Below are 144179 nucleotides of genomic sequence, written 5' to 3' on the forward strand. Positions count from 1 at the left end.
ATAGACAAAAAGCTGTGACTTTCTCCCTCTAAGACTCAGCTGCACTTCTCCAGCCCCACAAACACGGGGAGGTTTTACACACACACCCGCGGCTGCAGCTGGAGCCGTGTTTACAGAGGCGAAAGCAGTAATATCTCCGGCTGCTTATTTTCAACTGCTGTGTTTGTGAGACACGGGAAGAGCAGGAGCTTTGATGTCAAACACTGATGGTTTATCTGGAGCTTCGGCCGGAGAATTCACATCACAAGTCCAAGAGCCAGAGGTTCTGACTTCACGGTAGAGTTGCCACGTCAATTCTGAAGAACTCTATCCGGCCCAGACCCATGTATTTATCTAGTTCAGAGAGAATCATCAACATGCTGCATAACAAGTGTGCTGCCCCTTTAAGAGGGCCTGCAAAGGGTTTTGGGTTTTGCACTGTGTGTCCATAAATGCTTGCCGTAGTTTCCTGTTTCTGGCTGTCTATGGAGCACATGGGTTGTTTCCTGTCAACTAAATCCTTGCTCAAAGACAAAGACAAAGACACCCATGCCTGTAGGATTTGCCACAGAAGATGGGATACCAGTAGAAACAACCACATTCTTCTGTCATCAAAGCTACAGTCTACATGATGGCAGACAACAAGGATGAGTGGAAAACACGATCACAATGCTCCAACACCTCACGTTCCAGCCGCATGTCCTCAGTCAACACCATGGCAGCTAGAGCTCGTGCAAAAGCAGAGGCTGCATGTGTCCAGGCCTCTTTTGCACAAAGAGAAGCTGACATGATTAAATCACAGGCATCTATTGATGCTGAAGCTACAAGAAAGAAAGCGGAGCTTAAAGCTAGTCTCAACACATTGCGGCTAGAAAGTGCTGCTGCAGTTGCCATCGCTGAAGCTGAAGTTCTCGAAGCAGCTGCTGAGGATGCATATGGAGATCCAGATCGTGCAAGCCTAAAGAGTGCGTACACTGAGTGGTACAAGGGGAATCCAGCACCTGACTCTCACCAAGACTCAAAGCCACTACAACCCATACCCACACCGGGGCGCCAGCACGCAATGGACGACGGTGAGCAAGCTAAAGGCTACATGGGAAGAGGTGCTGTACAGCCACGTGGGGTCATTGAAGGTGGATTTCCTAAACTACCTGCTCAACATGCACACAATCAGGAGCGAGATGCCAGCCAGATATATAGCCCTGCTGAAGGTCCATCCAGAAACATCTACAGTCACCATGAGCAGTCACACGCAGCAAGACCATCCAGTCATGTTCAGCAACCTGCTCAGCCACATGCAGATGTTTCACCCAGAGCCAATGAGTCTCATTCATCAGCTACAGCAGATTTGGCCAAGTATTTAATACGTCGTGAAATGGTTATCTCCGGGCTATTGCAGTTTGATGACCAGCCGGAAAACTATTGGGCCTGGAAAGCATCATTCCTCAGTTCCACAGAGGGCTTGAACCTGTCATCAAGAGAAGAGCCCGACCTCCTGTGTAAATGGCTTGGACCGAAATCCTCTGAACATGCAAAGAGAATCAGATCGGTTCACATCCATAATGCGGCAGCAGGTGTCAATATGCTATGGCAAAGGTTGGAAGATTGTTATGGGTCACCTGAAGCAATAGAAAATGCACTCCTCAAAAAAGTCGATGATTTCCCAAAAATCAACAACAGAGAAAATCAAAAGTTGAGGGAGCTGGGAGACATTCTTCTGGAGCTTGAAGCCGCCACGACAGATGGATTTCTATCTGGTCTGAGCTACCTAGACACATCCCGTGGCATCACTCCCATCGTCCAAAAGCTGCCATATTCCCTGCATGACAAGTGGGTCTCTCTAGCATCACGTTACAAATAAATTGTATCCACCATTCTTCATCTTTGCAAAGTATGTTTGTGACCAAGCCAAGATACTCAATGATCCAAGCTTTGCCCAGCTCACAGATGGTCAGAATATATAAGCAAGACTGAGAAGCCTTTCAAACCCAACATGAGAACGCCAGTCTCTGTAAGGAGGACAGGTCTCAGCAGACTTTGATAACAGCTATGAAAGCACAGCAGAAAAAAGAGCAGTCGACCCAGATAAGCAATGTCCACTCCACCACAAACCACACCCTCTCAGGAAATGCCGTGGTTTCAGGTACAAATCTCTGGATGAGAGAAAAGCATATCTTAAGGATTCAAACATTTGCTTTAGGTATTGTGCATCAACCAGCCACCAAGCCAAAGACTGTGACAAAAAGGTTCAGTGCAGAGAGTGCAAAAGTGACCGCCACCCTACTGCACTACATCCAGGACCGGCTCCATGGACAACAGGGGCCGCCGTAACCTCAAGATATCAAAGCGGGGAGCAAAACGAATCTCCTCCTGTCACGTCAAAATGCACTGACATCTGTGGGACTGAAGTAAAGCCAAGATCATGCACCAAGATTTGTCTAGTCAGTGTGTATCCGGCAGGCCAGAGAGAGAGAGCTGTCAAAATGTATGTTGTCCTAGATGAGCAGAGCAATAAGTCCTTGGCAAAAACAGACTTTTTTGAACTCTTCAATGTTAATGATGGCACAGCATCCTACACCCTGAAGACATGTTCAGGAGTCTTTGAAACCTCAGGGCGGCGAGCAAACGACTACATCGTGGAGTCATTGGACGGCAAAACGTTTATCACTTCCCACTCTAATCGAATGTGATATGCTCCCAGATGACAAGTCTGAAATTCCCACGCCTGAGATCGCAAAACACTACACACATCTCAACCGGGTTGAGGACAAGATCCCTGCACTAGATTCTACTGCAGACATTCTCATCCTGCTTGGCCGAGATATACCACAGGCACATAAAGTTCTGGAGCTGTGAAATGGACCCCACAACGCCCCGTATGCTCAACGCCTCGACCTAGGTTGGGTGATCATAGGAGAAGTATGTCTTAGAAAAGCCCACAAACTAGACTGCATCAATGTCTACAGGACCAACGTGCTGATAAATGGACGTACGTCTCTTTTTGACCCTTGCAATAACACTCTGCACATCAAAGAGAGAGTGGATACTCCAACTCTTCACCACCATTTTCCAAGAGCTAAAGAGATGAACAATCTGTTCGATAAAACGGACAACCTTGGAAAAGGAGTTTTCCAGCGGACACCACATGATGACAAGGTTGCCATGTCTGTAGAATACATAATCTTCCTGGAAATAATGGACAGAGAAGTCTTCATGGATGACTCAAATAGTTGGGTAGCACCTTTACCTTTCAGAGAACAAAGACGTAAACTCCCCAACAACAGAGCACAAGCTGTCCAGCGTCTCCTGACGCTACGACACATGCTTCAAAAAAAGCCAGACATGAAGGAACATTTTATCACTTTCATGAGGAAGATCTTTGAGTCTGGTCATGCTGAACCTGCGCTCCCTCTCAGTGAAGAGCAAGAGTGTTGGTATCTACCAATCTTTGGAGTCTATCATCCACGCAAGCCAGGTCAGATTCGAGCGGTGTTCGACTCCAGTGCCAAGCAAGACGGCATCTCACTTAATGACGTTCTGTTGACTGGTCCAGATCTCAACAATACACTCTTGGGTGTCCTCACTCACTCAGGAACCTGTTGCTGTTGCTGTAGACATAGAGCAAATGTTCTACTGCTTCAAAGTTTGTGAGGAGCACCGCAACTTCTTACGTTTCCTATGGTTTGAGGACAATGACCCTGCCAAAAGAGTCAAAGAGTATCGCATGACAGTCCACGTGTTTGGCAATAGCCCCTCTCCAGCGGTTGCTATATACGGCTTAAGAAGAGCTGCCTGTCAAGACCAGGAGGAACAGGGAGAGGAGGCAAAGCGGTTCATCATGAGGAATTTTTATGTTGACGATGGACTCTCCTCTTTCCCTACTGACGACGAGGCCATTCATGTGCTGAAAAAAATCAAGAGAAATATTAGCTGATTCAAACAGACTACACAAGGTAGCTTCAAACCACAGGAAAGTGATGGAAGCCTTTCCCCCTGAGCAACGTGCTAAAGATCTGAAGGACCTTGAACTAGGAATAGATCCTCTCCCCCTGCAGATGAGTTTAGGCCTCAGCTGGAACCTTGAAACTGATACATTCACCTTCCTTGTGTCCAGGGAAGAGAAGCCTTTTACTCGTCGTGGAGTGCTCTCAACAGTCAACAGCCTGTTTGATCCCTTGGGCTTTGTGGCTCCAATAACAGTGCAAGGCAAGGCTCTACTCAGAGAATTCTGTACGGAAAACTGTGAGTGGGATGAACCATTACCTGCCGAAAAAGAGACACAGTGGAAGTCTTGGAAAGACTCACTTATGGCACTTGAGCTACTTCAGATTCCCAGGACTTACTTACCTGTTTCTTTACTATCCACACAGTTCAAATAACTTTGTGTGTTTGCGGATGCATCCACTACAGCCATCTCTGCAGTGGTCTACCTCAGAGCAATCGATAGTAAGGGACATGTTCACGTTGGATTCTGCATGGGAAAATCTAAACTAGCACCACGTCACACTCATACTGTGCCTCGTCTGGAACTTTGTGCAGCTGTGCTGGCAGTCGAACTATCTGAGCTGTTGGTAGAAGAGCTGGATATCAAAATTGACACACTGAAGTTCTACACAGACAGTAAAGTTGTGTTGGGCTACATTCACAACAGCAACCGGAGGTTCTATGTGTACGTCGCCAACAGAGTTACACGCATACGAAAGTCAACCAGTCCTGAACAGTGGCACTTCATCAGCACAGAGCACAATCCTGCAGATCATGGTACACGGTATGTACCATCTATGTTCTTAGGAGGTACAAACTGGTTTTCAGGTCCTTCCTTTCTGAAAAAAGATGAAGGAGCACCTCGTCAGGAATAGATCTTTGGGCTTGTCGAACCGGACTTGGATACAGATGTGCGCCCGGTAATTACGACTTTTGCTACAACAACCTCTGAAACGCAGATAGGTTCACACAGATTTGAACGCTTTTCCAGCTGGGAGCTACTCACCCAAGCAGTGGCCAAGCTTATCTGGAGAGTCAGATCTTGTTCCAGAGGTAAAAAGGGGGATAAGTCAAAAGCAGATGAGCTTATGCAGGCAAAAATAATAATCATCCGCTGCATTCAGCAAGAAGCCTTCAAAGGAGAAATACAGGCTCTGGTTAAAGGAGAGATGGTTTCAAACAGCCCCCTCAGAAAGCTTGATCCCATCTTGGATATAGATGATGTGGTGAGGATTGGTGGTCGTTTGTCAGCTGCTGCAATCTCTTGGGAAGAGAAAGACCCAATTATCATCCCAAAAAATCATCACATCACTACATTACTGGTGAGATATTACCACGAAAGACAAGCACACCAGGGAAGACATATCACTGAAGGGGCTGTCAGGTCAGCCGGTCTGTGGGTCCTTGGAGGAAAGAAGCTGGTATCAAGCATCATATACAAGTGTGTCACCTGTCAAAGGTTAAGAGGAAGTGTGGAAAATCAAAAAATGTCCAATTTACCTGCTGATCGTTTTACCCAAGCTCCTCCATTCACCCATGTTGGACTAGACGTATTTGGACCATGGAACGTCTGCGCTCGTCGTACCAGAGGAGGTCTCTCAGAAAACAAGCGCTGGGCCGTCATGTTTACTTGTCTAGTCACAAGGGCAGTACACATTGAGGTAGTTGAGTCTCTATCCACCTCAAGCTTCATCAATGCGCTAAGAAGATTCACTGCAATCAGGGGCCCAGTAAAGCTTTTTCGTTCGGACCGTGGGACGAACTTCGTTGGTGCTTGCAAAGAACTTGGAATAACACAAGGAAACGCTGAGCTCCAGTCCTACCTCAAAAAGCAGAGTTGTATCCATTTTGGATGCTATGTTGCTCAAGGTGCACTCTCCCAACCTTTCGCATGAAGTCCTCATCACATTGATGGCAGAAGTCACTGCTATAATGAATGCAAGACCAATAGTTCCAGTGTCATCAGATCCAGACATGCCCACTGTACTCACTCCTGCCATGTTTTTGACACAAAAAATAGACTCACTTTCAGCTCCTTCTGGAGACCTTGACCTTAAAGATCTTTACCGGAGTCAATGGAAGCAAGTCCAAAGTCTAGCTGATTCATTCTGGAAACATTGGCGACAAGAATACCTTGCAACACTACAACCAAGAAGAAAATGGCAAGCAGATAAGCCTAACTTGCAAATCGGAGACGTTGTGCTTCTGAAGGACGGACAGGTTAAAAGGAACGAATGGCCTACTGAACTTATAGTAAATACCTTACCTGGTCAAGACAACAGGGTCCGTAAAGTGGAAGTACGGGTGATTAAAGAAGGTTCTCCCAGGGTGTATTCAAGACCAGTCTCTGAAGTTGTTCTCCTTCTCAAAGGGACTTAGTGGTACATTATACCAAGCGGGGAGTGTGCTGCCCCTTTAAGAGGGCCTGCAAAGGGTTTTGGGTTTTGCACTGTGTGTCCATAAATGCTTGCCGTAGTTTCCTGTTTCTGGCTGTCTGCACATGGGTTGTTTCCTGTCAACTAAATCCTTGCTCAAATCCTAGGGTCTTTATGTCTGTAAGTAGTGATGGCAAAATGAAGCTTTGAATGAAGCGTCGAACCACTTGGACAATTGTGTCGGAAATAGGTTCATTTCTCGAAGCTTCAGTTACAGCGACCTCTCCTGGCGAATTGCAAGGCTGCAGTGGGTGTAACGGATCTTTGCCGTGAAAAATATTCGATGCACACACACACTAAGACTGAATATCATGTTCTATTTGCAATTAAAGATTGATAATTGTGTGTATTGGGTTATTGAGAAGAGACTAGAGAGTGCTGGAAATTTTTTTGGGAGGAGAGGGCCTTTTATCAGTTATTAAAGTTGAAAAGCAATGATTAAAAGTACATCCATTCCGGGCTTTGAACCAGGTGCGCGGAGGACATCACCGCATTCGGGCTGCCGGCTCTACCCACTGGGCTATCTATTCCTTAAACTATTGAACTGTTTTTATATAACTCATTATCTTTTTGTTCACAACTTCTCCACATTTCGAAGTGTTTCCCGAGCCAGAACGACCTATCTTTCTTCCTGGCTTGCTCTATAATGATATCAAATGCAATAACAACAACAACTCAACAGCAACAACGCAAACTACGACAACAACCCACACATTGCGCATTGTTTAGAGCGGTCATAAAGTGTTGAAGCGCTCAAATTCGAAGCAGTTTCAACCTGTCACCTGTCAGAATCGAGACGAGGCAGTGCATTGAATCGCGTGAATGGACCGCGAACCAGTCAAGTGATTCATTCAGGAAATGAAGCAGTTGCTGCTTCGGACGTCACATGTCACGTGATTTGAAGCAAGCTTCGAAGCACTGCTTCTATGGAATAGGAAGTCCAGGGTTGAAGCTCCGTTCGAAGCTTCAGTGTCAAACTGCCATCACTATTTGTAAGTACCATTCCATATATTGTCCGTGTATACTTAGTTGCACATTTGAATTGATTATATGCAAACATGAAGAACAATGAATGATGCTAAACTTGTTAGCCTGTGAACAGCAGTGGAAATGTTTGTAGCATTTATGCTAACAGGTACTCTGTTGTTTGGAATGTTTGTTTCAGTCTTGTTTCTTTGTTTATTTAGTGTGTAATGTGACAACGTCTTATGACTTTGGGTTTTGTTTGTATTTCAGTTTTACAAAATGGAAATGAAAATGAAAATGGAAAGGAAAATGGAACTTAATCAGTAAACATCCAAAACTGAGCTGCTGTCTCCTGGGTGTTTATTTCCGTGTTAAGCTATCTGCCAAGCCTGCAATCCGAAAAGTATTCTTGCGAGGGCTGAATAACAAGATATAATCATAACACCTCTATCAGCTGACGCCAACAGGCAGGAACAGGGAGACAGAACACAGAGCACAGCAGCCAAGGTTACAGGTGCGTGTGCTCAGTCAGGACAGTTTGAACTGATAAACTGGGTCAAAGTTATGGGCCTTGGAAAATATTTCCCCAACAGAAACGACTATTTATAAATACTTATGGCTATTTTACTAATATATATGTAGACTGTAAGTGTAAATATGCACAATAGGTGCTTTCACACCGGAGTACTTTTCCCACTTTAGTTCCGATATAGTTCCGAAATGTTGCGTTCACACCAAACAAATCCGGAACTAGACATTAGTTCATGAGAACCTTTTCACCCCCTTTTCCGTCCCTGCTAGAGAGCAGGTACTTTCGTGGGAGAAAAAGGTTCCTATGTCTGATTGGCTGGGCGGATTGCAAACCACGCCCCGTAAAACTCCCAAAAAAGTTTTGTGAAGCCGCCATTTTATTATCCTCGCATTAGCATTATTAGCATTAGCATTAGCCCAGCGCACAAACGGAGAGAGACTAACTTATGGCAACACAAAATAAAACATGGGAGCGGTGGAGATGAGCAGGTGTCGGCGTTCTGGCGATTTACTCGGAAGGCCTAACTCCGGGGACTTCCGTCCGGGGACTCCGGGTGGCAGTATACGCCGTGAAGTGGTTTGCGGCCTGCCAGTAAACCCAAAGCAGAAGAAGAAGAAGTGACGTCAGCGGCTTCATTTGCCTAATCCTCCCCCAGGGACTTATTCCGGTGTGAACGCGAACTGTACTTAAGTTCTGATGAACTAAGTTCTGATGAACAAAGTACGGCAAAGTACTTGGTGTGACAGCGCCTATTGACATTAAATTTGATCTCGTTGCACTGTCATCGCTACTATGTCTGCTTTTACTACTCTTATTTATTTATTGTGTCTATTTTCTACTGCAGTGAGAGTTGCCAAATAAATGTCGTTGTACTTTGTATGATGACAATAAAGATATATTATATTCTATTCTAATATATAATAGTATTACGGTTAAAGGAGCCCTATTCTGGAACTCCCTCTGTAGGGAACACAGGGATTTTAGCCTTTGCAGACCATTTACATGCACTAAAACCTGTATAACACACAGCAGGAAAGGGAAACCCCCAAAAGCACAATAGGGCCTCTTTAAATACTTTAAGTACTTTATCCTGGTTATCCTTACATCTATTTTTAATTTTGGGAACTTTTGCTGTGACAGTGTTTGTCTGTGTATAGTTTTATATGTTCAGTGTCCAGTGTCCAGTATCCTTCCTCCATTTAAAAGAAAAATGTAGCCATATTCACTAAACGTTCATGTGCATATTTATTGTGATTAAATCTGAGCCGACATTATCCCCTGGATGTGGTGCCGATAAATCTGAAATGGACAAAGGGAAAAGAAAAGAGAGAAAGAACAGAAGAGAGGAGGAGAGAGTTTGACACAGAGAATATGGAGGGTGAGAGGATTGAGGGGGGGTGCGTTTGTTTCGCGTACCAGTCGGAGCAGTGTGTGAAATGTGAACTGTGTGTGTGTGTGTGTGTGTGTGTGTGTGTGTGTGTGTGTGTGTGTGTGTGTGTGTGTGTGTGTGTGAGTGTGTGTGTGTGTTTGAGTAGGGGAGGATCCTCTTGCTCTTAAAGCCGGGTCAGAAACAGAGAGATCTGCAGAGCTGAGAGTGAGAGGCACTGACAAGGGAACACACACTTTTACTGACTCTTGAACACACACAAACACACACACACACTCACAGAAACAAAAACAATTGGCCTATTGTACACACACACACACACACACACACACACACACACACACATACATACACACACACACAGACAAACACAGTTGTCACACACATACACATTTTGCTGGACCCTGGACTGACCTCTTAAGGATACGTCCCTCAGGATACTGTTTCCCATCATGCACCAGGGGGTCCCCACCCAGCAGGGGGTCTCTACCCGAAGGACTACTCAGGACGAAGGCTCATGGAGCTCCAGGTCGAGGAGGGGGTCTTCGTGCCGGAGCCTTTGCCCGCCGAGCGGAGCTCCTCTCTGGGCCTGGCTCCTGCTCGGGGCCCTGCTGGTTCCTGGAGCCTGGAGCTTTCTGAACGAGGAGCAGGAGGAGCTGCTGGTGGAGCTCCACAACCATTACAGAGGACAGGTGTCCCCCAGCGCCTCCGCCATGATGCCTCTGGTAAGACACAGTATAAATCTGTTTATATCCTTATACTGTCTATAGCATACTATCATTATACTGTCAATACCGTTCATACTTCATCTGTTTATAGCCTATTTATAATTATTCATTCATATCATGTAGACACTTGCACTGTTATTTTGCACTTCTGGTCAGATGCCAAACTCCATTTCGTTACTAGTGCCTGTACTATGCATGACCCCAAAAATGTACATCAATCAATAGAGAGGAGTTAAAAAGATGAGTGAAATAATGAGCACTTTTCTTCGATTAAGTACCAGATAAAATACCTCTATGTACGTTTTCGTCCATTTGCTGCAAAGATCATCTGTAAAGGCATTTGGTTTTTAGCATTGTCTTGCATGACCCCAAATTAGATCAGAATCAGAAACATGTTTATCACCAGGTAGGTTTACACGTAAGAGGAATTTGACTTGATGTCGTGGTGCATACATAAAAGTAAAACAAGAATTAAAAACACAGGCAGAGAACTAGAAAAATATTACAAACAATTAAAAAAATCAAGACAGGAGTTAAAAAGACGAGTGAAATAATGAGCACTTTTAGCACAGTATGAAGTACCAGATAAAATACCTCTGATAAGTTTCCTCCATTTGCTGCCAAGATAATCTGTAAAGGCATTTGGTTTTTATGTTGAGTCAGAATTCATTCTTTTTGTGGGTAAATAATTCCCCGTAAAAAGGGACATTAATGCTTTCTTAAGTTTCTCTTTGTGCAGCTACTTGATATGAAAAGGACAGTCAGTTTGAGTCTTACGAAAGATTTAATTCGATTTTTTTAAAAGTTGTGCAGTACTGCATATCATATTCACTAACATATTATATACAGAAAATGACAGGAGAAACCTTGCAAGCAACACAAATAATGAGAATAGACACACCTACCATAAGATAAGCAGGGCTTTATAAAGCGAAGATGATCAATTAGGGCGGTCAATCAAATAGATAAGACACTTTTTTTTAAGGTGAAACAATAAATGAATGGAGTCCAAAGAACCCCCTAACATCAAAAGAGCCAGAGGAAACAGTTTAAAGTCTCTGCAGTCATGATTTAAATTCCAAGAAAAGACCACATTCTGCAGCTTTTAATTTAATAGTAGATGGTTTCAGTCAAAAGAAGAAGTTTTAAATGAAACTGTTGACAGTGAAAGTCACTCTGAGTAATCCACAGAGGTCAGAAACAGATGCTGCTTTTGAGTTATACTAATCTAATATGTCAGGGTTTGGAGCACCATGAATCCTTGAGTCATTGAGCCTAATTACGTGGTGATGGTCTGATATAACCTCAGCGAGTCACACTGCAGGTCTTTGTGTGTCACGGTGCAATACATATCTGGACTTTTGTGATAACATATATCCTGAATATTGTGTTTTATTGTTACGTTATGGGGTTTTCCCTTTCCTGTAGTGTGTTACAGGTTTGTGTGCATGTAAATGGTCTGCAGAGGATAAAATCCCTGTGTTCTGTGCCTCCATTGGACTCCTTTGGGACATCAATTTATAACATTTGCGCTAAGGCTAAGGGGCGGGACGTCGCTATACAGTTGACCGATCGCAAAAGAACCGGCCAGCTAACCAATCGGAGCAGACTGGGCTCTGGTTTCAATTTAACTGTTTTATTATCTGTCTTCATTCAGGCATCATATCTACATTACTGATGGTCATTTATCAAAATATCTCATTGTGTACTGTAATTGTTTAATGAAAGCATCAATAGTCAACCACACAATATCTATACTGAGGTATTTGCTCAGAGAAAGCGTGATATTTGATTTCATTCATATTGCCCAGTCCTATGATTGGGTGACCAGCCCCTTGGAAATAGGTAATTGTACTCATCAAACTAGCCAACTAAGGACGGAGGGATACATCCGCTTTCCAATCGCTGTAAGTCTCCAAATATCGAACGCTTTTGGTACCAAATCACAGCATGACTTTGTTATATGTTCCTCAAGATGTTAAAGGTCTTAATATGGCGTTTTCAAGCTCATTTTGACCAATTCTACAGTGATCAAAATGTTAGAATTTAGCAGCAAATCTTTGTAAGAACAAAGTGGTAATGATGCAACAACTCATGAGATATATTGAAGCACGAGGATATACCTGTATCATTAAGCTCTAAGGACTTATAAACATCTAGATTTGCATGGTTTTGGCGCCTAATCAAACCATAACGTTTATCACAGATTAATAACTTGAGAACATTGACACTCAGTACTGAGCTGTCCCTCAATTCATCTGTAGATCCAAGCTTTCATATGATGTTCACCACTTAAATGAGAAATGTGTTTTTCACCTGCATTATCCTCCTAAATATATAAAAAAGACAACATTTGGTCTATGTACTGTAGGTCTCTAAGGGATACCATAATAATGCAACAAATGAATATGCAATAAAGTATCACTATAATTAAACTGCGAAGAACACAACTGCCAATTCTGAATGTACAACTCAACTAAAAGAAGTCAACATGTTTCCACAAAGATGAAATCATTTAGTTTTTTTAATGTTCTTGGAGATGTCTCTCCAAATTGTTTTCTAATTGCCTCCAGCTGGTTTGTTTCTGTGGTACATTGTGTTGTTTTGAGAACAGTGTCTAAACATTGTGGGGGACTAGAGGAAGGAGGAGGTAGACACAAAGGAAAGGAGACAAGGGAACAGGAAGTAAAGTAGTTCTCAGTTTTCCAAACAGAATCTCTGGAGCTGTTTGTCTGAAACTTGCTCTGTCTTGTTTTAATTATCTTTGTTTTAATCTGTTTTCACGTCCCTTAACAACATCTTGTTTTTCCGTTTCTCTTCACTAGTCAGCTCTCTTTCTTGGACAGGACTTTCACTTGTACTGAGGATGTTGTTAGTTTTAATACTTTTACTGAAGTTCAAGATCTGAGTATTTAGTCAAAGTATTAACCCTAAATGTAGTTTATTAATAAGTCTATTATGGCTCCAACATACTAATAAATACATGTACTATTACTTTTGGACCAACACTAAAGGCACTTAACTCTTTGTCCTAAAGGGATTTTCAAGACGTTTTCCATTTGTCACAACATTGCTCCTGACTTGTCTTCAGTTTGTGACTCTGGGATGGATTTCAGGTGAACTGACGGTCAGATGAAATCTCTGAGTGGGAGCTCGGGCAGGTTGGAGCCGGCGGGATGCTTTGGTTTAGTCGGTGGACCAGAGAGAAGCTGCTTTTACTCCTTATGGAGATGTGAGGATGTGCTTTTATGGCTGTGGATGTCAGAAAATACTTTTACATTAGTGTACGAGTGTGGTCGCTTGGATCGAATTACAACCTCTTCCAAAACCTGTTTTTCAAAACTTGTGTAACTTTGGAGTGACATTACATTTACACTATAGTTGCGTCCTCTTGCTGTCAATATACAAGTACACATATATTGTCTGTAAAGATCTGAGACCCTGATTGAACTAGCAGGTGAAACATTTCCAACAAGGTGTTTTTCCCACTGTGGAGATAAGTGGGCTAGGAGAGGATGATGATTCCTCTTCATCTGAACCTTCATTTTATTACAGAGATAAGTATCACATCATCTAAAAAGAACGTCAAAACCTATTCGGGTCGGACTCAGCTTAGAATAAACTTGATTTGTTTTAAAGTTTAAAAGAATATATACCCATCAATGTGTGCACTGATTCTCCAAAGAGCCTTCCTGTTAGCAAGCTTGTGCAAACACTCAGAAAACCTGCGTCTGCCAGATGGAAATATATGCGCAAACAAAACCACAACAAAAATGTAAAGCTAATCTCTTAAAGGTGTAGCTACCTGGAGAGTTGCCTTGTTTCCCTTGGTGCAAACATGACATTTTAAAGATATTTACGTCCCAGCCCGATTACATTCAGCGCAGATCTGCCCCATTGTGGATCTTCTTTTTAATTCTTGAGATTCATACAGCATGCACACAACTATGTTAACAATTTAGCTCATGTTAAAGCTATTTGTCGTTGAACACACATAATTAAAATCCAAGTGTCAGTGCTGTACAGAGGGTTCTTACACCTTTTCCAAAGTCAAATTCAAGCACTTTTCAAGCATTTTCAAGGTGCATTTTCCAGCTTTTCAAGCATCTCACAGCTGTTGTAAATTACATATTTATATACACATACTCAAATGATTATTTCCCTACCTCACATTAAATCAGATGTTCTTTATGCTATAAACAACCAAATGTGTGTTTCGTGATAGCATTAGAAACAAGGATGAAAAATTAAAGAAAAGAAAACTAAGTTTAATATTTCAAAAGGAGTGACCTGTACGTAGACTGGGCCTCCCATATAACCTGTCTGAGCCAATATAAAACAATCAGCCAAATAACTTTTCAATACATTATTGATTACTATTTTTGAGGTACTTTTATGTTGGAAGTGAACATAAGTCAGAGGTAAAAAGGTGCATTCACACCGCATTACTTTTCCCACAAAGGTTCATGAGAACTTAGTTCATGAGAACTCTTTAGTTCTCATGAACTAAGTACAGATCGCATTCACACCGGAATAAGTCCCTGGGGGAGGATTAGGCAAATGAAGCCGCTGACGTCACTTCTTCTTCTTCTGCTTTGGGTTTACTGGCAGGCCGCAAACCACTTCACGGCGTATACTGCCGCCCAAAGTCCCCGGCCGGAAGTCCCCGGAGTTGGGGACTGGCTTCAGTAGAAGCTGCTGGGACTCCCAGCTGCTTCTACTGAAGCCTTCCGAGTAAATCGCCAGAACGCCGACACCTCCTCATCTCCACCGCTCCCATGTTTTATTTTGTGTTGCCATAAGTTAGTCTCTCTGCGTTTCTGCGCTGGGCTAATGCTAATAATGCTAATGCGAGGATAATAAAATGGCGGCTTCACAAAACTTTTTGGTAGTTTTACGGGGCGTGGTTTGCAATCCGCCCAGCCAATCAGAAATATAGCTCTTTTCTCACAAAAGAGCCGCACGAAAGTCCCTGCTCTCTAGCAGGGACTTTCGTGGGGGTAAAAAGGTTCTCATGAACTAATTTTAGTACCGGCTCTTTTTGGTGTGAACGCGACAAAAGAGTTCTCATGAACTAAGTTCTCATGAACCTTTGTGGGAAAAGTACTGCGGTGTGAATGCGCCTAATGGTGTACTTTTCCTCCACTACATGTATTTAATACCTTTAGTTACTTCACAGATGTGGATGAATGATGTGAAATATAATCAAGTGTTAAATCAGACTTTAGTTCCACCTGGAGTAAATTCACAAGGTAATTTTGACTACTCAAGACACCTGACTTATACATCTTCAGAGGAAGACTGTGTTCGTTCTACAATTACATGGGATTAAAGCTAAATGTAGTTTTACTTGTATAATACTTCAATTTTATATAAAAGACAGTTTGTTTTCATCTGTTTTCAAATAAACAAAGTATTGGCTTTCAGAATATTAAACTTGTTTCGGCAAATTCAGATGATAAATACAACTTTGAAGCTTCGGCATAATTACAAGCAGAGAACGGAGTAATGTAACATCACAGCAAGCATAACAACAGCCGGTGTTTCTTATGAGTGTTTCCCCGGTACACAAACGCAAAAATACACACACACACACACACACACACACTCGCGAGTTTCCCCCAGACCAGTAATACAAACGAAAATGTGTCTTCGGGTCAATGTGACTGATTTCGATAGAGCAAGTTACATTTGGTTTAGGTACGAAACATACTACCAGTAGAAATACATTGCTTTCAAAATCGCTCTGTGTTGAATCAATAGATTATATTTCGTGACTATAACACAAAATGCCGTGAGTGCTTCATCCTCTGAACACTAGTGATGGGAATTCCGGCTCTTCTTGGTGAGCCGGATCATTTGGCTCGGCTCACCAAGAAGAGCCGGCTCTTTCGGCTCCCAAACGGCTCTTCAGTTTACCACATATTATACCTTTTAATTAAATCAAATGTAGCCCTGTTTTGACTAATGATTTATATGTGTACACATATATCACTTAAATTATTCAATACATCCTTTGTACTGAAGTATTCAAAAGTAAAAATTACATGTTTCATATAAATGATTTGCTGTGGCCAATTGTTTTCATTGCATTTACAGACACGTGCAACTCTCTGATACCACCCAATGAATGCATTGACTTGCTTGTAGAACCACGCTACACAAAACAAATAGCAACACCTATAACAACTATTTAAAAGAAAAGGGGCTACTGTATCGACCTATATAAAGTATATAAATATAGTTTTTTTATATAAAAAAATATAGAAGACTATATAGACCAAAAAGATCCTGCATTTTAGCCATGCCTCATTTCGCTCTATTTGATCTTTCCAGCGCTGTTTTGGCAGGGGGCTGATTCTGTGAGCTGCAGCTGACCACGCCCCCCTGCAGGAGAGGGGAGCGTGCTTTGAGATCAGCTGCTGGGCTGTCAGAAGAGGGGGAGCAAAAGAGATCTTCGTCCTCCGTGTTTTATTCTTATAGAAGTAAGAAGAGAAGTAACGGGGCAGAAACCCTCCTTTTTACGCAGCGGTCCAGACATAGACATCAAACGGCGACACATATTCAGTTGCCAGTTACTTTGGCATTAGGGCAGGGATATCTAGATACTTTCCAAGGTTTGACATAATGAATTGTGCTACTTTTAAAGCAAGCAACGATGTTTTCAAATCTGTAATCAAAAAGCTCCTCAAAAACACTATCGAAGCAGTTCCTGCCGTTGCTACGTTAGTTCACTTCAAACAGTAACAACGGACTACTTTTCTTAGCGGATGCATGTCAATTTAAATCAATACATTGTAGTGCCGAGAGATAGGGAGTCGGAGGCGGTGCAATGGAGGTACAAAGCTTGCTTCAATGAGCAGCAGAAATGTAGATGTTAGGGATGTGCATCTCCATCACTGAGGCCGATGCGATGCGCATCTCGATACGTTGCCACGATACGATACATTAACGATACATTTGAAAGACCAGGCGATGCGATACGATACGATTCACCCCTGTTGCGATACAGTTCGATACGATTTGATTCAACATTGTGCGATTCGGTGCGATACGATACGATTCAACACGATACAAAAATAATGATACTTCAATATGGTACGACAGAGGATTTTTGTTTTATTCCTTATATACAGTAGTGCTGTAGCGACGCGTCGACAACGTCGACTTCAAAATATCGTCGACGACATATTTCCGCGTCGACGCGTCGCTACACACACGTGGGTCACCCAAAGCAACAAGCAGTTCGCAATCGCACTTCAAACACAATGGAGACTGAAACGGCTACCACCTCCTCCTCACAGGATTGCGCACGAAGCCCCCAAACGAAAACATCTCGCCCTAGGTCTTCAAAAGCATGGGAATATTTTAAAGTTAGTCCAAAACGCAAAGATATTTATATATGTATATCTCACTGAGACTGCTGCATAGCCTAGCAGAAGCAGCAGCTAGCTGTGGTGGCTACCATTAGCAGCTAGCATTTGCTCTCCGATTTTTTACATAAAATGGAATTATGGATTATAAATTCAATCATTTTTGTATACATAGACGTTAAGAACCTATGGATTAACCGATTCAGCCGCGTTTTTTCTCATTTTAATGCCATTGAACACGTCTTTTGATCAGATTGACAGCTACGGTGAGACGATCTCCCTAGAAGCTCTGTGAAGGTACGTGTTGTGATGACTGTATTTGCTTCCCCTGTCGCGAGTCCAGATCACTCAGTGATGATACTATGTACCTACATAATCTGTGGAGTCTCAGCTTTAATCGGATATCTTGTATGTGCAGCTACGATAAGTAATAAGGGTACTTTTATCTTGAGTTCTGTGCCAATGTCCGTTAGCATTTTTCGCTCAGGGGTCATTTAGATGCTTCTTATGAGACTTGTGTTTTGTTTTGGTAAACATGGTTTGTATCGTCAGTTAGCTGAGATTATTTCCGTTAATCTGGTATAACACATTAATAGGTTCTTAAATATTAAGATCCCCTGAGACACAGTATCGTGAAAAAACATTTTTTTTACATTACGTTTTTTTTACATTACGTTTTTTATGAATTGAACAACAGAAAAATAATCGTTAGATTAGTCGACTAATCGATCAAATAATCGCCCGATTAATCGGTTTTAAAAATAATCGTTTCCCCCCAGCACTAATATACAGCAAATCATACATTAACAAAAAAGTGATTTACATATTTGGTACTGCACATCCCATCATGCCGTTTATTTTTTTACCTTTAAAAGCTCTCCAGAGTAGGCTACAGTACAATTGTATAACACCTCACAGTTAAACAATGTAAGGAGGCATTGCTCATGATTAACAATGTGCAAATAACAGCTACCATTGTGCAATGCCCATACAGCTGCCAGCCTGATGTGCTTAACACTCATCCATAGGCTAACTCATCAGTGAGCAGAAAGCATTGGGTTCTATATGAACAATAAATAATACAAATAACCTTTCACAAACAGGTATTTCATAACTGCTTACAGTAAGGAAGACATTTAAACTATTATTGGCAGTCACAGGCTGCTGTAAACTAAACACCACTCTCTCTGACAGAACACCTCACTGAGTGATTTAACTCATATGTCTAACTTTCAGGTTTCTCTTTTCAGCCGCAGACCCCATGTCGCCTCTTTATGTGCGTCGCTAAGTTCCTCGTACTACTTGTGTACTTTAAAGCGGCTCGGCATCGTTAACAATTTGCGAGCGATTTTTCAAGTTGACCGTCTGTAGTATATAGTGCCGCACACATAATACCATCAGGACGTTACTGATGGGGTGCGGCTGCAGAGTGATACTGTGTGTATGCAAGCCCGCATCTAGGACGGATCTATGTATCATGGCTGTAGACCTGTTAAGTAATAAAGATACCTCATACAAAGGTCTACGGATACCTTATTACTCTCCATGACCTGCGATCAACTATATAGCATAAAGGACTATTACACCGTCTTTCTTGAACAATCCGAAGTGTTGCCAAACGTTTGATTTGTAGGTATTTTTCGGTGCGCTGTGTTTCTCTTTCTCCTCAACTTCCGTGTGTGTTGATAACTGAGACTCTCGGCCTCCGTAGTGGCGAAGCAAATATCAAAGATAGTCTCTGTTTAGCGTTGACAAGATGAGGGGATTTTATATGAATGAATCGGTTTTTTACCGATGCAAAGACGCTACGCAATCGATGCATCGCGAGTTCAACCCGGTTCAACCCAAACTGTAGCCGATGTGCACTCTTTCAACCGGTGCACTCGCATCTTGAACGTTTATGCCGGTGCACCGATGCGAATCGGTGAATCTTAACATCTCTAGTAGATGTTGTTGGGTCGCAGCCCGGGACGACAAGAGAAAGAGCCAGGAGGGCACACAACATATATAGATAACAACACATATATGTCCGTGTGGAAACAATAGCCCCAACTGTAGTTCCATGTATGAATTATGTCCCAGTGTATTAATAGGTGGTCACCACACAAGCCCCCCCAGAATTCAAACATGGCAAAAAAAATCCTCGCGTCCGTGGAGGAAGCACCACAGGGGCCGAGGAGGGTGGGGCCGCAGGTGAGGACCGGGCCATGGAACGGGCCACGAAAGGGGGCCGCAGGAGAGGGCAGGGGCCCTAACGAGGGCGAGGGCACCCACACCGGGGGCGGGCCGTCGTAAGGGGGCCGCAGTAGGTGTCGCGGAGAACCCAGCAGGAAAGAGCGCAACCCGGCCGCAGGCAGACGCACAACGGCGGCGGGCAAGAAGTCCTCGGCAGGCGTCGAGGTATCCCCGGAAGAGAGGAGCAGTCCCCCCGGGAGGAAGGAGCGCAACCCGGCCGCAGGCAGACGTGCAACGGCGGCGGGCACGAAGTCCTCGGCAGGTGTCGAGGTATCCCCGGGAAGCAGGAGAGCAACCCGGCCGCAGGCAGACGTGCCGCGGCGGCGGGCATGAAGTCCTCAGCAGGCGCTGAGGCATCCCCGGGAAGCAGGAGAGGCCAGACAGGGTCCCGGAGCGCGCCACCCATGGGCCGATGGAGCATGGACGACGTCCGGAACTGTCGAGGCGAGAGGGGGTCCAGGAGTGCGCCACCCAGGCGCCGATGAACGTGAGTGGCGTCTGGATATCCCCGGAAGGCAGGAGAGGCCAGACAGGCTCCGGAGCGCGCCACCCACGGGCCGATGGCAGCATGGGCGACGTCCAAAACCGTCGAGGCGAGACGGGGTCCAGGAGTGCACCACCCAGGCGTCGATGAAAACGTGAGTGGCGTCTGGAACCGCCGTGGAGGTGGTGAAAAATGTGAGAGTGTCCACATGAGGTCAACCGGCTGGTCGAACCTCCTCTCCGGCACCAGAAAAAAAAAAAAAAACTCAAAAGGGTAGATAGCCGTTAGCTGTTGCCGTTAGCTGGCAGCCATCGGTAGCTGCTAGCCGTAGTTAGCCAACGTGGTTAGCTGCTAGTTGTCGTTAGCTAGCGCAGCTGGGACGTGCAGCCGCACGCCCCGAAGAAACCCCACGAGGCAGCAATCGGGTTCATCCCTACCCAGCAGGTCGTGCATCGTCCCCTCTGTAGTCGGAAGGCAGATGCGGGAATGACGAGCAACATCCCCAGCCATTCGGCGAGGCGCGCACCGAGCCTCAGTCCGCGTGCCTGTAGCAGCTACGGTCGACTCCAAAAAATCCCCGGCATTTCGAGAAAGAAACCTGGGTTTCCTTTGCCGTGTTCGGGTCCGTCTCGGAAACTTCCCAAGACGCTGTCGGGGTCACCAATGTAGTGCCGAGAGATAGGGAGTCGGAGGCGGTGCAATGGAGGTACAAAGCTTGCTTTAATGAGCAGCAGAAATGTAGATGTTGTTGGGTCGCAGCCCGGGACGACAAGAGAAAGAGCCAGGAGGGCACACAACATATATAGATAACAACACATATATGTCCGTGTGGAAACAATAGCCCCAACTGTAGTTCCATGTATGAATTATGTCCCAGTGTATTAATAGGTGGTCACCACAACATAAAACTATTTTTTAAATCAATAAAATCATTTTCTAAATCCATAAAAGCATTTCAATTAATATTGGGAGTCATGTCGTTACTTTGTTGAGAATGTGGCCATGTAATAAGCGGGATAATGTGCACATTGCATAATGTGCCTTCAAGCCGATCTAGATCCCTCAAACAAAAAACCGGCTCGTTTATCCCCTGCAATTATTATTATCCCTCAATCGAGTTCGCTATTCAGCTAGCAAACGTTAGCTTAAACAAACGTAACATGCAACGTTAGTCTAATCTAAAATGCTCTACTACGGCGTACCTTTCATGTGGCTCGTCAGCGCAGACTCTCGCATCGTTATGTTTGCAAACTTTGCAGGAGGCTACTCGTGGGCTTGACCCTTGTCTTAGCCGTGGCTTGTATTTGTCTTCTGCTAGCCAACGCTCGTTTGAAACGGCAACCTCCTGGCACACAGTCATCTATCACTCATCAGAATGCCCAGGTCACACGTAACACAAACACTTGCAGGTCGCGCGCATAGCGCGGGAAGGTGCAGCGGAGCTGTTTTATGTAGAAGCGAAGCAATTCTTTTCTTTTAATCTAAAAAGCGAACTATTCAGTCAGACAGCAATTTATTGTAAAGTAAAGCATTTACATTTTCAAGCACTTGATCTCAATTTCAAGCACCATTCCCAAAATTCAAGCACTTTCCCAACCTTGAAAACACCACGTCAAATTTCAAGCATTTTCAAGGATTTCAAGCACCCGTATGAACCCTGTGTACAGAGGGCAAGATTAGCACCAAATGTTGTGCAGGTGATGCCAAGACAACGTATCCTGACAATCTCTTTCAGTTTCATGAATATGCATCTTCCCCTCGGGACGAATTTTAATTTAATCTAGCGCCATGATCAGGTCAACATCTTAATGCAAATAAGGGGTTCCTACAAAATCCTCTTCAATAATCACACACATTTAGACAGCACCTCAGACACAGCGAGATGTTGCCTTTGCATTAAACCCATCCTGGTATTAGGAGCAGTTATTATACGCCGACACCTCCTCATCTCCACCGCTCCCATGTTTTGTGTTGCCATAAATTAGTCTCTCTGCGTTTCTGCGCTGGACTAATGCTAATGCTAATAATGCTAATGCGAGGATAATAAAATGGCGGCTTCACAAAACTTTTTGGGAGTTTTACGCGGCGTGGTTTGCATTCCGACCAGCCAATCAGGAATAGGAACCTTTTTCTCCCATGAAAGTACCTGCTGTCTATACCTCATTCACACCAACGTTGTTTCAGAGCCGGTTCAGAGCTGGAGCTTGAAAAGCACCGGGTTTTCCTGTTCACACCGCAGCGGAGCAGCCTCTTAGCTCCGGAATCTGGTTCATTTCGAAAATTGTCCGGCCAGAGCAAAAGCACCACATACGTCACGCTTACGTCGAGGCGGGGGCAGGGGCGGGATCAACTCCTGAACAACAACAAAAAGCCGGCTTATCCAGCTTATACACAATGATGGAGAAACTTAACAAGCAGCAGTGGTCCACTGAAGAGACCAGCTACCTACTGGGAATCTGGTCTTCCGAAGAGGTACAGAGGAAGCTGGAGCACAATCGGCCATTGTTGTTGTTGTCGGTGTCAGCTGTGAGGGGTTTCCGTGCGGTTTGGCTTTATGAAGCAGGCACGCAAACGATGACGCAATGACGCAGCACAAGTCGGACTCTGGGCAGTGTGAAAAGAGCCGGAGCTAAACCGAAGAACCGGTTCTGAACCTGAAAAGCTCTAGCTCTCAGCTTGAACCGGATTTGCGTTGGTGTGAATGAGGTCGGAAAAGGGGGTAAAAAAGGTTCTCATGAACTAATTTAGTTCAGGGGGCTTTTTGGTGTGAACGCAAATATATCTGAGTTCTGATTAACTATTGTGGGAAAAGTACTCCGGTGTGAACGCGCCATATGTGTCCAATAATGTGGATTATGACCAAATACCGGAAGAACTAATTACATTCCCATAAACCTCAGCTGATAAAACGTAATAAGCCAAAAATAAAACTTCCTCTGGCACACAAGTAGATACAACCCTTGCAGTTTGAGTGCCTCGGATCAGAATCTTTAGCAATTCCCTCTGAGCAGAACTAGTTTCCTAATAAAACACGTTTTGTTCAGGTGAGCAGATCAGGGTCATCGCTTTCTAAATGGTATATAAAGTGATTTAAAAAGGCCTCAGAAATGCTGAGTAAATGTCAGCCTGAGTTCCAGGAACAGACGGGTGTTTCCCTCTGAAGACTCCCTCCAGATTATAACGTAAGTGTCAGAGGAGGAACGCAGTGGGGAAATCATCCTGGACGACAGACAGGGTTGAGCAACAAGAGGAGGAGGAGGAGTGTTGGGCAAGACGAGGAGCACAATGTTTGGATAGAGAGAAATTAAAATTAGGTAGTGAATGAATGAGCACCCAGAGGAATGTGCGTGTTTGTGTTCATACTAGTGTGTGTGTGTGTGTGTGTGTGTGTGTGTGTGTGTGTGTGTGTGTGTGTGTGTGTGTGTGTGTGTGTGTGTGTGTGTGTTTGTGGTAATCAGGAGAGGTCTCAGCCTGACTCTGCCGGAATGGAAGCCCCACTGGGACATTTCCATATTTATGTTTTTCTTACGGCTTTCCTTTTCAGCTGGGTCAGATTTAAAGATGGATGCAACGAGAGAAAAGTGGAAAGAAGGAGTTTAGGAAATATAAAGAGGGAGAGAAGGATGAAAGGAGACAAGGTAACACAGAGGAATAGGTGAGGATGAAGAGAAAATAAATACTTAAGAATAGGGAGTAAGGAGAGATGGGCAGAGCTGGGCAGAGCTGGGAGAGAAAGGAGGTCAGAGTGTCGACCTGTGAGGAAATTACAGAGGACAGATTTCTGTTTTTGTTGGCAGAATACAAATGTCTGTAGAATGTAACCACAACCTGCACAGACTAATAGAAACCAGTGTGACGCTCAGACACAACTGCTATGAAACAGAAGGTTGGTATCAAGTAAAAGTACAAGACTGAAGAAAACTGTTCTCACATAACTAAAAGAAAGTGAGAAACCAGCCGGACAGAAATGATATTAAACAGATGATTTTCAGATTGCATTTCCACCGATGCCTAATGTGCTCTTCACCAATCATTCAATCAATACTTTATTAATCTGAGAGAGATATTAGGGTTCTTGACAGTTGCACCTTATTAAAATAACATTAACAAATAAGTTAAAAGCAATAAAAGTCCTTGTAGCCACTGGGATTCAACTGATTCCATTAAACAGGATTGCTCAAGTTGTGGCACATGACACACTGAGTTTTTTAGGCAGAGATCCAGCCATGCTTTGCTATATTTGCTCAGAACTGTAACATTGACACATTCACCAAGGCCTTTTAGGAAACGTCTTTCTCTCAGTCAGCTCAGCACAATTATCAAACACAATATGCAACAAAGAGAAGGGTCTTGTTACATAACCTGGAAACAAATTGCATTTCAGTCAGACAACTCACGTGTTTCTTCAACATGTTTATTAGAAGCAGCATATAGTTGAGTTTGGCGACTAGGCTCGGGCCTCATCACTCCATAGATATACATAGCACGATGAGTGATGATTAAATAACTAACCCCCGAGCCTACAGGTGGAAGATGGGGTGGAAGCTGGGGTGGTGGTGGGGCAGCGAGCAGCAGCGACGTAGAAGTAGCTGCGGCAATAGCAGCAGCAAGCAATGCATGGAGAGAGATCTGGCAGGTTCAATAGAGCGGCATATTAAGGAGACTCTGTTTGGTTGGTTGTAGAGTGGCAAGGGGGCGTTATGTATGAATGCAGCATAAGTGCTCGAGTTGACTGCCTGAACTAGCTCGCACGCTTCACCCCATTTGTTTTTGTATATGGTTTTAGTGTGCAAATGTGTGTTTTACTGTGTGTTTGTGGATCCAAGGAAGAACAGCCAATGGGGATCCAAATGAAGACATGCTACCAAAGATGCTCTATGAGTAAAGATGCATTACAAGCTGCACCAATGTTATGAAATACTTTACACTTCCTGTCTGCTAAGAGTCGGTAATCATATCTCATTTCTATATGGCGTTCAGTATGATATTATGACACTGATAAGAAGGGATTTATCATCTCAGGAGTTGAAATTATCTAGCTAACCTTAATTCCTGCTTTGTGTTAAAGGCTCTGTCTCAATGTTTTCATCACTGCTGGTCCGACTTGAGTCTGATAAATATAAGAATCTAAGTTTAGACAGGGTCCAACAAAAAGAGAGCCAACAACAATAATTTACCTTGACACTTTTCTCAAAATAAGAGTTTTGGGTCCTTTTAAAACTCCTTAAATTAGATGTTTCATTATTATTTATATAATATTCAGAAGCTTTACCTTGACCCTTGATTTTTGTGTTCAGGCACCTAGCATTTATTTATAATTTATTTATAGAATTAGAATCAGATTTACACATACAATGAATTTGCTTTGGTGTATATTATGCATCAACACAGTAAGAGCTATTTATTGTACAAATGGAAACAATTCAACACTTTTTTAACAGCTATTTTAAAAATAATTATAAAAGAACAGATATACATTTACTACAAAGTACAGTACAGTAAGAAAATGAAACTTTACTCGAAGTATGCAAAATGTGCAGTATATCAGAATTTAAAGAGTCAGAGCTGTGCAGTTTTAAAAGAGAGAAGTATTGAACAGAAATGTGCAAAATACATTACACATACAGTACATGTGACTTCTGCAGTCATTTGTCTGGGGAATGAAAGCAGATTGTAACGTCTTTGACAAAAGACAAAAGCCAGATGTTAGTGGGTGTTAGTGGATCTAAGGTCCAGCCAGAAAAGTGGCCTTAATAGAAAACAGCAGAGAAACAAATCGGACCCGTCCGGATCAAACTGGTCTGGCATTTTGTTGCATTATAAATAAGGGTTTGGTTAAATTACAATTTTGAGGAACTTGTACTTGTATTTTCATTTCATTCTACTTTTTATTTCAATTCAGAGATAAATATTAACACTCAAAGCTACTTACTGTATACAAACACATGCTATGCTGATATGATATAATGCAGTACTGTACTACATATCTACACAGTATTTCAAGTATCTACATTAGGTCCACATTGTCCAACTACAATACTAAAATGTTCTTACATGAACTGGATCATTTAATAACCATCATAATAAAATAAAATCAAACATACTTGAAGTACATTTGATAATACTTATGTCCTTTATATAATTCTGAAATGGGCCACTGTGCACAATGAGTACTTTTACTTTCTACTTGAAGTATATTTTGATGCTAATATATTTGTATTTTTACTTAACATGTTGAAATCGGGACTTTTACTCGTAGTGGAGTATTTGAAGACTGTAGTATTTGTACTTTCACTTAATTAAAGGATTTAAGTACACTTCCAATAGTTTTTCCACCCCTGGAGGATTGTAAGCAGGTCAAGCCTTCCTGCTGCGGTCCGGATTAAAACTAACAGAACACAAACGGCCTGAAACAAAGCGGTAAATAAGAAAGCCTGCAGCAGAGGAGGAATGTAAATCTGCTCAGCAGGAGAAACTGTAATACTCTCTTCTGATATTTCATCATCTGTACTGTACCCTGCTGATTACTGCAGCTTAGAAACCAATAACACAAACTCAGGGGGAACGCTTTCCTCCGCAGCTGGAGAGAAACTTACAGTTATATCACGACTCTGTTTCCATCACAGAGCAACTGGAGGGAAGCCTGACGTCAGGAACCAATCCTGAACTGAGACTGCCAGGAGAGACATGTGTGGCTTCAACGACTGAAACCAATATCCACTCTTAAACACATTCAAGTGAATACATTTCTATTGATTAGATGATATTGTATTGAAGTAAACACCTGGCAGGATCAGTTTGGAACAAAAGCTTCCTTTGTTTTAAAGGATAAACACTAATCAGATTAGCATCAGGACTAATCGCAGGGAGTTTATAGCTTATGGTGAAATAATGACTTTAAGAACCTGTTTTGAACAAATAAAGATTATTTGTTCAATAAATACATTTGTTTTCATTTACACTTGAAAGGTTGAAGGCACTTGCACCGGTAACGACGCTTTGGTTTGTTTTTTTGCCTCTTAACGCATTTTTAATTTTTATAAAATTAACTTTGACAACAAGGGAGATCTTGTTGGATAATAATAAGAACATCTGAAAATAAATCAGGTTTCTTATTATTTAGTCAAAGCTGACTAAGAGGATACCGTAAATTAGACTGTTATAATAATCTTCATTATAACGACTCTTGGTCTGCAGGCTGGACTCAAGATAAAGTCTGTCCTCTCAACAACTAATTTCAAACTCAATTTAAAGAGTCCTCTCCTGCTGATGTTCAGGTGTATATCAGTATGTAGTGTCTCTACTTTAAAGAGTCCTCTCCTGCTGATGTTCAGGTGTATATCAATATGTAGTGTCTCTACTTTAAAGAGTCCTCTCCTGCTGATGTTCAGGTGTATATCAGTATGTAGTGTCTCTACTTTAAAGAGTCCTCTCCTGCTGATGTTCAGGTGTATATCAGTATGTAGTGTCTCTACTTTAAAGAGTCCTCTCCTGCTGATGTTCAGGCGTATATCAGTATGTAGTTTCTCTACTTTAAAGAGTCCTCTCCTGCTGATGTTCAGGTGTATATCAGTATGTAGTGTCTCTACTTTAAAGAGTCCTCTCCTGCTGATTGTTCAGGTGTATATCAGTATGTAGTGTCTCTACTTTAAAGAGTCCTCTCCTGCTGATGTTCAGGTGTATATCAGTATGTAGTGTCTCTACTTTAAAGAGTCCTCTCCTGCTGATGTTCAGGTGTATATCAGTATGTAGGGTCTCTACTTTAAAGAGTCCTCTCCTGCTGATGTTCAGGTGTATATCAGTATGTAGTGTCTCTACTTTAAAGAGTCCTCTCCTGCTGATGTTCAGGTGTATATCAGTATGTAGTGTCTCTACTTTAAAGAGTCCTCTCCTGCTGATGTTCTGGTGTATATCAGTATGTGTCTCTACTTTAAAGAGTCCTCTCCTGCTGATGTTCAGGTGTATATCAGTATGTAGTAGGGGTGTAACGGTACACGTACCCATACCGAAATTATTCGGTACGGGTACGTGTACCGAAGTGTACGGGCCCTTCGGTTCGGTACACTTCGGTACACGTGTGTACCGAAATGGCGAACGCAGGAAAAGTTGAGCTCGAAAATCCTCCACCATCATTGAAGTCTCCGGTTTGGGAACATTATGGTTTCGCAGTTACATACAACGATGACGGACAAAGACAGGTGGACCGAACTAAAGCTGTTTGTCGGCATTGTTCGACACACATTGGTTACGCGGCCGGCAATACAACAAACATGCACACGCATCTGAAAAGGCATCACACGAACGTAAATATTACCGGTACCAAACGAAAAATTACTGAAGTGCAAACCCAACTCTCATTATCATTTAAGCCTCCACCACTCGTAAAAAGTTCCGACCGAGCCACAGCTATCACAAACGCCATAGGTGTTTTCATAGCAGCGGACATGCGACCATATTCCGTTGTGGAGAATATAGGGTTCAAACACATGTTGAGAGTGGTCGAGCCTCGTTACCAGGTTCCCTCTCGTCCGCACTTCAGCCAGGAAGTGATACCAGCACTTTACAATAAAGTAAAAACGAGAGTTGTACACAACCTATCCAAGGCATCTTCTATTGCTCTAACGACCGATGGGTGGACATCTAGGGCCACCGAGAGTTATTTAACTGTAACGGCGCACTACATTACACCCGACTGCAACTGGAACATGCAAAGCCACGTCCTGCAAACTCGCCCCCTTTACGAACAGCACACAAGCACACATCTGGCAGAGGTACTGAAGGAGGTAGTGTCAGAATGGAAGTTGGAGAGGCCAGGTAACACAATTCCAGTCACAACAGATAACGCTAGAAACATTGTCAATGCAATCAGTGAAGCTGGACTGGGCCCCCAAATTGGATGCTTTGCTCACACAATTAATTTAGCAGCACAAAAAGCAACAGGAATCAACCAGGTGTCCAGGCTGCTAAGCAGAATCAGGAGTGTTGTGTCTTTCTTCCACCGTAGCACAACAGCTGCACATATATTGCAGTGCAAACAGGAGATGCTCAATGTGCCAAAACACAAACTCATCCATGATGTCCCCACTCGCTGGAACTCCAGTTATGACATGGTGGAGCGGTATCTTGAGCAGCAAGCTGCTGTTTACTCAGCATTGACAGAAAAGGCACTCAAGAAAAAGAAAAACATTAATACATTGAGTGACCAGGATGTGAGAATGCCAGAGGAGGTAATTGAGGTCCTTAAACCCCTAAAAACGATTACAAAACTGATGTGCACTGAAACAACTCCATCAGTTTCAATGATCCTGCCTCTCAAAACAATGCTGATTAAATCCATGGGACCAAATGAGAAGGACTGTCCAACTGTGAAGGAAGTCAAAGCTGCCGTCAGAGGGAGCCTAAAGGACAGATACACTGACCCTGCTCTTCAGGACTTTCTTCATAAATGCACAGCTGTAGATCCAAGGTTCAAGGCCCTTTCTCATATGGATAATGCCTGCTGTGAACACATCTACAACAGTCTCACTAGAGATTGTGGCCATTGAAGAACAGGTATACAATTAATTAATTTCCTTATGCATAAATTCAATGTTTGCTTAATTTGAAACATTTTATAGCTGTTACAATGTGAATAGTACTCTCATGTAAAATATAACATTATTTCTGTCATTTAATTCTGCAGAGGGAGGCCACAGAGACAGCAGGAGCCATGTCATCCGCAGGGAGAGCAGACCCAGAGGAATCTGGAGAATCTTCCTCCTCCTCCCATCAGGAAGTCAGCCATGGCAGAACTGTTTGGTGAGCTCTTCAACACTGAGGAGAGAAACAAGCCCACTTTGCAGCTGGTGAAGGGAGAGGTTACCTCATACATGGCAGCGGACAGCACTTCACTGGACTCCGACTAGGGGTGGGTGATATGACGATATATATCGTCGTGACGATATTAGGTCTCCACGATATGCTTTTTCAGAGATATCGTATCTATCGTGATAAAAAAATATATATTAAAAAAACCAGGGCCCCCACAAAAAGAAAGCTAAGAAAACACTGGCCAGCTTTTTGAAGACCTCTGCTGTAACTGCAGCTGGCACATCTGCTTCTCCATCCCTAAAAGAAGCAATAGAGGCAGAATTGAAGTCCTACCTGTCCGTACCAAATGCAGACAGTGAAATGGATCCTCTGGAATGGTGGCAAAACCATGATGGAAACTTTCCAAGGGTTAGCCAATTAGCTAGAAAGTATCTCTGTATTCCGGCAACTAGTGCTCCCTCAGAGAGAGTGTTCAGCACTGGTGGCAATATTGTCACATGCCAAAGGGCAACTCTCAAGCCAGAGAAAGTTGACAAACTGATTTTCCTGGCAAAAAATCTGTGATTGTGTCATACAACAAGAAAAGTAAAACAAGTTTTAAAAAAAGAAAACTATACAATGTGAAGACATGCTCTAAAGCTGTCTAGTCAGGATTCAGACAGTATTGCACTTTATTTATTGTCTTGTTTGATTCTGTTGGCTTATATTTTATTTTATCAATAAGGTATTTATATAGTTTTTCCCTTCAGTTATGCTAAAGTATTTTATTGTACTTCAAGTCTAAAGTTTACATTTTAATTGTTTGGCACTGACTTTTCCTCATTGATGTTTTATGTTTTACTTAGTTATGTTTTACCCTCCTTTTCATGTTTATTGATGTTCACTGCTAGTGCTACCTCAGAAAGTTCATTTTTATACTGAGAAACTGTGCCTTGAAGCCATATCAAAATGTTGAATTGTTCATTCAGGGATTCATTTCAGAAATAAAACCAGCTTGAAATGCTATTTTGGTCTGTTACTCCTTTTTGTTTTAGTTTCTGTTACCTTGTAGGTGGTTGTACTATTAAGTAACTTGAAAAATAACCATAATAACCGACATGAAAAAATATCGTGATATATATCGTCTATCGTGATACTGCTTGAAAAATATCGTGATAATATATTTTTCAATATCGCCCACCCCTAACTTGCATGGTGGAAGAACAATGAGGCCAAATATCCTCATGTTGCCATGTTAGCAAAGCGCTACCTGGCTGTATCTGCTACCTCTGTCCCGAGCGAGAGGGTGTTCTCCACAGCAGGAGACATTGTTAGTGCCAGCAGATCTGCCCTTTTGCCAAGCAATGTGGACAAGTTCATCTTTCTTTAAAAAAAAAACTGAAAATACAATGAGAAGCAATCTGCCGGCTAATGTCAATCTGCCGGCTGCTTAGGTCTGAGTACTAGTACATTACGAACAGTTACAGTACAGTACAGTACAATCACAGATTTCAGTTCATCGAAATGCTGCACCTTAATGTTTATTTCATTATATTTTGTATTTATTTGAGTTCACAGTTTAATAATAATAAAAAATATATATATATATTTCATGTTTTGTGAGAATTTTTTCTGCTGTACCGAAAACGTACCGAACCGTGACCTAAAAACCGAGGTACGTACCGAACCGAAATGTTTGTGAACCGTTACACCCCTAGTATGTAGTGTCTCTACTTTAAAGAGTCCTCTCCTGCTGATGTTCAGGTGTATATCAGTATGTAGTGTCTCTACTTTAAAGAGTCCTCTCCTGCTGATGTTCAGGTGTATATCAGTATGTAGTGTCTCTACTTTAAAGAGTCCTCTCCTGCTGATGTCCAGGTGTATATCAGTATGTAGTGTCTCTACTTTAAAGAGTCCTCTCCTGCTGATGTTCAGGTGTATATCAGTATGTAGTGTCTCTACTTTAAAGAGTCCTCTCCTGCTGATGTTCAGGTGTATATCAGTTTATAGTGTCTCTACTGGGACATGTCTCCATGCTTTAATGTTCAAAAAGCTCTTTCTCATACTGCCTGTGCTGCAGCACCTCTTTTCACCCTCTGTCTGAAACCAGAGCCCAGTCTGCTCTGATTGGTTAGCAGGCCGGCTCTGTTGTGATTGGTCAACTGCTTAGAGATGTCCCGCCCCTTAGCCTATCAGGTACAATGTGTTGGAGTGCTAGCCAGAGTATTACATAGTGGTTGTAAAGGCTCATATAGAAAAAACTAATCTGTAAGTAAATGACTGTCAATGACTTATGTTTAGACAAAGAGAAACAAAAATCACCTGTTCGAAGACCGGGTGACCCCCAGTAGGGACAAAAGAGCTGACAGAGTGTGTGTGTGTGTGTGTGTGGTCTAGCATTACTATACTTGTGGGGACCTAAATCTGTTTACATAGTCACGTGTGGGGACTCGCTTCCCTTATGGGGACAAATTGGAGGTCCCCATGAGGGGAATCATTAATTTTAGGGTGAAGACTTGGTTAGGTTTAGGGTTAGGGTAAGGTTAAGGGTAAGGGTTAGGGTTAGGCATGTGTTGGTTATGGTTAAGGTTAGGATAAGTCTTCAGGAAATGCATGTAAGTCAATGTAATGTCCCCTGAAGTGATGTATACATTGTGTGTGTGTGTGTGTGTGTGTTACACGACCACATGCATGACCCATAAGTCATAACACAGACCAGATGTTGAGAGCCTGGAGAGAGACAGGAATGTGAAGGAGACCCCTGACTATTGTTTGTGTTGTGTGTCATATCTGAACAAATAAACACACACACACACAATCCCATTGTTCATTCGTTTTGTATCTTAGCAACTGACTCAAACCACGAGATGGAAATAACTGGAGTTAAAGACGTCAATCTGTTCTCCCTCATCAGAACACACATTGATTTCTACTGAACATGTCAACCTTTAAAAACACAAATATATATTAAAGATTCACTAGATGTCTACAGAACCTCTCTGAAGAACCAGCACCTTACCGTGGTAGAGAGGTTTGTGTGCCCTGATGAACCTGGGGGCTGTGTTGTCTGGAACCTTGTGTTCCTGGTAGGGTTTCCCATGGCAAATTGGTCTCAGGCAAGGGGCCAGACTAAGATTGGTTCAAAAGACCTCATGAAAGACGATACAAGAAGTGAGGATACCCGGCCCGGAGGAAGCCCGGGGTCCCCTTCTGGAGCCAGGCCCAGAAGGAGGACTCGTCGGCGAGCGTCTGGTGGCCGGGCTTGCCACGGAGCCCGGCCGGGCCCAGCCCGAAAAAGGCAACGTGGGCAACACCTCCGCTTCTCCGTCCCGCGGGCCCACCACCTACGGGAAACATCAATGGGGTCGGGTGCGCTGCCAGAAGGGTGGCAGTGAAAGCGGAGGGTCTCGACGGACCAGACCCGGGCGACAGAAGCTGGCTTTGGGGACGTGGAACGTCACCTCTCTGGGGGGGAAGGAGCCGGAGCTTGTGCGGGAGGTGGAGCGTTACCAGTTGGATCTGGTTGGGCTCACCTCTACGCACAGCGTCGGCTCTGGAACCTTACTTCTGGATAGGGGTTGGACTCTATTCTTCTCCGGAGTTGCTCAAGGTGTGAGGCGCCGGGCGGGTGTGGGGATACTCACAAGTCCCCGGTTAGGTGCTTCTTTGTTGGAGTTTACCCCAGTGGACGAGAGGGTCGCCTCCCTACGCCTGCGGGTTATGGGGGGGAAAACTCTGACTGTTGTGTGTGCTTATGCACCCAACAGCAGTTCAGAGTATACGGCCTTCTTGGAGACCCTGGAAAGAGTCCTGTATGGGGCTCCTGAAGGGGACTCTTTAATCTTGCTGGGAGACTTCAACGCACATGTGGGCAATGATGGAGACACTTGGAGGGGCGTGATTGGGAGGAACGGCCCCCCTGATCTGAACCGGAGTGGTGGTTTGTTACTGGACTTCTGTGCTAGTCATGGATTGGCCATAACAAACACCATGTTCGAACATAAGGATGCTCATAAGTGTACGTGGTACCAGAGCACCCTAGGCAGAAGGTCCATGATCGATTTCGTTATCGTATCATCGGACCTGAGGCCGTATGTTTTGGACACTCGGGTAAAGAGAGGGGCGGAGTTGTCAACTGATCACCATCTGGTGGTGAGTTGGGTCGAGTGGCGGGGGAAGCATCTGGATAGACCTGGTAAGCCCAAACGTGTAGTTCGGGTGAACTGGGAACGTCTGGAGGAGGCCCAAGTTCAGGAGGCCTTCAACTCACACCTCCGGCGGAGCTTTTCGGGCATTCCTGTGGAGGTTGGGGACATTGAACCAGAGTGGTCGGTGTTTAAAGCCTCTATTGCCGAAGCCGCGGCAGGGAGCTGTGGTCTCAAGGTCCTAGGTGCCTCAAGGGGCGGTAACCCTCGAACCTCCTGGTGGACACCGGTGGTCAGGGAAGCCGTCCGACTGAAGAAGGAGGCCTTCAGGGATTTGTTATCCCGGGGGACTCCCGAGGCAGTTGCAAGGTACCGACAGGCCCGAAGGGCAGCAGCCTCATCCGTGGCCGAGGCAAAGCAGCGGGTGTGGGAGAAGTTCGGAGAAGACATGGAGAAGGACTTTCGGGCGGCACCAAAGTTGTTCTGGAAAACTGTCCGACACCTCAGGAGGGGGAAGCAGGGAACCATCCAAGCTGTGTACAGTAAGGATGGGACGTTGTTGACCTCAACTGATGGAGTGTTAGGGCGTTGGAAGGAACACTTTGAGGAACTCCTGAACCCGACAACTCCGCCCTCTATGTTAGAGGCAGAGCTGGAGTATGACGGGGGATCAACACCAATCTCCCGGGGGGAGGTCACTGAGGTCGTCAAACAACTCCACAGTGGCAAAGCCCCGGGGGTGGATAAGATCCGCCCGGAAATGCTGAAGGCTCTGGGTGTTGAGGGACTGTCATGGTTGACACGTCTCATCAACGTTGCGTGGAAGTCGGAAACAGTACCGAAGGAGTGGCAGACCGGGGTGGTGGTTCCCCTATTTAAAAAGGGGGATCAGAGGGTGTGTGCCAATTACAGAGGCATCACACTACTCAGCCTCCCCGGGAAAGTTTACTCTAAGGTACTCGAAAGGAGGGTCAGGCCGATTGTCGAACCTCAGATTGAGGAGGAACAATGCGGATTCCGTCCTGGTCGTGGAACGACGGATCAGCTTTTTACTCTCGCAAGGATCCTGGAGGGGGCCTGGGAGTACGCTTATCCGGTCTACATGTGTTTTGTAGACTTGGAGAAGGCGTATGACCGAGTTCCCAGGGAGTTACTGTGGGAGGTGCTGCGGGAGTATGGGGTGAGGGGGGTCTCTACTCAGGGCCATCCAATCTCTGTACTCCCAAAGCGAGAGCTGTGTCCGGGTCCTCGGCAGTAAGTCGGACCCATTTCCGGTGAGGGTTGGCCTCCGCCAGGGCTGCGCTTTGTCACCAATCCTGTTTGTAATATACATGGATCGGATTTCGAGGCGTAGTCATGGGGGAGGGGGTCTGCAGTTCGGTGGACTAAGGATTGCACCACTGCTTTTTGCAGATGATGTGGTTCTAATGGCTTCATCGGTCTGCGACCTTCAGCACTCACTGGATCGGTTCGCAACCGAGTGTGAAGCGGCTGGGATGAGGATCAGCACCTCCAAATCTGAGGCCATGGTTTCTCAGCAGGAAACCGATGGACTGTCCACTCCAGGTAGGGAATGAGTCCTTACCCCAAGTGAAGGAGTTCAAGTATCTCGGGGTCTTGTTCTCGAGTGAGGGAACAATGGAGCGTGAGATGGGCCGGAGAATCGGAGCAGCGGGAGCGGTTCTGCAGTCGCTTTACCGCACCGTTGTGACGAAAAGGGAGCTGAGCCAGAAGGCAAAGCTCTCGGTCTTCCGGGCCATTTTCGTTCCTACCCTCACCTATGGTCATGAAGGATGGGTCATGACCGAAAGAACGAGATCGCGGATACAAGCGGCCGAGATGGGTTTTCTCCGCAGGGTGGCTGGTGTCTCCCTTAGGGATAAGGTGAGAAGTTCGGTCATCAGGGAGGGACTCGGAGTTGAGCCGCTCCTCCTTCGCGTCGAAAGGAGCCAGTTGAGGTGGTTCGGGCACCTAGTTAGGATGCCACCTGGGCGCCTCCCTAGGGAGGTGTTCCAGGCACGTCCAGCTGGGAAGAGACCAAGGGGTAGACCTAGGACCAGGTGGAGGGATTATATCTCTTCGCTGGCCTGGGAGCGCCTTGGGATCCCCCAGTCAGAGCTGGTTGATGTCGCCAGGGAAAAGAAAGTTTGGGGCTCTCTGCTGGAACTGCTACCCCCGCGACCCGACCACGGATAAGCGGGAGAAGATGGATGGATGGATGGATAGATGTCTACAGCTGGTCACTGTAGTCATATTTCAACAAACGGAAAGGAAATCATTTGTTGGGGACTGTTTTCTGAGGCGATGTAATCTTCTTTTGGTGATTTAATGAGTGTCGAAATAATGTGCATGGTAACGAAGGGACATGTCAGCAGGTGCTTTTATAGTTTTTGGACGATTATGGAGATCTATGGCAGAGAAGAAGAAGATATATGAGGCTCTGACACACACACACACACACACACACACACACACACACACACACACACACACACACACACACACACACACACACACACACACACACACACACACACACACACACACACACACACATTTCCTGGAGACTTATCCTAACCTTAACCATAACCAACACATGCCTAACCCTAACCAAGTCTTCACCCTAAAATGAATGATTCCCCCCATGGGGACCTCCATTTTGTCCCCATAAGGGAGGCGAGTCCCCACGTGACTGTGTAAACAGATTTATGTCCCCACAAGTATAGTAATGCTAGGCCACACACACACACACACACACACACACACACACACACACACACACACACACACACACACACACACACACACACACACACACACACACACACACACACACACACACACACACACACACACACACACACACACACCACACTGCATTTAGCTGACGCTTTTATCCAAAGCGACTTACAATAAGTGCGTTCGTCCAACAAAATACAACTTGAAGAAAACAGAATCATAAAAGTACATCAGGTTTCATAGAGTAAAAACATTTCAAGTGCTACTCAACTGGCTTTAGAAAAGCCAGTCCTTTATTAGTATAAAAGTGCTTCGTTAATAAATCTATCGCTCGAAGTGGAGTCGAAAGAGATGAGTTTTCAGTTTGCGCCGGAAGGTGTGTAAGCTATCTGCCGTCCTGATGTCAATGGGGAGCTCATTCCACCATCTTGGAGCCAGGACAGCAAACCCACGTGTTTTCGCCGTTGGGAACTTGGGTCCCCCTCGCAGTGCGGGCGCAGCGAGTCGTTTGGCTGATGCAGAGCGTAGTGCACGCGCTGGGGTGTACGGTTTAACCATGTCCTGGATGTACGAAGGGCCAGATCCATTCGCAGCATGGTAAGCAAGTACCAGTGTCTTGAAGTGGATTCTAGCAGTTACCGGAAGCCAGTGAAGCGAGCGTAGGAGCGGAGTAGTGTGGGACAATTTAGGAAGGTTGAAGACCAGACGAGCCGCTGCATTCTGGATGAGCTGCAGAGGTCGGATGGCACATACAGGTAGACCAGCCAGGAGGGAGTTGCAGTAGTCTAGGCGTGAGATGACGAAGAGCCTGGACCAGAACCTGAGTCGCTTTCTGAGTCAGCTGGGGACGTATCTTCCTGATGTTGTAAAGCGTGTATCTGCAGCAACGGGTTGTAGCAGCGATGTTTGCAGTGAAGGACAGGTTGTTATCTAGGGTCACACCCAGATTCCTTGCAGTCTGAGACGGGGAAACAACTGAGTGGCCGATGTTGATTGTTAGGTCAAGAGTGGGACAATCTTTTCCCGGAAGGAAGAGCAGCTCAGTCTTGTCAAGGTTGAGTTTGAGGTGATGAGCAGACTCCACTGAGAGATGTCAGCTAGACAAGCAGAGATGCGTGCGACGACCTGGGTCTCTGAGCGGGGAAAGGACAGAATTAATTGGGTGTCATCAGCGTAGCAGTGGTAAGAAAAACCATGCGGGCTAATGACAGATCCGAGCGAGTTTGTGTACAAGGAGAAGAGGAGGGGACCAAGAACAGAGCCCTGAGGGACCCCCTGTAGTTAATTGACAAGGGTCGGACTCAGACCCTCTCCAAGTCACCCTGTAGGTACGGTCTTTCAGATATGAGGTGAGGAGGGAAAGTGCAGAGCCTGAAACTCCAAGTTTTTGAAGAGTGCGACACACACACACACACACACACACACACACACACACACACACACACACACACACACACACACACACCACACACACACACACACACACACACACACACACACACACACACACACACACACACACACACACACACACACACACACACACACACACACACACACACACACACACACACACACTGCTGGTTTGCTGAGAACTATATAGCAAATAAATACAATAATTAATAAATCCCTCTAACAGTCGGCGGCTTTGTGTTTTTGGCTATTATCTTCATATCTTTACTTTCACCATACGTTCATCCTGTACTTAATGACTTTTTCTTTATACAAAATGGTATTGAAATGTGATTTGATATCAAAAATGTTGTATTGAATCCTCATGTTTCTGCCGTTAACTGTAGCAGCCTAACTCTTAAAAAAAGAGGTCGTAAATCAAAATCTATTTCCAAGAATGAATCATTCATTTTTTGTTTGTTTTCCAACATAGTGCTGTTGTAAAATGTACAAAGTGATAGACGTGTAAACGATATGCATGTTTATGTATTTTAAATAAGGCCGTAGTGGGTTTCCACCTCACCTGTACACATGTACACTACAACAACTTGAAATCTTACCAAGTATCTTTGTCTAATATCTTGTCAGAATATGTCTCTCCACCGGATATAAGACACAATAACTTCAGAAGTAACACTGCAGTGAGATATTGGGTCTTGTTTTTAGACAATGCATTATCTTGTTAATACAATCATTGTTGATGATTTTTACAGTCTGGTACCTGAAAAAGGTTAAATGGCACTGATGGAACCAAATGTACCCAAATGTGCCCAAAGCTTAGTCTGCTTGGACTTTTTTTTGCTAAATCTCTCTATAAAGGTCAATTCTCACTTGTTTTGCCTCAATCTTGATACAGGGTACTTATTATATGTTATACTTTGGATTCCTAAAGCTTTTAGGCTACTAACCCATCATTCAAGGGTGGTTTTCACTATAAGTAATTTTTACACTTTTTGACTATGTTCCATCTGGATTTACTCTGACACTGAAACATCTTTATTGATTCTGACACTTACATCCAACTCACAGATGTGACCTTGCTTTGATAAAAGAAATTATTCATATAACCCTTTTAGAAGTTAAGTTATAGTCCTTTGTTTTGGGCATGTCATTTTCGAGCCTGAAACCTGAAAAACAGGCTTGGGGCTTAAGAGGTTAAGTCAAACAAATCTTATTTTGAGTTGTATCTCAGATGAAACACATATTTCTTTACATATTTATTAGAACATCACCAACTAACATCAGAAAACAGAAAACGTTTGAGCATTTGCGGCTTATATGGAACACAACATTTCCTGATTCAAATATAGTTCAAAATTAGTTCTCCCAGCTGATTACAAGATCTGATTTATCTAAATATCACTTATTTCAAGAAATCTTACCAAGCAAATTGTCACTTGTTCTATTGGCAGATTTGTGTACTTATTTCAAGGGAAAACTGCTTGTTTTCATTATTATTTAACTTGTTTTTGGAGCAGCATTTGTTCCAGTGTATGTTATCTTCTGCTTATTCTATTTATTTCTCTATCAGAGTTTTTTCCTAAATGTGCAAAAAACATAAAACCCTGGTGATGCATTATTAAACGATTTGACTCACTTCTTCCGGCAATATTGATGCGTGGATATTTTCTGCAGCAGGCATTAAGTCCGTGTTTGAGCAGTTTGTTGCAGCCTGTCAGACAGAAATAAACATCGTTAAACAGGATCAGTCCAAGAAAAACAGTTTAAAACAACATTATAATCCACAGCACAACATTCACGTTCAACCAGACTCTCTCCAGCCTGGAGGAGCTGAATCAAAACAAATCGACAGTGTGCTATTTCTCACTTTGTTTATAGTTGTTGCTTTTCTCTTGGAATTTGATCGTGCCAAGTTCAACTCCAATTAAATCCTTTGAAAATAATAGTTTGGACTTGAAATGGCAGCAAAATCACAGCTGAAACCAATTTTCTAAACGAAAGCTTGTTAACAAACAGATAATTAGAAGTTATAAGTTACACCTGTGCCTCTCCTGCGCTGAAATGTCAGAAAGAGCCTGTGAAGAGGGTCTAATTTGTCCTATTTTTACATTATAGCCAAGTCTAATATAATGCACTAAACTCCCTTTTTTCACAGTCTTTCATTTAAAGAGCTTACGAAATGCTATCCATACGTGTTAGTGGGCGTGGTGTGAGATAGAGGTTGCATTTTTATTGTGAAATGTGCCATATATATTTTGTATTATTGATGTATTTTGAATAAATCACGATTATAACAGCATACAAAAGTTGTCTGTTAGTAACAATCGTTCATCGGGCCCGGAAACATCAACTTCATGTGTCTGCCTTCATTTCGTAAGCTCTTTAAGTTATTTACTTTATTCTGTAAATACTGTACGTGCCAAACAGGGTTTATTGTGCGAGTGTTTCTACGAAGCTGAAACACAACACTTTGTTTGGTTAGGTATCTTTCACCATGGAAATTACACCATCCTGCAGGACGGGAAGTAAATACGTCAGGATGGAGACGAGTCAGGGTCAGAGGTGAAGTCATGGAGCATGCTTTGTCATAGTATCACCTCCTAGTTTTATCTGTGAAGGAAACAGACTGAAGAATAACGTTTTTTTATGAAGCGTGTTTTGTTAAATGAAGCTATGACAGTGAAGATTTCCCGTGTGATACTCGAGTCAGGGTCAAACACAATGTTTTGTTGATGAATCTAAATGTTTCTTCACTTTCCTTCTTCCTGCATCTCTCTTGCATATTTCCTTGATATGATATTACATTTCAACAATGTTTTTCTAACTAGACTAAATTAATGCCTCTTAAGCCAAACATCCATCTAAAAGAAGATATATTCTGCTCATCTTCAGGTTCATAGCAGTATTTAGTGTCTCTACTGTGACATGACTCCATGCTGGCCATGTCTCCATGCCCAGTCTGCTCTGATTGGTTAGCTGACCAGCTCTTTTGTGATTGATCAACGGCCAAAACCTACTTAAGACACTACGGGAAAAGGAAAACCCAAAAAGCATAATAGGGTCTCTTTAATGTCTCTTAAAACATCCATAAATAATGTGTTTACTAAATCGTCTGAAGTCAGCGCTGAAGATCTCTGGTTGATTTTTATAATATAGAGACATAAAACCTACAATATAATAATAAAGCTTAAAGGTAGGGTAGGTAAGAATGGAGAAACAAGCTCGAGTGCGCTAGAATTTGAAAGTACACAAGCGGAAAAAATCTGCCCCTTCCTTCAGACTTCCTTACAGAGCCCCTCCTCCAACACACATGAACGCGCACATGACCAATGAGGGCACGAGATAAGTTTGTGCAGTTATTTTAGCCGGGCGGCTCAGATGATTGGTCATGCTTTTTACAGCGCCACGGCTTCCACAGATGAAATGTTTTAATGTATTTATTGTCAAAGCATTTAATGTATTCATTGCTATCGGGATGTTAAGAGCATTCCATGGAATATAACAACAAGTGTTTCTGAAGTGAATTACCTACCCCACCTTTAACTTTGTGTGTAGCTTGTTCCCCGAGATGCCTAAAACATGATGAATAAAAAACAGCTTTACAATAAAATCATCACACTATTCAGAATCATGCTTTAGACGAAAAATACAGCTGGGATATAAACTACAATAAAAAATCATGAAAAATAATTCCCTGAGTTAACATGAACATACCTGAAGCTTTATTAGATTTCACGTAAAGAGTGCTGGAACATCTTAACTGTTAAGCCCCAAGGTCCCCGCTGGCGGGTACCCTTTTCGGTTTTTTTCACGACACAGTGTCTCAGGGGATCTTAATATTTAAGAACCTATTAATGTGTTACCAGATTAATGGAAATAATCTCAGCTAACTGACGATACAAACCATTTTTACCAAAACAAAACACAAGTCTCATAAGAAGCATCTAAATGACCCCTGAGCGAAAAATGCTAACCTATTACTGCACCGATAATCACTCCTAGCTTCCTTATTACTTATCCTAGGTGCACATCCAAGACATCGTATATGATCGCAAGGAGACACAGAATCTAACGGTGCCCACTTCAACACTGAAAGATACAAACTCGCGACGTTATCAACAAAAACGTACATCAAAACAAGTGGCGCTAGGTAGCCCACAACGCTAACATGGCTTACCTCCGTCTTTGCCTGGTCTAAACTGGTCTTCAATGGCATTAAAACGATAACAACGATGATGTAGTTAATCCATAGGTTAATATCCAATGTGGCTGTGTCCCTTTTAAAATATTCTGATAATCTATAAGCAATAAAACTGCAATTCCGTTTTAAAATAGTAGAGCAGGTTCTGTAGCTTAATTGAATGCGGGAAGACGTCACCTTTTTTTTTAACATGAGTGTGTGCGGGACGATTTCCCTTCGATTCTATTGGCTCTAACGATCAGGAAGAGATGTCACATGTCAAAATCGAAGAAGGGGGGCCAGAGATATGGAAAATCCACCCAAATGGCCCCAGAAGAGGGTTTTTTTTGCTAAATCTCTCTAAAAATGTCAAATTTAACTTGTTTTGCATCAATCTTGATACAGGGTACTTATTATATGTTGTAGTTTGGATTTCTAAAGCTTTTAGTCGGACGGACACAATAATTAAATTTTTTTTTACTGTGTTCAATCTGAATTTACTTTAAAATAAAAACATCTATTGATTCTGACACTTCTACATCCAACTCACAGGTGTAACCTTGCTTTGAGAAAAAAGATTATTAATTTAACCCTTTTAGAAGGGAAGATATGGTCATTTGTTCTAGGAATGTCATTTTCGAGCCTGAGACCTGAAAAACAGGCTCAGGGCTTAACAAGTTTGTACATGAAAGCATCTGCTCTCTCAGCATCTTTGTGTGTCTTGTTTTCATAAAATGATTCAGTAAACTTTGTGAAAAAACTTTCTTTGAGGCTGTTCAACATTTACGATCTTTAGGATCCACAGGGTTCTTCACGTCTGGTAATGCTGCATTCAATTATAAGTTGGACCTTGGGATTTTATACTGCCGAATTGGGGGGGGGGGACAATTTGAGAGGACTTTTCTGTCAGATGGTGATGCACATTTTACATTTCTGCTCTTCATTCACAAATGAGCTGCGTCAGAGGTCTGCAATACAATCGACATTTTTAGAGAAACATTTCCAGATTTTTGTAGCAAATGTTGTTCTCTTTAAAGTTCACCTATTATGCAAAATCCACTTGTTCATGTCTCTTCTACATCAACATGTGTCCCCTCTTCTTCATGTCTCTTCTACATCAACATGTGTCCCTCTTCTTCATGTCTCTTCTACATCAACATGTGTCCCCTCTTCTTCATGTCTCTTCTACATCAACATGTGTCCCCTCTTCTTCATGTCTCTTCTCATCAACATGTGTCCTCTTCTTCATGTCTCTTCTACATCAACATGTGTCCCCTCTTCTTCATGTCTCTTCTACATCAACATGTGTCCCCTCTTCTTCATGTCTCTTCTACATCAACATGTGTCCCCTCTTCTTCATGTCTCTTCTACATCAACATGTGTCCCCTCTTCTTCATGTCTCTTCGACATCAACATGTGTCCCCTCTTCTTCATGTCTCTTCTACATCAACATGTGTCCCCTCTTCTCCATGTCTCTTCTACATCAACATGTGTCCCCTCTTCTTCATGTCTCTTCTACATCAACATGTGTCCCCTCTGTGGAAAGAGACTCTGAAAGTTTCAGGAAAAAAGATTCTCTCTCTTTTTGTCCTGATCCATTTATATAAAAACCTGTCTGAAAATGAGCTGATCAGATTTTGGCCACTTTGTGATGTCATAACGATGTTTTTGGCCCAATCACCAACCAAGGTAACCCCCCCCCCCCTTATCACCTGAATCTCCTCCTAGAGCACCATTGTGTTCTTTTTAACCAAATCTCTCTCAGAGGGGCGTGGGGAGGGGCTCCTTATTTTCATCTAAAGTAACAGACAGAGAATCAGCACTTTGGAAACAGGGCTGAAACAGAGGGGATTATGGGTAATGCTGCAATGATCTGTTTGGTGTTGGAGCCAAACACTTCAGAGACATGTTCTGTATATATCTGAGACCTATAATATATTGATGAAAAACAGTATAATAGGGGACCTTTACCTTCTTTTGGTTGTGTGCAGAAATGGGACGCGAACCTGAAGGTGATCGCTGAGGGTTACGCTGCTAAATGCATCTGGAACCACAACCCAGATCTGATGGAAACCGGAGAAAATCTGTTCGCCGGCACCGGACCGCTGGACATCCGAGAGGCTCTGGAGAAATGGTTTCTGGGTAAGTGCAGTCGACCAAACTCCATCTTGGAAAGGCCACATTTTGAATAATTTCCTTCAGTATCCAAACTTCTCCATCAACAAATATCAGAGAGACACAGTCGGCTATTAATGATAAAGAGAGAGGAACATTTAGTGGCTGAAGATAAACAGATATTTCTTCTGAGGAGTCGGTGGAGACCAAAATCAGAGCAAAAAGAAGAGTGCATTTTGGACTTACAGGCGGACTCAAACAAAACAACAGGAACAAAACACTGAATTTCATGATGGATAAAGTTTATTTAGCTGATATTGCACTTCAAACAGAGCCTTTGTTAAATACTGCTTAAAGTATAGGTTAGTTGATGCATCAGTAAAAATGCTGATATAATATATGTACAAATATGTGAATATTTTATAATAACTATTCTGTTATGGGACCTTTCTGCATCAGAAGTACTTCTAATTTAAATACTTTAATTACGTAAGGTTACTTCAGTTATGAATGCAGAGGGGATTTGTAACGTATACTTAAATAAATGTTGTATTCATATTTATTATTTATAATGTATTGAAATGTAATTGATTCCCGTAGAACATCTGGACCATGACTTCCAAAACAACAGCTGTACTGAAGACAAGCTGTGTGGACACTATACACAGGTCATATATAAATACACACATTTATACACTCGCTTGTATCTCTACACTTGGCCTGAACTTGGTGTGTGTGTGTGTGTGTGTGTGTGTGTGTGTGTGTGTGTGTGTGTGTTACAGATGGTGTGGGCAGACACACACAGGGTCGGCTGTGCTTTCCATTTCTGTAACAACATGGAGGGTCTGGACTGGGAGAGAGTCTCATACCTCGTCTGCAACTACTACCCACCGTCAGTACTACTACTTCTACTACTCATACTACAACTACCTACTACTACTACTACTCATACTAAAACAACAACTACTACTACTACTACTACTACTACTACTCATACTACAACAACTACCTACTACTCAGGGGCGGATCTAGAAAAATATTCATGGGGTGGCAAGAGGGTGGCAGGAGATTTTGAGGGGTGGCATCCCCTGGCAGAAGAATATGCTGATTTAATCGCAGTCATATCAATCAATGTTAACTTGGAAAGCCACAATTTTGATATTTTAACTCAATAACATTAGGTGACATTATTGTGGCACAACAGTAAATCCTTAAATAAAAATATATAAGGTGGCAGACATAATTTAATGAATTTTAAATGAACAATAACTGAATGAGTTTGTTTCACTCTTAGACCAGGGGTACCAAGTATATGCAGACTGCAGCAACAAGTACATTAACTAGCTGTCTCATCGATGTTTGTCTGAATTAATATGATAATATTAACAATCATATTATTCCTATCAGCTGTCAATCACTTTTATGAATCACATATTCAGTGTTATTATTAAATAAACTATATTTTTTGGAGGAGTTAATGATGAATGTTCCTCAAGATGCTTGCTCACCCTCCTTCAAATTTGAAAGACAAGTAATCACGATCATATATCAAAATTCAAAAGAATCAAAAGAACAGTTCAGCGCCCCACGACTTTACTGCAAACAGTTAAAACCTTGACTTTACATCAGAAAGTGACTAACTGCATCAGTTAGGGTTAAAAAACGTGTATTCAGCTAAAACATACATCGCTGCAGTTATTATCCAGTGGAATGTCCTTACCTACTAGCCTAGTTAAATCAAATTGAAAGCGGCTAAGGTCATCATCTTAACTGTTTTTTATGCTCATCCGTGAGCAGAGCATCAAGTTGGCATATCTATTACAGCTGAATGCGGCGATTACCATGTTGTTCAGCAAAACGCCTCACAAAATGAGTAAGATCCAAAGCTTTACTGCGTTTTGATTCAATGCTGATTACAGCCAAAGTTGACAGTCTCTTCTCTGTCATTGTAGACCGCAAATACCTCATTCCTTCCGTCTACTTGGGTCCGAATGCTTCTCGTTTTGCGCCGTCCCGTTCAAATGAAATCGCCGCCAATCATATTTCCGCGCTCGCGCCAGGGCCCGGGGGAGGGGTTACAAGACTCGCGTCTTGTGCTGCATTCACTTGCACTCGGACATTAGAGACTTTTTCTCATAAATGTCCGATGAGCCACAACTTTTCTTTCAAAACAAAGCTGCCAACTCCATGCCACCCAGGTAGATCCGCCCCTGCTACTACTACTACTACTACTACTACCACTACTACTACTACTACTACTACTACTACTTCTACTACTACTACTACTACTACTACTACTACCACTACCACTACCACTACCATTACTACTACTACTACTACTACTACTACTACTACTACTACTACTACTACTACTACTACTACTACTACTACTACTACTACTACTACTACTACTACTACTTCTACTACTACTACTACTACTACTACTACTACTACTACTACCACTACCACTACCACTACCACTACCACTACTACTACTATTACTATTACTACTACTACTACTACTACTACTACTACTACTACTACTACTACTACTACTATTACTACTACTACTACTACTACTACTACTACTACTACTACCACTACTACTACCACTACTCATACTAAAACAACTACTTATAATACTGCAACAACAACTACTACCCGCCGTCAGTACTACTTATTCTACAACTACCTACTACCACTAATACTACCACCACTACTACTACTACTACTAATATTACATACAACAACAACAACAACAACAACAACAACAACAACTATAACTAACTAACTATAACTTAACTATACTACTACTACTCATATTACAAAAACAACTACTACAACAACTACTACCCACCGTCAATACTACTACTACTAATTATAGTAATACAACAAACAACTTCTACTGTTACTGCTACTCCTACCCACCTCACAACTACTACCATGACTTATATTACTACTATTATTACTACTACTACGACTACAACAACTACTACTACTACTTCTGATACTACTACTATAGTATACACAGCATGTCACTGATACCACACTGCCGCACCATGATCTCAAAGTGTTAGTTTTGTTGGAGCGAGCGCTCTCCCTTGTGGACAGTCATGGGTTTTTCACAGTGTTTGTGTGTACATATTTAATTATGATATTTTCTATTTCTATTTAATTTAAGGTTGAATATGTTGACTAAAACTTTTGGTGTCAATGTGAGCAAATTGATTTAAGAATTATATTCAAAGTTATTTAATATCAATATTTATTTTCAATTTTAGTTAAATTACTAATTTTTACTAAATACATCTTTACTTTTCATTTACTTTTACCCGGGTGCAAATAGACACTCCGATAATAATTGTTATTATATTAATAATATACTATAAACTTTAAGTATTTATTTGAGTACTTTAACGTATTATTATTTTATGTTTTTTCTATCAGTTGCTTTCTCTAATTAGGTATTTAAAGTCATAATGTCTGTGTGTGATATTGTGATTTAAATGTGTCCTCAGAGGGAACTTTGAGGAAGAACGGCCGTATGTTGAGGGTGAATGGTGCTCCAGATGTCCTGAAAACCTCCAGAAATGTGAAAACAACCTCTGTGGTAAGAGATGCCTCAGGAGCACAAACACAGTGTCCCCCAGACTGTGGGGCAAAATCTAATTATTAAAATGTAGGTTCACTTCTGTCCTAATGAGTGCAACAGGTTTCAACTCAGTAAATTATTAGGCACATATTAGTCCTTTATTAGATGAGTTTAACTCTGTCCTTCATCACATGCTTCTTGGCCTCCAGCGTTCAGAATTCAATGTTTGATTTCCTTTTTATAAAAAAAGAAAATGTCATGTCGCACATTCGAGCTACGAAAGGACAACATTTATTTATATAATTCAAAAAATAATCTAGATTTAAATGCACGTGTACCATGATGGACAGCATTCATAATAATAATAATAATAATAATACAAAATAAAGAACAATGGCAAATAAGAGATTTTTTTTCTTGTAAACAGCCATTTATCATTATCTCTTTTTATATTCACTATACAATAATAATATTTGTATTTGAGTAACTGAAAAAAGTGTAGTCTTTGGAGAAGATTTGAGAGTGAAACATTATGTTCTTCTGTTGTTTGTTTTATAGTTGCTGACTCAGAGGAATACGAGGAGGAAGAGGAGGAGGAAGAGGAGGAGGAGGGGGATGGGTTTGCTGATGATGATGAAGGTGGGACAGTTTTTCCTCCCCAAGCTACATCTGAACCCTTCCTCCTGCCTGAAGACGAGCTGGACGTTGCTGCTGCTTCCTTAGCAACAACTTCCCCCCACGACCAACCTGACGAAGAAGACAAGGAAGAGGAAGAGGAGGAGGAGGAAGAGGAGGAGGAGGAGGCTGCTGCTTCTCCGGTGACATCTGCCCCCGATGAGCAGCCTGACACCACCAGTACTCCCAGTATTACCACTACCTCTGATTGGGACTCTGAGGAAACCCAACCAACACCCGCCCCAGGCACTAAGCCTCCTCCAGGAACCCCCTCAACAACACCAGAGGAAGAGGAGGAGGAGGAGGAGGAGGAGGAGGTGGAGGAGGTGGAGGAGGTGGAGGAGGTGGAGGAAGAGGAGGTGGAGCAAAGGGAGGAAAAGGCGGAGAGGGACGTAACGCAAGATAATTACAAACACAGGAGAGATATGTCTTCCGGTTCTGATCTAGTGTCCTCACCTTCACTCCTGTTAGCATTTCTGATTGGGATCCTGACTCTGAGGCTGTGAGGAGGAGGAGGATGATGAGGAAGAGGAGACATCACCTCACCATGCCTGTGTTGACTGACTGCAGAGTAATATGAGTTAATTAATAAATGTAATATGAGTTCATTAATAAATAACTCTCAGGAAACAGCTGCCAAAACATCTGCAGGTAGTCTGGCCTGAGATCTGGCTCAAATAATGAGAGCATAACCTGCTCAGAAAATATGACTGCAAGTAAATACAAGTCAGTGAAAATAACTATGGTGAAATCATTAAGAGGAAACAGATTTATATCATTCGTTTGGAGGTTTTTTAGACAAATGGGGGTTTATGATGTTTGTGATGAATGTTTATGACAATTTATTCTCACTCCCATCTCATGAAATACTTGTTTTGGGTCTATTCGTCACAGTATGAGGCCCTCTAGTGTCAGTTTTGGACGGTGTGTCAGACTCGTTTTAGGCATAGTGATTTTTAAAAATAAACGTCAGACACAGTTTAAATTCATTTTTAGGATTATATACACTGCAGTACTACCTTTTAAGGTCAGAATACTAAGATTCAAGAATACAAAGAGAAAACTCGGAAGTCAGAAAAAGAAAAGTCAAAATCAACGTTTTTCCTGAAAATACAAAATAAAGTACTGACCAAATAGAATTTTTTATTTGTTTGGAGATTTAATCCAGAATTTTGTGATTCAAAAATGTTGGTCCGAATTCAGAAAAGAAAAAGTCAGAATTTTGAAGAAAAAGTCAGAATTTTCTGAAAAAAGTCAGAATTTTGAACAAAAAAGTCAAGAATACAAATAGAAAACTAAAAAACAATAAAATCTAAATCAACGTTTTTCCTGAAAATCCAAAAATAGAAAATAGTTCTGAGATTTAAGCCAGAATTCAGCTGGTCCGACTTCTGAAATAAAGTCAGAATAAAAAAAAAAGAAGTCAGATTTTGGAAAAAAAGTCAGATTTTGGTAAAAAAAGTCAGATTTTGGAGGATTATAAATGTTGTCAGAATTCTGAGATTAAAGACAGAATTAACTTTTGGTCAGATCTCAAGAAGATTCACATGTGGCCATAATCCTACATCAACTTAAGTTCTTAAGAATGAAGTGTTTTGTTGCAAAGTAAAACACTCAGATGATGCACAAAGCTTTTCAACCACAAATGTGTTTAATTAGACGATAAACACAATTATTATTTTCAGCATTTTCTGATTTGTTTGTACAGAGCTGTAGAGTTTGTGTATTAAAAAACAAAAAAGGGTTTAAGTGCGCTTAAGAGAGGTTACTCACTCAATGAATAAAAGACGACCCTCAGATCTCCTCCTCGTGTTTATCTGCAGGGTGAATAATATACAGCATCATCTCATGTGGAAACACCACTGTAAAAATAAAGAAAAAGCAATATGTGTTAGGAGACTGAAATGACTGCTGTGTTTCACTTTGACGACCCTGCTTCTTCTTCACAGTACATGTATCTTCTGTGTATCATTTACTGGAAACTACAACTGGACAGAGTCATCTAATACTTTACATCATCTCTGTTACACTGTCCTTAAAACAGGAAGTTACCATAACTATTTTTAATCATTTTAGTAAAAATTGCTGTAAATGTCTGTATATAGGATTAATAAAAAATTAAACATTTGTTCTTCTTTTTGACATTTTATGGTACGTTGTTCTTTTGATGTTTACAGTTCATGCCCAATTATTATGAACATCTTTGTTCACACGTTGATACATCTGTCCAGCCCTGCATACAGTATATATATATTTTATTCAGGATTTCTTAAGATAATTGAAATCAGAAAATACAGACAATAAACCAGACAATACAAATAATGAGACGTTTCTTTCTAATAAATACATCTTTGAATATTGTTTTGTCTATTAAAATCAATGTTGCAATATTTATAGATATCTGACTGAAGTAAAAGTGCACATATACTACAGTATAAAGATAACGTAACATGTAAAGTAAAATTCTGATTCAAATCAACGTAGTGTAAGCTTTCTATTAAATATAATGAATTATATTTTGAAAGAAGCATAACATGGAATTACTCAAAATGCAATTACTTTGAATGCAAAAATGGCAATTTCAGCGTCTCTTTAATGAAGATTTCCTGCATTTCTCTGTTTCATATCAAGTTAAACTGAATATCTTATGTGTCGGGCTGACAAAATAAGACATTTAAAGACTTAACATTAAACTTTGAAAAACTGGGTTTGAAATTGTCCAGTTTCTTTTTGAGATTTTATAGAACAAACGATTAACAGATTAACCTTAGAAAATAATTGGCATCGTAATTAATGCTTTCTGAGCCGTGGAGTACTCGAGAGATACGTGAAGAGTGTTTGAGATGCACGGTTTTGAAAGAGAAGAAAAGGACAGGAAACAGAAAAAGGAGAGAACCCCAAAAGGTGGAAGAAGGAACGATACGAGAGGTCAGAGGAGAGAGAGACTGGGAGCGAAGGAGAAAGAAGAGTTGAAATATTCATTACTAACTGCTCTCAGGCTATTTCTGGTGCTACATTACAGCAACACGGCATACAGCTGTGTGTGTGTGTATGTGTGTGTATGTGTGTGTGTGTGTGTGTGTGTGTGTGCGTGTGTGTGTTGTGTTTTATGCAGCTCTTCCCTGCAGCTACCTCTCTGTTCTTCTATTAAAAAGATTGTGTCTGATTGAATTCCTCTCTGGTGACTCTCTATTTTCTTTCCCTGTCTTTCTCCTCTATTATTACTTCTTAATTTCACTTGCAGACGAGTGAGTGCGTGCGTGCGTGCGTGCGTGCGTGCGTGCGTGCGTGCGTGTATGCGGCTGATTTGTAAATGATAATGGGTTTCTGGGTGATGACTTTTTGCCCTCTATAAAACGGTATTCCCTTTTGCAGTTACAATTTTGATTACATACTAGAAATTCAGTTGATTAGACAAAAAAAGAGAGATGCCACTAGGGGTCTCAAAACTATGAAGGGGCTCTATTCTGCTGATGTTCAGGTGTATATCAGTATGTAGTGTCTCTATTTTAAAGAGTCCTCTCCTGCTGATGTTCAGGTGTATATCAGTATGTAGTGTATCTACTTTAAAGAGTCCTCTCCTGCTGATGTTCAGGTGTTTATCAGTATGTAGTGTCTCTACTTTAAAGAGTGCTCTCCTGCTGATGTTCAGGTGTATATCAGTATGTAGTGTCTCTATTTTAAAGAGTCCTCTCCTGCTGATGTTCAAGTGTATATCAGTATGTAGTGTATCTACTTTAAAGAGTGCTCTCCTGCTGATGTTCAGGTGTATATCAGTATGTACTGTCTCTACTTTAAAGAGTCCTCTCCTGCTGATGTTCAGGTGTATATCAGTATGTAGTGTATCTACTTTAAAGAGTCCTCTCCTGCTGATGTTCAGGTGTTTATCAGTATGTAGTGTCTCTACTTTAAAGAGTGCTCTCCTGCTGATGTTCAGGTGTATATCAGTATGTAGTGTCTCTATTTTAAAGAGTCCTCTCCTGCTGATGTTCAAGTGTATATCAGTATGTAGTGTATCTACTTTAAAGAGTGCTCTCCTGCTGATGTTCAGGTGTATATCAGTATGTACTGTCTCTACTTTAAAGAGTCCTCTCCTGCTGATGTTCAGGTGTATATCAGTATGTAGTGTCTCTACTTTAAAGAGTCCTCTCCTGCTGATGTTCAGGATCATATCAGTATGTAGTGTCTCTACTTTAAAGAGTCCTCTCCTACTGATGTTCAGGTGTATATCTATGTAGTGTCTCTACTTTAAAGAGTCCTCTCCTGCTGATGTTCAGGTGTATATCAGTATGTAGTGTATCTACTTTAAAGAGTCCTCTCCTGCTGATGTTCAGGTGTTTATCAGTATGTAGTGTCTCTACTTTAAAGAGTCCTCTCCTGCTGATGTTCAGGTGTATATCATGTAGTGTCTCTACTTTAAAGAGTCCTCTCCTGCTGATGTTCAGGTGTATATCAGTATGTAGTGTCTCTACTTTAAAGAGTCCTCTCCTGCTGATGTTCAGGTGTATATCAGTATGTAGTGTCTCTACTTTAAAGAGTCCTCTCCTGCTGATGTTCAGGTGTATATCAGTATGTAGTGTCTCTACTTTAAAGAGTCCTCTCCTGTTGATGGTCAGGTGTATATCAGTATGTAGTGTCTCTACTTTAAAGAGTCCTCTCCTGCTGATATTCAGGTGTATATCAATATGTAGTGTCTCTACTTTAAAGAGTCCTCTCCTGCTGATGTTCAGGTGTATATCAGTATGTAGTGTCTCTACTTTAAAGAGTCCTCTCCTGCTGATGTTCAGGATCATATCAGTATGTAGTGTCTCTACTTTAAAGAGTCCTCTCCTGCTGATGTTCAGGTGTATATCTATGTAGTGTCTCTACTTTAAAGAGTCCTCTCCTGCTGATGTTCATGTGTATATCAGTATGTAGTGTCTCTACTTTAAAGAGTCCTCTCCTGCTGATGTTCAGGTGTATATCAGTATGTAGTGTCTCTACTTTAAAGAGTCCTCTCCTGCTGATGTTCAGGTGTATATCAGTATGTAGTGTCTCTACTTTAAAGAGTCCTCTCTTGCTGATGTTCAGGTGTATATCAGTATGTAGTGTCTCTACTTTAAAGAGTCCTCTCCTGCTGATGTTCAGGTGTATATCAGTATGTGTCTTTACTTTAAAGAGTCCTCTCCTGCTGATGTTCAGGTGTATATCAGTATGTGTCTTTACTTTAAAGAGTCCTCTCCTGCTGATGTTCAGGTTCATATCAGTATGTAGTGTCTCTACTGGGAAATGTCTCCATGCTTTAATGTTCAAAAAGCTCTTTATTTCTCTCATACTGCCTGTGCTGCAGCACCTCTTTTCACCCTCTGTCTGAAACCAGAGCCCAGTCTGCTCTGATTGGTTAGCTGGCCGGCACTGTTGTGATTGGCCAACCGCTTAGAGATGTCCCGCCCCTTAGCCTATCACGTACAATGTGTTGGAGTGCTAGCCAATAGCACTGTGAGTGTTATATAGTGATGTCACTGTGTTAAGGAAGTAAACAAAGGAGTCTGATGGAGGCGTTTCAGGCAGGGGGGGGAGTGTGTGCGAGAGAAACTCTCTATGGAGGGAACACAGGGATTTTAGACTTTGCAGACCATTTACATGCACTAAAACTTATCCCACAATGACCAAAGTAAGTGGATATGATTAGCCTAGCTTAGCATACACACTGGAAACGAAGGGAAACAGATAGCCTGGTTTCAGGACTCTGCATCAAGTCTAGTGTAGCTCCTGATGTAGGATTATGGCCACATGTGAAACTTAAAGTGGACCTATCATGTTATATTTGAAACATATATTGTAGGGCCATACCTATATAAAACATGTCAGTGACGTTTTTTTTTCAAAATACCAAACAGATCCTGCATTTTAGCCATGCCTCATTTCGCTCCATTTGCTCTATTCCAGCCCTGTTTTTACAAGGGCTGATTCTGTGACGTAGCTTTAATGCAAATGAGCTGCAGCTGACCACGCCCCCCCTGCAGGAGAGGGGTGCTTTGAGATCAGCTGCTGGGCTGTCAGAAGAGGGGGAGGAAAAGAGATCTCCGTTCTCCGTGTTTTATTCTTATATGATTATATAGTCGTTATTCATTTATTTTAAAGCTCAATAAATAACAAAGAAGACCTTTGACCGGCACTTTTCTAATTTTGTCCGGAAGATTTCAACTTTAACGGACATGTTGACCGGCGAAAAACAATTTAACTGAAACTCTGCCCTTGGAAGAGGTGGGTGTTTTTCATCTGCTGGTGGACTACCGGAGAGAATTACAGCGGGAGCAAACGCTTGCCTCAGGGAGGGAGAAAAAGAGCCACCGCGGAGAATAAACAGAAGGGCAACCATGGCAACCATGCGCGGGAAGTCTTCTTCGCTGCTTTTGTGGCAGGAGTACAGCGCCACTTACAGGCCTGGCATATGTACTACAGCGTCTCCAGCGCTTTCGAGCGGTCTCGTGTGAACGGACACGTCTCGTGTGAACAACACTATTCCGGGCTGACGTCAGCTCGGATGGAATCTGTATCTGCTCGTTGTAGCCCCGTTTTTAAAAGATTTGGGTACGGAGGAAAAGAGAGAGGGTTGTATTTGTTGACACATATTCATGTATAAAATATGTACAAAAGTGCATTTTGCATGATAGGTCCACTTTAAATAAGGGCCAATGTTAAGAGAAGGAGCTTCACTCTGCAACACCACACTTGTGTTACAACAGAGTGATGCTCCCATTGCAGTGGACACAAAGTGAACAACAACACCAATAACCTTCCTCCAGGCAGAGTGTGTGTGTTCGTACTGAAAGACAAAATGTTAGAGGAGGAACAGACAAGAGAGGAAAGAGGGAGAAAGACACTCGCTGAAAGAGAGAGAAATAGCTCAAGAGAGAAAACAAAATATATGGATGTAGAGAAAGAGAAGATATTGATTAGTTATGATTCACTTAGACTTAGAGCAATTAGAGAGATTGGGTCAGAGAAGGACAGTTTAAAAAATGTTGGAGGGACAGTCAGAGAAACAGAGAAAGAGAAACGGTCATTGAAGCCAGAGAGGATTAATAGTGACATCATGAACTCTGGTTGCCCCGGGTTTCCTCTCTTTATTCCCTCTCCATCCCTTCGACACTACTTTTGTCTCCCAATTTCTTCCTGGAGGTCCTTAGTCTTCTTCTGATCGTAAATTAAATGTCTCTAAGGGTTGGGTCTGTTGTCTCAAAACAAGCCATTTAAATAAATGGACTTCGGTGGTACTTTTTCAGTTGTTCACGTCAGATGTATTTAAAAGTGACCAACGTAAAAATAATGATAGATGAAGCTTAAAAGAGGCCCTATGACGCTTTTTGGGGTTTTCCTTACACTGAAAAAAATTGAACCGTTGACTTTAAACAAATGTATTATGTCAACAGATATCACAAAACTGAATCAGGTTATTTGAAATTAATGTTAGGTTTAAATGAAATATATGAGGTTCAACTTAATAAGATTGCTTTCAACTAACCTAATACAGTTATGTGGAATCTGTTGACATACTACATTTAATAAAAGTCATGGTTAATTTTTTTCAGTGGATCCTTATAATTTAAGTTTTTGTGCGTGTGTAAATGGTCTGCAAACGCCTCCCTTGGACTCCTTTGTTTACTTCTGCAAAATAGTGACATCACTATGGAACACTCGGGCTTCTATTGGCTAGCTCTCCAATACATTGTACGTGATAGGCTAAGGGGCGGGACATTCTTTCTCTCTCTTTCAGCGAGTGTCTTTCTCCCTCTTTCCTCTCTTGTCTGTCCCTCCTCTAACATTTTGTCTTTCGGTACGAACACACACACTCTGCCTGGAGGAAGGTTATTGGTGTTGTGCTTCACTCTGTGTCCGCTGCAGTGGAAGCATCACTCTGTTGTAACACAAGTGTGGTGTTGCAGTGAAACTCCTTCTCTTAACATTGGCCCTGTTAGGCTTTTATTTAAGTTTCACATGTGGCCATAATCCTACATCAGGACACTAGACTTGATGCAGAGTCCTGAAACCAGGCTATCTGTTTCCCTTCGTTTCCAGTGTGTATGCTAAGCTAGGCTAATCTTATCCCACAACTTACTTTGGTCATTGTGGGATAAGTGCATGTAAATGGTCTGCAAAGTCTAAAATCCCTGTGTTCCCTCCATAGAGAGTTTCTCTCACACACACACTCCCCCCTGCGTGAAACTCCTTAATTGGACTCCTTTGTTTAACATCCGACCATTGTGACATCACTATGTAACGATCACGCTTTCTATTGGCTAGCCCTCCAATACATTGTACGTGATAGACTAAGGGGCGGGACATCTCTAAGCGGTTGACCAATCACAACAGAGCCGACCAGCTAACCAATCAGAGCAGACTGGGCTCTGGTTTCAGACAGAGGGTGAAAAGAGGTGCTGCAGCACAGGCAGTATGAGAAAAAAAAGAGCTTTTTGAACATTAAAGCATGGAGACATGTCCCAGTAGAGACACTACATACTGATATGAAACTGGAGATGAGAGTAATATGGCCCCTTCTGGTTCAGAATGTGTGTAACTTATTTTGTTTTCAGTGAGTGAGTTCACATGTATGCATATATGTTAATATGTAAGCTTGTCTAAGTGTGTTCAGGTCTCCCTGTAGTCAGCAGAGTTTACATTGACTGATACAACTCTCTCTATTTTCCTCTCACTCTTCTGTAATCAACCCTCATTCTTCTCTCAGGAGGAAACTCATCACAAAGACAATTATTGTCATCGTCGTGGTAAATTAATGGAGCACTTTTTTATATTTGAGACTTCCTGTAAGACTGTAAATCAGGTCAGATGAATCTTTATTTTTGATCTCCCCATGGTTTAAGTATCAGTCTTGATTTTTTCTGAAAGCACTAAATCAATTCGTATATTAGCCACCTTTTTAATGCTTCTTTTAATTCATTGACTCCTATTGACTAAAGGTCCAAACTAAAGTTATTCAGAATCTAATCTCTCAGATGTAACCCGTCTAAGGCTTTAAATCTGACATGAAGGGTTAAGCCCCGAGCCTGTTTTTCAGTCCTCAGGCTCGAAAATGACATTCCCAGAACAAATGACCATATCTTCCCTTCTAAAAGGGGTACATTAATAATCTTTTTTCTCAAAGCAATGAAAAACCTGTGAGTTGGATGTAGACGAGTCAGAATCAATACAGAATTTTTCTATTTTAAAGTAAATTCAGATTGAACATAGTAAAAAAATGTAAATTATAGTTTCAGTCCAAAAGAAAAAAACATGACTTATAGTGAAAACCACCCTTGAATGATGGGATGGTAGACTAAAAGCTTTAGGAATCCAAACTATAACATATAATAAGTACCCTGTATCAAGATTGATGCAAAACAGGTGACATTTAACCTTTTTAGAGAGATTTAGCACAAAAAAACCCACCTTTGGGGTCATTTGGGTGGATTTGCCGTTTCTCTGGAACCCATTGGTCGATTTTGATGATTGACACCTGTTTTGATCCGTTAGAGCCAATAGAATCGACGGGGGAAGTTCCACATACACACACGTTACCATAGAGTGGCGAAGTCCCTCCCCTTCCGGTGGACCTCCATGGGACCTTGGCCGTCAATCGCGAGGATGCTTGCTTGGTAGCACATGTCTTCCTTCAGAAGCTAGGCAAGAATCCTTCCTGGCAATCGGAAAACGAAGAGTGGAACAGGCTAGCAAGTGTGCAGGTGTGCGTCATATGAGAGGCCCTGCCTTACATTTTCCGCCACAGATTTGGGGAAATTGGTCCGTGCTCAAAGCATTGTGGAGATTTGAAGGACGCGAAGTCTACCCGTGTGCAGCCTCGAAATTACCCCCAAACCAAGGACGCGGCCTCGGTGGAATTCCAAGTATGCTGGAGATTGGAACAGTCCTTCGGCGGCACTCGATGACGTAGTATCCTTGAAATATTGGCTTGGAAGCCAGTTTCCTCACGATTAAGAAACGGCCCTTATCTCGGAACAATTATTTATTGAAGTCAATGGAGAGCGAAAGATTATCTTTCGATCCCGTTTTTCACGAATTACACATATGATGTTTGTCAATTTAAAAGATAATTTTGCCACTCAAAAAAAAAAAATGTCGTAAAACTGTGAAGTAACACATTTTTTTGTGTGAAACGCTGAATGAACTACATCTCTGGTCTCCCACAACAACACACGTCACCAAGATGGCCGTCACTACTGTCTTGCTAAACAAGGAATTAACTACCCTCACTATCACCACAATGAAATACGTCCAGAAGAATGTCATGCAAAGCTGCCTGCCTTCCTTTGATTCTCTCTGAACTGCCTAGTCTTTTTAATGTTTAATGTCAACCATTTGTGCAGATAGCGTGAAGTAGAAAAAGATCGCCGATGCTAATGTAGCGTTAGCATGTCTCCCCCGGGCTTAAATCAAATGGTGTATTATAGAATTATCACACCGGTGTGACAGTAGGCTACTCTTCGAAGGGTTCACGAAATATGACTACTACTCTTACTGTTTAACATTTTTGGGTTACTTGATGTTACTTGATGTTAAGGCTAATAAAAATGACAAGGCTAAGGCTGTAATGCTAACTAACGTGCTTGCTACTAGCTAGGTAGCTAACTTGATCCAGCCAAGACACGAGCAAGACCCATTGTTGGTATAACAACCTGGTACTAAGCACACAGGCATCTTGTTAAAGTTATCTTAGCTATCTCTTATATTTAGCAGTTGCGTATTTTTCATAGTCTTATATTTCAACAGTTTTACGACAAACTGTGACTTTTTTTACATGGAAATTATTTTTTAAGATTGACAAACATCATATGTATAATTCGTGGCACAATTCAAACGGGATCGAAAGATAAGCTTTCTCTCTCCATTGACTTCAATACATATTTTTTTCCAAATAAGGTCCCATGGACTGGAAGTAGATGGGCTTGACTTCGCCACTCTATTGAGGAGTGAGAGTGACGCGCACGCAGTCGAAAGCTATGTTACGCTCTGAAAACTGAAACCTAGGCTCAAACTAGTATACGAAAATGCATTATCAGTAATCATTTCAAAGTGACACAGACACATTGGATTAACCATTGGATTAACCTTCAGCAGCGTTTTTATCGTTTTGATGCCATTGAACACAACTTTTGATCAGAACAACCGCAAAGGTAAGGCTATTTGCGTGTTTGCTACGTATTGTGATGCTTGTGTTTGCTTCCCCTGTCGCGAGTTCTGATCGCTCAGTGATGATGATACTTATACTTCTGGAATCTGTGGAATCTCAGTTTGCTAATCGATATCTTGTTTATGTTTTGATCTGATAAGTAATAAGGGTATTTTAGCTCGAGTTATGTGCTAAGTGCGTAAGCATTTTATAATATATAGTATTAAAAAAAAAGCATAAAAGCCCAATACTTGACTGACAAAATGCAGGTTTTTTTAACGAAAGGTTTGCAAGATGATGCCGAAAATAAACTGCCTACCCTAGTTAGAGTGTTTTCTTTGCCCCCATTAAATAAAGCGCTGATTAATAATCAGTGTCGGCCGGTGCTGTTAGCTGCACATAATAGACAATCAGCCACTTGGAGCTGGGTATAAATTATACAGTGTGCAAGTCTAATAAGTCATATGTGAGGTTAAAGGAAAGGTCAGGAGATGTATTTAAAGATATCATTTGTGTTTAAACAATCAACGGCTAACATCTTTACCCCTTAATTACATTCTTCTATGCAGATCAGGTATTTAACTCATTTTCAGAAACCTGTTATTAACTGCACTGACTATTAAATCCTGTTAAATATGAACATAATTCCCCACTTTTATTCTAAATGTCACGCGTATGCTTAAAGTCTTACTTCTAAATTATTATCTAAACTATGTGTGCACAGTTTAGTAATGTGTTTACAGATTTTCAGATATTTTCGTAACCAAATTAATTACCTTTAACCCTAAAGCCAGTTGTTCATTCAACTTGAAGTTTTGTTATACATTTCACATTTTGCTATCCTTTTTTTATAAACAGGTAAATGAATAGCAACGGACAAAAGAAAGAAACAATATATACATAAAAACAAAATACAATGAACTTCTTTTTTAAAAATACAAATAAGGGTGAGAGTCTGTGTGGCATGAAGAGGGCAGGTCACAATCTACGTAACTTTCTTTTAAATAAAATCTGTTCTATAAGGGCTGATAAACTCGATCCAACCTTCCCAACATTTATCACATAGATCCGTCTTAAGTCTTAAAGAAAATGTCAGTTTTTCCATCACAGAAATGTCGAGCATCCCATTAAACCAGTCCGATGGTGTTGGAGGGTCTCTACTGTACATAGCAATTTTTTTGTGATGGCTTTTTTACTGGCAACCAACGTTATCTTAAACATATACATTTTGGAGAAGCCAAGAAGCTGTGGTGGAGACATGCCCAGATATAAAACTCGAAAAGAATAATCCAACTTAACCTTCAAAACTTTTTCTATGCCGTCTCTGATCATCGTCCAGTAAGTCTGAATCCCAGAGCAAGCCCAAAACACATGGTGATGATTCGCTTTCGCGTTCCCGCAGCATCTCCAGCATGTTGTCTGTCCCTCCCTTGTCTGCCTCAGAGCAGGTGTTCACTTTATATTCTTCAGTGTTTTTGTCTTGTATTCCTATATTTTTGTTTCATTGAGACACGTGTCACTTAGGATGAATACAAGTATTGCATTTACTGAATGTTTTCCCCCACCCTGGATTGTCCTAAATACACAGCACTAGTACATTTATCAGCCACACGTACAAAGTGTGTAGAGGCACACTCAGTGTTACTGATGCATAACATGTCTCTTATTTCACATAAAAATCGCACATCTTGTCAACCCTGAGCGACACAAGCACAGACACACACACACACACACACACACACGGACGGACACACACACACACACACAAGCACACACAGAATAATAGCAGCATCAGTCGTGGCTGGGTGCACAGACGGAGAGTGAAGCACAGGAGGAGGAAGGCATTTTGAGACAGATGGTGACGAGAGAAAAAGGCAGAGTGTTCAGAAACAGAGACGGGAGAAAAAAGGAGGACGGATAAAAAAAAAAGAGAGAGAGAGAGAGAGAGATAGGTGAAGGAGAGAAAAACCCTGAATGGATGTTTAAACTGATGCTGCTCTCAGCCAATCAGAGCATCCGCCTCCATCCTTCTTGCATCCGGGCTCTGTGATTGGCCGACTGGAGCAGAGCTGTAGAGATACAGAGAGAGAGAGAGGGAGAGTGTGACAGGAGAATAAGAAAGAAGAAGAAGAAGAAGAAGAAACTGTCAGATGAGGAAGGCTCTTCTCTCACCTCCTCCTCCTCTTCCTCCTCCTCTCTTCATCTCCTTCAGTGTGTCAGCAGCCTCTCTCTCTCTCTCTGCTGATGCTTTTTCGCTCGCCTGTGTTTATTCCTGATTCTTGAGGAGAGACAGAGAGGTTTAATGGGATGGACCTGCTGCCCACCGACTGCTATTACTGCTGCTGTTTACACCGCGGCATCATGGGAGCTGTAGTCTCCTCTGCAGCCCGGGAGGACAGCTGATTAGCCGGGGATTGTGGGTCATCAGAGTTTGGAAATGTGAGCTGGTGGACAAACAAGGCTCAGCAAACTCTCTAGCTTTCTATTGTCTTGATCTCTTTTGGACTCTTGTTGTTTGTTGTCCCTTTTCTGTCCTCTTCATCTTCCTTTCTTACCTATTTTCTTTTTTTAAATCCTTTATCCCTCCATTTTTTATCCTCGTCTCACTCTCCTTCTAATTTGTGTCTGTCGAGGAAAAGGGAAAAGTCAGAATGGGTTGTCGTCTCACCAAGACCAAGGTGAGTGACCTTCTGCACGTGTGTGTTATGGGGTGTGTGTGAGAGAGACCAAGTGGGAGGGAGTGAAGGAGAGTGGGAGTGAGACAGAAAGAAAAGGGGAGAAGAGAAACTGATAGTGAGATGTGATGGTTGTTGAGACGACCTGCCCTCTGTTAGATCACTATAAACACACACACACACACACACACACACACACACACACACACACACACACACACACACACACACACACACACACACACACACACCCCAGATAGTACCAGTAGACCCTTACATTTGCTGAGAGATATGTGTGTGTGTGTGTGTGTGTGTGTGTGTGTGTGTGTGTGTGTGTGTGTGTGTGTGTGTGTCATCTTTCCCCATCATAAGGTTAACATTTGAAAGTTAGTGCTGACTCAAATGTTAGCATGCTCACACGCTAATCTAACCAGGTCAACATTAAACCAGACAATAGCACGTTAGCCTTTTCATTGAGAGAATATTAGCATTCTGATGTTAGCATTTAGCATTGCTTTACACTGTTACTATGATGTATGGCTGTAAATACTGTCATTTCCAGGAGCCTCAGCTGTCATTTCTACGTAGGAGTATGATGCAAAGCAGGTGTAGCAACAGTTGTTAAAAGTTTGTTTATCTTTCTCTTGGTGGAGTTTTTTTTCTATATTTGAAGCGTGGGATGGAGGATCCTCTGAGGCAAATGTGGTTTTGGCAGATATAAATAAAACTCATTTGACTTGCAAACTCAGATAGTACTTGTTGTTTTGATGGGAGCAAACCACAGCTGGATATTTGGTTATCAGGCTGATCTATAGTAGAAACTGTGTGCAACACATCTGACTTTACATATTGGAGCTAGTGTCCCAGGAGGACAATCCAACAGGTAATGTTTACTTAAAGATCTTTCCCTGGACTCTAAACATGTTGAACAATCTGTTGAAGTTTCACATTTGTTAGTGACATAATCAAGGGGTTTTGCAGAGTCGTCCAATAATAATGCTCTCTTAATGTTGCTCCAAACATCATTTGTTTGATTAGTCATTTCTAAAAAAAAAGGGAAATGGATATCAGGCCAACACACAACAGGGGATTTATTTTCTGGTGATTATTTATCATGTTTATATTTCTTTATACTGTGTTTTTGTAATCAATATTTTCATACACAAAGCAACATCATTTTTTTAGGAACCAGGTTGATTTTCTTGGGGGTGTTTGCATCGTGAATGAGGGCATCAACCAGTCATGTTCTCACTGGTTAGAGTTTCATAAGACAGTGAAACGGCTGTATTTTAGTTTGACCCAAAGTTCATCCTCTGAACCAGTGCATATCAGATCACTACTTCTGTTTGTAAAAAAACAAAAGTGCTAGACATATATCTGCAGTTGAGTATATCACATTTTTGTGTTGTTCTTTTCTCACCCCATGTGTAAAGGCATCAAGGCAGAACATAGAGTATTTAACGTATCTTTGCTTTGGGTCTTATATTGAATAATTGACCTTCTTTATTCTGGAGTTCATTGCCAACACGTGGGTGTTTTGTAAGAAATTAAATATAGGTCGACCTATTGTTACTGTAAAACTCTCAAATGTCAATATGTGGTTCGACTGACCATCCTGTACCTGCCATGTGCTGAATGCAGAGCTTGAAACTGCTATTGATCGACTTGTTTAATTCCACCAAGGCCATTTTTCAATGCTTTAAAGATAAATCTGGCACAGCAAGCTCCAGTGGTGACTAATCTGCAGCAGAGCAAACGCAACACTTTTTAAAAGCAAAGGCAGAGAACGACTTGGTTTTTCTGCTCTGCTTTTTTCAACGTGAACAGCACAGCAACACATTATGTAGAGCGCTCCGGCTTCGCTTCCACAAATTAGTCTGTCACTGGGAATTCTTCTTGGATGTTGTGGTTACTGAGAAATCCTCTCCTGCTTGTTACAGCGAGAATCCACATCTCAGTAATTGATGTCTGTAGATATTTTTCCCTCGCAATCATCGGTGACGAGAGCTCTTTTAGCTAAGCCCGCGTTTTCATTTAGCGCCACCTTTCCTGGCTGAACGCCTCTCTGATCAAAGGGCTCGAATGGCTGCAGTTCGACACACACTCTTTAGACATGCAGAACTGAACAATCTGCAACAACGACAGCACGACGGATGAGTTCTGGCACATGTTCATCTCTGCTCGTTGGAACACTTGATTATCCGGCTACGCATGTCAGAGGAGGTTTTTATCCTGGATGCATTGATGGTGCGGTGCTCGTAAACAAACAACTTATCAGATGACTTCCTGACGTACACACACACACACACACACACACACACACACACACACACACACACACACACACACACACACACACACACACACACACACACACACACACACACACACACACACACACACACACAGTTAATGAAAGCAGTGGACCCTTCAGACAGACCAACACAGGACAGAGAGAGGGCGGAGATCATAACTGGACCTGATGGCTGCTAAGGTGACCTGATCTGTGAGATGGAGGACAAGCGTCACATAAACACAACACATGAAATACAGTCACTATATATAACGGTCTACCGTCTACATATATAACCCATCGCTTTATATAGGGACGAGAGAGGCAGATAAACAGAGTCACTCAGAAACCCAGAGAAGGCTCACTGCTTCCCCTTTGACCGTGTGCAAAATATTATGAATAAGTTATACTCAGATACGAGTAAAGTCAGCTGAATGGGGAACATTTTTAGCTCGCTTATATTCCATCAAAACAAAAAGGCAAAAACCCTCTGGATCTGAAAAGCAAATCCAATACGGAGGAGCTTTAAACCTGCTTTCTTTCAAAGACCAGCAGGACACAACAAAACTGTTGGCAAAAGGTCGCCAGATTGTATAGAAGTCTATGTGAAAAGACGGTACTTCGCCCTAGATTTATCACCTTTAGGTATACGTTTATGGTCTCAATCTCTAGTTTTGAGTCCATGTAATACAGCATGATGGTAAATGATGGTCCAATTTAGAGTAGAATAGACGATTAAGCAGAGGTGCTTTGGGGCGCTGCCTAAGTTGCTAAAACCTGTAACTGTCATAACCGTAAATCAAGATGGCAACAACCTTAAATAATATCTCGCCGCTTCATAACAGTAGTCTACAATCCAATGGATGACGTCACCCTGACTACCTCTAAGTCTTATAAACAGTCTTTGAAGTTGAGGCACTCGTACTGCTAGCTTCAGCCCAAATCCTGCTCCTGAAAGCAAGGAGTTGTAGGGCTTCATAATGTGCTTTTATTTGGTAAAGGATGATCCAGTGTACCCTATGCCAAAGGATATAAGCAAACAGAAACAGTGAGGCGCCTTTCCTTAGCATTTAGATAATTCTGAAGACTCATATCATGGCTGCCACTTAGGGGTATTAACAACTAAGAACCTCGATCAGCCAGAAAGACTATTCAGAACAAAGCCCATTGGATCCTAGTCCTCAATGTTTAGAAACAAGGTCCCCTATTATACTGTTTTTCATCAATATATTATAGGTCTCAGATATATACAGAACATGTCTCTGAAGTGTTTGGCTCCAAACACCAAACAGATCATTGCAGCATTACCCATAATCCCCTCTGTTTCAGCCCTGTTTCATAAGTGCTGATTCTCTGTGTGTTACTTTAGATGAAAATAAGGAGCCCCTCCCCACGCCCCTCTGAGAGAGATTTGGTTACAAAGAACACAATGGTGCTCTAGAGGAGATTCAGGTGATAAGGGGGGGGGGGGGGGGGGTACCTTGGTTGCTGATTGGCTAATGGTTACACAAGACAAAACATCGTTATGACATCATAAAGTGGCCAAAATCTGATCAGCTCATTTTCAGACAGGTTTTTATAGAAATGGATCAAAAAGAGAGAGAATCTTTGTTCCTGTAACTTTCAGAGTCTCTTTACACAGAGGGGACACATGTTGATGTAGAAGAGACATGAAGAAGAGGGGTCACATGTTGATGTAGAAGAGACATGAAGAAGAGGGGACACATGTTGATGTAGAAGAGACATGGAGAAGAGGGGACACATGTTGATGTAGAAGAGACATGAAGAAGAGGGGACACATGTTGATGTAGAAGAGACATGAAGAAGAGGGGACACATGTTGATGAAGAAGAGACATGAAGAAGAGGGGACACATGTTGATGTAGAAGAGACATGAAGAAGAGGGGACACATGTTGATGTAGAAGAGACATGAAGAAGAGGGGACACATGTTGATGTAGAAGAGACATGAAGAAGAGGGGACACATGTTGATGTAGAAGAGACATGAAGAAGAGGGGACACATGTTGATGTAGAAGAGACATGAAGAAGAGGGGACACATGTTGATGTAGAAGAGACATGAAGAAGAGGGGACACATGTTGATGTAGAAGAGACATGAAGAAGAGGGACACATGTTGATGTAGAAGAGACATGAAGAAGAGGGACACATGTTGATTTAGAAGAGACATGAAGAAGAGGGGACACATGTTGATGTAGAAGAGACATGAAGAAGAGGGGACACATGTTGATGTAGAAGAGACATGAAGAAGAGGGGACACGTGTTGATGTAGAAGAGACATGAAGAAGAGGGGACACGTGTTGATGTAGAAGAGACATGAAGAAGAGGGGACACATGTTGATGTAGAAGAGACATGAAGAAGAGGGGACACATGTTGATGTAGAAGAGACATGAAGAAGAGGGGACACGTGTTGATGTAGAAGAGACATGAAGAAGAGGGGACACATGTTGATGTAGAAGAGACATGAAGAAGAGGGGACACCTGTTGATGTAGAAGAGACATGAAGAAGAGGGGACACGTGTTGATGTAGAAGAGACATGAAGAAGAGGGGACACGTGTTGATGTAGAAGAGACATGAAGAAGAGGGGACACATGTTGATGTAGAAGAGACATGAAGAAGAGGGGACACATGTTGATGTAGAAGAGACATGAAGAAGAGGGGACACGTGTTGATGTAGAAGAGACATGAAGAAGAGGGGACACGTGTTGATGTAGAAGAGACATGAACAAGTGGATTTTGCACAATAGGTGACCTTTAATGTACAACATGCAACACCAGAAAAGCGCCATTCTGCAACATGGTTAAACAAATAGCAGTGTGATTCTCACAAAAAAACATGTAATAACTACGTTTGTCCACAATTTCTACAAAAACGCCTCTGAAATTGTAAGATCCCTACGTTTTTTTCACCATACATTCCAATGTCACGTGATCTTCAAATTTCTCCCTGCAGAAGAAATAAACATGGCCGAACTTCGTTTTATTCTCGATGGAAAATGCCTATTTTAAAGTTAGTTTGGCCATTAAAATGCGTTTTGATGTCATTTGATGCGAGAAATATGAGTTGTTATTTCAGATTATGTGGGCAGTGGATGTACATGATCTTTAGTTTGCTAGTTATTACGAAGATTACTTCAGGAAATTGTGTCTATACAACGTTTTCATTGTTACCAAGGTGGTTGCTAGGGACGCTGCTATCGATATTATTTCTGTTATGTTGTGTAACAGTTTAATGGTGTAATCTTTATTGCTACCCCCTTCCCCGTCAATGTATAGTGTTGGTCCACAGTGCAAACGTATTAGTTTAACAAAATCCGCATCTAAAATTGTGGCATAGATACGTTATTTTCCCCTGTGCAATTCCAGTCTCACATCTCACAGCACATCGTCATAAACAAAAACCGACCGAAAACATTTTTTTTTTAAATAAAACAATACTTTATTTCGAGTGTGCTTGCTTTTCTCTTTGGAAGTCATCACATAACGGCATTGTAATACACGGTTCGGCTGCATTAAATATTACATATCTGCCGTAGTTCTCTATTTATAGAGCCCTGATGAGAAGACTTCTAGACAAACATGAGGAACTGCCGCCAACACTGAAAACGTGACATGGATCATAAATATATCAGCAATTAAACAACATCTTACATTTCTTTTCACACAATACGTCTCCTTGCAGTATCAACACTAATTCGGCTGACTTTTATATTTGATCCAATTGGTAGATAGGCTGTATTTACACCATAAAGGTGCACAGCTGATATAAAGGGACACCTAGTGGTTAAAGCATGTTATTGAATTTCATTATTTTTATTATTAGATATTAATAGGATCCCTATAAAGTATATTCATTACTCGTTATTCTCGACTAATAGTTCATTAAAGACTGTATATAATGACTATTTTGCACATCCCTTTCAAGATTTCAAGATTTTCTAAGGTTTATTGACATATCATATAGGCCTACACAACTATGGTGTAGTTATGCATTGAATGAAAAACTTGGGTCGCAGGTTCCTCAACAGTGCATTACAAGACATCTATCAATATTTGTGTATACCTCCAGCAATGTTAACTATGTTGAAGCACTTATTTTAACTGATATTATACATATGTATTATACTCTTATAAGATGTATGTAGATAGTATAAGACAGGGCTATTCAACTTCATTAGCAAGTGGGCCAAATAGGAAAATCACAATACTTTGTCAAGGAATCACTACAAATAACTCTTGCTTACAGTATTGTTAATAGATACTAATACATTAAATGAACTAGTCAAGTGCATCCCTTTTTTTAACTTTAATTGTATCAACATAAATCATTACAGAAAGCAACCAGTCCATAAAAAAGTAGGAAAGCTTCGGTTACAAGGCTTGACACAAAAGTGCAAAATGTTGCATCTTTAAAACTAAGGAGACATGAGGTTTTTCCCCCAACAGTTCCATGTCCACTAATTAACAGTAAGTAGCCCTGTGTATAATATCCTCAACACTTCCAAGCATACATAAGGTGCATTGAAGACAACACAAGTCCATAAAATGTAATACTAAATGCAAATAGAACATAGTAAAACAATAGCCATCAGACTCACAATAACATTCATATCTTGTAAACATTTTTACAATTTTCGAAACAGTAAGTAGTCTTGTTTGAATGACCATAAAATGAATGACCATAAAAACAGATCTGCATACATACCATGAATCAGACTTCTGTCATGTTTAGCCTGTTTGAGTCAGTGAGAGAAATTACACTGCCTTGATTTAGCTATTTCAGCATAGTTTGGCTCATAAGTGGTAAGAGCAATCCTGAGACACTCATGCAACTTCTCATTGGTCATGGAGCAACGTGCCCTTGTTTTGATGGCATTCATATGAGAAAAGCTAGACTCACAAGTATAGGTAGATCCAAACATTGTCAGTATAAGCAAGGCCACCTTCCTCATTGTTGGCCACTTGACTCCGTTCAAATGATGCTAGCAGTCCCTGTACTTTCCTTCTCCGTTCCTCTGAGCCCACGGGAAAACTGGCAGAAAACAAGCCGTGATTTGAGTTGTAGTGTCGCTTTACGTTGTATTCTTTCATCACGGATATACTTTCGTTGCACAATAAACACACTGGTTTATTACTTGTTGCGGCTGGCAAAGTAAATACATATTTGTCAGTCCATTCATTCTGGAATTGGCGATTTTCCGAATCGACTTTACGTTTCTTGGGCTTGGAGAGAGACATCTTGAAGCTGTTGTTAACTAAAGTACTTTCTCTGTGGCCCGCGAACCAAGTGTTTAACGTGAGTTTGACTGAGCCAATGACAAGTGCGGACACAGTGCGTTTTTTTTTTTTTTTAATGAGCAGAGCGCGGCAGGAAAAATAACGGATTCAAAATAATTCAAATGAATGGAAAAACCAGCGTTTTCGCCGCATCGTCGGATTTAGTGTGATCAGACATTAGTTTTATTTATGCTATTACACATATGCCATTTCGATTTGCAGGCAACCTCTTGTGGCCAGAAAAAAGTTCTGAAGGGCCTGATTCGGCCCATGGGCCGCTAGTTGAATAGGCCTGGTCTAAGAAATGTGCAGAATACGACAGTTTAATGGTGGAGGTATACACACATTGATAGATGCACTGTTGAGGAACCTGCGACCCAAGTATTTCATCTCCGGCCTTGTCAGGTATTGAACAATCAATAAATAAAGAACACAGAATTATTAAATATAAAACACAGAATTTGTGTGATTATACTAAATGATTTACAAATAAACACCACTGCATATTTACAACTGTTACACATGCTGATGTAACGCAAATGTTCCAACTTGGGATCAATAAAGTATATCTTATCTTAAGATGATCGATGGCTACTGCCATATTTGCCTCTGAACCTTGACAAGTGCATGTTTCAGGCTTATCAATTAATGTAATGTAATGTTATCAATTAACAACAGGAGGGGTCACAAACATAAGACCAGCTGTTAAATAAAGCTCTTCTGACCTTAGCTGTCATGTGGGTATATTAATGCTGCCCATTATGGACACAAGCAATTTTCACGCATTTATTAATTATATGTTTTAAATGTGAGTGTTTCCTATCCCCTAAACCTCCAGGGATGTACACAGTTTAATACTGGCAACTTCTTATTATGGGAAATATGAAAACGTCTTTTAAAACTACAACTCCCAATAGAGACGTGCCATAGATACAGAACATGTTGCGAAACACAATAGCCAGCATGTGTAGTTCTGGGGACGGGGTGAGGGAGGGAGGACGCGGTGGACCAGTTCAAATCCAGTTTTGGACAGTCTGCCGTTGTTCCATCCCATTTCAATTGCTGTTCGACGCTCGGCGTAACCCTCGGAGCACACTCAAACATCCAATCACAGAGCTTGAGGACTATCACGGGGTTTGTCAAACGAAGCGGAGAGAATACTTACTTCCGGGTGTAATATTATCTAAAGCAAATGAGCTGCTCCGACCCTCGGTCCTGACGGACTCCAACTTGTGTTTATTAATCAAACAAATACAAGGATAATTATGTGTTATTGTTGAGTAAATGGAGAATTGCACAGGGGGAAATAACGTATCTATGCCACAATTTTAGATGCAGATTTTGTTAAACTAATACGTTTGCGCTGTGGACCAACACTTTAAATTGACGGGGAAGGGGGTAGCAATAAAGATAACACCATTAAACAGTTACACAACATAACAGAAATAATATCGATAGCAGCGTCCCTAGCAACCACCTTGGTAACAATGAAAACGTTGTATAGACACAATTTCCTGAAGTAATCTTCGTTATAACTAGCAAACTAAAGATCATGTACATCCACTGCACACATAATCTGAAATAACAACTCTCGCATCAAATGACATCAAAAGGCATTTTAATGGCCAAACTAACCTTAAAATAGGCATTTTCCACCGAGAATAAAACGAAGTTCGGCCATGTTTTTTTTTTCTGCAGGGAGAAATTTGAAGATCACGTGACATTGACGCCGGCCATTGGAATGAATGGTGAAAAAAAAACGTAGGGATCTTACAATTTCAGAGGCGTTTTTGTAGAAATACTACGTCCTACGTTGTGGACCAACGTAGTTATTACACGTTTTTTTGTGAGACTGGGTTGGAACAACAAGAAATAGGGAAGAAAATAGATATCCATTTGTCCTTATCAACCCATTTTTAAACAATGAAAGTCTGCAGTCGAGGTGAAGGCTGAGTTCTGTCTCAGAGAGGATCAACAAGCACGGTCCATTATGGCTGCTGAAGATAATGTAAATGTTTGAGCAGGGAAAAGAGAGAGGAGGACCACACTTGTATTTGTCTGGCAGGATATAAGGCAGAGGAACAGGATGTTGTTTCACTTGATTGTAAAGACACTGACAGCTTGACATAAATGGGTGGTTGTGCAGTCGCCTGTGGATGTACAGTACATTTAACATCCTTAAAGAGCTGCTGGAAAAACCTACATTGACTTAAATAGTGGCAACATGTCTTTTGAAGTGATGAATTATTCGTGTTTCTTGCTCGGCATCATTTTCTAAATCGATGCCAAAATGCATAAATCATTAATAAAACTGTAACAATTATAACTTGCATAATAACACAAATTAAATACTGTAATCATCCTTATAATACAATAATAGCTGCATCCAAATAAAGCCACCATTCATACCTTTTAATGATCCATGCACTATATTTCTGAGTAAAAAAACATCACTGTGTATTGTACAAAAGGAAAAATGACTCACTTTCCACTTCATCCAAATCACTCACGCAATCTATTTTTCTCCTGAATATGTCAGCCTCGATAGTCAGAGAAAATAATACACGTTTGATAAAGGTCCTCGGCTTATAGGAACAGGATGTTACATTCATTTTGTTTTACAGCAGATGTATACAAGCTGTATGTCCCTTATTTTGTTTTCAACAACAAAATGTCTCATTCAAGGATCTCCTGTTATGAAAGACGATAAAAGATTACACTGTAGATTTATTTATATGTTGAGTCAATATTTGAGGTGACATCTGTGTTTTTGTTAATGGGAATCACTGACAATGAAGTACTTTTTTGAACACATATGGTTTGTTTATGATGCAGGCCACAATCCCTAAATGTTACATTCATAGTTTCATTGCACACCTCCAGATTAGGGTCCGTGCTCACTTTCAACGTTGGTGGGGGTGTGTTGTTTAAGACGATGATACAATTAAATATGGAGTAACAGAAAATGGGTTTTAAAGTTGAACCAGATGATAAAACACGGCAAGAGGTTTTGTAAAACTTGCAGACAGGACTTTGCAGACAAGTGTTACACTTTGTCACAACGATAGCACGGAAAACAGTCTTTAAATAGCTTTCATGGGACGAAATGAATGCAGGAATGGTATGTATTTGATTGATGTAATGACTTGATGGATGCACTGCGTTGAAGCAAAAGTTGAGCAAGGTATAACTTTTTGCGAGTCAACACTTGTTTTCTTTGCCGGGCAACCCTGTGTTTCGCCCCACTGCACAACAGACTGGTTTCATTCAAATGAATGAATGAAGAGAGGGCTGTTCTTTTATGCAAGGCTGAACTCTGTGCAAATGCAGCCGGAGCGTGTGGAAGTCGTGGCGGTAGATTTGCATGTAGTGCTAAACTCACACCACATTTTTTCCCTAAGTGTGTTAGCTCTCCAACCGTGACCATAACCAAAACTAAACCGTAGTTTATATATCCATGACCACATGCTTTCCCTAAGCTGACAACACCACCAGACACAGATATTGTAGAAAGAAGGATGCAAAACAGTCAACAAATGTTCCAAGTCAATCTTCCGGCTTGTGTGGAAGGCAAGGCAAGGCAAGTTTATTTATATAGCACCTTTCAACACAAGGCAATTCAAAGTGCTTTACAACAAACGAAAGACATTAAGAAAATGGCATTTAAAATCAGTCATTAAAAAGAAAAGCTAATAAAATAAACATTGAAAGAAAAAATACATGGATAAAAGTTACAGTGCAGTCTAAGATATGAATAGTTCAATTAAAAGCAGCGACAAAAAGAAAAGTCTTCAGCCTGGATTTAAAAGTAGTCAGAGTTGCAGCGGACCTGCAGGTTTCTGGGAGTTTGTTCCAGATATTTGGAGCATAATAACTGAACGCTGCTTTACCGTGTTTAGTTCTGACTCTGGGGACAGAAAGCTGACCAGTCCCTGAAGACCTGAGAGATCTGGATGGTTCATAATTTAGCAGGAGGTCAGAAATGTATTTTGGGCCTAAACCATTCAAAGCTTTATAAACTGTCTGTGTACAGACAGAGAGATCGAAATACTGTTTCCCACAATCCCAAATATAAAAACAATGTATATAGAATATAAAAATATGTGTGCAAATATGTATATATATATACACACAGTCAAAGACACATTGTTACATGTGCACACATTAAGACCTAAATAAAAACACAACAATCAATATACGAAAATAACAGTCACTTCAATATTTTGAGAATGTACATGAGTGCAGATTGTCTATTGAATGTGTATTATTGCATTCTATGGACAATTTGCACTAAATTATTGTTGTCTTTAGACTTCAATACCTAATGTCTCGAGTAAAGTCTCTGACGTCAGATATCTCTCATCTCGTCTGGCCTTAGATTTGTTCAGTGAGTCTGAGGCTGATCAGCACACTGAACTTATTCATCACTGGATGTGTTTGAAACTATTTTGCATAATGTTTAGACATACTCTGCTTCCTTTTACTGCAGCTTTCTTGTATCGTAAAACACAGTGGAATCAATTGTACTTGTGCCTTGTAAGCTTTGAGTGTTTTATTTCAAAAATACTTAAAACAGAATCTCGGCTGAACGTGTTTTTTCTAAAATTCAATTGAAAATGACTTTTGTATCAGATTGTATATGCAGAAACTGAAATTCACAGGATCTAATCAAATATTCTGATACCGTTTTGTAAAGCTTTCTGCCTCTGACACTTTTGATTACATTTTTCATGGTGACCGTGATTTTGTGCTGAGAACGAAGAGTGTCAAATTTTGCCGAGTTTTGCACTTTGAGTGAAAATTGAGTCAAAGGCTTCGTAAAAAAAAAGGAACTGTGAGAGAGAGACATGAAGGGAGATAGAGAGAGATCAGCCTGTGTTACTGTCAAAGTGCAGTGGAGCGCAACACACTTCTCCAGGGTACAGCACATCACTCTCACTCTGTGATTTCTATGTGTGGCTGTGTGTACATTTCTAAGCATGTTTGTGCGTGTTTGACTTTAAGTGAAGCTGGTTTCCACATGTATGAACTGGCGTGTCTTTATACACATGGGCACATCTTCCTGGATCTATGTGTGCTGGTTTTTGCCATATTAATGTCTGTTTGTGACCGCGGAGTGTGTGTGTGTGTGTGTGTGTGTGTGTGTGTGTGTGTGTGTGTGTGTGTGTGTCGCCCCAGGCCTTGCACTAAAGACTCTAGTCTTACTGGTCCAGGGGTTACAGTGGGCCGCTCCTGACTCTGACCTACATCGTGCTGCAGTTAAGGCCGAGTCTCATTAACTTCCCTGCATCTTAACTCTCACATGCGTTGTTATAACACAGACCACCACTATTATAGTTGTGTTGTCGCTTACACTCAGCAGACATGACAGGATGTCCTTTAGGGCCTGAGCTGTCCTTTTGAGCTGACAGAATGGTGACACACTTGCCTTTTGCATTTGAGACCTTCACTGTTTTTTGTGAGCTCTCTATTGTAACATACAAGCTCATTGTGTTTGTGAGAAATAATAAGTAAAGTCATCATCCTGATAATTGATAATTATTTAAAGAAGACATATTATGCTCATTTTCAGGTTAATATTTGTATTTTTATCCCTACTGTGACAACAAGTGGTTTATTTGTATCATACTGCTTGTGCTGCAGTCCCAGTCTGATTGGTCTACTGTTTAGAGATGTCCCGCCCCTTGGCCTATCAAGTGCAATGTGTTGGAGTGCCAACCAATAGAAGCGTGAGTGTTACATAGTGATGTCATTATGTTACAGAAGTAAACAAAGGAGTCCAATGGAGGCATTCAGGGGAGAGGAATTATCGGATTTTAGCCTTTGCAGACCATTTAAATGCACAAAACCCTATAAAACACTACAGCAAAGGGGAAACCCAAATAGCATAATAGAGCCCTTTAAAAAAAGCCTATATATAAAAAAAGTCTCATCTGTTTATTATTGCTCACTTTTCAGTCAAAGGTCAAACTGAATGATGTTGCCCTTGAATAGCCTGACTGAGCAATATCAGATGATATTATACAGTATATAAAACACATGTTCTTCCAGTAACAAGAAATACACTAGAGATGTAAGTATAATATAACATGGTCAATAATGTAAACACTGTAGAGTAGACGAGTGTCAGACTTGAACTTTCAACTGCTCAAAAGGACTCTATTGTTGCCTTTGTACTTTTTTTCTTTTCTTTCAAGTGTTATGACATTAGGGTCATGCAGAGTGAGATCGCTACCCCTTTAAGAGAGGGGTGTGGCGCGTGCATGTGATGTGGGAGGGGCGGACTGGCCATTGGGAATACCGGGAGTTTCCCCGGTGGGCCGGTGCTGTGTGTGGGCTCAACATTAAATTACATTTTTTTTTTTAATGTGCCTAAATCCTACCGGCCCACATTTGTAAGTGGGCTGGGCCGTTTTGATAGGCTACCTTTGTTCTATCTATCAGTTTCAATTTCACACATCAGGCCCGTAGCGGCTGTCACTGCGCAGTGAACGATCAGGAGTGAGTGACTGAGAGACCTAGCTGGCAGTTGCTTACAGATGGATAAACAAGCTCCAAAGCGTAAAGGCATTTTTGTATAGTTTGTGTATACAGTATTGTAGCGAGCCCTGGGTTCAGAGGGAGGGGCGGCTGTACGGCTGTACCCGTAGGATAGAAAAGGGGGAAGTGACGTCTGACTCAGAGGTCGCGCGGCTGTGGAGAAGAACGTGTTGCCCACATTCTGTTACTGAGTTTAGGCTAGTTAGCTAGCAGGTTTATTGTTTTGGGTGCAGTCACTTTTTCCTCTGCTTGCTGTTCAAATAAATGTTGAAAGAAAAAGTAAATCTGTTTACAGTTCTGTTTTATATGGGTGTTGAAGAAGAAGAATTGGGAGGGATGAAACCCTCTTTAATGGTCACACATGCAGAGCACACAGCACACAGTGAAATGTGTTCTCTGCTTTTAACCCATCCTAGCACCAAGAGTCTAGTACTAGGAGCAGTGGGCAGCTATTGTACAGCGCCCGGGGAGCAATGGGAGTGAGGGGGGAAGGGGGATGTCCGGTGCCTTGCTCAAGGGCACCACCAAATTGGGTCAAAATGTTATTGCATCAATGATCTGTTAACATTAAAATCACTAAATATATGCTGTAACTATTTTTGCTCTAGGCAACTCAAGGGCTCAGGTAATGTGATGACTATATGAATAATTGTCCGAAATAACATAAAATGCATAGGGTTTTTTGTTAAGTAACATACTTTTGTCGCCGGCCGGCCGATACATGCCGCGCATTAAGTGGGCCTGTCTGTCAATTAACCCCCGGGCCACTTTCCCCCCCCAGTCCGCCCCTGGGTGTGGGTATGGTAGAGCGAGAGTGAGCGAGCGGTATATATGTTTTCTGGAAATGAAACGAGGCAGCAGGAAAAAGCATAGGTCTGTGATGTATCTTGTGAAACGGAAGAACTAAATAAATACAACGACCTCCCAGACGAGCTCGCCTCTCTCCAGTGATTTCATAAAGTGGGTTATTGAATCCGAAGCGTGTTGCTTCTGCCCTGGGAGACGACAGAGAGTCATCCTCCCGTTTCCTCGACCACGGTCTGGGAGCCGACAGGAAAGTTCAACACAAGAATAGTTTCTTAAAGAAATTATTTTCCATTTATATGATAACCCTGGGATATAAAATGCTCCAACAGCAAGTCATCCATGGTGCTATAAGGTTGTTTTTTTTCAGAAGGTTGCTACTGTATTTATAATCTACACTTTAAATAAGGGAGCTTCATTGAGCTGTGATTGTAATAGGAGTTCACAGCGCGGAGCCGTGCGGGGCCCGTTATTGGTTGCGTTTCCACTTATAGCCGCGTAATACCGGCTAGCGGGTACTATTTCACTTATTTCTGGCCCCATAAAATCGAGGTTCTTTCCGGGCCAACAACCAGGCTGTGTCGGGCTGAGTATGCTAAACTAGAGAGTGAATCGCTGGCAAGGGGGCTACAACTAGGCTACAACAAGATGAACATATTTGACCGTGATTTAATTGTAATACATGTTTCAAAATGATGCCGAAGTAACAACATACTGATACCGGTTAGTAAAAACCATGAATTAATGCTTCGACAAGTCTGCAGACAGACGGCAGGCGAAACACCCTTTTAAAATGTGTGTTTTCTAAGCTAACGTTGTATATGCTCCGACCGTCCACACTCACAACGGCCTATACAGACATAAATAAACCAGCGACTGTATTCGCCATGACACAGGCAGTCTGTGGTTTATACTTGTTTAACTTTTGTCTAGTTTCTGAACAGATATGAGGAGCTGTGAGCTCTGAATGCTAAGAGCTAACGGCTGTGTTGTTTTTCTGGGGCTCTCATTGAAGATGACGTCACGGCTCCGCCTACACTGCGTTACTATACATACTACCCCAGCTACTAAACTGTAATGGAAATGCGCCATAAAGTGAGCCAGTCCTAACAAGGCCTAGCCATATCGAGCGAGCGGGCCATAGTTAAAAAGAGCCTTGAGTGGTTGAAAGACTAGAAGAGCACTTGAGCACAATGAAATTCCATCTACCTTTGTACTGTATGCGTCATGATGGGTCAAGACCATGCAGAATTTAGTGCTGGAGCAAATATTTTCCACGAATGAACACACCTTCAGAAAGAATGAGGAAATAATCACCAAACTCAGCATCTGTCGCTCTTTCGCTCTTGGAGCGCTCTTTACTGAGATCCAGCATACAAACTCAAAGGCTCAATCTTTTATCCGTTTATATAAAGAGAGGGTGAATCATACGCAAAGAACTGACTGACCTGTATTGGAAAATAAACTCCCACTGTGCCACTGCTGCCTTTATCTGTTATGAATGTCACAAGGCTCAGGACCCAAACGCACAACACCAGAAACAGGTCAGGATTACAAGGTATTTAATAAAAGGCAAAAACACAAAACGCTAACTAGGAGGATCAAAACCGAGAAATTATAAGATCCAAAAACTCTAAACAAAACATCTACATGGACTATCAAAAATGAAACAAAAGGAGTCTATCAAAAATATACTTGATAAGACAAGACGAACTGGCACAGGACAAAGGGAGACGCAGACTATATATACACACTAGGTAAGGGGACACAGGTGGCAACAATTAAGGGAGGGGCTGACAATCACACTGGAGGGGAAAACACACAAGGGCAGGAATGGCTCTGAAACGAGAGGGAAAGGTTACTACAAAATAAAACAGGAATTCACAAACAAAGCAAAAGACAAAAGGACTGAACTAAATGAATTAACTTAACATAAATGTCTAGACACCACATTATCTTTCATCAATACAACGGATAATACTTGAATGTCTCACAGTCGAAGCATTATGTATGTCTTATAGGGCCTCAGATCTTAAAAGCAACCTCCTAGTGACCCTTTCTTAAAAGCTGAATGTTTGAGAAGACATACAAATTGCAGGAATGTGGAATTATATAACTGCTTCTGTGCGGCATGTGTATCTTTAATGTTTAGTCTTTAAATATTTTACGGCAGGGGGGGTCCAAACCCCCTAACCCTAACCCTGACCATTTTGAATCGGCCCTCACTCAGCAAATTAAAAAAGTATAATGACTTAAGTATAATAAACTTCCGCTTGTTTTATATTGTACTTCTAAATATGTTCAAATACCGGTATATTACACAGTATTCATGTGTTAATAATAAGCCCAATTTTCAAATAAATTCAAAGACAATTAAAGTTGAAAACATGTTTTAACAAATCTAAGTTGATAAGAAAAAAGCCCAATAACAATTCTACATGACAAACTTGAAATATAGCCTTCATATTTCCTCTTATTCTCAGCAATCTGAAGCTTCTGTTTTAAGGAAGGAGCCGCTAACAAACTAAATGAAACCCTCTGGAGAGCTGTGAGCTGTTTTTTTCTTAAAGCATTTTCAAGTATGAAGAATAATTTACCTATATTGGATTTACTTTTCCAATTTATAACTGAACTTATGAGGCAATATACCTCTAGTGAGCGGCCCAGCCCTTCTTATATTTTTCTGTGAGAAAGGTTTGGACACCCCTGTTTTACAGTAAAGCATTCCTTGCAAGTATAGTCCAAATCCTGATATGTGTTGTTCCCTCTCGTCAGGCCAAGACTCACAAACCGGCTCAGCAGCACCAACACCGGGAGGAGTTGCACTTCGTGGATGAGTATGGCCAGCCAATCACAATGCAGGTGGAGGCGAGAAGGGAGCATGGTCACAGGAGGCGGCGGTCTCGATGCGGCCCTGAGTTCAGCGTCCCAACAGAGAGACACTGGGAGGCCCTGAGAGCCATGGGGCTGATGGAGGGAGAGGGGGGCCAGGGAGACGGATACACTGCAGGGTGGGTACTGTTGGATGCTTAGGGACTGGGGTAAAGAGTTTAAAGGTCCCCGATTATACTGTTTTTCATCAATATATTATAGCTCTCAGATATATACAAACATGTCTCTGAAGTGTTTGCCTCCAAACACCAAACAGATCATTGCAGCATCCCATAATCCTCTCTGTTTCAGCCCTGTTTCAAAAGTGCTGATGGGGGGGGGGGGGGGGGGGGGGGGGTGTTACCTTGGTTGGTGATTGGCTAATGGTTACACAAGCCAAAACATCGTTATGACATCATAAAGTGGCCAAAATCTGATCAGCTCATTTTCAGACAGGTTTTTATAGAGAGAATCTTTTTTCCTGAAACTTTCAGAGTCTCTTTCCACAGAGGGGACACATGTTGATGTAGAAGAGACATGAAGAAGAGGGGACACATGTTGATGTAGAAGAGACATGAAGAAGAGGGGACACATGTTGATGTAGAAGAGACATGAAGAAGAGGGGACACATGTTGATGTAGAAGAGACATGAAGAAGAGGGGACACATGTTGATGTAGAAGAGACATGAAGAAGAGGGGACACATGTTGATGTAGAAGAGACATGAAGAAGAGGGGACACATGTTGATGTAGAAGAGACATGGAGAAGAGGGGACACATGTTGATGTAGAAGAGACATGAAGAAGAGGGGACACATGTTGATGTAGAAGAGGGGACACATGTTGATGTAGAAGAGACATGAAGAAGAGGGGACACATGTTGATGTAGAAGATACAGGAAGAAGAGGGGACACATGTTGATGTAGAAGATACATGAATAAGTGGATTTAGGTGAACTTTAAGCTTTAGTTTGAGAAAGGGACTAAATTATGAATCTCGGGTTGTCCTAAGTAAAGGCAAGAAGACAGTAATCTAAATAAGCGTTGGACTTTTTTCTTAGTTACATATTTGGGAATAAGGTTAATGTTCGGGATTAGGGTAAAGGATTGTAATTGGGGGTTAGGGTTAACAGTTGTGTAGAGCTTTGGACAAGGTCATCATTTTGGAAATGGGAGGGGAATTTGGAATTAAGTTAAAAGTCTGGATGTGTGGGACAAGGGTACGATTTTTAGAATGGGCCAACAAGTATTGGACTGACGTAAAAGTTTGTAATGCAGAAAAAAGTGGCCTTAGCCTTAAGGAAAATATATACAATGAAGACCTCTACTTCTACATCTATTGATGATTCAAACATAGGGAAAACACTTTTCACTTCAGGCTACAGTTTGCAGGGTCAGCATGATATTGCATTGAGTCTCTTGGCGCTTTTATAAATATTCATGAGGGATAGGTTGTTCTGCTGAGGCAGCTGTCAGTGCAACTAATTTGATTATACATGAGAAAGAAGACTAAATATTCATAGAGGAATTTACATATCATGGAAACAAGAACCATTTACATCCATGCAAATCTGAATAAAAAAGAAACCCACATGATCTGAACTCTTACACATTTCCCTTGACATCACCTTCTTGTAAAACATGACCTACTTGCTTCTTCCACACAGGCCATATTATGGTCACATGGCCGTGTCACCTGACCTGTACTCGGCCAACAGTCACATGATGATGTCGGATGTCTATCCACCCAATGGATACCTGCCTAGATCATCCAATGATCAGCATCAGGGGAACAGCTACTTGCCCAGCGTCTCCTACAGCTTAGATCACCTGGACAGACTGGACTACCAGGTGATTTGTTTTATTGTATTGTCTTCTGAATTCATTCTAGGGATTGCTATTATATATTTCACAAGTAACGATTTGAGACTAATTTCTAATTTCTGATCTATTTTTTCTATTCCAGACTCCAGAAATGTTGCCCTACCAGCCTAACTCAGAGAGCTGTCTGATTGGCTGCTACAACACAGAAGAGATGGAGCCCAATCATTTCTCCGGACAGGTATTTTCAGTGATGGCATCAAAGCCATTTTACTTCTGATGTGGTTGTCCTTTGCGCTTGTTTAACAAATCTCTTTGAATAAATTCATTTGTGACTGATATTTTGTATATATTGATTGTTGTGTTTTTATCTTAATGTGTGCATATGTATAAATGCGTCTGTTGATTGTGTATATATAGGATATACATATTTTATACATATTTGTATTTTTGTATTCGGAATTGTGGGAAACGGTATTTCGATCTCTCTGTCTATACACACAAACTGAAAGATTGACAATAAAGTTGATTTTGACTGACTTTGACTTTGATTTGAAATGTTCTCTTACTTGCTCTTCAGCAGGACTACCAGCCTCCCTGGCGGTCTGATCGTCATCTGGGATACCTCCCCCTCAGTGAGCTTGACAGTGGGCTTGGATGTGGTCCTGACAGTCCCCAGAACCGGGCGGCGTTCTCCGAGGCAGAGACAGACGCCATGTCTTCTCTGCCGGGTCACACCGCCTCCTCCCAAGGCTCTACCTCTTCCTCCGAGTCCCTCATCTCGTCTGAACCCAGCGACTCGGGTTTCCACAGCGTCAGCACCGGGGAGCACAGGCGACTGCATAAGATACACGGAAGCCACGCCCATCGACAAACTCACCATCTTCGCTCCGGCCACTCCCCTCGAGAGCAGAGAGGACGCTGGGATTTGGAGTCCATCCCAGAGACCACTCAAATGACTCACTCTGGAGCACCACAGGCGTCCCGTTGCACTGTGGGTAACAGCACGACCACCACAGTTCACTTCCACAGAGCTGAGAGAAGTCCCACCTTACCTCGCCACCGTTCACCACCTTCCCCTTCCATTGGTAAGTAAAGCCCTCCAATTATTATTATTTGATTTTATATTCACCTAATGCCATATTTTACAGATTTGTAAAACCATAACATCAGAAGGACTATCAACCAGATTATAATGTCAGAGTTTTAGGAATCGTTCAAAATGTTCGGTCCATGCATACTTAGAGTATATGAGTGTAAGGGAACATGCATGTACGTTTATGATAATGACTTGGTATCTTCTTATTTTCCCCCTGCATATACCCGATTAAGAAGCACAGAAACTGCCAACGAAAGGTTCTTTAAAACAGAGAAGTAGGAGTGCTCCTCACAACCAAAAAAAAAAAAATATATATAATATATTTAACTATTATGTATGGTATTCAAAACATTTGTAGATTTGCATAAAGACAGACCATAACATCTTACAAGAAAATGCTGAATCATTCATGGTCACCATTTTCCTTCAAGGGGATGAATGAACTTGATTGATGGTGCAACATCAATCAAGGAGTAGTTTGAGATATGTTCCTGTTATTCAGCCTTTGATCCTGTAACATAAAAATGTACATTTGGGATGAATGCAGTCCTTGATTTATTTAGATACCATTCCAATAAATCCCATAAACATTGGCAGTTTTGCGAGGCATCAATGTCTTTGTTGTCTTGTTTAACACCAACAAGCTACAGGTAGCTTTTTGAGACCACTTTGAGGTAACTGTTAGGTGTTAGGGCCAAAGGTGGTCCAACATGTTTTTCAAGGTATTGAGTGCAGAGTTTTCCCTGGAAACAGGTCTTGCAATAATGACTAAATGGAGAAGTATGTATTTGGACATGCATTGTAAGACTTCAGACCTCATTACTTATTTTGTCTGCAGGTTGTCACACTGAGCCCTGCCAGCGTAGGGCTCTGTGGTTGGAGCAGCAACAGCATGGTGGCGGGAGGATAGAGGTTCCAGTGCGGAGTCGAACAATAACAGATTTGAGCGAAGGCCAGCGCCCCCGCAGGGCCAGTCATCCCAACATGGCCGATCCAAACATTCTCCAGAGCAGCCAACCGCGAGCAGCCAGCAACACGCTGGGCCCGAGGAGCAGGGCCAGTTATCCCAGTAACTCTCGCCCCACCAGTCACCACCTCAGCATCGACAGAACCAGTATGATCAATCAGCAGAACATACTGAGAAACAGCAAGTGCATGAGCCGGAGCAGAGAGGAGGACTCCCTCTCTAAGAGTCCTGGGTCCGGCTCCAGTGGAGCGTCAGACTGGCGCGGGTTTCAAACCTTAGGGAGTCGCCCCGGCATGCCTACAGCTCCCTCTGTTCCTTACTACAGCACCCTGGGAGCCCCACAACATCACCCTCGCTCTCCCCCCTCTCCACGCTCCAGACTGTCCAATCAGAAGTCAGTGAGGAACCAGCTCCTGAGAGCACGAGCTTACCGATTGGCCAGGGAACGCAGCGAGGTCACAACAGATGAGGATGTACGAGGAGAGGGGGAGAGAGAAAGGGATGATGACGGGGAGGATGGACGATGGGCTGGGAGATACTGGAGCCGCACCGAAAGAAGACGCCATGTTGCGTTATCACGGCAACACAGAGAGAGGAGGGGAGGGGAGGAGCATGGCGGGGGTCTTCAAGGGTCGCTGTCGTCTCAAACTGTGCTGGAGCTGAGCCACATGAAGCAAAACCGACTGAGGAACCGCAAACTGCTTGATGATTGGACAACTGTTGAAGAACTGCTGACTCACGGGACTCGAGTGGAGAGCGACAGTCAGCTTTGTCCCAGCCCTCTGTTATCAGTTACAACTGTCTGATTGGGAAAACTCATGATACACATTTCTATATTTATGATGATTGATGAAAGTAGCCAATACACACTCAGGCCCAGATTCATAGAAGGTTTGCGTAGTTAAAATTGCAAATGTCTGCACTAAATTGACCAAATCAGAAAGGCTAGTTTTTGGTGACAGAAGTCATGGATCCATCAATTACATTTAAATTAGATCATTTTAAACCCTTCGCTGCTACCAATTGCATAGTCAATATATGGGGAGGATAGGGGGAGCCTGAGGATATCAACCAAGTTAATATATAGCTGATAAACCAAAACAATGACTTAAAAAAGGCTAAAAGTTGTCTTGAGCTGCTGAGTTGGTGTTACACTTAAAAGGATTGGCAATACTAGTGTTAAGTGCCATTTTCACATTGCATTGCACCAGTCTATGCAATGTTAAATGTTACCATTTTTTAAATAAATAAATGCTTATATAGATGCTTGCAGACATGAGCTTAAACAGATTCACAGAAATGTAAAAATGCAACTATATTGGACTTGAATACAATAAAAAAGGATCTTAGTCTGGTCATTTACTGTATCAATGAAAGTCTGGACATCAGAGCATAAAAGTATCTATTCATAGGGTTTCAGAATTATAAGAACAACATGGCCAAAGTTGCAACTGGGGTCAGACCAACAAAAAAGGTTCAAATGAAAACAAATGTATGGCAATCTTCCTATCCTAAACCTAAACTGACAAACTGAACCAACGCTACAGTCTGACAAGAACAAGAAACTTCTGATGGAAATATTGCTATAGAAATGAGTTTCTGCAGGTTTGTACGAGTAAAGGACACTAACGAGCTTGACTGCATCATTAACAGATTCACTGGACGCACCAGTCGGACTCTTCACACACCAGACCGCCTGTGACTGCTCTGAAATAACACACATCGGTTGTGTTGCCTTGTGGAAACGTTTCTACATCTCCTTTATCTGGTTTAACTGCCTTTGATTCCGTCTCTGTGCCATAAATTGTCAAAAGGGTGACTTTAGGGTGAAATTATAAAAATTGTAAGCCGGTTGGAGGATGATCAAACCGCCTCTAAATCCACTTTGACGTTGTTGCACCAAACTGTTGTTGTTGTTGTTCTGGCACCACTTTCACAGTTTTCATCCTGGGTTGTTTACCCTTTTAATCTCTCACAGACTTGGAGTGTAAATGAATAAGATATTTAGAGAGGGCTCACAGGTCTCCATGCAGCAATGTTCAATCCGGTTTCTATTTAGTTCTTAGTATTCTGCTGCATTTAGTGATCATAGCTGTCCAAAGAGGATTTATACATCTGTTTTCAAATCAAGGGTTGCCTAGGTGCCATAGTTGGACATTTTGTGGACGACCCTTTCTTTGTTTTCTCTCGCATAAAGTTAGATGAGAAAATGTATCCCAATGTATGTTGAATATGGAGCTACAGCCATTAGACCAGGGGTTCTCAAAGTGCGGCCCGCGGGCCAATGGCGGCCCTCGGAAATGTGTCTGGCGGCCCGCGATAGTTAATGTGACACGCTGAAATGCATGCGTTATATTTTAATCCTCCATGGTTGTATCTAGTAAGAATTAGAATGGAATTTAACCCTCTGAAGTCGGTGGACGCGCCGGCGTCCAGGTGCGCATAATTTTACGTAATTAATCATATATTTTCGATTATAAGGAGTAGAAATATGATTCAGATATCCGCGGAATCTCTGGAAGAGTAGCTTTTCCAGTCTCCTGTGAGACTGTAACCAGGGCACAGCAGCCAATATGGCCGCTCAAAGCAGCTTGACTTTACACTGTGTGGGATTGGTGGATTTGTGTGTCCGTCAAGGAAATCTCGGCCGGCAGCCATCATGGTCTGAAATGACCAATGACCAATGAAAACATAAACCACGTGTCTCCCATCAGTTTACGTCTGTGAGGGGAGAGAGTCTTCGACTCTTCTGAAGAAGAAGAATACAAAGACAACAACAAGGATCCATTTGGACATGGGTAAGTGTAAATATTAAAGAAATACATTTAAAAGGTGATTTAACAAAACATCTAAAATCGAGAAAATACCCTTAGACTCCAGAGGGTTAAGAATGGTAAAACTGCGCCCCCTGGGTTGTCATTCCTAAATTATGAATGACAGCTTGTGGAAAGTTTGCTAGACTACTGGTTGCATGGCAACTAGGCATCTCGCGAGTTGCGGTAATTGGTTAGTACAATAAAGAAAGGATTTGTTTTGGAATTATTTTGTGTTCCGTTTTTTCTTGGGCGGCCCTCAATCCAATATTGGGTACCTAAATTGGCCCTCACTCATCAAAACTTTGAGAACCCCTGCATTAGACTCTTATCTTACTTAGCATACATACCAGAAGACGGTAGGCTAGTAGAACAGGTATAAATCCTCCAGCAGGCCATTTTGGGACCATACGACAATTTGTCTGAAGACGATAAGCCTGATAGACTTCTTTCAAGCACCGGCCATTTTTGTACTGTTGCCGTTAGTAATTTAAGATATGAGGATGGAGTTGGAGTTAAGAGACGAGGTGATTGATACTGGATTGACTGAAGTAGCCAGTTTAGAGTCAGTTAACTTTTAATTATTTAGATTCAGATAGAAATAATCAAATTGCTGTTAGTCGATGAGCTCCGATATTGTATTTCAGCAAACGCTTTCTGCCTCTATTTCATGCCACCAAATCCTACTCAAATGTGATTGGTCAGTACCAAAAACCAAAATCCTGTTCAGTTTCCTGCTCGTTCTGAATTTATATACAGTTTAAAAAGATTATAAAGCAGTAATAGGTCCCAGTAAAACTAAACATGCAAGAAAACATATTTATTTTTAAGCTTTAGAGGATTTGATAGGCAGATAATCTTTACCTTTGGACAATGTTTCCCATTGTTTAGAGCCTATATGGTCAACGACGATACAGAGTTGCTGGCTGTAGCTTCTTATTGGACATATGTCAAATAGGTATCACTCTTCTCATCTAAATGAAATGAAGATGTATTTGATCTTTAAATGACTCAATAAGATTCTCATCCAGCCTGAATCTCAGGTAGCTTTTCTTTTTACTAAATATAATCCTATTATTTTGAAGGGATTACCGGATCATCACAACAACAGTCCTTAAATCTCCTTACTTACGTTGGGCTTACACTGGTGACAAATATCGATATATCTGTTTTCTTGTCACATACAGTACATGCCAGAAGACAATATGGGTGGCAGCATTAATCTGAGACTAATCAGGGTGAAATGATATGTTTAATGTATATACTGAAACTGTTCAATGCAATTTTGTTAAAATAAGATAATGTCAATTTATTTTCATATTCTGTCGAGGTTTGGAGGAAATCAAGACCGTTTACAGGTCACAAAGTTGGACTCGTCAAATGAATATATTTAAGGTTTATTTTTTAAATGTTGTGTGTGTGCGTGTGTGTGTGTGTGTGAGAAAGTATAACATTTGATACCAACGTATTAGTCGTGTTTGGCCAAAGATATTGTATAACTTTGGTTTGTAGACAATCTAGAACAACAATCACTGTATGGTGTAAAAGTATATTTTATAATTATATTAGTTTGATATACTTTTCCTTTATTTTGCCTTCAGTAGATGAACTCTGCTTTTCACCAACAACCTGCTATGCTTGTGTACAGTATGTATATAGATGTAATGTAAAATCAACTGTTAGCATAAGCAAGCTTTATTATGACAAACTAAACCCAGCATGCTAACTCCTGATTAGCACAGAACAAGCATTTCAATGATTGCCTAACCAAGTGTCATAAGTGCTCAAGTCATTGTCCTCTATTTTTCACAGCTTTGATTTTGACATATTATCTAAGAGGAAGTGGAGCTCGAAATCACGTATGATTTAATTTGTTAAATTGTGTTTAGGGAGCCATGTGACTATGTTGTGGCTGGTTACAGTGCATTCTGTGAAGCATGCATCTAACTCGTCATCTGTCGATCTGAGGTCAAACTAAAGTCCACCCTTCACACCCAGGAACATTCTTAAAAGGGAAACGTTATACAGTAATGTCATAGCTGTGATTCGATACAACAATATCTTTATCGAGATGTGTTTTTTGTTCTTTATTTTGACATGAAGAATTGAGGGGAAATGTGTTCATTCTTTATTTTTTGGAAGGTCAGATAAAAAGATGAATTGAAGTCTCATGCCTGTGTGTTCAATACAAAGTTTATAGAGAGGTGGTTAGCCTAGCTTAGCACAAAGTTTGATTTTGAATGTTTATTCCATATGGCATTTCCTGGAATGTGATTTCACAGTCCTTGCATTGACTGTCGAACAAGAAATATTTCCTGCATTTTAACACAGAGGAGACGAATATTCAGCATTGTGGCTCTGAGCAAACCTAAATGGGTATATTTCAAAAAATGTTGAATAATTCTTTAAGAGAGTTCAACTTTAAAAGGGCACTTGAGACTATGTTGTTTAGGTTTTGTGAATCTGGTCCTGGATTTTGGGGTTTTAACTGTTTGTCTCTTTCAGGGCTGTGTGCAATAATCAGACGTCTAGTTTAAATCTGCTGGTCGAGGTCTGTTGTGTTTTTGCTCAAAGTTTCGTGCTCAGGTTTGTGTCTGATGATGTCAGAGAGGGAGGTAATGAGTTCAAGATGAGACAGGAAGGCGACAACGAGGGGTTTTTGTATTTTTTGTTTGTGTTTCCATGCACCCTGTGACCTCACAAATGTAAGGAAATTTGAATCATGATGTCCATGAGATTTCTGATGGATCTCACCCAAAAGTTATTTAAGACAATGTCAGTAAACTGTGAAAATTGAAAAATATCCTTGTTGAGTTTATTTTTGTTTGATAAATTAAATCTAAAAAGGTACACTGTGGATTTTGTGTTGCACCTGAGCTACCTAATGTTTGGGACAAATCCTCCTGCAATAAGCCTTTTGTTTAGTGTTTCTGCTCAAGTTATAACCATGATGTTTCAAAGACAACAACATATTGATTTCATCTAATACATATATCTAAATTAACATAGGAAGATTTAAATATGATTTTATTTAACACTAATACAATTCTATTACATTATTTTTGAATAATAATCTTCTGGGAAAAGTCCTGAAAAAACCTTTGTGAATGAATGATAGTAAACATTGAAAACTAAATTTTGAACAAAGTGAATATTAATTAATTATAATTGGACAATGTGTTTTCAATTGAGGTTATTTCACTAGGACAATAATGTATTTTCAGCAAGAGTGAAATAATTGACTACGCAAACAAATTACTGCAATGCATTTACTACAAGGGTACAAATTCAACATATTTTGTAATAAATTAGTTATTTCCACCCAAAATTGCACGACACTATTATTATATGAATCATCTGAGATTTCTTTAATTTAGTTTTTTTGTGACAAAACACCAAGATTACAAGTAAAGTAAAGTAATATCCCTCTGGCATGAAATAAACGAACAGGATATAAATAAACAGTTCACTACTAAGCTGTTAAATACACAGATTGTTTGGGATTTTATGATCATTCAAGGCTGTTTATCTCGGCCCTGAATGTGGAGCGAGTTTGTGGGGACGAGACGCTCTGCTGAGTTCATACATTCAGAGTGAGAGGACAGCTGGGTCTGAAAATCCTGCCTAATGCAGATTTTGGGAATCAAAGCGTGATGTGAAAACAGACACATGCTGCCGCACAGTTCAGGGTTCTTTAAAGCACATGACCCACAGCTAAAAAAGGGTGAGTGAAGACAGATATGTAGTTAGTTTTATAACCAGAAATGGCCTTCAAATTGTGTGTTTTTAAATGTCAGGAAAGGAAAAGCCCAGGTGTAAATGATAAAAAGCCGTCAGTGTTGTGTATGCTGACTTTGCTGTTACGCTACAAGGGTGTGCATCCATCTGTTTGCATAAAAGAGCCTGAGTGGCAACGATGTACATTTTCTAGAAAAAGCCTTAGTGAATAAATGATGATGTATTTGAAACACATGACTTAAAGTGAACAGCTGAAAACAACAAACTGTGTGGTTTCTGCAGCTTACAGCAAGAGTGACAGATTTGTCTTGCTTTTCTTTTTAAGACTTTAAAGTCTATGAAACAGGCGGTATTTTCCTATGTCTAGTCAAACGTCTTGTTACATACTGCCTATACTTATGGATTACCTTCCATAATCAGATGAATTTTGGGGTACGGTGAGGCTGAATATGATTATCCTCATTGAGCTGTTATATCTCTCTTAAAGAGCACGCTTCCCTGTACTGTAGGCCTAAGTAAAGAAACAATAAGTACATTGTCTTTTCTGTCAACAGCTGCAAAGGAATTCAATGTAAATTCCTTCCATTTCACAGCTGATTTAACAACTATGTTTAAAAAACCTGGGCCACATGTTCAGTTATTGTCCTGGTTGTTGTTTTTTAATCACAAACTCGGCAGGAAACATTGACTGACAGCATCTCTGAGTTTAGTCACTGGCGGCCATGTTGGCTCTTCAGGCCTGCTCCGTGACAGTTGCCATAGCAACAAGTGTCTCAACGGCAGCAGCTCTCAGCCTCGTCACCATGGTGATGTTATGAGGAGGACGATGGGACTTTATTTGCAGCTACACTCGTCAGCTGTGCAGAGAGAATCGGCAGCATCAGTGACATTTAACGCAGCTGCACCGACTGACCTCAGATCTGTCATTGTGGTGAACGCAACCAGTGAAAAACAATACATAGGTGTAGTAGTTTATAATCTATTTTCACGCTGCAGTGACACATTTAACTCCTGTTGTTCTTCTACGTCTGACCTGAGGAATCTGAGAGTAAGCTGCGTCATCGCTTCAGCTGCAGCAGGGCGCCCTCTGCTGGTGAACACGTGGAACTACAACTGCTGCACAAACACCTGCAAGAGGAAAACTGTAAGAGAAAAATACAATCAGGAAACTATTAGGAGTTTCTGACAGCCAAGTCTCAAGCACACTACTTAGTTCAGTTTTACCTCGAAACAGACACAGCTTGATGTAAACACAATACTTTTCTTAACTACATTTAATTAAGAGACACTCTACAAAACGTGATGAAAATGGTATCACATAAACCCTAATTTTAGCCTCAACTGGATTCCATTTAACTTCTGGAGAGATATCTGACCTGCAGGTTACCAGAGGTGAAGATGGCACATAATCAGACACAAAATCAAAAACATAATGTGCGATTAGAATATCAGACGAACTTGTAAATATGTCTAAAAAAAAACGTGGAAATGTTTCTTCTCATTTGCAGTTTTCGGGGCATTTCCCCCCCCCCCCCTCAATTTCTAACACTGCTCTACTTTTTGTTATTATTATTCAACCATGCACCTTCCATTGAGAAAACTTGAAGAGAAAAAACAGAAAGGCTCACTTTGTATCTTTGTAAAGCGACATTATGGTGTGTGCCACATTGTTACGTCCCCAGGGATGAGGAAATTCAACACACACCAGCTGGAATTGGTAATAATTATAATGAGTTTACATTACATTACATGTCACTTGTTAGACGCTTTTATCCAAAGCGACTTACATACTCAATACTGTGGACAATCCCCACAGGAGCAATTTGGGGAGAAGTGTCTCAGGGACACAACGACATACTGACTGCAGTGGGGTTTGAACCTGTGCCCAGTGGGGTTTGAAAATGGCAGGCAAGCAGCCTTGAACAAACTAAAAGGCCAAAAAGGGCACAGGGTTAAATGAGGAACCAACAAAGGGAGGACTCTAAAAAAGGAGCTTAATTAAATACAAAGAAATAGATACTAAACAAAAGCAATAAAACAACCCTCACTGTCAAGGTGGTACAAGCTAACCAAAAGAAAAAAAAACACAGCTATACTGGAGGACAACAGTCAACGTAATGCTAAACTAATCTAGACACAATACTAATACGGAATACACACAAGTTAACCAAGATAACGGACCCGTTTTCCTGACATTATTTTTGTTCTCATATTTTTTTTGATGTCTCTGAAGCCCATGGGCGTAGGAAGCATCCTCAATGTGGGTGGGACAATTTGACGGGGGTGTGGGCAGGTGGTGGACCTCACATCCTCTAGGGGGGTCCGGGGGCATGCTCCCCCGGGAAGATTTTGTTTTAAATGTTGAAATTAAATGCATCAATCTGGTACACTTTGAGAGCAAAGTTAGGGACTAAATCTATGGATACATCCAGGGCCGGCCCTAGACTTTTGGTGGCCCTAAGCGACACGGAACCAACTTTTGTCTTATGATGTTAGCATAAGCACACATATTGTATAAATAAGCATGTAAACACCGTGGACCTAACCTCCTCTAGGGGGGTCATCACCTCCTCAAAGGGGGTCCTCACCTCCTCTAGGGGGGTCTGGGGGCATGCTCCCCCAGGAAGATTTAAATATTGAAGTTAAAAGCATCAATCTGGTGCATTTTGAGAGCAAAATTAAGAGATCTATGGATACATCTCTCAACACCCATTTGAAACAGAACTGTAAACAGATTTTTCTTTATGGATATTTTACAAATCACTCCCCTTTTAAACTGTATTCTTGTTTTTTCATATAGTATTCATAACTGTTTTTCATTTATTCTCTCTGGCTGTCCATCTCATAATGTTCACATAGAAACTAGCTGTCAATAGGAATATCATTCAGAAGAATTATAATTTCATGCAAAAATCTGTCACAAAAAGAGGTTGTACATTTAAATTCAGGTGTTGTTATGGCAACGTCAGTGGCCAAACAGCCACATTTACTGCTGCAAATACGTTCAAACATGCTGTTGACACGTAAAGCAGTGGCAACTATGCCACCATTTCAGCTGACTTTTTCTCAGAAATACCGTCACATAACATCCATATATTTCAGTGCTAGGTTGATGCTTAGCTAAGCTAACTATGAAACACTTTAACTGACAGGACTCAGGATCAACTGTGTACTGTAAGGTAGCTTCTAGCTTCATATCGAACAGTAAGTCAACATTTCCCAGAGAGCCTTCTTTGAAATCACCAAGTAACGCTAAAAAACATAACATTTAGATTGTATGACAAAGTGTTTATTTAATATATCTGGCTAGCTATAGCTACTTGCTAACGGTTTAGCTTACCCCCGCGATTCAAAGTAACGTCAACGTAGCTATAATTTATGCTTTGCTTACATGTCCGCATAACTTGGAAGTTTACTGACATTTACATACCTTGTTCACCTGGCTCAAGTGGTGGCTATGGGGTTGTTGTGTGAGCCACCACTTGAGAATTGTCATCTTTTTTAAGACATTATTTTCTCATGTCCATCTTCAACTTTCTTCAAGTTAAATGTAAAAACGGATATCAGATAAGTGTAAATAAGACAAATGGCCCATATATGTTGTCAATATTTACACTTTATTCTATATTGGTAGTTTTCCGACTCTGATCTACAGCTGTGACACAACAATTCTCCTGGGTATCAATAAAGTTTTATCCAAAGTTTTTGGGAAATGGTTTAAATGTATTGTTGGCTTGCAGTTTACCACGGTTTGATCTTCTTGGTTTTTTAGTGAGTACACCTTTATTTCTGTCATTTTCTATATAACGTAATTTCCCTTTTTATATTTACAGATATACTCCCCCAGATGTGTGCTCATCAGGTGTTGCGTATTTTAAAATGAGTCTCTGTCTTGTTTGTTCCTGTGGTTAGAAGTGTGATCAGCTAGTATGAGTCACTTCTATTTTATTATTAGATTTCCTAAATTGTTGTACCTTTTTCTAATGTGTCTCCGATCAACATTGGCTTTTCTGTTCTTTTTAAGGTCTTATAATATATATAATATATCTGTAGTCTTTAGAGTTCAGCCAGACTGTAGCTGAGCATGTTGTACCTTCACAACACAGGAAACTACCTCTAACGCAATTTGCTAAAAGATGTCTTCCTTACAGAGAAATCTGTATCCCAAAATAAATGTTCAGCTTCACAGGAAGTCCCTGCAAATGCATGCTTTTTTTCACTTGCTGGGTCCATTAACATCTTACAATATAAGAGAGAAATAACTAGTTTTCAGAGGAAAAACAACAGAACAGCAGTAAAATGCTTCTACCCAGTGTAATGAAGAATATTGTATAATGTATCAGTAAATAGAAATACTTCAATGATATTGACTTTAACCTAACATATGTTTGTATGTATGTATAACATTAGGGAAGATGGGGCTGTATTGATTCAACTCATGAAGTGTTTTTGCTGATGAATGTGGAATTAAAAATGAATAATTCATGTATTGAACACATGATATTTATAAACTATAATGTTGAGTAAAAAAAAACAACGCATTACAATATATATTAATATTAATATTATTAATCTTAAATTAAAGTTTTCTTCTTAATGGACTAACAGCTCTTCTCCTGCCTCGGTAAATTAAGCTAGCTCCAGGACTGTTTCACTTAACCGTTAAAAAACGTTATTTTCAGTTTGAATTTAAATGTTAGTACATTACATTTAGAAGTATGAGAACAAAATGTGATGATACTACGGGTGAAATGTTAAAGTTATATTGTGTTTTAACTAGGGCCGGGACTCGATTAAAAAAATTAATCTAATTAATTAGAGGCTTTGTAATTAATTAATCGAAATTAATCGCATTTTTAATCACATATAAATATTTGACCTGAGAACAGTGAGAAGCAATTTTTTTTCACATGGATTTTAGTATACCATTAGGCGCATTCACACCGCAGTACTTTTCCCACAAAGGTTCATGAGAACTTAGTTCATGAGAACAAATGAAGCCGCTGACGTCACTTCTTCTTCTTCTGCTTTGGGTTTACTGGCAGGCCGCAAACCACTTCACGGCGTATACTGCCGCCCAAAGTCCCCGGCCGGAAGTCCCCGGAGTTGGGGACTGGCTTCAGTAGAAGCTGCTGGGAGTCCCAGCAGCTTCTACTGAAGCCTTCCGAGTAAATCGCCAGAACGCCGACACCTCCTCATCTCCACCGCTCCCATGTTTTATTTTGTGTTGCCATAAGTTAGTCTCTCTGCGTTTCTGCGCTGGGCTAATGCTAATAATGCTAATGCGAGGATATGGCGACAATGGCGGCTTCACAAACTTTTTGGGAGTTTTACGGGGCGTGGTTTGCAATCCGCCCAGCCAATCAGACATATAGCTCTCTTCTCACAAGAGAGCCGTGTTTCGTGGGGTGAACTAATTTTAGTACCGGCTCTTTTTGGTGTGAACGCGATAAAAGAGGCTACGTCCACGCTAGCTTCCACGCTAGCTGCTATATGTTTTGCATTGAGGTGATACTTGAGGCTTGATGTGCTGCGGTGATATGCGAATTCCTTTTTGCATAATTTGCAAACAACCGTGCTCTTATCGACGCTTCCACCCGTCCGTTTTTTAAAACAACATTTCCCACTGTTGTTCACTGTGGTTTGTTGTTGTCTGAAGTCATGAACGTTAGTTGGTGCTCCAGTATAATCGGTACGCCTGAAACTCATCCAGTGAGAAACGTTCCGCGGTGCAAAAATAAGTGCGATTAAAATGCGTTAATTTTTTTAACGCGTTAATTTTTGTGTAATTAATTAATCTTAATTAACGCGTTAAAGTCCCGGCCCTAGTTTTAACTTTTAACTATCGACAAACTAAAACATTTTTACGTTTTACAGTGCAGTTTCCGGTGTTAGAAAGTGACGTGAGAAGAACGAGCTGCTGCTGCGTTTCATATTGTTGATCTTAGAATGAGCAGAAAGCGATGAATAATATAAGAGCACAGTTTAATTTAGTTTTAACAGTTACATAAAAGTGACACTTTTCAATGGAGAAGGTACAAAGAACATCAGGAGGGCCGTTTTCTTCTTAATATGCTAACCTCACTTCACCTGCCTCGGTAAGTTAAAGGGGACCTATCATGCAAAATGCACCTTTGTACGTCTTTTAAACATGAACATGTGTCCCCGGTGTGTCAGGGAAATCACCAAGTGTCAGAAACACAACCCTCTCTCTTTTCCTCCATACCCAAATCTCTAAAAACGGGGCTGCAACGGATCTGACACAGACTGATACAGATTTGAAAATTCTCTGACGTCAGGAACGAGGAGCTCCGCCTATATGGCCAACTCTCCACCTATCAGGGGAATGTGGGGTTGGGCCACCGCCGGCCATTGCCGCTCGAAAGCGCTGGAGGCGCTGTAGTACATATGCCAGGCCTGTAAGTGGCGCTGTAGTCTGCCACAAAAGCAGCGAAGAAGACTTCCCGCGCATGGTTGCCATGGTTGCCCTTCTGTTTATTCTCCGCTGTGGCTCTTTTTCTCCCTCCCCGAGGCAAGCGTTTGCTCCTGCTGCTGTAATTCAATGCAATCCCTCCCTCGCTGTAATTCTCTCCGGCGGTAGTCCACCAGCAGATGACAAACACCCACCTTTCCGCCTCTTCCAAGGAACGAGGGGACCGTGCGGCAGAGTTTCAGTTAGATTTTTTTCCGCCGGTCAACATGTTCGTTAAAGTTTAAATCTTCCGTACAAAATTAGAAAAGTGCCGGTCAAAGGTCTTCTTTGTTATTTATTGAGCTTTAAAACAAATGAATAATGACTCTATATAATCATATAAGAATAAAACACGGAGGACGGAGATCTCTTTTCCTCCCCCTCTTCTGACAGCCCAGCAGCTGATCTCAGAGCAAGCTCCCCTCTCCTTCAGGGGGGCGTGGTCAGCTACGTCACAGAATCAGCCCCCTGCAAAAACAGGGCTGGAAAGAGCAAATAGAGCAAAATGAGGCATGGCTAAAATGCAGGATCTGTTTGGTATTTTGAAAAAAAAACTATATTTATCTACTTCATATAGGTATGGCCCTACAATATATTGTTCAAATATAGCATGATAGGTCACCTTCAAGCTAGCTCCAGACTGATTCTGTTAGCCGTGTTCTGTTAAAAAATAAATAAATAAAATTAACATTAGGGCAGAGGGTGGGAAGTAACTAAGTACATTAACTCAAGTACTGTAAACAATTTTGAGACACTTTGAGATATTTCCATTTTCTAATACTTTTTACTCCACTACAATTTAGAGGTAAATGGTGTACTTTTACTCCACTACATCTATTTATTCTCTTGGTTTACTTTGCACATTTTGATAATTAATGTGAAATATAATCAACACTTAAATCAGACTTTAGTTCCACCTGGAGTCAATTCACAAGCTACCCTGCAGCATGTGGAATAACTAAAACTAGCTGCACCTTTACCAGCTTTGATAACACTTTAATGATCAATCATTATAATCAAAACATATATTATTCTGGAATCGGTGAATTTACATATTTAATAATTATATTCGTGGTACTTTAAGTATTGAGGCTATTCATGTTACTTTACTTTAGTAACCTTTTGAATACATGACTTTTACTTGTAACAGAGTATTCCTACACTGTTACTTCTACTTTGACTTAAGTACAAGACCTGAGTACTTCTTCCTTCTTTCGGGGGAACAATGTGATGAAACTACGGATATAGTTTTGAGTAATATTTGTTTTTCTACTGTTGTCTCAACAACATATACATGAGCAAGTGAGCGTTGTAGTGAAATGATGGAAATTAAAAGTTTACTAATTTTGCCAATATCTGCCTGAATTAAGCTTCCGTGTTAACCTTATTTGTACATAACTAACTGGTTCTTTACTTGAGTATTTAAATGCAATGCTTCTAGATTTGATATTTGTTTACTCAACTATAGATATCTGACACTCAGTTAGGCTACTTGTAACGTTTGACATATGAAACATGATAATATGATGCAGGACTCTACTACTTGTATCAAATTGGCTCCACCTTGACACACTACAACATTAAAATGCTCCTAACTGTATTTGTTAGACGTAAAAACAGAATATACTATTCTATAATAAAACAACACTGTGAAATTGAGAGATGAGATTGGTGCATAATGATAACTTTTACTGGAACTGAAAGTACATTTTGCTGATAATTACTAGCATTTTGAATTCAGTTCAACTTTCAATGGAGTATTTTTAGACCATAGTGTTCCTGCGTTGGGGAGGAGAGGAGAGCTGTGTTGTGTTTGGAGGAGGGACTTCATCATTTAAAGAAGTAACAAGTTCCTGGTTAGCCAGTAAAGAAAGACAGTCAGCGGTAAACCATCAGAGTCTCAGCATGGAAGTCTCTCACACTTTGATCTGCTTCTTCTTCCTCTTCTGTGAGTACTTTATTTTCATCTCAGTAATTTCTTTTTTTTTTCTTTTTCTGTTATTCTTGAGTTAATGCAAGGCTCCAGCAGTACGAGTTATTCACATATTCCAAAATTAGGCTTTTTAATACCATCCAACCAATGAAGTATGCTTCACTTCCTCAAACTAACTGTACATCATCATCAAACTCAGTTATTATCTGCTCACTGAATTAGTAACATGTAGTCATTAAGAAATAATGAATATGATTGTTTTCATAATCATTTAATCTGCAAATAATTTTCTTGATTCATTTATTAATCTTTTGATTTGTATTCTGCCGCTAATGTTATTTTAAACTTTTTATCATATTTGTATCTTATTGTATCTTTTAAACATTTATAACTCGCGTACAGCTTGACACTGCTGCTGGAACTAAAATGATTTCCCAATTTGGGATAAATAAAGTTTATATCTATCTATCTAAGTGTTTTGTCCAAAAACGTCATAAATAAAAAAAAAGGTGGTGTTGACATAAAACACTTTTTAGGTGATGTACTTTAAGGATTTGCGTTAATGTAACGCTTAAAGTAAGAGATGGAGACTTCATGTAGTCTTTGTGTCTAAAGGATAATGTCTCAGATCAAACGGTCACATTAACCTGCAGTGCTGATGGTGATCTTCAGTCACAGGCTGTGGTTTAACTCTGAGGATCTGTGTTCATGTGAAACAGGAAGTGTTGTCATCAGACTGCAGCATCTTACAGGAAGTACTGACCACTACTAATGATGGCTCATCTTTTGTTCATCTTTTGTTCAGCTCTGCAGGATGGAAACACCGGTCTCGTCAGTGCCCGACTCTCTGTCTATTCAGGAATTGAAGGAGACGATGTCAGATTTAAATGCTCCTTTCCTTCTTATAGAAGCAGGAAGTTCTTCTGTAAGGAACCATGTAGACAAGAAGACATTCTCATTGAAACAACTGGTGCCTCAGCTCAGAGTGGCAGATACAGCATTGATGATAAAGATGGAGGTTTTTTTGTCACCATCACTCAGCTGACCAAGTCTGACTCAGGACGCTACAGGTGTGCTGCGGTTACATCTTTGACATGGGCTTTATACGAGGATATTGAGATCATCGTTGTTGATGGTGAGTTTCTACTAAAACTGAATCTTCTTCCTTGTCTTAATAATAGTTTTACCTTTTCACCATTACCTCATCTAAACCCTACATGTCTTCTGAAAGTAACTCATAAACCGAAACTGACACACGTACACATACAAGTGTATTTCAATATTATTGTTTAGAATATTATTGATGAATAATTTAATACCGGGGTCACGAGCATATTGATCTGTTGTCTCTGTTCTTATCTGAATGAAGTAGATCATATGGCCGCTCTGTGTTCTGTTAACAAGTAAGACAATTAGTAATAGATTGAGATCAATAGAAAATAACAACTGAAATGGTGGTTTGTGGCTGCGGTCGGGATTTAAAGGAATACTTTACCCCCAAATTACCATTTTCAGATCATCTTGAATTTGATAACTCAAGATGACTCCACGGTGAACAAGGAATCCCAAAATGGAGAAAAGTCATAATGAATGTTAAATTAATTGGGGCCGTGTTTTACAACAGTAGAAATATATTAAAACATCCGTTAACTAACTCGAACACAACTAATGCAGTATAGTCCAAATGTCATTTATTGTATGCTCACTACTTCCCTAAAACATGCATTCTGCTTAAACCTCACCGTTTAAAACACTTCTGCAGAAAGAGACGAGCTCCTCTTTTCTCAAGAACAGTTAATGCCGAAGTGTTTAGATGAGTAATGTTTTAGGGAAGTTATGAGCAAATGAATTCAAGGTAACTCAGGGTATGTAATAATATAACAATGATCATTTCAAGGGATAAAGAAATTATTTCAAAAATAAATGTCAGTATTTGCTAGTGGAGCCTCGCAGCCCGGCGACACTGTAGGTGCGCCGCGGGGGGGAATCGCAAATGGACGCCCCTTCCCGCTTCCATTTGCGATGTCTCGCTGTCTCGCAGCAAGCAGGAAACCACACCAGTCAGCCGGCTCCTCGCAGCAGCGAGCCAGTGGGCGAGCTGACCAATCAGAGCAGGGGGGGGGCAGGAGCTCCAACAAGGCGTGTAGGACAGAGAGTGAATACCATATAGTCTATGGTGAATACACATACTATACACAGAGATGCTGTATGAGAAACCAATCTGAGTTTGGAAAATTGCACATTTCATTTCAAACCTTTAATTATCCAGGTGTATCCCATTGAGATCTTTGATCTCTTTTTCAAGGGAGACCTGCTCAAGTAGTTCCACATGAAACATAAAAACATAAACAGAACAACAAAAAGGACATCATACAGCATCATTACATAACTATCCACATGAGCAGGTACCAACAGCTTCCGATTGAGTAGCATCCAACCGAGCTTTAAAAACATTTAGTGGCACCAGATTGCTCAGTTTCCATTTAATTTGCAGACTATTCCAAGACAGAGGAGCTGCGCATCTAAAAGCTGTCTTCCCTAAGACAGTCCTAGCAGTTGGCACATTTAATAAAACCACAGCATGCGATCTCAGGCAGTAGCCACTTACAATTCACCGTGAGATCAGGGAGCAGATATAAGATGGAAGTTTCCCTAACATGGCTTGTATATAAAAATGTACCAGTGACTGAGCCTCCGTACAGTTAGTGAAAGCAAACCAGCCCTTGCATACAGGGTACAGTGATGCGTTAATGCTTTACAGTTTGTAACAAATCTCAGTGCGCTGTGATACGCAGCATCTAACTTGACCAGGCAATGGGCAGGTGCATTCATATACATCAAATCACCATAGTCCAGCACAGGTAAAAAGGTCACAGTGACTAGCCTTTTCCTGGCTTCAACAATGGAATTATGATCAGTAGAAATGGCCATGTCATGGGACCTTTAAGTTAAAAAGCCTTCATCAAAGAGTCACACCTTAACCTTCAGTGACTGGATCAAGTTTTTAAAACACACACATGGTGAAACTAAGATTTGTAATCTACACATAGTAACTTTTGATTGTTTGTTTTTTTCAACAGCAATGCTGGATGGTGGTCCTTCTGCAGAAAAAACAATCGATGCTAGAACTGGAGGAAATATTACAGTTCGATGCAATATTATTCACTATAGAGCCGACAAGTACTTCTGCAAGGAAGAATGTAAAAAAGGAGACAATCTTGTTGAAACGATTAGTAAATCAGATCAGGAAAATGGCAGATACAGGATCAGATATACTCAAATAATTCCAACAGGATATTTTCTGTATGTGAGCATCAACCAGCTGACCCAGTCTGACTCAGGATGGTACAGGTGTGGTCTGGGCAGACCTGACTCTAAAGATCTATACCAGAGGTTTAGGCTCATCGTCACTGATGGTGAGTTTCTGCTTGATAATGAAAATGTTTGTTCATGTCTCTGAAGACAGTTTTCACTGACAGCTGCTGATGCTTTAAACTCTCAATTCAGTTCAGCCGACACACACAGACACTCAGGAGGATCTCATTTCTCTCATCAGGACTTCTTTGTATCTGCTTGTTTTTGTTCACAGCTCTGACCACTTCTCCTAAAACTACAGAGCAGCCTGAAACAACTAAAGGTACATCCACACACTGTGTTTACTAGATAATGTTTAAACAACTTGTGAGACATGAAAGAGCATGAGAATGTCCAAAAGTTTACAAAAGTAGATTTTAAAATGCTGAACCTCCTAATCAGGTTCCCAGTGTTGAAAAGATTTACTCTATTTCGACAGTATAAGGCAAATACTGTTGACCTGTTGTCTTCACCTAAAGATAACATGTCCCCCCCTTGAAAAACAAAATGGATTATGGGTACTCTGAGTGTTAGATGTCATGGTTTACATTTAACTCTTCAAACACCCACAGGTGTGATCCTGTATGTGTTTCTGACTCTGGTCGTCCTGGTCATCGTGTCATCCCTGTCTGTGCTGGTATTCTGCAGGAAGAGGATTTGTAAAGACAAAGGTGAGGAACCAGGTAACACACACACACACCACACACACACACACACACACTCACACTCACACTCACACTCACACTCACACTCACACTCACACTCACACTCACACTCACACTCACACTCACACTCACACTCACACCCACACACACACACACTCACACCCAAACAGACACACACTCTAAACATTTCTCACTGAAAAGTTGTAGTTTTCTCTTGACCTATATTAACTTTAAAAGCAGACGCACAATTCTAAAATAGCTTAGAAAATAGCAACACCAGACTGGGTGTACGGATATTAATTTACAGCATTTAAATTAACCCAACTGCTGCTCAGTCTAAAGGTGTTGTTATCAGCGGTTCTTGTAGAGCGATAATCCTTCAGTTGTTGCTAGGAAACAGGTGCTAGATTTATGCTTTGTCAGTTGCAACATCACGAACATAGAACATATAGTAGTACTATCTACTGTATGCAACTAAACAATAATACCATATGAAAAAAACCACACATTTAAATCTATATCACACCTGACTGCAAATCAGCCTATCTACAAAACCTATGCCATTTATAAAAATAAGCTTTTTACAAACACACACAAATAGAGAGAGCTGAGAGGATAGCTTCCTCTATTTTGGAGACTCAGTGAAGTCAGATCTGAGGCTTTTTTTAAGTTAATATGCATTTTAGAAACATGTACAGCCATAGCTCATTGTAACCTTATTTTATATACTTATTCAATTTGTTTTAATAGTTTACATTTGGCAGGATGGTTAATGATTAAATATACTGTATATGCTGTTGTTTACTGTGACGGCTGTCAACTCTCCGGTCCTGGTAATTCTGTTTTGCTGTATATGTATGTAAATGAGCTGTGTGGTTGCCCCAACGTCATTGGCTGCCATCTCCTGGTCCGCCTCCGAGGACACTGATTGGAGCACGCCGGGCTCGACGCACTCCAATCCCTGTGCAGCCCCAGCGCACACCTTCCGGAGATGACTACAAAAGGCGCATTCACACCGCAGTACTTTTCCCACAAAGGTTCCTGAGAATTTAGTTCATGAGAACTCTTTAGTTCTCATGAACCCACTAGGGATGAGGAAGGTAACACACACCAGATGGTTTTGGTAATAATTATAAAAGGGTTTAATGAATAACAACAAAAAGGTGCACAACAAAATGAGAACAAAAGTATCCTAAGCCAACAAAGGAGCCAAAAGGGCGCAGGTATACTGCTAAATAACAGAAGGAGGACTCTAAAGGTGAGCCTAATCACACACCTGTAATCACTATCAATCACCACTAATAGAAGGAGGCTGCGGGGAAATGCAGCTAACAAAGGGAAAACTACACACACTACTCCAAACACATATATCAACACGCTACTCTAAGCACATATATCAACACTAAACACGGATCACACAAGTTCTAATAAGTCTAACGTGTCCACGACACAGGAGCAAAATGAGTGAGGCGTCTGATCGCAGCAGAGCCTCCCGAGTGATAGGTGTCCCCAGGCTTTGTAGTCATCTCCGGAAGGTGTGCGCTGGGGCTGCACGGGGATTGGAGTGCGTCAAGCCCGGCGTGCTCCAATCAGTGTTCTCGGAGGCGGACCAGGAGATGGCAGCCAATGACGTTGGGGCAACTACACAGCTCATTTACATACATATACAGCAAAACAGAATTACCAGGACCGTAGAGGCGACAGACGTCATATTTACAAACTCAAAAACACATCTATTTATCTTGTTTTACTCTGATTTTAACGGTTGGCCCTAAATATTGTTTCAAATGGGGAATGTGTGATGTCATGTTTGAAAATCTGTTCTGATTCTTTTTCTCAAAGTACTGTTGTGTTTTTCAGAACCTCATGTGGAAACACTATGTGCTTCTGCACCAGAGGTGAGTTTGAGAAAATAGACTAACAGACCTCTAGACCAACAAAGTGTACAAGGGTCTATGTGAGATCTCCTGGGGAAATCTCTTCAATTTACACTTACGCCAAATAAACACAACCAAGTTGACCCAATGATTACTACAACGATGTCTCTGCAGCTAGTTTACAAAATACACCCAAAAAGTTATACAATTTTAACTTTGGGATCACGAAACATCAGCTCGATACGGCTACATTTTTTTTCATATTTACTGAAATACCAGATCTCGGACAGATTCTGCAGTAATATACGTGTAAATGAAAAAAATACCTAAACAAACACAACTCTTTTTCAGTTTTGTATTAAGTTACTTCACAACCAAGTCCAGTTCCTTGTTTTGTTCTGTTGTTAAAGACACATTTAATCAAGCAATGCTTTTCCCTCCAGGCTGAAGACGACCCGAGTCAACACACCTACTCTGAGATAACATTTGTCAGCGTCGGCTCGTCCCACAGCGGGTTTTCTGAGTGTGTTATCTACTCTGTTCCTCGGGTGGAAGCTAGCTCTGATGAGCCCCCTCTGTACTCTACTGTTAACAACCCCCAATAACTCTCACAGTCTGGCAGAAGAAGCTGGTGTGGATTAAGCAGCCGTGTAAATATTCTGAAACAGAGAGATGTTTGTGGGAATATGTACAATTATCTAACCATTTACTTATTTCAAACCTGCTTTGAATGACCTGCTCATGTGATGATAAGTCCAGTTCTGCTCTAGTTCACAAACGTGCCTCTTCAACAGTTTGCTTCAGGTCAAAGCTGGTTGCACTTATTGTACGTCCCTTTGGATAAAAGCCTCAGCTAAACGATATTTAATGTAAAAAGCTCTTTTATGGCTTCAATTTATTTATAAAGTTCATTTTATTACACTTGATATGGTTTTAAAGTTATCTCTGTAAGATATACTGTTCTAGTCAAGTTAGCAGATTAGCATAAGATATGTTGCTCCGAATTAGCTTTGACTATTAAATTGACTATTTTGGTTAAAGACTTCATAAATGTTTAATTATAACGGAATGTAAATAAATAGATATGAAACTAGATGTGGTCAGTACGGGATACAAGATGCCACTCCTCATACTGTTGCATAATGTGTCAGACTTCTAACCTGTTTGTATTGTTGATATATATATATATATATATTTGCACCTTTTTTTATAGTTTTATTTTTGATATTGCATTTCATATTAGCACTTGTCCTGCTCTGTACTGCATCTGCTTCACAACACAATTTCTACATATACAAATAAAAGTTATCTTAAATTATTTCTGAAATGTGTTTGACAATAATTTAATAATTAAAAGCTATATGAAGTGAAACCATACGTGATACACATGCAGGTGTTAGAGGAGAGTCAAGCTGTGAGTGTTTTATTTTAAGCAGGGACTCCATCGTTTAGAGAAGTGAAAACGTGTTGGTTTGCCGGTGAAGAAGAAAGAGAGACAGCGTTCAACCATCAGAGACTCGAACATGGACGTCTGCCACCGTTTGATCTTCTTCGTTCTCAGTGAGTACACTTTGTAGTTCTGTCATTTCTCTATAACGTCATCTTCCTTTCTGTATTTCATGTTAAACTCCCCAGCTGTATGACCATCAGCTGTTTGTTTGTGTGGGTAAAGGTGTGACCAGCCATGAATATGAGTCACATTATTTTTATTTAACATAAAAAACGTATGAGCATATTCCTAATGTATCTGTAATCAACAACTTTTTTTACCTTCATCCAAAGGTTTTACAATATAATTGCAATCAACCATGAGGATACCAATTCAGCAACAATCTACAAACACATACGCTTTCAAATACATTTCTAATAGCCAGGTTAGTTTTTATAGTCTCACTTTGTAGTTTTCACATTGGTTCTGCTGAGACTTCACACAGGAAACTACCTCTCTAACACAATAAGCAAAAAGCGTTGTTACGATGTGAGGTGCAGGTGAAAGAACGATACGTGGAGAGAGGGTTTTCTTGCAAAAAATAAACAGACGTTTTATTCTTAGCCTTCCACATTATTCCACAGAAACACAAACTGCATGCCTGGTGCTGCATTCACCAGCAAGGAACAAACACAAAAACGAATGCCCCTTCCCCTCTCTTCCCAACCACATTTATAGAAGACTGCCCGCCTTCCCACTCCAACCTGGCCAATCAGGTCATGGTTCTGAAAGCGGAGTGAAGGGTTAATTACAAAATTAAACATTGTTGTCTACCTTTAATAAAACCCTAAAGGCTTAAGTAAATTCATTATTGCATCGCCATAAATATTATACCTTCAAGAACAACAAGGTCTGCTTAAAACGGATAGTTTTTAACCTAATTGACACTCATAAAATCACACATTTCCTGACCAATCGCGTCCAAGACTCCGCCTACTCATACGGCACATATAAGGAGTACTTTGGAGGCGTGCTCCCCCTTTGAGCACTGGGACAAGATGGCCTCCAGGTCTGAACAAAGGAAATGGTGATTACTTGGTGCTTGTGTGTTTTTACAAACTGACGAATTTAGACGCATTTTATTAGTTTGTCTATGTAAACTGTTTTTTATAACTTTAACTGAAATAAAGACAACTCAGAAAAAAACATGTACTACCTTTCTTAAAACAAATAGTTAAGACCAACATGTTAGTGAGGGAGTGCACTTCCTCACAAGCGTTCACGGAGAAACCTGCTAGAGGCTCCCAAAATAAATCTTTCTCAGGAAGTCTCTGCAAATGCTTGTGTTGACTTCAGGGTTGATTAATCAGTCAATATGCCCTCTTAGATTTAGAACTCCAGGGTTCATTCACTTGCTTTTTCTGGAGATTTCAACATGCGGTGGTGGCGAAGTGGGGCAGTGGTGGCGAAGTCCATAGGGACTTGGCTTGGCAACTGGAAGGTCACCAGTTCAAGTCCCGGAAAGACCCAGTGCTACCAAAGTGTCCCTGAGCAAGGCACTACATTGCTCCCCGGGCGCCGTACATAATGGCAGCCCACTGCTCCTAACACTAGGATGGGTCAAATGCAGAGAAACCGTTTTGTTACATGGTACCTGTACTGTGTAATGACAATAAGTTGAATCTATCTATCTATGTAACCATCTTATTGGTTGTCATGGAGAAAGGGGGGGTTTCAAATTAATTCAGCAAATTGAATTGCATTGACTTAAAAAATGTGATCAACTAATGTAAATATGACATATGTTTATTTTACGACAGAAAATTCAAATGTAACAGCTTCTAGTTTGACTTAATGTATGAACAGTTCAACTCTCTGTTCTACTTAATATATTCATATACTTCACAGTGTACACACATTGACTGTTTATGGGTATTTAATATTATTAATCTTAAATTAAAGTTTTCTTCTTAATGGACTAACAGCTCTTCTCCTGCCTCGGTAAATTAAGCTAGCTCCAGGACTGTTTCCCTTAGCCGTTAAAAAAACGTTATTTTCGGTTTGAATTTAAATGTTAGTACATTACATTTAGAAGTATGAGAACAAAATGTGATGATACTATGGGTGAAATGTTAAAGTTATATTGTGTTTTAAAAATCGACAAACTAAAACATTTTTTAATACGTTTTACAGTGCAGTTTCCGGTGTTAGAAAGTGACGAAGAACGAGCTGCTGCTGCGTTTCATATTGTTGATCTTAGAATGAGCAGAAAGTGATGAATAATATAAGAGCACAGTTTAATTTAGTTTTAACAGTTACATAAAAGTGACACTTTTCAATGGAGAAGGTACAAAGAACATCAGGAGGGCCGTTTTCTTCTTAATATGCTAACCTCACTTCACCTGCCTCAGTAAGTTAAAGGGGACCTATCATGCAAAATGCACTTTTGTACGTCTTTTATACATGAATATGTGTCCCCGGTGTGTCAGGGAAATCACCAAGTGTCAGAAACACAACCCTCTCTCTTTTCCTCCATACCCAAATCTCTAAAAACGGGGCTGCAACGGATCTGATACAGACTGATACAGATTTGAAAATTCTCTGACGTCAGGAACGAGGAGCTCCGCCTATATGGCCAACTCTCCACCTATCAGGGGAATGTGAGGTTGGGCCATTGCCGCTCGAAAGCGCTGGAGACGCTGTAGTACATATGCCAGGCCTGAAAGTGGCGCTGCAGTCTGCCACAAAAGCAGCGAAGAAGACTTCCCGCGCATGGTTGCCCTTCTGTTTATTCTCCGCTGTGGCTCTTTTTCTCCCTCCCCGAGGCAAGCGTTTGCTCCTGCTGCTGTTATTCATTGCAATCCCTCCCACGCTGTAATTCTCTCCGGCGGTAGTCCACCAGCAGATGACAAACACCCACCTTTCCGCCTCTTCCAAGGGACGAGGGGACCGTGCGGCAGAGTTTCAGTTAGATTTGTTGTTGCCGGTCAACATGTTCATTAAAGTTGAAATCTTCCGGACAAAATTAGAAAAGTGCCGGTCAAAGGTCTTCTTTGTTATTTATTGAGCTTTAAAACAAATGAATAATGACTCTATATAATCATATAAGAATAAAACACGGAGGATGGAGATCTCTTTTCCTCCCCCTCTTCTGACAGCCCAGCAGCTGATCTCAGAGCAAGCTCCCCTCTCCTGCAGGGGGGCGTGGTCAGCTACGTCACAGAATCAGCCCCCTGCAAAAACAGGGCTGGAAAGAGCAAATAGAGCAAAATGAGGCATGGCTAAAATGCAGGATCTGTTTGGTATTTTGAAAATATATATATATTTATCTACTTTATATAGGTATGGCCCTACAATATATTGTTCAAATATAGCATGATAGGTCACCTTCAAGCTAGCTCCAGACTGATTCTGTTAGCTGTGTTCTGTTAAAAAATAAATAAATAAAATTAACATTAGGGCAGAGGTGGGAAGTAACTAAGTACATTAACTCAAGTACTGTAAACAATTTTGAGACACTTTGAGATATTTCCATTTTCTAATACTTTTTACTCCACTACAATTTAGAGGTAAATGGTGTACTTTTACTCCACTACATCTATTTATTCTCTTGGTTTAGTTTGCACATTTTGATAGTTAATGTGAAATATAATCAACACTTAAATCAGACTTTAGTTCCACCTGGAGTCAATTCACAAGCTACCCTGCAGCATGCGGAATAACTAAAACTAGCTGCACCTTTACCAGCTTTGATAACACTTTAATGATCAATCATTATAATCAAAACATATATTATTCTGGAATCGGTGAATATGTAATCATTATATTCGTGGTACTTTAAGTATTGAGGCTATTGATGTTACTTTTACTTTAGTAACCTTTAGAATACAGGACTTTTACTTGTAACAGAGTATTCCTACACTGTTACTTCTACTTTGACTTAAGTACAAGACCTGAGTACTTCTTCCTTCTTTCGGGGGAACAATGTGATGAAACTACGGATATAGTTTTGAGTAATATTTGTTTTTCTACTGTTGTCTCAACAACATATACATGAGCAAGTGAGCGTTGTAGTGAAATGATGGAAATTAAAAGTTTACTAATTTTGCCAATATCTGCCTGAATTAAGCTTCCATGTTAACCTTATTTGTACATAACTAACTGGTTCTTTACTTGAGTATTTAAATGCAATGCTTCTAGATTTGATATTTGTTTACTTAACTATAGATATCTGACACTCAGTTAGGCTACTTGTAACGTTTGAAATATGAAACATGATGATATGATGCAGAATGTACTGCTTATATAAAATTGGCTCCACCTTGACACACTACAACATTAAAATGCTCCTACACGTATGTGTTAGACATAAAAACAGAATTATTTATACTATATTAAAACAACACGATGAAAGGAGCTATTATGCATAATTATTACTTTTACTGATACTAAAAGTACATTTTGCTGATATTTACAATTCATTACTTTCAATGGAGTATTTTTAGACCATAGTGTTCCTGCGTTGGGGAGGAGAGGAGAGCTGTGTTGTGTTTGGAGGAGGGACTTCATCATTTAAAGAAGTAACAAGTTCCTGGTTGGCCAGTAAAGAAAGACAGTCAGCGGTAAACCATCAGAGTCTCAGCATGGAAGTCTCTCACACTTTGATCTGCTTCTTCTTCCTCTTCTGTGAGTACTTTATTTTCATCTCAGTAATTTTCTTTTCTGTTATTCTTGAGTTAATGCAAGGCTCCAGCAGTACGAGTTATTCACATATTCCAAAATTAGGCTTTTTAATACCATCCAACCAATGAAGTATGCTTCACTTCCTCAAACTAACTGTACATCATCATCATACTCAGTTATTATCTGCTCACTGAATTAGTAACATGTAGTCATTAAGAAATAATGAATATGATTGTTTTCATAATCATTTAATCTGCAAATAATTTTCTTGATTCATTTATTAATCTTTTGATTTGTATTCTGCCGCTAATGTTATTTTACACTTTTTATCATATTTGTATCTTATTGTATCTTTTAAACATTTATAACTCGCGTACGGCTTGACACTGCTGCTGGAACTAAAATGATTTCCCAATTTGGGATAAATAAAGTTTATATCTATCTATCTAAGTGTTTTGTCCAAAAATGTCATAAATTTAAAAAAAGGTGTTGTTGACATAAAACACTTTTTAGGTGATGTACTTTAAGGATTTGCGTTAATGTAACGCTTAAAGTAAGAGATGGAGACTTCATGTAGTCTTTGTGTCTAAAGGATAAATGTCTCAGACCGAACGGTCACATTAACCTGCAGTGCTGATGGTGATCTTCAGTCAGGCTGTGGTTTAACTCTGAGGATCTGTGTTCATGTGAAACAGGAAGTGTTGTCATCAGACTGCAGCATCTTACAGGAAGTACTGACCACTACTAATGATGGCTCATCTTTTGTTCATCTTTTGTTCAGCTCTGCAGGATGGAAGCACCGGTCTCGTCAGTGCCCGACTCCCTGTCTATTCAGGAATTGAAGGAGACGATGTCAGATTTAAATGCTCCTTTCCTTCTTATAGAAGCAGGAAGTTCTTCTGTAAGGAACCATGTCGACAAAAAGACATTCTCATTGAAACAACTGATGCCCCAGCTCAGAGAGGCAGATACAGCAGTGATGATAAAGATGGAGGTTTTTTTGTCACCATCTCTCAGCTGACCAAGTCTGACTCAGGACGCTACAGGTGTGCTGCGGTTACATCTTTGACAGAGGCTTTATACGAGGATATTGAGATCATCGTTGTTGATGGTGAGTTTCTACTAAAACCTGAATCTTCTTCCTTGTCTTAATAATAGTTTTACCTTTTCCTCATCTAAATCCAACATGTCTTCTGAAAGTAACTCAAACCGAAACTGACACACGTACACATACAAGTGTATTTCAATATTATTGTTTAGAACATTATTGATGAATAATTTAATACCGGGGTCACGAGCATATTGATCTGTTGTCTCTGTTCTTATCTGAATGAAGTAGATCATATGGCCGCTCTGTGTTCTGCTAACAAGTAAGACAATTAGTAATAGATTGAGATCAATAGAAAATAACAACTGAAATGGTGGTTTGTGGCTGCGGTCGGGATTTAAAGGAATACTTTACCCCCAAATTACCATTTTCAGATCATCTTGAATTTGATAACTCAAGATGACTCCACGGTGAACAAGGAATCCCAAAATGGAGAAAAGTCTTAATGAATGTTAAATTAATTGGGGCCTCGTTTTACAACAGCAGAAATATATTAAAACATCCGTTAACTAACTCGAACACAACTAATGCTGTTTAGTCCAAATGTCATTTACTATATGCTCACTACTTCCCTAAAACATGCATTCTGCTTAAACCTCACCGTTTAAAACACTTCTGCAGAAAGAGACGAGCTCCTCTTTTCTCAAGAACAGTTAATGCAGAAGTGTTTAGATTAGTAATGTTTTAGGGAAGTTATGAGCAAATGAATTCAAGGTAACTCAGGGTATGTAATAATATAACAATGATCATTTCAAGGGATAAAGAAATTATTTCAAAAATAAATGTCAGTATTTGCTAGTGGAGCCTCGCAGCCCGGCGACACTGTAGGTGCGCCGCGGGGGGGGGGGAGAATCGCAAATGGACGCCCCTTCCCGCTTCCATTTGCGATGTCTCGCTGTCTCGCAGCAAGCAGGAAACCACACCAGTCAGCCGGCTCCTCGCAGCAGCGAGCCAGTGGGCGAGCTGACCAATCAGAGCAGGGGGGGGGGCAGGAGCTCCAACAAGGCGTGTAGGACAGAGAGTGAATACCATATAGTCTATGGTGAATACACATACTATACACAGAGATGCTGTATGAGAAACCAATCTGAGTTTGGAAAATTGCACATTTCATTTCAAACCTTTAATTATCCAGGTGTATCCCATTGAGATCTTTGATCTCTTTTTCAAGGGAGACCTGCTCAAGTAGTTCCACATGAAACATAAAAACATAAACAGAACAACAAAAAGGACATCATACAGCATCATTTACATAACTATCCACATGAGCAGGTACCAACAGCTTCCGATTGAGTAGCATCCAACCGAGCTTTAAAAACATTTAGTGGCACCAGATTGCTCAGTTTCGATTTAATTTGCAGACTATTCCAAGACAGAGGAGCTGCGCATCTAAAAGCTGTCTTCCCTAAGACAGTCCTAGCAGTTGGCACATTTAATAAAACCACAGCATGCGATCTCAGGCAGTAGCCACTTACAATTCACCGTGAGATCAGGGAGCAGATATAAGATGGAAGTTTCCCTAACATGGCTTTGTATATAAAAATGTACCAGTGACTGAGCCTCCATACAGTTAGTGAAAGCAAACCAGCCCTTGCATACAGGGTACAGTGATGCGTTAATGCTTTACAGTTTGTAACAAATCTCAGTGCGCTGTGATACGCAGCATCTAACTTGACCAGGCAATGGGCAGGTGCATTCATATACATCAAATCACCATAGTCCAGCACAGGTAAAAAGGTCACAGTGACTAGCCTTTTCCTGGCTTCAACAATGGAATTATGATCAGTAGAAATGGCCATGTCATGGGACCTTTAAGTTAAAAAGCCTTCATCAAAGAGTCACACCTTAACCCTCAGTGACTGGATCAAGTTTTTAAAACACACACATGGTGAAACTAAGATTTGTAATCTACACATAGTAACTTTTGATTGTTGTTTTTTCAACAGCAATGCTGGATGGTGGTCCTTCTGCAGAAAAAACAATCGATGCTAGAACTGGAGGAAATATTACAGTTCGATGCAATATTATTCACTATAGAGCCGACAAGTACTTCTGCAAGGAAGAATGTAAAAAAGGAGACAATCTTGTTGAAACGATTAGTAAATCAGATCAGGAAAATGGCAGATACAGGATCAGATATACTCAAATAATTCCAACAGGATATTTTCTGTATGTGAGCATCGACCAGCTGACCCAGTCTGACTCAGGATGGTACAGGTGTGGTCTGGGCAGACCTGACTCTAAAGATCTATACGAGAGGTTTAGGCTCATCGTCACTGATGGTGAGTTTCTGCTTGATAATGAAAATGTTTGTTCATGTCTCTGAAGACAGTTTTCACTGACAGCTGCTGATGCTTTAAACTCTCAATTCAGTTCAGCTGACACACACAGACACTCAGGAGGATCTCATTTCTCTCATCAGGACTTCTTTGTATCTGCTTGTTTTTGTTCACAGCTCTGACCACTTCTCCTAAAACTACAGAGCAGCCTGAAACAACTAAAGGTACATCCACACACTGTGTTTACTAGATAACGTTTAAACAACTTGTGAGACATGAAAGAGCATGAGAATGTCCAAAAGTTTACAAAAGTAGATTTTAAAATGCTGAACCTCCAAATCAGGTTCCCAGTGTTGAAAAGATTTACTCTATTTCGACAGTATAAGGCAAATACTGTTGACCTGTTGTCTTCACCTAAAGATAACATGTCCCCCCCTTGAAAAACAAAATGGATTATGGGTACTCTGAGTGTTAGATTTGTCATGGTTTACATTTAACTCTTCAAACACCCACAGGTGTGATCCTGTATGTGTTTCTGACTCTGGTCGTCCTGGTCATCGTGTCATCACTGTCTGTGCTGGTATTCTGCAGGAAGAGGATTTGTAAAGACAAAGGTGAGGAACCAGGTAACACACACACTCACACACACACACACACACACACACACACACACACACACACACACACACACACACACACACACACACACACACACACACACACACAAACACACACACACACACACACACACACACACACACACACACACACACACACACACACACACACACACACACACACACACACACACACACACACACACACACACACACACACACACACACACACACACACACACACACACCCAAACAGACACACACTCTAAACATTTCTCACTGAAAAGTTGTAGTTTTCTCTTGACCTATATTAACTTTAAAAGCAGACGCACAATTCTAAAATAGCTTAGAAAATAGCAACACCAGACTGGGTGTACGGATATTAATTTACAGCATTTAAATTAACCCAACTGCTGCTCAGTCTAAAGGTGTTGTTATCAGCGGTTCTTGTAGAGCGATAATCCTTCAGTTGTTGCTAGGAAACAGGTGCTAGATTTATGCTTTGTCAGTTGCAACATCACGAACATAGAACATATAGTAGTACTATCTACTGTATGCAACTAAACAATAATACCATATGAAAAAAACCACACATTTAAATCTATATCACACCTGACTGCAAATCAGCCTATCTACAAAAACCTATGCCATTTATAAAAATAAGCTTTTTACAAACACACACAAATAGAGAGAGCTGAGAGGATAGCTTCCTCTATTTTGGAGACTCAGTGAAGTCAGATCTGAGGCTTTTTTTAAGTTAATATGCATTTTAGAAACATGTACAGCCATAGCTCATTGTAACCTTATTTTATATACTTATTCAATTTGTTTTAATAGTTTACATTTGGCAGGATGGTTAATGATTAAATATACTGTATATGCTGTTGTTTACTGTGACGGCTGTCAACTCTCCAGTCCTGGTAATTCTGTTTTGCTGTATATGTATGTAAATGAGCTGTGTGGTTGCCCCAACGTCATTGGCTGCCATCTCCTGGTCCGCCTCCGAGGACACTGATTGGAGCACGCCGGGCTCGACGCACTCCAATCCCTGTGCAGCCCCAGCGCACACCTTCCGGAGATGACTACAAAAGGCGCATTCACACCGCAGTACTTTTCCCACAAAGGTTCCTGAGAATTTAGTTCATGAGAACTCTTTAGTTCTCATGAACCCACTAGGGATGAGGAAGGTAACACACACCAGATGGTTTTGGTAATAATTATAAAAGGGTTTAATGAATAACAACAAAAAGGTGCACAACAAAATGAGAACAAAAGTATCCTAAGCCAAACAAAGGAGCCAAAAGGGCGCAGGTATACTGCTAAATAACAGAAGGAGGACTCTAAAGGTGAGCCTAATCACACACCTGTAATCACTATCAATCACCACTAATAGAAGGAGGCTGCGGGGAAATGCAGCTAACAAAGGGAAAACTACACACACTACTCCAAACACATATATCAACACGCTACTCTAAGCACATATATCAACACTAAACACGGATCACACAAGTTCTAATAAGTCTAACGTGTCCACGACACAGGAGCAAAATGAGTGAGGCGTCTGATCGCAGCAGAGCCTCCCGAGTGATAGGTGTCCCCAGGCTTTGTAGTCATCTCCGGAAGGTGTGCGCTGGGGCTGCACGGGGATTGGAGTGCGTCAAGCCCGGCGTGCTCCAATCAGTGTTCTCGGAGGCGGACCAGGAGATGGCAGCCAATGACGTTGGGGCAACTACACAGCTCATTTACATACATATACAGCAAAACAGAATTACCAGGACCGTAGAGGCGACAGACGTCATATTTACAAACTCAAAACACATCTATTTATCTTGTTTTACTCTGATTTTAACGGTTGGTCTAAATATTGTTTCAAATGGGGAATGTGTGATGTCATGTTTGAAAATCTGTTCTGATTCTTTTTCTCAAAGTACTGTTGTGTTTTTCAGAACCTCATGTGGAAACACTATGTGCTTCTGCACCAGAGGTGAGTTTGAGAAAATAGACTAACAGACCTCTAGACCAACAAAGTGTACAAGGGTCTATGTGAGATCTCCTGGGGAAATCTCTTCAATTTACACTTACGCCAAATAAACACAACCAAGTTGACCCAATGATTACTACAACGATGTCTCTGCAGCTAGTTTACAAAATACACCCAAAAAGTTATACAATTTTAACTTTGGGATCACGAAACATCAGCTCGATACGGCTACATTTTTTTCATATTTACTGAAATACCAGATTTGGCTTTGATTCATCTCGGACAGATTCTGCAGTAATATACGTGTAAATGAAAAAAATACCTAAACAAACACAACTCTTTTTCAGTTTTGTATTAAGTTACTTCACAACCAAGTCCAGTTCCTTGTTTTGTTCTGTTGTTAAAGACACATTTAATCAAGCAATGCTTTTCCCTCCAGGCTGAAGACGACCCGAGTCAACACACCTACTCTGAGATAACATTTGTCAGCGTCGGCTCGTCCCACAGCGGGTTTTCTGAGTGTGTTATCTACTCTGTTCCTCGGGTGGAAGCTAGCTCTGATGAGCCCCCTCTGTACTCTACTGTTAACAACCCCCAATAACTCTCACAGTCTGGCAGAAGAAGCTGGTGTGGATTAAGCAGCCGTGTAAATATTCTGAAACAGAGAGATGTTTGTGGGAATATGTACAATTATCTAACCATTTACTTATTTCAAACCTGCTTTGAATGACCTGCTCATGTGATGATAAGTCCAGCTCTGCTCTAGTTCACAAACGTGCCTCTTCAACAGTTTGCTTCAGGTCAAAGCTGGTTGCACTTATTGTACGTCCCTTTGGATAAAAGCCTCAGCTAAACGATATTTAATGTAAAAAGCTCTTTTATGGCTTCAATTTATTTATAAAGTTCATTTATTACACTTGATATGGTTTTAAAGTTATCTCTGTAAGATATACTGTTCTAGTCAAGTTAGCAGATTAGCATAAGATATGTTGCTCCGAATTAGCTTTGACTATTAAATTGACTATTTTGGTTAAAGACTTCATAAATGTTTAATTATAACGGAATGTAAATAAATAGATATGAAACTAGATGTGGTCAGTACGGGATACAAGATGCCACTCCTCATACTGTTGCATAATGTGTCAGACTTCTAACCTGTTTGTATTGTTGATATATATATATATATATATTTGCACCTTTTTTTATAGTTTTATTTTTGATATTGCATTTCATATTAGCACTTGTCCTGCTCTGTACTGCATCTGCTTCACAACACAATTTCTACATATACAAATAAAAGTTATCTTAAATTATTTCTGAAATGTGTTTGACAATAATTTAATAATTTAAAAGCTATATGAAGTGAAACCATACGTGATACACATGCAGGTGTTAGAGGAGAGTCAAGCTGTGAGTGTTTTATTTTAAGCAGGGACTCCATCGTTTAGAGAAGTGAAAACGTGTTGGTTTGCCGGTGAAAGAAAGAGAGACAGCGTTCAACCATCAGAGACTCGAACATGGACATCTGCCACCGTTTGATCTTCTTCGTTCTCAGTGAGTACACTTTGTAGTTCTGTCATTTCTCTATAACGTCATCTTCCTTTCTGTATTTCATGTTAAACTCCCCAGCTGTATGACCATCAGCTGTTTGTTTGTGTGGGTAAAGGTGTGACCAGCCATGAATATGAGTCACATTATTTTTATTTAACATAAAAACGTATGAGCATATTCCTAATGTATCTGTAATCAACAACTTTTTTTACCTTCATCCAAAGGTTTTTACAATATAATTGCAATCAACCATGAGGATACCAATTCAGCAACAATCTACAAACACATACGCTTTCAAATACATTTCTAATAGCCAGGTTAGTTTTTATAGTCTCACTTTGTAGTTTTCACATTGGTTCTGCTGAGACTTCACACAGGAAACTACCTCTCTAACACAATAAGCAAAAAGCGTTGTTACGATGTGAGGTGCAGGTGAAAGAACGATACGTGGAGAGAGGGTTTTCTTGCAAAAAATAAACAGACGTTTTATTCTTAGCCTTCCACATTATTCCACAGAAACACAAACTGCATGCCTGGTGCTGCATTCACCAGCAAGGAACAAACACAAAAACGAATGCCCCTTCCCCTCTCTTCCCAACCACATTTATAGAAGACTGCCCGCCTTCCCACTCCAACCTGGCCAATCAGGTCATGGTTCTGAAAGCGGAGTGAAGGGTTAATTACAAAATTAAACATTGTTGTCTACCTTTAATAAAACCCTAAAGGCTTAAGTAAATTCATTATTGCATCGCCATAAATATTATACCTTCAAGAACAACAAGGTCTGCTTAAAACGGATAGTTTTTAACCTAATTGACACTCATAAATCACACATTTCCTGACCAATCGCGTCCAAGACTCCGCCTACTCATACGGCACATATAAGGAGTACTTTGGAGGCGTGCTCCCCCTTTGAGCACTGGGACAAGATGGCCTCCAGGTCTGAACAAAGGAAATGGTGATTACTTGGTGCTTGTGTGTTTTACAAACTGACGAATTTAGACGCATTTTATTAGTTTGTCTATGTAAACTGTTTTTATAACTTTAACTGAAATAAAGACAACTCAGAAAAAAACATGTACTACCTTTCTTAAAACAAATAGTTAAGACCAACATGTTAGTGAGGGAGTGCACTTCCTCACAAGCGTTCACGGAGAAACCTGCTAGAGGCTCCCAAAATAAATCTTTCTCAGGAAGTCTCTGCAAATGCTTGTGTTGACTTCAGGGTTGATTAATCAGTCAATATGCCCTCTTAGATTTAGAACTCCAGGGTTCATTCACTTGCTTTTTCTGGAGATTTCAACATGCGGTGGTGGCGAAGTGGGGCAGTGGTGGCGAAGTCCATAGGGACTTGGCTTGGCAACTGGAAGGTCACCAGTTCAAGTCCCGGAAAGACCCAGTGCTACCAAAGTGTCCCTGAGCAAGGCACCGTTCCCTACATTGCTCCCCGGGCGCCGTACATAATGGCAGCCCACTGCTCCTAACACTAGGATGGGTCAAATGCAGAGAAACCGTTTTGTTACATGGTACCTGTACTGTGTAATGACAATAAGTTGAATCTATCTATCTATGTAACCATCTTATTGGTTGTCATGGAGAAAGGGGGGGGTTTCAAATTAATTCAGCAAATTGAATTGCATTGACTTAAAAAATGTGATCAACTAATGTAAATATGACATATGTTTATTTTACGACAGAAAATTCAAATGTAACAGCTTCTAGTTTGACTTAATGTATGAACAGTTCAACTCTCTGTTCTACTTAATATATTCATATACTTCACAGTGTACACACATTGACTGTTTATGGGTATTTAATATTATTAATCTTAAATTAAAGTTTTCTTCTTAATGGACTAACAGCTCTTCTCCTGCCTCGGTAAATTAAGCTAGCTCCAGGACTGTTTCCCTTAGCCGTTAAAAAACGTTATTTTCGGTTTGAATTTAAATGTTAGTACATTACATTTAGAAGTATGAGAACAAAATGTGATGATACTATGGGTGAAATGTTAAAGTTATATTGTGTTTTAAAAATCGACAAACTAAAACATTTTTTAATACGTTTTACAGTGCAGTTTCCGGTGTTAGAAAGTGACGAAGAACGAGCTGCTGCTGCGTTTCATATTGTTGATCTTAGAATGAGCAGAAACTGATGAATAATATAAGAGCACAGTTTAATTTAGTTTTAACAGTTACATAAAAGTGACACTTTTCAATGGAGAAGGTACAAAGAACATCGGGAGGGGCCGTTTCTTCTTAATATGCTAACCTCACTTCACCTGCCTCAGTAAGTTAAAGGGGACCTATCATGCAAAATGCACTTTTGTACGTCTTTTATACATGAACATGTGTCCCCGGTGTGTCAGGGAACTCACCAAGTGTCAGAAACACAACCCTCTCTCTTTTCCTCCATACCCAAATCTCTAAAAACGGGGCTGCAACGGATCTGATACAGACTGATACAGATTTGAAAATTCTCTGACGTCAGGAACGAGGAGCTCCGCCTATATGGCCAACTCTCCACCTATCAGGGGAATGTGAGGTTGGGCCATTGCCGCTCGAAAGCGCTGGAGACGCTGTAGTACATATGCCAGGCCTGAAAGTGGCGCTGCAGTCTGCCACAAAAGCAGCGAAGAAGACTTCCCGCGCATGGTTGCCCTTCTGTTTATTCTCCGCTGTGGCTCTTTTTCTCCCTCCCCGAGGCAAGCGTTTGCGTTTCCTGCTGCTGTTATTCATTGCAATCCCTCCCACGCTGTAATTCTCTCCGGCGGTAGTCCACCAGCAGATGACAAACACCCACCTTTCCGCCTCTTCCAAGGGACGAGGGGACCGTGCGGCAGAGTTTCAGTTCGATTTGTTGTTGCCGGTCAACATGTTCATTAAAGTTGAAATCTTCCGGACAAAATTAGAAAAGTGCCGGTCAAAGGTCTTCTTTGTTATTTATTGAGCTTTAAAACAAATGAATAATGACTCTATATAATCATATAAGAATAAAACACGGAGGATGGAGATCTCTTTTCCTCCCCCTCTTCTGACAGCCCAGCAGCTGATCTCAGAGCAAGCTCCCCTCTCCTGCAGGGGGGCGTGGTCAGCTACGTCACAGAATCGGCCCCCTGCAAAAACAGGGCTGGAAAGAGCAAATAGAGCAAAATGAGGCATGGCTAAAATGCAGGATCTGTTTGGTATTTTGAAAATATATATATATTTATCTACTTTATATAGGTATGGCCCTACAATATATTGTTCAAATATAGCATGATAGGTCACCTTCAAGCTAGCTCCAGACTGATTCTGTTAGCTGTGTTCTGTTAAAAAATAAATAAATAAAATTAACATTAGGGCAGAGGTGGGAAGTAACTAAGTACATTAACTCAAGTACTGTAAACAATTTTGAGATACTTTGAGATATTTCCATTTTCTAATACTTTTTACTCCACTACAATTTAGAGGTAAATGGTGTACTTTTACTCCACTACATCTATTTATTCTCTTGGTTTAGTTTGCACATTTTGATAGTTAATGTGAAATATAATCAACACTTAAATCAGACTTTAGTTCCACCTGGAGTCCAATTCACAAGCTACCCTGCAGCATGTGGAATAACTCAAAACTAGCTGCACCTTACCAGCTTTGGTAACACTTTAATGATCAATCATTATAATCAAAACATATATTATTCTGGAATCGGTGAATATGTAATCATTATATTTTTGGTACTTTAAGTATTGAGGCTATTGATGTTACTTTTACTTTAGTAACCTTTAGAATACAGGACTTTTACTTGTAACAGAGTATTCCTACACTGTTACTTCTACTTTGACTTAAGTACAAGACCTGAGTACTTCTTCCTTCTTTCGGGGGGAACAATGTGATGAAAACTACGGATATAGTTTTGAGTAATATTTGTTTTTCTACTGTTGTCTCAACAACATATACATGAGCAAGTGAGCGTTGTAGTGAAATGATGGAAATTAAAAGTTTACTAATTTTGCCAATATCTGCCTGAATTAAGCTTCCGTGTTAACCTTATTTGTACATAACTAACTGGTTCTTTACTTGAGTATTTAAATGCAATGCTTCTAGATTTGATATTTGTTTACTCAACTATAGATATCTGACACTCAGTTAGGCTACTTGTAACGTTTGAAATATGAAACATGATGATATGATGCAGAATGTACTGCTTATATAAAATTGGCTCCACCTTGACACACTACAACATTAAAATGCTCCTACACGTATGTGTTAGACATAAAAACAGAATTATTTATACTATATTAAAACAACACGATGAAAGGAGCTATTATGCATAATTATTACTTTTACTGATACTAAAAGTACATTTTGCTGATATTTACAATTCATTACTTTCAATGGAGTATTTTTAGACCATAGTGTTTCTGCGTTGGGGAGGAGAGGAGAGCTGTGTTGTGTTTGGAGGAGGGACTTCATCATTTAAAGAAGTAACAAGTTCCTGGTTAGCCAGTAAAGAAAGACAGTCAGCGGTAAACCATCAGAGTCTCAGCATGAAGTCTCTCACACTTTGATCTGCTTCTTCTTCCTCTTCTGTGAGTACTTTATTTTCATCTCAGTAATTTTCTTTTTCTGTTATTCTTGAGTTAATGCAAGGCTCCAGCAGTACGAGTTATTCACATATTCCAAAATTAGGCTTTTTAGTACCATCCAACCAATGAAGTATGCTTCACTTCCTCAAACTAACTGTACATCATCATCAAACTCAGTTATTATCTGCTCACTGAATTAGTAACATGTAGTCATTAAGAAATAATGAATATGATTGTTTTCATAATCATTTAATCTGCAAAATATTCATTTATTAATCTTTCGATTTGTATTCTGCGCTAATGTTCATTTAGACTTTTTATTCATATTTGTATCTTATTGTATCTTTTAAACATTTATAACTCGCGTACGGCTTGACACTGCTGCTGGAACAAAATGATTTCCCAATTTGGGATAAATAAAGTTTATATCTATCTATCTAAGTGTTTTGTCCAAAAACGTCATAAATAAAAAAAAAGGTGTTGTTGACATAAAACACTTTTTAGGTGATGTACTTTAAGGATTTGCGTTAATGTAACGCTTAAAGTAAGAGATGGAGACTTTCATGTAGTCTTTGTGTCTAAAGGATAAATGTCTCAGACCGAACGGTCACATTAACCTGCCGTGCTGATGGTGATCTTCAGTCAGGCTGTGGTTTAACTCTGAGGATCTGTGTTCATGTGAAACAGGAAGTGTTGTCATCAGACTGCAGCATCTTACAGGAAGTACTGACCACTACTAATGATGGCTCATCTTTTGTTCATCTTTTGTTCAGCTCTGCAGGATGGAAACACCGGTCTCGTCAGTGCCCAACTCGCTGTCTATTTAGTAACTGAAGGAGAAGATGTCAGATTTAAATGCTCCTTTCCTTCTTATAGAAGCAGGAAGTTCTTCTGTAAGGAACCATGTCGACAAAAAGACATTCTCATTGAAACAACTGATGCCCCAGCTCAGAGAGGCAGATACAGCAGTGATGATAAAGATGGAGGTTTTTTTGTCACCATCTCTCAGCTGACCAAGTCTGACTCAGGACGCTACAGGTGTGCTGCGGTTACATCTTTGACAGAGGCTTTATACGAGGATATTGAGATCATCGTTGTTGATGGTGAGTTTCTACTAAAACCTGAATCTTCTTCCTTGTCTTATAATAGTTTTACCTTTTCCTCATCTAAATCCAACATGTCTTCTGAAAGTAACTCAAACCGAAACTGACACACGTACACATACAAGTGTATTTCAATATTATTGTTTAGAACATTATTGATGAATAATTTAATACCGGGGTCACGAGCATATTGATCTGTTGTCTCTGTCTTATCTGAATGAAGTAGATCATATGGCCGCTCTGTGTTCTGCTAACAAGTAAGACAATTAGTAATAGATTGAGTCAATAGAAAATAACAACTGAAATGGTGGTTTGTGGCTGCGGTCGGGATTTAAAGGAATACTTTACCCCCAAATTACCATTTTCAGATCATCTTGAATTTGATAACTCAAGATGACTCCACGGTGAACAAGGAATCCCAAAATGGAGAAAAGTCTTAATGAATGTTAAATTAATTGGGGCCGTCGTTTTACAACAGCAGAAAATATATTAAAAACATCCGTTAACTAACTCGACACAACTAATGCTGTTTAGTCCAAATGTCATTTACTATATGCTCACTACTTTCCCTAAAACATGCATTCTGCTTAAACCTCACCGTTTAAAACACTTCTGCAGAAAGAGACGAGCTCCTCTTTTCTCAAGAACAGTTAATGCAGAAGTGTTTAGATGAGTAATGTTTTAGGGAAGTTATGAGCAAATGAATTCAAGGTAACTCAGGTATGTAATAATATAACAATGATCATTTCAAGGGATAAAGAAATTATTTAAAAAATAATGTCAGTATTTGCTAGTGGAGCCTCGCAGCCCGGCGACACTGTAGGTGCGCCGCGGGGGGGGAGAATCGCAAATGGACGCCCCTTCCCGCTTCCATTTGCGATGTCTCGCTGTCTCGCAGCAAGCAGGAAACCACACCAGTCAGCCGGCTCCTCGCAGCAGCGAGCCAGTGGGCGAGCTGACCAATCAGAGCAGGGGGGGGGCAGGAGCTCCAACAAGGCGTGTAGGACAGAGAGTGAATACCATATAGTCTATGGTGAATACACATACTATACACAGAGATGCTGTATGAGAAACCAATCTGAGTTTGGAAAATTGCACATTTCATTTCAAACCTTTAATTATCCAGGTGTATCCCATTGAGATCTTTGATCTCTTTTTCAAGGGAGACCTGCTCAAGTAGTTCCACATGAAACATAAAAACATAAACAGAACAACAAAAAGGACATCATACAGCATCATTTACATAACTATCCACATGAGCAGGTACCAACAGCTTCCGATTGAGTAGCATCCAACCGAGCTTTAAAAACATTTAGTGGCACCAGATTGCTCAGTTTCCATTTAATTTGCAGACTATTCCAAGACAGAGGAGCTGCGCATCTAAAAGCCATCTTCCCTAAGACAGTCCTAGCAGTTGGCACATTTAATAAAACCACAGCATGCGATCTCAGGCAGTAGCCACTTACAATTTTCCGTGAGATCAGGGAGCAGATATAAGATGGAGGTTTCCCTAACATGGCTTTGTATATAAAAATGTACCAGTGACTGAGCCTCCGTACAGTTAGTGAAAGCAAACCAGCCCTTGCATACAGGGTACAGTGATGCGTTAATGCTTTACAGTTTGTAACAAATCTCAGTGCGCTGTGATACGCAGCATCTAACTTGACCAGGCAATTGGCAGGTGCATTCATATACATCAAATCACCATAGTCCAGCACAGGTAAAAAGGTCACAGTGACTAGCCTTTTCCTGGCTTCAACAATGGAATTATGATCAGTAGAAATGGCCATGTCATGGGACCTTTAAGTTAAAAAGCCTTCATCAAAGAGTCACACCTTAACCCTCAGTGACTGGATCAAGTTTTTAAAACACACACATGGTGAAACTAAGATTTGTAATCTACACATAGTAACTTTTGATTGTTTGTTTTTTTCAACAGCAATGCTGGATGGTGGTCCTTCTGCCGAAAAAACAATCGATGCTAGAACTGGAGGAAATATTACAGTTCGATGCAACTTTACTTACTATAGAGCCAACAAGTACTTCTGCAAGGAAGAATGTAAAAAAGGAGACAATCTTGTTGAAACGATTAGTAAATCAGATCAGGAAAATGGCAGATACAGGATCAGATATACTCAAATAATTCCAACAGGATATGTTCTGTATGTGAGCATCACCAGCTGACCCAGTCTGACTCAGGATGGTACAGGTGTGGTCTGGGCAGACCTGACTCTAAAGATCCATACCAGAGGTTTAGGCTCATCGTCACTGATGGTGAGTTTTCTGCTTGATAATGAAAATGTTTGTTCATGTCTCTGAAGACAGTTTTCACTGACAGCTGCTGATGCTTTCAACTCTCAATTCAGTTCAGCTGACACACACAGACACTCAGGAGGATCTCATTTCTCTCATCAGGACTTCTTTGTGTCTGCTTGTTTTTGTTCACAGCTCTGACCACTTCTCCTAAAACTACAGAGCAGCCTGAAACAACTAAAGGTACATCCACACACTGTGTTTACTAGATAACGTTTAAACAACTTGTGAGACATGAAAGAGCATGAGAATGTCCAAAAGTTTACAAAAGTAGATTTTAAAATGCTGAACCTCCAAATCAGGTTCCCAGTGTTCAAAAGATTTACTCTATTTCGACAGTATATGGCAAATACTGTTGACCTTTTGTCTTCACCTAAAGATAACCTGTCCCCCCCTAAAAAACAAAATGGATTATGGGTACTCTGAGTGTTAGATGAAATATGTAACTCTTCAAACGCCCACAGGTGTGATCCTGTATGTGCGTCTGACTCTGGTCGTCCTGGTCATCGTGTCATCACTGTCTGTGCTGGTATTCTGCAGGAAGAGGATTTGTAAAGCCAAAAAGTCAGGAACCAGGTAACACACATGAACTTTCCATTTATAACAGAAAGGTTTTAACTGTCTGATCTTTCTCCACATGTTAAATAACCTTTGAAACAGACACAACTTTCAAAGTTAAAATACTCACAAATAACAGAACAGAAGTTCCTGAACACGAAGAACAACGACATACAAGAATCTGACAAAGACTAAACAGAAAACCAACAAAGTGCAGGAGTTCAGAAGGTGGCAGAGAAGAAGCATAAACAGAAAACACAAATTCTAAATAAAACAGGAAATAGAACAACACTGGGATCATGACAGTTGATGAGGGATGAATATGTGTTTGTCTTCATTTGACTGAGCAAGATGTTTTCCCAGTGTAGTGTCGTTATCTAAACGTACTGCTGTGTTTTTCAGAACCTCCTGTGGAAACACAATATGATTTCGTCACAGAGGTAAGTTTTGGTAAACCAGATCATAAGTGTGTGTGAAACCAGCTGATATTCACACCTCTTCTCCTGTAGACCGACCGAGTGTACGATGATATCGTGGAGGCCGCCCGGAGCAGATCTCCTCCTGTGGAAATCTCTTCTGTTCACACTCACGCCAGATATACACGACCAAATGGAGATGAAACCGATGATTACTACAACATTGACACTGCTTCTAATTCTTAAAATACAGTTAGGGTTATTTAACTCTGGGCTCATAAAACAGCAGCTTTAGGCGGCATCCTGTTTAAATAAATCACAAGCTTTTCCCTGGTCACAGACCCAAACAAGAATGCTAGTGGGGAACGTTTTTTACATCTCTTGCTTTTTTTATCCATAAAAACTTTTGTCAAATGTAAAAACGGATATCAGATAAGTGTAAATAAGACAAATGGCCAAACCAAAGGAAAAGGGATTAAGTTGTTTTTGTTTGTTGTCAATATTTACACTTTATTCTATATTGGCGGTGTTCCAACTCTGATCTGCAGCTGTGACACAACAATTGTCCTGGGTATCAATAAAGTTTGATCTTATCCAAAGTTTTTGGGAAATGGTTTAAATGTATTGTTGGCTTGCAGTTTACCACGGTTTGATCTTCTTGGTTTTTTAGTGAGTACACCTTTATTTCTGTCATTTTCTATATAACGTAATTTCCCTTTTTATATTTACAGATATACTCCCCCAGATGTGTGCTCATCAGGTGTTGCGTATTTTAAAATGAGTCTGTCTTGTTTGTTCCTGTGGTTAGAAGTGTGATCAGCCAGTACTGTATGAGTCACTTCTATTTTATTATTAGATTTCCTAAATTGTTGTACCTTTTTCTAATGTGTCTCCGATCAACATTGGCTTTTCTGTTCTTTTTAAGGTCTTATAATATATATAATATATCTGTAGTCTTTAGAGTTCAGCCAGACTGTAGCTGAGCATGTTGTACCTTCACAACACAGGAAACTACCTCTAACGCAATTTGCTAAAAGATGTCTTCCTTACAGAGAAATCTGTATCCCAAAATAAATGTTCAGCTTCACAGGAAGTCCCTGCAAATGCATGCTTTTTTTCACTTGCTGGGTCCATTAACATCTTACAATATAAGAGAGAAATAACTAGTTTTCAGAGGAAAAACAACAGAACAGCAGTAAAATGCTTCTACCAGTGTAATGAAGAATATTGTATAATGTATCAGTAAATAGAAATACTTCAATGATATTGACTTTAACCTAACATATGTTTGTATGTATGTATAACATTAGGGAAGATGGGGCTGTATTGATTAAACTCATGAAGTGTTTTTGCTGATGAATGTGGAATTAAAAATGAATAATTCATGTATTGAACACATGATATTTATAAACTATAATGTTGAGTAAAAAAAAACAACGCATTACAATATATATTAATATTAATATTATTAATCTTAAATTAAAGTTTTCTTCTTAATGGACTAACAGCTCTTCTCCTGCCTCGGTAAATTAAGCTAGCTCCAGGACTGTTTCACTTAACCGTTAAAAAACGTTATTTTCAGTTTGAATTTAAATGTTAGTACATTACATTTAGAAGTATGAGAACAAAATGTGATGATACTACGGGTGAAATGTTAAAGTTATATTGTGTTTTAACTTTTAACTATCGACAAACTAAAACATTTTTACGTTTTACAGTGCAGTTTCCGGTGTTAGAAAGTGACGTGAGAAGAACGAGCTGCTGCTGCGTTTCATATTGTTGATCTTAGAATGAGCAGAAAGCGATGAATAATATAAGAGCACAGTTTAATTTAGTTTTAACAGTTACATAAAAGTGACACTTTTCAATGGAGAAGGTACAAAGAACATCAGGAGGGCCGTTTTCTTCTTAATATGCTAACCTCACTTCACCTGCCTCGGTAAGTTAAAGGGGACCTATCATGCAAAATGCACCTTTGTACGTCTTTTAAACATGAACATGTGTCCCCGGTGTGTCAGGGAAATCACCAAGTGTCAGAAACACAACCCTCTCTCTTTTCCTCCATACCCAAATCTCTAAAAACGGGGCTGCAACGGATCTGACACAGACTGATACAGATTTGAAAATTCTCTGACGTCAGGAACGAGGAGCTCCGCCTATATGGCCAACCCTCCACCTATCAGGGGAATGTGGGGTTGGGCCACCGCCGGCCATTGCCGCTCGAAAGCGCTGGAGGCGCTGTAGTACATATGCCAGGCCTGTAAGTGGCGCTGTAGTCTGCCACAAAAGCAGCGAAGAAGACTTCCCGCGCATGGTTGCCATGGTTGTCCTTCTGTTTATTCTCCGCTGTGGCTCTTTTTCTCCCTCCCCGAGGCAAGCGTTTGCTCCTGCTGCTGTTATTCATTGCAATCCCTCCCTCGCTGTAATTCTCTCCGGCGGTAGTCCACCAGCAGATGACAAACACCCACCTTTCCGCCTCTTCCAAGGGACGAGGGGACCGTGCGGCAGAGTTTCAGTTAGATTTTTTCCGCCGGTCAACATGTTCGTTAAAGTTTAAATCTTCCGTACAAAATTAGAAAAGTGCCGGTCAAAGGTCTTCTTTGTTATTTATTGAGCTTTAAAACAAATGAATAATGACTCTATATAATCATATAAGAATAAAACACGGAGGATGGAGATCTCTATTCCTCCCCCTCTTCTGACAGCCCAGCAGCTGATCTCAGAGCAAGCTCCCCTCTCCTGCAGGGGGGCGTGGTCAGCTACGTCACAGAATCAGCCCCCTGCAAAAACAGGGCTGGAAAGAGCAAATAGAGCAAAATGAGGCATGGCTAAAATGCAGGATCTGTTTGGTATTTTGAAAAAAAAACTATATTTATCTACTTTATATAGGTATGGCCCTACAATATATTGTTCAAATATAGCATGATAGGTCACCTTCAAGCTAGCTCCAGACTGATTCTGTTAGCCGTGTTCTGTTAAAAAATAAATAAATAAAATTAACATTAGGGCAGAGGTGGGAAGTAACTAAGTACATTAACTCAAGTACTGTAAACAATTTTGAGACACTTTGAGATATTTCCATTTTCTAATACTTTTTACTCCACTACAATTTAGAGGTAAATGGTGTACTTTTACTCCACTACATCTATTTATTCTCTTGGTTTACTTTGCACATTTTGATAATTAATGTGAAATATAATCAACACTTAAATCAGACTTTAGTTCCACCTGGAGTCAATTCACAAGCTACCCTGCAGCATGTGGAATAACTCAAACTAGCTGCACCTTTACCAGCTTTGATAACACTTTAATGATCAATCATTATAATCAAAACATATATTATTCTGGAATCGGTGAATTTACATATTTAATAATTATATTCGTGGTACTTTAAGTATTGAGGCTATTCATGTTACTTTTACTTTAGTAACCTTTAGAATACATGACTTTTACTTGTAACAGAGTATTCCTACACTGTTACTTCTACTTTGACTTAAGTACAAGACCTGAGTACTTCTTCCTTCTTTCGGGGGAACAATGTGATGAAACTACGGATATAGTTTTGAGTAATATTTGTTTTTCTACTGTTGTCTCAACAACATATACATGAGCAAGTGAGCGTTGTAGTGAAATGATGGAAATTAAAAGTTTACTAATTTTGCCAATATCTGCCTGAATTAAGCTTCCATGTTAACCTTATTTGTACATAACTAACTGGTTCTTTACTTGAGTATTTAAATGCAATGCTTCTAGATTTGATATTTGTTTACTCAACTATAGATATCTGACACTCAGTTAGGCTACTTGTAACGTTTGACATATGAAACATGATAATATGATGCAGGACTCTACTACTTGTATCAAATTGGCTCCACCTTGACACACTACAACATTAAAATGCTCCTAACTGTATTTGTTAGACGTAAAAACAGAATATACTATTCTATAATAAAACAACACTGTGAAATTGAGAGATGAGATTGGTGCATAATGATAACTTTTACTGGAACTGAAAGTACATTTTGCTGATAATTACTAGCATTTTGAATTCAGTTCAACTTTCAATGGAGTATTTTTAGACCATAGTGTTTTCTGCGTTGGGGAGGAGAGGAGAGCTGTGTTGTGTTTGGAGGAGGGACTTCATCATTTAAAGAAGTAACAAGTTCCTGGTTAGCCAGTAAAGAAAGACAGTCAGCGGTAAACCATCAGAGTCTCAGCATGGAAGTCTCTCACACTTTGATCTGCTTCTTCTTCCTCTTCTGTGAGTACTTTATTTCATCTCAGTAATTTCTTTTTTTTTTCTTTTTCTGTTATTCTTGAGTTAATGCAAGGCTCCAGCAGTACGAGTTATTCACATATTCCAAAATTAGGCTTTTTAATACCATCCAACCAATGAAGTATGCTTCACTTCCTCAAACTAACTGTACATCATCATCAAACTCAGTTATTATCTGCTCACTGAATTAGTAACATTTAGTCATTAAGAAATAATGAATATGATTGTTTTCATAATCATTTAATCTGCAAATAATTTTCTTGATTCATTTATTAATCTTTTGATTTGTATTCTGCCGCTAATGTTATTTTAAACTTTTTATCATATTTGTATCTTATTGTATCTTTTAAACATTTATAACTCACGTACGGCTTGACACTGCTGCTGGAACTAAAATGATTTCCCAATTTGGGATAAATAAAGTTTATATCTATCTAAGTGTTTTGTCCAAAAATGTCATAAATTAAAAAAAAGGTGTTGTTGACATAAAACACTTTTTAGGTGATGTACTTTAAGGATTTGCGTTAATGTAACGCTTAAAGTAAGAGATGGAGACTTCATGTAGTCTTTGTGTCTAAAGGATAAAGATCTCAGATCAAACGGTCACATTAACCTGCAGTGCTGATGGTGATCTTCAGTCAGGCTGTGGTTTAACTCTGAGGATCTGTGTTCATGTGAAACAGGAAGTGTTGTCATCAGACTGCAGCATCTTACAGGAAGTACAGACCACTACTAATGATGGCTCATCTTTTGTTCATCTTTTGTTCAGCTCTGCAGGATGGAAACACCGGTCTCGTCAGTGCCCGACTCTCTGTCTATTCAGGAATTGAAGGAGACGATGTCAGATTTAAATGCTCCTTTCCTTCTTATAGAAGCAGGAAGTTCTTCTGTAAGGAACCATGTGAACAAGAAGACATTCTCATTGAAACAACTGGTGCCTCAGCTCAGAGAGGCAGATACAACATTGATGATAAAGATGGAGGTTTTTTTGTCACCATCACTCAGCTGACCAAGTCTGACTCAGGACGCTACAGGTGTGCTGCGGTTACATCTTTGACATGGGATTTATACGAGGATATTGAGATCATCGTTGTTGATGGTGAGTTTCTACTAAAACTGAATCTTCTTCCTTGTCTTAATAATAGTTTTACCTTTTCACCATTACCTCATCTAAACCCTACATGTCTTCTGAAAGTAACTCATAAACCGAAACTGACACACGTACACATACAAGTGTATTTCAATATTATTGTTTAGAATATTATTGATGAATAATTTAATACCGGGGTCACGAGCATATTGATCTGTTGTCTCTGTTCTTATCTGAATGAAGTAGATCATATGGCCGCTCTGTGTTCTGTTAACAAGTAAGACAATTAGTAATAGATTGAGATCAATAGAAAATAACAACTGAAATGGTGGTTTGTGGCTGCGGTCGGGATTTAAAGGAATACTTTACCCCCAAATTACCATTTTCAGATCATCTTGAATTTGATAACTCAAGATGACTCCACGGTGAACAAGGAATCCCAAAATGGAGAAAAGTCTTAATGAATGTTAAATTAATTGGGGCCGTGTTTTACAACAGTAGAAATATATTAAAACATCCGTTAACTAACTCGAACACAACTAATGCAGTATAGTCCAAATGTCATTTATTGTATGCTCACTACTTCCCTAAAACATGCATTCTGCTTAAACCTCACCGTTTAAAACACTTCTGCAGAAAGAGACGAGCTCCTCTTTTCTCAAGAACAGTTAATGCCGAAGTGTTTAGATGAGTAATGTTTTAGGGAAGTTATGAGCAAATGAATTCAAGGTAACTCAGGGTATGTAATAATATAACAATGATCATTTCAAGGGATAAAGAAATTATTTCAAAAATAAATGTCAGTATTTGCTAGTGGAGCCTCGCAGCCCGGCGACACTGTAGGTGCGCCGCGGGGGGGGGGGGGGGGGGGGGGGGGGGGGGGGAATCGCAAATGGACGCCCCTTCCCGCTTCCATTTGCGATGTCTCGCTGTCTCGCAGCAAGCAGGAAACCACACCAGTCAGCCGGCTCCTCGCAGCAGCGAGCCAGTGGGCGAGCTGACCAATCAGAGCAGGGGGGGGGCAGGAGCTCCAACAAGGCGTGTAGGACAGAGAGTGAATACCATATAGTCTATGGTGAATACACATACTATACACAGAGATGCTGTATGAGAAACCAATCTGAGTTTGGAAAATTGCACATTTCATTTCAAACCTTTAATTATCCAGGTGTATCCCATTGAGATCTTTGATCTCTTTTTCAAGGGAGACCTGCTCAAGTAGTTCCACATGAAACATAAAAACATAAACAGAACAACAAAAAGGACATCATACAGCATCATTTACATAACTATCCACATGAGCAGGTACCAACAGCTTCCGATTGAGTAGCATCCAACCGAGCTTTAAAAACATTTAGTGGCACCAGATTGCTCAGTTTCCATTTAATTTGCAGACTATTCCAAGACAGAGGAGCTGCGCATGTAAAAGCTGTCTTCCCTAAAACAGTCCTAGCAGTTGGCACATTTAATAAAACCACAGCATGCGATCTCAGGCAGTAGCCACTTACAATTCACCGTGAGATCAGGGAGCAGATATAAGATGGAAGTTTCCCTAACATGGCTTTGTATATAAAAATGTACCAGTGACTGAGCCTCCGTACAGTTAGTGAAAGCAAACCAGCCCTTGCATACAGGGTACAGTGATGCGTTAATGCTTTACAGTTTGTAACAAATCTCAGTGCGCTGTGATACGCAGCATCTAACTTGACCAGGCAATGGGCAGGTGCATTCATATAGATCAAATCACCATAGTCCAGCACAGGTAAAAAGGTCACAGTGACTAGCCTTTTCCTGGCTTCAACAATGGAATTATGATCAGTAGAAATGGCCATGTCATGGGACCTTTAAGTTAAAAAGCCTTCATCAAAGAGTCACACCTTAACCCTCAGTGACTGGATCAAGTTTTTAAAACACACACATGGTGAAACTAAGATTTGTAATCTACACATAGTAACTTTTGATTGTTTGTTTTTTTCAACAGCAATGCTGGATGGTGGTCCTTCTGCAGAAAAACAATCGATGCTAGAACTGGAGGAAATATTACAGTTCGATGCAATATTATTCACTATAGAGCCGACAAGTACTTCTGCAAGGAAGAATGTAAAAAAGGAGACAATCTTGTTGAAACGATTAGTAAATCAGATCAGGAAAATGGCAGATACAGGATCAGATATACTCAAATAATTCCAACAGGATATTTCTGTATGTGAGCATCGACCAGCTGACCCAGTCTGACTCAGGATGGTACAGGTGTGGTCCTGGGCAGACCTGACTCTAAAGATCTATACCAGAGGTTTAGGCTCATCGTCACTGATGGTGAGTTTCTGCTTGATAATGAAAATGTTTGTTCATGTCTCTGAAGACAGTTTTCACTGACAGCTGCTGATGCTTTAAACTCTCAATTCAGTTCAGCTGACACACACAGACACTCAGGAGGATCTCATTTCTCTCATCAGGACTTCTTTGTATCTGCTTGTTTTTGTTCACAGCTCTGACCACTTCTCCTAAAACTACAGAGCAGCCTGAAACAACTAAAGGTACATCCACACACTGTGTTTACTAGATAACGTTTAAACAACTTGTGAGACATGAAAGAGCATGAGAATGTCCAAAAGTTTACAAAAGTAGATTTTAAAATGCTGAACCTCCAAATCAGGTTCCCAGTGTTGAAAAGATTTACTCTATTTCGACAGTATAAGGCAAATACTGTTGACCTGTTGTCTTCACCTAAAGATAACATGTCCCCCCCTTGAAAAACAAAATGGATTATGGGTACTCTGAGTGTTAGATGTCATGGTTTACATTTAACTCTTCAAACACCCACAGGTGTGATCCTGTATGTGTTTCTGACTCTGGTCGTCCTGGTCATCGTGTCATCCCTGTCTGTGCTGGTATTCTGCAGGAAGAGGATTTGTAAAGACAAAGGTGAGGAACCAGGTAACACACACACACACACACACACACACACACACACACACACACACACACACACACACACACACACACACACACACACACACACACACACAACACAGCACACACAACACACACACACACACACCACACACCCAAACACAGCCACACACCACACACACACACAAACACACACACACACACACACCACCCAAACACACACACACACACCCACACACACACACACACACACACACACACAACACACACACACACACACACACACACACACACACACACACACACACACCACACACACACACACACACACACACACACACACACACACACACACACACACACACACACACCACACACCACACACACTCACACTCACACTCACACCCAAACAGACCACACACTCTAAACATTTCTCACTGAAAGTTGTAGTTTTCTCTTGACTCTATATTAACTTTAAAAGCAGACGCACAATTCTAAAATAGCTTAGAAAATAGCAACACCAGACTGGGTGTACGGATATTAATTTACAGCATTTAAATTAACCCAACTGCTGCTCAGTCTAAAGGTGTTGTTATCAGCGGTTCTTGTAGAGCGATAATCCTTCAGTTGTTGCTAGGAAACAGGTGCTAGATTTATGCTTTGTCAGTTGCAACATCACGAACATAGAACATATAGTAGTACTATCTACTGTATGCAACTAAACAATAATACCATATGAAAAAAACCACACATTTAAATCTATATCACACCTGACTGCAAATCAGCCTATCTACAAAACCTATGCCATTTATAAAAATAAGCTTTTTACAAACACACACAATAGAGAGAGCTGAGAGGATAGCTTCCTCTATTTTGGAGACTCAGTGAAGTCAGATCTGAGGCTTTTTTAAGTTAATATGCATTTTAGAAACATGTACAGCCATAGCTCATTGTAACCTTATTTTATATACTTATTCAATTTGTTTTAATAGTTTACATTTGGCAGGATGGTTAATGATTAAATATACTGTATATGCTGTTGTTTACTGTGACGGCTGTCAACTCTCCGGTCCTGGTAATTCTGTTTTGCTGTATATGTATGTAAATGAGCTGTGTGGTTGCCCCAACGTCATTGGCTGCCCATCTCCTGGTCCGCCTCCGAGGACACTGATTGGAGCACGCCGGGCTCGACGCACTCCAATCCCTGTGCAGCCCCAGCGCACACCTTCCGGAGATGACTACAAAAGGCGCATTCACACCGCAGTACTTTTCCCACAAAGGTTCCTGAGAATTTAGTTCATGAGAACTCTTTAGTTCTCATGAACCCACTAGGGATGAGGAAGGTAACACACACCAGATGGTTTTTGGTAATAATTATAAAAGGGTTTAATGAATAACAACAAAAAGGTGCACAACAAAATGAGAACAAAAGTATCCTAAGCCAAACAAAGGAGCCAAAGGGCGCAGGTATACTGCTAAATAACAGAAGGAGGACTCTAAAGGTGAGCCTAATCACACACCTGTAATCACTATCAATCACCACTAATAGAAGGAGGCTGCGGGGGGAAATGCAGCTAAACAAAGGGAAAACTACACACACTACTCCAAACACATATATCAACACGCTACTCTAAGCACATATATCAACACTAAACACGGATCACACAAGTTCTAATAAGTCTAACGTGTCCACGACACAGGAGCAAAATGAGTGAGGCGTCTGATCGCAGCAGAGCCTCCGAGTGATAGGTGTCCCCAGGCTTTGTAGTCATCTCCGGAAGGTGTGCGCTGGGGCTGCACGGGGGATTGGAGTGCGTCAAGCCCGGCGTGCTCCAATCAGTGTTCTCGGAGGCGGACCAGGAGATGGCAGCCAATGACGTTGGGGCAACTACACAGCTCATTTACATACATATACAGCAAAACAGAATTACCAGGACCGTAGAGGCGACAGACGTCATATTTACAAACTCAAAACACATCTATTTATCTTGTTTTACTCTGATTTTAACGGTTGGCCTAAATATTGTTTCAAATGGGGAATGTGTGATGTCATGTTTGAAAATCTGTTCTGATTCTTTTTCTCAAAGTACTGGTTGTGTTTTTCAGAACCTCATGTGGAAACACTATGTGCTTCTGCACCAGAGGTGAGTTTGAGAAAATAGACTAACAGACCTCTAGACCAACAAAGTGTACAAGGGTCTATGTGAGATCTCCTGGGGAAATCTCTTCAATTTACACTTACGCCAAATAAACACAACCAAGTTGACCCAATGATTACTACAACGATGTCTCTGCAGCTAGTTTACAAAATACACCCAAAAAGTTATACAATTTTAAACTTTGGGATCACGAAACATCAGCTCGATACGGCTACATTTTTTTCATATTTACTGAAATACCAGATTTGGCTTTGATTCATCTCGGACAGATTCTGCAGTAATATACGTGTAAATGAAAAAAATACCTAAACAAACACAACTCTTTTCAGTTTTGTATTAAGTTACTTCACAACCAAGTCCAGTTCCTTGTTTTGTTCTGTTGTTAAAGACACATTTAATCAAGCAATGCTTTTCCCTCCAGGCTGAAGACGACCCGAGTCAACACACCTACTCTGAGATAACATTTGTCAGCGTCGGCTCGTCCCACAGCGGGTTTTCTGAGTGTGTTATCTACTCTGTTCCTCGGGTGGAAGCTAGCTCTGATGAGCCCCCTCTGTACTCTACTGTTAACAACCCCCAATAACTCTCACAGTCTGGCAGAAGAAGCTGGTGTGGATTAAGCAGCCGTGTAAATATTCTGAAACAGAGAGATGTTTGTGGGAATATGTACAATTATCTAACCATTTACTTATTTCAAACCTGCTTTGAATGACCTGCTCATGTGATGATAAGTCCAGCTCTGCTCTAGTTCACAAACGTGCCTCTTCAACAGTTTGCTTCAGGTCAAAGCTGGTTGCACTTATTGTACGTCCCTTTGGATAAAAGCCTCAGCTAAACGATATTTAATGTAAAAAGCTCTTTTATGGCTTCAATTTATTTATAAAGTTCATTTTATTACACTTGATATGGTTTTAAAGTTATCTCTGTAAGATATACTGTTCTAGTCAAGTTAGCAGATTAGCATAAGATATGTTGCTCCGAATTAGCTTTGACTATTAAATTGACTATTTTGGTTAAAGAGTTCATTTAAAGAAATGTTTAATTATAACGGAATGTAAATAAATAGATATGAAACTATAGATGTGGTCAGTACGGGATACAAGATGCCACTCCTCATACTGTTGCATAATGTGTCAGACTTCTAACCTGTTTGTATTGTTGATATATATATATATATATATTTGCACCTTTTTTTATAGTTTTATTTTGATATTGCATTTCATATTAGCACTTGTCCTGCTCTGTACTGCATCTGCTTCACAACACAATTTCTACATATACAAATAAAAGTTATCTTAAATTATTTCTGAAATGTGTTTGACAATAATTTAATAATTTAAAAGCTATATGAAGTGAAACCATACGTGATACACATGCAGGTGTTAGAGGAGAGTCAAGCTGTGAGTGTTTTATTTTAAGCAGGGACTCCATCGTTTAGAGAAGTGAAAACGTGTTGGTTTGCCGGTGAAAGAAAGAGAGACAGCGTTCAACCATCAGAGACTCGAACATGGACGTCTGCCACCGTTTGATCTTCTTCGTTCTCAGTGAGTACACTTTGTAGTTCTGTCATTTCTCTATAACGTCATCTTCCTTTCTGTATTTCATGTTAAACTCCCCAGCTGTATGGTCATCAGCTGTTTGTTTGTTTGTGTGGGTAAAGGTGTGACCAGCCATGAATATGAGTCACATTATTTTTATTTAACATAAAAACATATGAGCATATTCCTAATGTATCTGTAATCAACAACTTTTTTTACCTTCATCCAAAGGTTTTTACAATATAATTGCAATCAACCATGAGGATACCAATTCAGCAACAATCTACAAACACATACGCTTTCAAATACATTTCTAATAGCCAGGTTAGTTTTTATAGTCTCACTTTGTAGTTTTCACATTGGTTCTGCTGAGACTTCACACAGGAAACTACCTCTCTAACACAATAAGCAAAAAGCGTTGTTACGATGTGAGGTGCAGGGTGAAAGAACGATACGTGGAGAGAGGGTTTTTCTTGCAAAAAATAAACAGACGTTTTATTCTTAGCCTTCCACATTATTCCACAGAAACACAAACTGCATGCCTGGTGCTGCATTCACCAGCAAGGAACAAACACAAAAACGAATGCCCCTTCCCCTCTCTTCCCAACCACATTTATAGAAGACTGCCCGCCTTCCCACTCCAACCTGGCCAATCAGGTCATGGTTCTGAAAGCGGAGTGAAGGGTTAATTACAAAATTAAACATTGTTGTCTACCTTTAATAAAACCCTAAAGGCTTAAGTAAATTCATTATTGCATCGCCATAAATATTATACCTTCAAGAACAACAAGGTCTGCTTAAAACGGATAGTTTTTAACCTAATTGACACTCATAAAATCACACATTTCCTGACCAATCGCGTCCAAGACTCCGCCTACTCATACGGCACATATAAGGAGTACTTTGGAGGCGTGCTCCCCCTTTGAGCACTGGGACAAGATGGCCTCCAGGTCTGAACAAAGGAAATGGTGATTACTTGGTGCTTAGTGTGTTTTACAAACTGACGAATTTAGACGCATTTTATTAGTTTGTCTATGTAAACTGTTTTTATAACTTTAACTGAAATAAAGACAACTCAGAAAAAAACATGTACTAACCTTCTTAAAACAAATAGTTAAGACCAACATGTTAGTGAGGGAGTGCACTTCCTCACAAGCGTTCACGGAGAAACCTGCTAGAGGCTCCCAAAATAAATCTTTCTCAGGAAGTCTCTGCAAATGCTTGTGTTGACTTCAGGGTTGATTAATCAGTCAATATGCCCTCTTAGATTAGAACTCCAGGGTTCATTCACTTGCTTTTCTGGAGATTTCAACATGCGGTGGTGGCGAAGTGGGGCAGTGGTGGCGAAGTCCATAGGGGACTTGGCTTGGCAACTGGAAGGTCACCAGTTCAAGTCCCGGAAAGACCCAGTGCTACCAAAGTGTCCCTGAGCAAGGCACGTCCCTACATTGCTCCCCGGGCGCCGTACATAATGGCAGCCCACTGCTCCTAACACTAGGATGGGTCAAATGCAGAGAAACCGTTTTGTTACATGGTACCTGTACTGGTAATGACAATAAGTTGAATCTATCTATCTATGTAACCATCTTATTGGTTGTCATGGAGAAAGGGGGGGTTTCAAATTAATTCAGCAAATTGAATTGCATTGACTTAAAAAATGTGATCAACTAATGTAAATATGACATATGTTTATTTTACGACAGAAAATTCAAATGTAACAGCTTCTAGTTTGACTTAATGTATGAACAGTTCAACTCTCTGTTCTACTTAATATATTCATATACTTCACAGTGTACACACATTGACTGTTATGGTATTTAATATTATTAATCTTAAATTAAAGTTTTCTTCTTAATGGACTAACAGCTCTTCTCCTGCCTCGGTAAATTAAGCTAGCTCCAGGACTGTTTCCCTTAGCCGTTAAAAACGTTATTTTCGGTTTGAATTTAAATGTTAGTACATTACATTTAGAAGTATGAGAACAAAATGTGATGATACTATGGTGAAATGTTAAGTTATATTGTGTTTTAAAAATCGACAAACTAAAACATTTTTTAATACGTTTTACAGTGCAGTTTCCGGTGTTAGAAAGTGACGAAGAACGAGCTGTGCTGCGTTTTCATATTGTTGATCTTAGAATGAGCAGAAACTGATGAATAATATAAGAGCACAGTTTAATTTAGTTTTAACAGTTACATAAAAGTGACACTTTTCAATGGAGAAGGTACAAAGAACATCGGGAGGGGCCGTTTTCTTCTTAATATGCTAACCTCACTTCACCTGCCTCAGTAACTTAAAGGGGACCTAAATGCACTTTTGTACGTCTTTTATACATGAACATGTGTGTCCGGTGTGTCAGGGAACTCACCAAGTGTCAGAAACACAACCCTCTCTATTTTCCTCCATACCCAAATCTCTAAAAAACGGGGGCTGCAACGGATCTGATACAGACTGATACAGATTTGAAAATTCTCTGACGTCAGGAACGAGGAGCTCCGCCTATATGGCCAACTCTCCACCTATCAGGGGAATGTGAGGTTGGGCCATTGCCGCTCGAAAGCGCTGGAGACGCTGTAGTACATATGCCAGGCCTGAAAGTGGCGCTGCAGTCTGCCACAAAAGCAGCGAAGAAGACTTCCCGCGCATGGTTGCCCTTCTGTTTATTCTCCGCTGTGGCTCTTTTCTCCCTCCCCGAGGCAAGCGTTTGCGTTTCCTGCTGCTGTTATCATTGCAATCCCTCCCACGCTGTAATTCTCTCCGGCGGTAGTCCACCAGCAGATGACAAACACCCACCTTTCCGCCTCTTCCAAGGGACGAGGGGACCGTGCGGCAGAGTTTCAGTTCGATTTGTTGTTGCCGGTCAACATGTTCATTAAAGTTGAAATCTTCCGGACAAAATTAGAAAAGTGCCGGTCAAAGGTCTTCTTTGTTATTTATTGAGCTTTAAAATAAATGAATAATGACTATATAATCATATAAGAATAAAACACGGAGGATGGAGATCTCTTTTCCTCCCCCTCTTCTGACAGCCCAGCAGCTGATCTCAGAGCAAGCTCCCCTCTCCTTCAGGGGGGCGTGGTCAGCTACGTCACAGAATCAGCCCCCTGCAAAAACAGGGCTGGAAAGAGCAAATAGAGCAAAATGAGGCATGGCTAAAATGCAGGATCTGTTTGGTATTTTGAAAATATATATATATTTATCTACTTTATATAGGTATGGCCCTACAATATATTGTTCAAATATAGCATGATAGGTCACCTTCAAGCTAGCTCCAGACTGATTCTGTTAGCTGTGTTCTGTTAAAAAATAAATAAATAAAATTAACATTAGGGCAGAGGTGGGAAGTAACTAAGTACATTAACTCAAGTACTGTAAACAATTTTGAGACACTTTGAGATATTTCCATTTTCTAATACTTTTTACTCCACTACAATTTAGAGGTAAATGGTGTACTTTTACTCCACTACATCTATTTATTCTCTTGGTTTAGTTTGCACATTTTGATAGTTAATGTGAAATATAATCAACACTTAAATCAGACTTTAGTTCCACCTGGAGTCAATTCACAAGCTACCCTGCAGCATGTGGAATAACTAAAACTAGCTGCACCTTTACCAGCTTTGATAACACTTTAATGATCAATCATTATAATCAAAACATATATTATTCTGGAATCGGTGAATATGTAATCATTATATTTTTGGTACTTTAAGTATTGAGGCTATTGATGTTACTTTTACTTTAGTAACCTTTTGAATACATGACTTTTACTTGTAACAGAGTATCCCTACACTGTTACTTCTACTTTGACTTAAGTACAAGACCTGAGTACTTCTTCCTTCTTTCGGGGGAACAATGTGATGAAACTACGGATATAGTTTTGAGTAATATTTGTTTTTCTACTGTTGTCTCAACAACATATACATGAGCAAGTGAGCGTTGTAGTGAAATGATGGAAATTAAAAGTTTACTAATTTTGCCAATATCTGCCTGAATTAAGCTTCTGTGTTAACCTTATTTGTACATAACTAACTGGTTCTTTACTTGAGTATTTAAATGCAATGCTTCTAGATTTGATATTTGTTTACTCAACTATAGATATCTGACACTCAGTTAGGCTACTTGTAACGTTTGAAATATGAAACATGATGATATGATGCAGAATGTACTGCTTATATAAAATTGGCTCCACCTTGACACACTACAACATTAAAATGCTCCTACACGTATGTGTTAGACATAAAAACAGAATTATTTATACTATATTAAAACAACACGATGAAAGGAGCTATTATGCATAATTATTACTTTTACTGATACTAAAAGTACATTTTGCTGATATTTACAATTCATTACTTTCAATGGAGTATTTTTAGACCATAGTGTTTCTGCGTTGGGGAGGAGAGGAGAGCTGTGTTGTGTTTGGAGGAGGGACTTCATCATTTAAAGAAGTATCAAGTTCCTGGT

At 40.6% G+C, this 144179-nt stretch overlaps 4 protein-coding genes and 1 long non-coding RNA gene across 7 annotated transcripts; all 5 read left to right on the forward strand.

Annotated features, from left to right (window-relative positions):
• The first annotated feature begins 9496 nt into the window (after window positions 1–9496).
• Window positions 9497–50895, forward strand: LOC117536250 (peptidase inhibitor 16-like). The gene is made up of 6 exons (XM_034201044.1): window positions 9497–10008; window positions 44361–44511; window positions 45085–45152; window positions 45267–45376; window positions 48003–48094; window positions 48635–50895. The coding sequence occupies exons 1-6, from the start codon at window positions 9736–9738 to the stop codon at window positions 49255–49257; spliced, it is 1317 nt and encodes a 438-aa protein (XP_034056935.1). The 5' UTR covers window positions 9497–9735; the 3' UTR covers window positions 49258–50895.
• An 11168-nt stretch (window positions 50896–62063) lies between these two features.
• LOC117536252 lies at window positions 62064–86847 on the forward strand. 2 transcript variants are annotated; one of them, XM_034201046.1, is made up of 7 exons: window positions 62064–62357; window positions 62558–62596; window positions 80303–80538; window positions 82063–82246; window positions 82362–82457; window positions 82797–83304; window positions 84154–86847. In XM_034201046.1, the coding sequence occupies exons 2-7, from the start codon at window positions 62570–62572 to the stop codon at window positions 85086–85088; spliced, it is 1986 nt and encodes a 661-aa protein (XP_034056937.1). In that variant the 5' UTR covers window positions 62064–62357; window positions 62558–62569; the 3' UTR covers window positions 85089–86847. The 2 variants fall into 2 exon arrangements, with proteins under 2 accessions (XP_034056937.1, XP_034056936.1); XM_034201045.1 differs by having other exon boundaries at window positions 62064–62596.
• Window positions 86848–99188: 12341 nt separating this feature from the next.
• Window positions 99189–106454, forward strand: LOC117536255 (polymeric immunoglobulin receptor-like). 2 transcript variants are annotated; one of them, XM_034201049.1, is made up of 7 exons: window positions 99189–99253; window positions 100044–100373; window positions 102319–102654; window positions 102828–102875; window positions 103165–103275; window positions 105118–105155; window positions 105578–106454. In XM_034201049.1, exons 1-7 carry the CDS (start codon window positions 99211–99213, stop codon window positions 105737–105739), a joined length of 1068 nt encoding a protein of 355 aa, XP_034056940.1. In that variant the 5' UTR covers window positions 99189–99210; the 3' UTR covers window positions 105740–106454. The 2 variants fall into 2 exon arrangements, with proteins under 2 accessions (XP_034056940.1, XP_034056941.1); XM_034201050.1 differs by having other exon boundaries at window positions 103165–103263.
• A 4730-nt stretch (window positions 106455–111184) lies between these two features.
• On the forward strand, window positions 111185–118109 carry LOC117536256 (polymeric immunoglobulin receptor-like). Its single transcript, XM_034201051.1, has 7 exons — window positions 111185–111249; window positions 112028–112357; window positions 114301–114636; window positions 114810–114857; window positions 115149–115247; window positions 117197–117234; window positions 117671–118109. Exons 1-7 carry the CDS (start codon window positions 111207–111209, stop codon window positions 117830–117832), a joined length of 1056 nt encoding a protein of 351 aa, XP_034056942.1. The 5' UTR covers window positions 111185–111206; the 3' UTR covers window positions 117833–118109.
• Window positions 118110–135363: 17254 nt separating this feature from the next.
• Window positions 135364–139330, forward strand: LOC117536257. Its single transcript, XR_004567528.1, has 5 exons — window positions 135364–135418; window positions 135592–135639; window positions 135929–136027; window positions 138122–138159; window positions 138596–139330. It is a non-coding gene; the product is annotated as an uncharacterized LOC117536257 (long non-coding RNA).
• The last annotated feature ends 4849 nt before the right edge of the window (window positions 139331–144179 follow it).

Source organism: Gymnodraco acuticeps, unplaced genomic scaffold (assembly GCF_902827175.1).
Source record: "Gymnodraco acuticeps unplaced genomic scaffold, fGymAcu1.1, whole genome shotgun sequence".
Classification (NCBI taxonomy): Eukaryota; Metazoa; Chordata; class Actinopteri; order Perciformes; family Bathydraconidae; genus Gymnodraco; species Gymnodraco acuticeps.

Excerpts from the sequence above, each read along its gene's own strand:
- LOC117536250 (XM_034201044.1), top strand. The coding sequence starts at position 9,736 with ATGCACCAGGGGGTCCCCACCCAGCAGGGGGTCTCTACCCGAAGGACT. Across the intron at positions 10,009-44,360 it reads CCTCCGCCATGATGCCTCTG|AAATGGGACGCGAACCTGAA; the intron begins GTAAGACACAGT and ends GGTTGTGTGCAG. Across the intron at positions 44,512-45,084 it reads TCTGGAGAAATGGTTTCTGG|AACATCTGGACCATGACTTC; the intron begins GTAAGTGCAGTC and ends TGATTCCCGTAG.
- LOC117536252 (XM_034201045.1), top strand. The coding sequence starts at position 62,570 with ATGGGTTGTCGTCTCACCAAGACCAAG. Across the intron at positions 62,597-80,302 it reads GTCGTCTCACCAAGACCAAG|GCCAAGACTCACAAACCGGC; the intron begins GTGAGTGACCTT and ends CCCTCTCGTCAG. Across the intron at positions 80,539-82,062 it reads GGAGACGGATACACTGCAGG|GCCATATTATGGTCACATGG; the intron begins GTGGGTACTGTT and ends TCTTCCACACAG.
- LOC117536255 (XM_034201049.1), top strand. The coding sequence starts at position 99,211 with ATGGAAGTCTCTCACACTTTGATCTGCTTCTTCTTCCTCTTCT. Across the intron at positions 100,374-102,318 it reads TGAGATCATCGTTGTTGATG|CAATGCTGGATGGTGGTCCT; the intron begins GTGAGTTTCTAC and ends TTTTTTCAACAG. Across the intron at positions 103,276-105,117 it reads AGACAAAGGTGAGGAACCAG|AACCTCATGTGGAAACACTA; the intron begins GTAACACACACA and ends TGTGTTTTTCAG.
- LOC117536256 (XM_034201051.1), top strand. The coding sequence starts at position 111,207 with ATGGAAGTCTCTCACACTTTGATCTGCTTCTTCTTCCTCTTCT. Across the intron at positions 111,250-112,027 it reads CTGCTTCTTCTTCCTCTTCT|CTCTGCAGGATGGAAGCACC; the intron begins GTGAGTACTTTA and ends TCTTTTGTTCAG. Across the intron at positions 114,637-114,809 it reads TAGGCTCATCGTCACTGATG|CTCTGACCACTTCTCCTAAA; the intron begins GTGAGTTTCTGC and ends TTTTGTTCACAG.